This window comes from Cervus canadensis, chromosome 16, assembly GCF_019320065.1.
Source record: "Cervus canadensis isolate Bull #8, Minnesota chromosome 16, ASM1932006v1, whole genome shotgun sequence".
NCBI lineage: Eukaryota > Metazoa > Chordata > Mammalia > Artiodactyla > Cervidae > Cervus > Cervus canadensis.
The window spans coordinates 39333173-39477351 of NC_057401.1; the positions used below are offsets into that span (position 1 = coordinate 39333173).

At 44.4% G+C, this 144179-nt stretch overlaps 3 protein-coding genes and 1 pseudogene across 3 annotated transcripts in view; 3 read left to right on the top strand and 1 right to left on the bottom strand.

The window, feature by feature from the left end:
- The first annotated feature begins 9503 nt into the window (after positions 1-9503).
- MTMR12 (myotubularin related protein 12) lies at positions 9504-75631 on the top strand. The gene is made up of 16 exons (XM_043488673.1): positions 9504-9716; positions 37703-37763; positions 40197-40339; positions 41694-41766; positions 42615-42745; positions 44490-44583; positions 48207-48336; positions 54926-55001; positions 59663-59769; positions 60416-60540; positions 62207-62285; positions 63810-63880; positions 66082-66254; positions 68381-68548; positions 69442-69603; positions 72773-75631. The coding sequence occupies exons 1-16, from the start codon at positions 9549-9551 to the stop codon at positions 73340-73342; spliced, it is 2331 nt and encodes a 776-aa protein (XP_043344608.1). The 5' UTR covers positions 9504-9548; the 3' UTR covers positions 73343-75631.
- A 33787-nt stretch (positions 75632-109418) lies between these two features.
- LOC122454172 lies at positions 109419-110648 on the bottom strand (annotated as a pseudogene).
- A 5892-nt stretch (positions 110649-116540) lies between these two features.
- The window catches only part of GOLPH3 (golgi phosphoprotein 3), a 48749-nt gene continuing 21110 nt past the window's right edge, over positions 116541-144179 (top strand). The window contains exon 1 of the mRNA XM_043488432.1: positions 116541-117469. Coding sequence (XP_043344367.1) covers positions 117245-117469 — 225 coding nt within the window. The 5' untranslated portion in view covers positions 116541-117244. The remainder of the gene's footprint in view (positions 117470-144179) is intronic.
- On the top strand, positions 135310-135895 carry LOC122454173 (mitochondrial import inner membrane translocase subunit TIM14). The gene has a single exon (XM_043488433.1). It carries the CDS (start codon positions 135459-135461, stop codon positions 135807-135809), a length of 351 nt encoding a protein of 116 aa, XP_043344368.1. The 5' UTR covers positions 135310-135458; the 3' UTR covers positions 135810-135895.

The following is a 144179-nucleotide window of genomic DNA, read 5'->3' on the forward strand; positions in this document are numbered from 1 at the left end:
GCCATCTGCTCAGGGGCAAGGTGAGGCTGGCATCCTCTGAACCAGGCACCTTCTGGGTCCAGAGACAAACAGGTCGAGCAATGGGACCAACTCGGGAGATGGGCAGCCTGCCCCACCGCAGCCCAGGGCTGGCTGGGGCTTTGTGCACCTGGAGCTTCAACTCAGGACAGATAGCAGGGGAGAAACACGGAAAGGAGCTCGGAGATGGACTGTGAGTGGCTTAGAAGACTTGAGGTGACAAAGATAAAGCTCAGAAATAACCAGATCAAGTTGCCTGTGTCAGATGGCTGTGGCTTAACACTCTTGTTCAGAAATCAGACTGTGTAAGTCCCAGGGCAGCACAACCATCAGTGGGATCTTGGGCAAGCTGTTTTGCTTCTCCCGGTTTTGGGACAACCCTCCACCTCACACGCCCACAAACCCTGGCTGTTCAAAATGAATGTTTTTTTTCCAGCTCTGCTAGTTGTTCTACAGCCTCTAGGGGTGGGACAGCCCGGTTTCTACTGCATGTTTTATGTTGTCCTGGAGCCGGTGAGTCCAGAGGCGGCGGGTGGAGGGGACAGGGAGGTCAGGGCTCTGCCGTCTTCTGTCATTTCTCTTCATCAGGTGCCCCAGCGCCCCAGCTGAGGGAACTCCCCGGCCTGCGCTGAGAACACCCTCCTCATCAGCGATTTAAAAATATTCCTGTAGAGGGCGCAGTTTCCTCGTCCCAGAGGCTGCGGAGGTTCAGTCAGGTTCTGAATACTGTTCCGTCCATCGGATGACCTCCTCAGAGCCCCGAGGATAGTACTCCTGGGAATGTGGAGAAGCGTGGCTCTGCCTCTGGCCGAGAGAAACTCCTGGCTCAGCTCTAGGGAAAGAGACAATTGCGCTGGTTCTGACACAGCCAAGCCCCTGGTTCAAGGCAGCATACAGGCTCCCCGCGCTTAGAAATCCGGAAGACGTCTAGACGGGTGCCAACAGTCTCCAGGGAAGATGTCAAAGAGGTGGTAGCATTGGGAGTAGACCTTGATGGATTTGGGGACCAATGCCAAGGCAACAGAGACAGAAAATGGCAAGGTCTTGTTAAAAGCTCTTGCTTTAAAATAAAAATTCAGTGTGTTCAAACTGTTCGCTTTTTTTTTCTTTTTTCTTTTTTTTTTTTTTTTTTTACACCCCCCCGGACCTCCTTCACCAGGAGTGCTGTGTGCAGAGGTGAAACTATCAAACTGCTCGCTTTTAAATGGCTAATTTTGTTATGTGACTTTCACTTCAATTAAAAAAAAACTGCATGAGATGGTTCTGAGTGTATGGGTGTGCGTATATATGTATATATATGTGTGTGTGTATACGTATATATAATTTATTTATTGTTGCACTAGGTGATAGTTCAAAATCCAAAGATAAAAAAGAACATATAGGGACTTCCCTGGTGGCCCAGTGGTTAAGACTACAGGCTCCCAATGCAGGCATAAGGGTTCAATCCCTAGTCCAGGAACTAGACTCCGCATGCAGCAACTAAAAAGATCCCATACAGGCCAACAAAGACCTGACATAGCCAGATAAATTAACAAATAAATATTTTTTTTTAAAGTGTACAATGGAACTCTGCTCCAACAATGTTATGTGCCAGCCTAGATAGGAGGGGATTTTAGAGGAAAATGGATACATGTATATGTATGGCTGAGTCCATTTGCCGTTCACCTGAAACTATCACAACATTGCTAATTGGGTATATTTCAGCACAAAAAGTTTAAAGTTTGGAAAAAACAAACCAAAAAGGATATAGAGTAAACACTCTTCCAGTCTTTCCTCCAAATACCCAGTTTTCCATTGGAAAAGCAGCTAATGCCATAGTTCCCTTTGTATATATCCAAAGATATTCTATGCAAACACAGGGAACTGGGTATATGTAGTCTTATTTCCATTCTTCTTTTACACAAATGGTAGCCTACTCTGCATATGTTTGGGCACCTTGCTTTGATCACTGAATGCATCTTGGCTCTCATACCTTATATACCAACTCTCTAAATAATTTGTTTATTAACATTCCTGTGATACATTATCTACAGATGCCATTATAATCTTCATCACTTTCATTTTTTTTTTTAATTTATTTGTTTATTTGGCTGCTCCATTGAGGCATGTGGGATCTTTAAGTTGCAGCATGTGGGATCTAGTTCCCTGACCAGGGATTGAACCTGGGCTCCCTGCATTGGGAGTTCAGAGTCTCAGCCACTGGACCACCAGGGAAGCCCCTCATTTTTTTTTTTTATAGGCAAGAAAATTGAGGTCCAAGAAGATAGTGCCTAAAGGTCACACATCTAGGAACTGGTGGAGGTGGGACATAAACCCAGTCTGACACAAGAATATTTGGTTTTAACCACTCAGCTTTACAGCTTCTACCTGAGGAGGCTTATTTTTTCCTACCAATGCATAGTATCCCATTCTGTACTATATGGCGGTACCATAATTTATTCAACCCCTGCCTACTGATGAATATTTAGGTTTTTTCCAACCTTCTGCTGTTACAAAAAAAAAGAAAATTGCTGCAGAGAGTAAGCTTGGATAGATGGCATGTTACATGTATGTGTCTCCTCAGGACATATTTTTCTTTTTTTTTCTTTTTTTTTTAGGATATATTTTTCAAAGTGAAATTCCTGATATATTTTTTGATGGCTATTGCAAAATTGCCCTTCCTCTTGCCCCATTGATTTTCATCCTTCCCGAAGCATTGGATGCAAATCCCTGTTTCTCCAGTCCTCACTGAGGCCCACTTAATATTTTAGCGTCCAGTGAGTAGTTAGGTGCTAGACCTCTATAGGTCTCCTCCTATAGAGGAGACCATCCCTGCTTTCAAAAACTTCCAGTCTTTTATTTTTATTATTATTTCATTTTATTATTTGACTGTGCTAGGTCTTGTTGCTCTGAGGGCTCTTCTCCAGTTGCGGCCAGCAGGGGCTACTCTGGAGTTGTGGTACGCGGGGCTCTCATCGCAGTGGCTTCTCCTATTGTGGAGCACAGGTTCTAGGTGCTTCATCTTCAGTAGTTGTAGCGCGTAGGCTCGGGAGTTGTGGCTCCTGGGCTCTAGAGGTCAGGCTCAGTTGTCACACAGCACGTGGGACCTTCTCAGATCAGGGATTGAAGCTGTGTCTCCGGCATTGGCAGATGGATTCTTTGCCACCGAGCCACCAAGGAAGCCCCCAAAACTTCCCGTCTTATTGGGAGAGGCTGGGAGACAAATCACAGAGGACCATCAGTAAACCTTTATTTAATCAATTTTGTTAGTAACCTGGGTTCTTGGCCTCTTTAATCAACAGAAATTGTTAAGAGGCCAGACGAGAAAGCAAGAACAAGCAACAGGTTTCCTTGCTCACTTCCTGAGTGGGTGGTGAGCTGGTCCCTTAAATGAGGGGAGGTAAGGGGTGGATTGGTGGGTAAGGCCAGAGAGGTAGCTTAGGCGGTCTGCCCGCCCCCTCGCTGGTGATGTGTGTAGAGTGCATGTGTGGTACCCTGCTTTTTTCCCTGACACCTCAGAAGCGGCAGTTGGGTTTTGGCCTTTTTGTATCCTGTTCATTAATTGCTCCAACTATCCCTGCCTGTAGTTGTTTTTAGTCCTTTCAAGTTTCTTTGTATTCAGATCCTGGAGGAGACCCTTGTCTAGGTGAAAGCAAGTAAAGGTTCCCAGGTCCCAGCCTGTCTCATTTTGAAGAAGACAGAATACAAATCATAGAGTGGGCTCATCAGGCCCCCTACCATGTGACCAGTTTAGGTTGTGTGTTGTGGAAAAGAAAAAAAAAATCACCAGGAGGTCCTTGTTCACAATCACTGAGTCTCCCCAGCAGGCCCACATTTTATTGCGCCACAAGGTGGAGAACGATTCAAATGCTTCTTCATCCAGGTCTGTTCCTCACCATCTTCAGAAAAGGGATGGAAGACCCATAGTTGCAGCAAGAGCTTAAGGAATTTTCTATTTTCAGTGAAAGAAGAGGGCAAGTCTTCAGACCTAGATCATTTGCTAAAATTGGAATTTGGCAAGTGGCCATTAAATAATAAGTGCATTTTAGTCCTTGAGTTTTATGTATTTGTTTTATTTCATTCATTTAAAAATTAGGTCTTTGTTTGTATCCAAGTGACTTAATTAAAAGTGCAGACTCTAACCCGCATGCTGCAGTTTGAATTCTTGCTTCCCCTGCTAACTAATCAACTGTTGCCCAGGTTGTTTTATTCAGGTGCAAATACTTATTGAATTCCTACTGTGAGCGACTGGAGTGAACTGAACTGAACTATGAGCCTGGTACCTAGCAGGTAAAGATGAATAACATGAGCATGGAGGCTTCTTCAAGTGACTCCAAGGAGGAGGAAATGCAAATATCCAGACTTAACTATCTGCCAGAGGAAAAATATCCCCCCACCCCCAACTCTGCGAGAGTACACTCTTGGCTTCCGTCATCTGTGGGAAGTAACAGCCCTGTCTTTGGTCTGGCATTCATTTCTATGTGAGCTAAGATTTGTTCCTATTTATACTTCTCCAAGAAAGCTTAGGGCAGCATTAGGAGAAAAGAGTGACCTTAAACTATTGTGTGTAAATTAAAATATTTCAAAGTCTAGGGGCTACCATCTGCCTTTATTAATAGACAGAGAATTATTTGACCTCAGCATGACAGGAATTTTTCAGTCATTTGGGAGGGCCTCTCCCAAGGAGCTTTGCTCCACACCATAAAGATCAAGTGAAAATATGCTGATAGTTGGAGAACCTTAAGAGGAAGATGGAAACAGATGTTGGCTTCTTTTCCTTCCTCACCCCCGTGCGCGCTCAGTTGTTTCAGTCGTGTCCAACTCTTTGTGACCCTATGGACTGTAGTTCGCCAGGCTCCTCTTTCCATGGAATTCTCCAGACAATAATACTGGAGTGGGTTGCCATACCCTCCTCTAGGAGATCTTCCCAACGCAGGGATTGAACCCATGTCACCTGCATTGCAGGCAGATTCTTTACCCACTTAGCCACCTGGGAAGCCTGCTTCACCCCCTTACTGCTCGTTAAAGACATTGTAGGTTTTCTTCACTGAGTGGAAACTGCCCCTGGAAGCAGCAGCCATCTTCAGTCTTTAAAAACATTCCTCACCTGCTGGCTATAGATTTCTGAGAATGTATGGATGCAGTGATTATATCAAGTTTCCGGCATCACCACATTGCAAACCTATTTGATCACAAATGGATACTGAAGAACAGGATAAAGTAAGTATCATAAGACAGGATGGTTTGAAGGGAGAAAAATTTGATATGGTGGACTACAAATAAAAGCCATTAATTAAAAAAAAAAAGCCATTAATTTTAGCCCAAGGATTAGGCCAGAAGTTAAAAACAAAAACAAGGAAACTAACAAAAATCTTTGTTTAACAAGGGTGCCACAGCTCAGCACTGGGAGAAGTCACTTTGCTTCTCTTCCTACAGTCCTGGAAAAGATGTTAATTATGTCCTGCTTGGTAGAATTGTACCAAGGTCAGCCAGCACCTGTGCAGTTCTTGCTGCCTACCAGGGATCACCTGGATTACCTCTTTTAATCTTCATAACAGTCCTCAACCACTTTGACATAATTATTGTTATTACTCTTATCCTGGGTAGAAACAGAGGCCCAGAGAGATGAAGTAACTTGCCTGAGGACACAGATAATAAAGGGCATAGTCAGGGCCAGTGCAAAATGAAGTTGTAGGGTCCTGGCCTAAGACAGGGAAGTCAATTTCTCTTCCCACATGGGGGTGGGGACCTGCCTTCCTCGGGACTGGAGCCTCTGTACCTGGCCATGTACAGTAGCTGCCGGTCAGTTGCCATGGAACTGCCAGCCTAGGGCAGGGATGGTGGCTTACCACCCACCCCGCCAGAGACACAGAAGGTGTTGGGGGAACTGTACCTAACCCTGATCATCTCCTTGTCAATGTTCAGGCACCCATGGGGAGAGGGGTGGATGGCCACAGCTGAACACAAGACTTCCTGCTCACCACGCCCCCTCTATTGAGGCCCGGTTGTTGCCCTGACAGAGGTCCCCAGCAGGTCTTAGGCTGGGGAGGAGGGCAGGATGCCAGGGCATAGTGGACACCAGAGAGGACTGTGCAGGAGCTGAGGTTCTAAGACCCCTGGGCTTGCTCCATCGTCCCATCAGACTTCACTTAAAAAACACAAATGTAAAGATAAAATGATTCAGAATTTGAAGGGCGCAATCACAGAGCATTAAGCCCCAAGACCCTCTAGGTGCCTACCCTGGGTGACTGTGCTAGTGGCAAGAAGCAAGCCCTGGCCACGGGCACCCATGCTAATATCCTGACTATGGTAGAAGATCAAGCAAAATTCAAAGTCCTTTGATAAAGTCAGGAAGTAAAAATTTGTTCAGACTGTAAAAATCTTTGCTACCCCCCTGGAGAAGGCAATGGCAACCCACTCCAGTATTCTTGCCTGGGAAATCCCATGGGCAGAGGAGCCTGGCAGGCTACAGTCCATGGGGAAAAAAAAAAAAAATCTTTGCTACCCCATGGACTGTAGCTCGCCAGGCTCCTCTGTCCATGGAATTCTCCAGGCAATAATATTAGAATGGGTTGCCGTTTCCTTCTCCAGGGGATCTTCCCAACCCAGGGATCGAACCCAGATCTCCCACATTGCAGGTGGATTCTTTTTTTTTTTTTTCGCCCCACCTCCCCTCTGCAGGTGGATTCTTTACCATCTGAGTCACCGGGAAAGCCGTGGAAAATTGAAAATCCTTTGAAAAAGTCAGAAATTAAAAATTTGTTCAGACTACTAAAAATCTACCCTGCTGGTTCACCTTGAAAAGTAAAAACTGCTGTGAAATATAAAGTGATGCTGTTAGTCCCCACAGATAACTTCATTCCCAACACCTCCCTAAGGACTGTCTTTCTTTATGAAGCCTGACTTGACCTTCTCAAATAGAACTGACCACTCTTTTATTGTGCCAGGGCTTCCCTGGTGGCTCAGACAGAAAGGAATCTGCCTGCAGTGCAGGAGACCTGGGTTCAATCCCTTGGTCGGGAAGATCCCTTGGAGAAGGAAATGGCAACCCACTCCGTATCCGTGCCTTAAGAATGCCTATGGACGGAGGAACCTGGCAGGCTACAGTACACGGGGTCACAAACAGTGGGACATGACTGAGCGACTAACATTTTCACTTTATTGTGCTCCTTCCTAATTTGTGTAATTATAATGTTTAGAACTTGGGCTTTGAAATCAGACACACCTGAGTTGGAATCCCAGCTCTGTCAATAACTTGTTGTGAGACTGGGGCTAATTATCTGCATCTGTTCTTCCACTTGAGAATTGGGATAATGCAATGCTGGTGGCTCCAGCACTGCTCTATTGGATAGACTGAAGGATGGCAGTCTGGTGGAAATGAGGCCACAGGACTTGTCCTAACCTATTGAAGGAGGAAGCAGACAGAGCTCGACTCCATCTTCGGCCAGGCTGCGAACATTAGGCTACATGCATGGTTACCCTCCCCGAGGACTCTGAACTTTGTGCTTGGTGTCTATAGAAATGGCATACCAATGGAAAACCAGACCCCGGGATAAAAGAGCCTCAGGACTTGTACTTGGACTCTCCACAGCCTAAAAGAATATGCTAATTATCTCTGTAACAGAACAAAGTTGTAAATTCCATTATGTTTATCGGGATATGGGGATTCCCTCCTGGCTCAGCTGGTAAAGAATCCGCCTGCAATATGGGAGACCTGGGTTCGATCCCTGGGTTGGGAAGATCCCCTGGAGAAGGGAAAGGATACCCACTTCAGTATTCTGGCCTGGAGAATTCCATGGACTGTATGACCACAGGCCTGTTGATAAATGTCCATTGTTTAACTATCTAGGCTTATGACACATAAATCATGGGTTAACTTTGATCATATCTCTCTTTTACCTTGTCCAGACTAGTTTCAAGGAATTTGGGGAGGTGGGTTTGAGCAAGTACACTTAGGGTATATAAGGTTTTCACAAAAACTAGTCGGGGTCCTTGGCTAAGAGGAGACTCTGCCTTCGGTACACTGGCGTAATAAACTGGACTCCACTATCTGCATTGTCCTTCTGAATGAGTTTGTTTCCTGGAACGCGTGGCTACAACACTATGATTGCAAAAGTAAGCACATTTGTTTTCGCTTAGATTTTATGTTTACTTTGAGTAGCTTTGATACTGGTGGTGGGGCAGTCATGGAGATAAAGAGGGGAAACAGCATTAGTTATTGATGAGACTAGTGCTTACCAGTGTCTGACACCAACAAAGGTAACTGCAAATATTTATTATTAGTTTTTTCCAGTAGACTGAATTTTTTGAGAGTTGGGTCCTGTTTTGTTCACCTGTGTCTAACACAATGCTTGGAGCCAAATGTCTAATTTAAATGAATTTTCTTTGCAATCTACACTAACAGTGAGGATTTTATTGATAACTTAGGACTTCCTTATAGCTCAGATGGTAAAGAATCAGCCTTTAGTGCAGGAGACCCAGGTTCAATCCCTGGGTTAGGAAGATCCCCTGGAGAAGGAAATGGCAATCCACTCCAGTATTCTTGCCTGGAGAAGCCCATGGACAGAGGAGCCCGGCAGGCTCCTCTTTGTGACAGTCGTGTCACAAAGAGTCAGACACAACTAAGCGACTAACACATTCATAACTCAGGAGGGTGAATAAAATAAATCTCTTAAGGGCTTTTATATGGTTAGAACCACAGATAAAAAAACAAAAAGTTTGGAAAAAAGAGGTCTACAAGGCCTTTTATGATCAAACATTCAAACCTATTCCTAAGTGCCTAGCACTTGATTTGTTTCATTTTTGTCTGCACTTAAAATAATAAGGCTTCCCCTTGTGGCTCAGCTGGTAAAGAATCCGCCTGCAATGCGGGAGACCTGGGTTCAATCCCTGGGTTGGGAAGATCCCCTGGAGAAGGGAAAAAGGCTACCCACTCCAGTATTCTGGCCTGGAGAATTCCATGGGCTGTATAGTCCATGGGGTCGCAAAGAGTCGGTCACAACTGAGCTACTTTCACTTTTCAAAATAGTAAGCCTGAACATCACTGATGGGGATTTGAAACTCATTCGGTGAGGTTCCATACACTACGCTTTCGGAAGTTTTATTCCAAAAGGGCGAGGAGAAGAGAACTGCAGTGAACCAACGCTCACAACTTGGTGACCGCAGGATCACTGGGCGACGGCGACATTCTTGCTATCCAATCACCGGGAAATCTGGAGAGAACGCTCTGGATTGGTCAGAGAAAACATCCCTCCAGGTTCATTCAAGGAGGGGCTTGGTGTGGGCGCGGCCGGCAGAGCATTTTGGCCAATCAGAGAACGCATGGGGGCGGGCTTGGCAGCAAGAGGGTGAAACGGAGCCTATCTGAAGGCGACTATCCGCCAATCAGATCCGCCTGTCGCTAACGGAGGGGGAGTGGCCTCCGGCGGCGGGTTCCCTACTGCTGAGGCCCAAGCGTGGAGGAGGTGGGGCCCCGGGGGGCCTGGGCGGGGCGAGCGGTGTCGGCGGCGGAGCCGGATACGGGCGGCGCCGCGGCCGCCGCGGCCCTGGGGATGGGCGGAGCCCCGGCCGCCAGTGCTGGTGGCCGCTGCGAGCGGCCGCCTCTGCTCCCGCGCGTTGCTGCTACCCAGGGTGGCGGTATGCTGGGGAAAGGGGTAGTCGGCGGTGGCGGCGGCACCAAGGCGCCGAAGCCCTCCTTCGTGTCGTACGTGCGCCCCGAGGTGAGGGGGCGTCGCGCCGGCGGGGCGTCGTGCTGGAGTGGCCGGGGCGGGGGGCGCCGGGAGCCCCTTCCTTGCCTCCGGAGGGCCGCGAGCGCTTCTTGCCCGTGTGCCGGAGGGGAGCTGAGCGGGATGAGGGCCCAGGGACGCGCTGGGACTCCGGGCGGGCCCGGGTGGGATTCCCTGACGCGGGCGGGCAGGTGCTCGAGCGCAGGGCCCGCCTCACCGGGATACCGGGTGAAGGGGCCCTGGTCGGGAAGGTCCTGCGGCCCGGCTGGCTCCTGGCTACAGTAGAGGGGAGCTGGGGTTTGGGGCACCACGGGAGGGGAAGGGCTGGGGGGACTGACCACCTTCCCCCCACCCCCAACTCCGGGGACCTGCGTAGAGCTTGCAGTCCCGGCGGGTGGGTCTGCCCTGCTCTCGGAATTTCTCAGTGAGTCTGTAGAGCTTGCTTATCTCAGCTGCTTGCTTCTAAGAGTGCTATCTGATGCCGCTGGCGGGATCCCGTGCCCTGCTTCCCGCTTCCCATCAGCACTCCTGGGAGAAAGTGGGGTCGGTCCCGGCCTCAATCAGTGTCTATCTCGTCCTTGTAAATTCCCCTGTCGCTTCTTCCCTCTTTCATTTCACTCCCTCACCATCAGCCTTTCCACCTCCTTCTTGCTTTCCTCCTGGAGTTTTACTGTCACGTTCATTCATTCATTCAAAAGATATTTTTTGAGCTCCTACTCAGGGCCAAACACTGTTCTAAACTGCTTGGGTTATACACCAGTAAACAGAACAAATATCCCTGTTCTCTGGGAGCTTATCTGAGGGAGAGAGGAGTAAACAATCGATAAAATAGATATAAGTAATTATATGGTATATTAGAAGTTGCAGGTGGGATAAGAACAGGGATTGACTGATGGCCCATGGGGCAAAGAACCTGCCTGCCAATGCAGGAGACACAGGAGACATGGGTATGATTCCTGGGTCAGGAAGATGCCCTGGAGGAAGGCATGGCAGCCCACTCCAGTATTCTTGCCTGGAGAATCTCTATGGACAGAGGAGCCTGGAGGGCTACAGTACTTAGGGTCGCAAAGAATTGAACATGACTGAGTGACTAACACTCTTTTTTCTTTTCAATTATATGGTGTATTAGAAGTTGAAAAGTATGGTGGGAGAAGAAAAGACCCCCTTTTCCTCCTTGCACATGGGGCATTTGAGCAAGGACTTGAAGGATGCTTGGGATCTGAGGGTAGAGTCTGGAGTATTGGAGGGCCATCAAGGAAACCAGTCCTGCAGAATCCAGTGAGGGAGGGGGATCCCTGAGTCCTGGGAGAGGAAGTTAGGCTGCAACTTGTAGGCCACGCGGAGCTCCTGATCCAAATGCCTAATGAGATGCATTTTCATTTTTGATTTCTGAAGGGCTTTTTTTTCCCCTGCTCCTCTCTCAGCACTTTAATCAGCAACGGGTGCAGAAGCATTGGCAAATTCTTGTGCTGTCTTCCCACCTCTGTAAAGCAGAGGCAGGTGGGCTGTGAGGAGAGGTGTTCATCAGGGAGTGCTTCTATAAAACCACCAGCGGCCTGAAGCCTTTGCATGTGTATCTTTAAATTCAAATGTGTGTCTTTTTTTCCAGTGCAGAGTCCTCTTCTTATTTTTAGTCCTAATTTTAAAATAAAAACCACTTCCTCTGTAAATGCTTGATAAGGAGTCAGGGTCATCTTGAATATTCAGCAGGCTCCCCTTATAGTATTGAGGGTAAGTAATGTGGTCAGTTTCTCTTTGTGTCTTTTTGATTGAGCCAGGGTTGAAATGCAACTGATCTTTTAACCTTTCCTCTTTAGTGAGTTTCGACTGCAAGCGGAAAGTCTTCTGAAATGTGGCCAGAGCTCAAGAATGTTCCAATTTTTTATCCACCAAGCACACATGTTGTAATTAGGCATATTTTCCCTCTTTGCCCACAGCTCCTGATATATTTCCTTTGAGGGATAATTAGGGAAGGGGAGTGGGTCAACCCCAAAATAAGCCTGAAGTGGTCGCATTTTTCAGATCCTTATAGTTGGCAGTTCTCTTTCCTCGCAATAAAATAATGCTGTGTAGACACTATGCTTCTTTGTTGAAATCTGTCTCTAAAAATATTTTGTGACAGAGGATAAGGCTCTGACCTAAATTGTCTATGAGTTTTAGAAGATAAAGGAATGAAGGAGTGAGGCTGCAATTTGTCATTAAGTATGATCTAGCTTTTGCTAGCCATTACATTATCGGAAATACGTGTGAGCAGTTTTGAGGTGTAGCTTTGTGTCCCTGAGAGCCCTGGGTCTGATAACTTCTATTGGCTCACTTAATAGGAGTCCTTCTGAAGACTGTCATTCTGCTGTTCCTATTCCTTTCCCTCATATCAAGTTCATCTTTAGTGCTTTTCATGTGTGTTTTCCCATCACTTCCTTGTACGCACTTTGCTTTTGTTAGCTGGGAGGTCGCAATTTCTCACACCTCTTTTTGCTGGTAGATCACTAAGCCGCCAGAACAACCTTCAGGATGTAAGGTGCCTTATGGTACCTGTACCCAGTGATGAACTTGTTCTTGACTGATCAGATCTTGTAAGATTTAACAGGATCTGTGTTCTGTATGCCAAAGAGGCTATCAAGAGTTAGCACTTTCTACCAAAAGCAGAAGGCTTAACTGGGTAAAAGTATTTGAAGATGATGCTTTTACACATAATGACTTTTTATTTTTTCCTCTTGTGTTCAGAAAGGGTTGGCATTGGACGGCCTAAAATGAGGGATAGGAGTGTACTTCCTCTGTTAACATTGGATCTCTGCCACGGTAACTTGGCTCTTCTGTCACTGATTCTCCTAAATCAGTGAACTTGCAAGTTAAAATCTTGAACTGTAATTTAGGAACTTTGGTCATGTTTTGTAAACTCTGTCCAGAGGGTGGCACATCAATAAATTTGGTAAATGGGAAGTCGATGGGTTTGGAACAGGTCCCTGAGGTGAACAGGAGGGAGAGAGCTGGACCCGTCTTGGTGGTACCCAGTGGCTGGTACCTGAAAAACATGTCAGCACCTTCACCCCAGCACAGGCGCGGGCACACAGCGCCTCTGTGCAGTGGAACCCTGGATGCCGAGCTCTGCTTCAGCGAGGTGTTCGCTTATAGTTTGGGTGCCGGCTCTTCTTTTCTTATACAGAAAACCCCTGTTTGAATTATTGTGATTTCAGAAACCATTAGTGTTCATTGTAGAAAAATAAGACAATGTAGATAAGCAAACTTTTTTTTTTTTACGGAAAAATTACAAGCTTGTTAGTGACTTGGAGTGTATCCTGTCAGATGTGTATGTAGGGCATATATATATGTGTGTATATATATATGTATATATATATATTTTTTTTTTTACCAAAATGGGATTAATATTGCTGATCACATTATTGTATAATCTGCCCATTTCACCAGAAATGTATATTGTAAATGTCTTTCCATGTCAGTTGTCAACCTGCAACTTCTTTTTAAATTAGACCCCTTTCCCTCAACAGAGACGGACAGTGTGATGGGAGATGTTAGGTAGCACAAAGAGGCCAGGAAGGTAGTATGGTTTTTTTTTTTTTTTTTTGGTAGTATGGTTTTAAAATGGTTTTCTGGTCAGTTACCTTCTCTGGTACTGAAGGACAACTGATTTCCTTTAGACTGTCAGTTCTGTGCTCAGTTACCTTGAAATTGTAAGCTCTGGTTTGGTAATTCTTAGTGGTTAGAAATGCTTACTGTCTGTACCTGGCTGCTGCTGCTGCTAAGTCGCTTGAATCGTGTCTGACTCTGTGCAGCCCCATAGACGGCAGCCCTCCAGGCCCCCCCGTCCCTGGGATTCTCCAGGCAAGAACACTGGAGTGGGTTGCCGTTGGCCTTCTCCAATGCATGAAAGTGAAAAGTGAAAATGAAGTCGCTCAGTCGTGTCTGACTCTTTGAGACCCCATGGACCACAGCCTACCAGGCTCCTCCATCCATGGGATTTTCCAGGCAAGAGGACTGGAGTGGGGTGCCATTGCTTTCTCCGCTGTACCTGGCAGCTTGTATTAATAAATAAAGCACCATTGTGTGTGTGTGTGCTCAGTCGTGTCCAACTCTCTGCGACCTCGTGGACTGTAGCCCGCCAGGCTCCTTAGTCCATGGAATTCTCCAGGCAAGAATATTGGAGTGGGTAGCCATCCCCTTCTCCAGGGGATCTTCCGACCCAGGGATCGAACCCGGGTCTCCCACATTGCAGGTGGATTCTTCACTGCTGAGCCACCAAAGAGACCCCATTAAATGGTGGTCCTAGGAGAAAGTTCTGATTTAATAAGAACGGGGTCTCTCGTGATGAGAGAGCTGAATAAACGCCTCGGGGTGCTTCTGTGTCGCCCTCTGAAACTAAGACCAGGAAGAATTCATTCAGCTTTGAGGGTCTGCTCTACTTGTGCCCATGTTCGTGTGTTATGCCAAATATGGTGAAGATGTACTTTCTAGTTGAGTTTAGGTCAGTGTTTGACTTGAACGTACTAATAATAGTCATTAGTTACTTAGTTGTGAATTTTTAGAGTTGGAAGAGAATATAGAGATGATCCAGTCTGCCCCTGAACTCTTGGTCTGTTCTGTTGATGTGGAAATGAGGCCCCTTAGGGTTAATTGGTACAGTGCTTTTGTAGAGCAGGGTTAAGAGCTGTCTCCTGAGGCCAGCAGTGCCTGTGACTAAGCCAGACCCACAGGGGTTCAGGAAAGGTTTTACATAGATTTGAGGAGAAAGACAAGAGATATGAAGACTGAGAAAAGTCCAAAAAATCCAGATTTAAAAGCCAGTGCTTTTCATTGATTCCCCAAGGAAGAAGAATGCATCTGATTGCCTCTTCCTCACTTAGGGCCATTTCTTTTGGTTGGGGGGAGGGGGGGAGTGAACCTGTGATCAAGTATGCTTCCCAGAGCTAGGACTGTGGGTATATATTAAAATTAAAAAAATTTTTTTTACTGGTATTGATTAGGCACTTCTGTGTCCCAGAAACTCCTTATCTCATTTCATCTTCATCTGTCTTAATGCAGTGAATACTACCGTGACCTCTCTTTTTTGTGTCTAGACGTGCAAAGTGAGACCCAGAGAGTACCCTGCTCAGGGTCACAGCTGGCAAGGGTGGGTGCCAGGATTTAAACGAGGGTGATCGGACTTCAGGGCCATTCTCTTATCCTTCTGTTTGTGCATGCCAGGGATATCGTATGCCTCATTAACGACAGGCGTGTAGGCATGCCTGGTGTTTGCACATGAGAGTGCTTTTTCCTATTCTCTAGCAGCAGTTTCTTTCTTGGCTTTTGTTAGGTTGTCCACCAGGGGATCATGAGCAGATACGGGGCTCATTGGAGATATGATTAATTTGTTCAGCAGATACTTACTCAGCACCGGCTGGTGATTGGCACTGTTCTAGATGTTGGGGATCCAGGACAGATGAAATGATTGAGATTATTTTTTGGTGGAACATGACAGTATTGGACTGTTAATACCAACTTTGATGACTTTGATGGGTCGATGACAAGAAGATATTGGCTTATCCTAAAACAGACCTCCTTCCTCAGTTCTAGCAAGAAAGGAATACCTCTGAAAGCAAAATCTAGATCCATTACTTTAAGATCCTGTGACTTCTTCTCCATTCCCAACTACTTTTTCTAAGGGCAGAATTTTCTCCTTGAGCTTTGAGATCATCGGTAGTGACTTAACAGGTTATTAAAAGACATGGAGTTCTTCCTGAAACGACCACTTTCCTAGCTGTGGCTTTAGCCTGATGGTCCGTGCAGAGCTTCCGCTTTTTCTCTGTTGCATGTGCTTCCTGCGGCATCTCCCTGGGTCCCTTCCAGCACCACACAGCTTCTGCAGAGGGAGCCCCAGAAGATGTCAGGAGGCTGATGTCAGGCAGTCCTGCCTGCAGCCAGCCACAGCGGCCACTGCAACGGCCCCCATCGTGGCCACCACTCTCCCGCACCCTGCTTCTGTCTCTGATGTCAAAACCAGCCGTGCTCTTAGAGTCTCAGGCTGTGGGACACCCATGCTTAGAAACTTAGAAGTTCTGGATCCTTCTCAGCACATGCTCAGCCGCATATTTGGTGTCCTTTGACTACGTCCACAGGAAACCGTCCTGTGTGACAGTGTGCGTCAGAGAGAACTCAGTTTTTAGGGGGTCAGAAAATTTTCTTTTGTCACTATAAAAGATGTATACCTTATTTTTATGATAAAGACACTATTGCCGACTTTGGAAGTTAGGAAAATGAAACTACCCTTAATATATGCTACCCTAATAACCAAAGTGATTATTTCCATTTTTTTCTTTTAGTATGTCCAGGCTTGGTCTGTGTCTTAACACAGTTGCAATCACAATATGTGTAAAAATTTATAGCCTGCCCTGTGGTAGTCGCGTTTGAACATGGCACCTCTGATTCCTGTCAGCAGAGCAGAAACTTAAGAGCTGTTTTTTCAGCAGGGAGCCACCCTCAGTTTTTCATGTGACTCCTTTTTTTTTTAAGTTTTATTTATTTATTTACTTCTGCACTGGCTGCACTGGGTCTTCATTGCTGCCTGTGGACTTTTCTCTAGTTGCAGCGAGTGGGGGCTGCCCTAGCCCTGGTCGCGGGGCTTCTCATGGCAGTGGCTGTTCTTGTGGTGGAGCGCAGGCTCTGGGGCACGTGGGCTCAGTAATTGTAATGTACGGCTCAGTTTCCCAGCAGCATGTGGGGTCTTCCCAGACCAGGGATCGAACCCGTGTCCCCTGCACTGGCAGGTGGATTCTTAACTCCTGGCCACCAGGGAAGTCCACACTTGTGACCTCTGATGTGATCTTTTGGAGACCGCGAGGAGAACAGAGGGTTTGCAGTTTTAATGAATCACTTAGAGTCAGCCTCTTGAGGTAGATTGGGAGTTAGGATTGAATCGGAATAATTCTGCCAACCTCTAATCTGCTGCCGCTTTGGAAGGAAGAAGAGGGGAGGTAGACATGGAGAGGGACTCCGGAGGGAGCAGACCTTTCCGAGAGCTGGAAGGGCCACGGGGCCTCCCCTTCCCCTAGGCACCTCTGCGTACCTGGGTCACTCTCCAGGGAAAGCAACCACTTGTCATTCCTCTGTCCTGCCACCTATGTGTGAGGCCAGTCCTGCCAAGCCTCAGTTGTATTTTTACTGGAAAAGTGGAAATAGTGACATCTGTCTTATCTGATAGGTGTATGTGAACAGTTATGAATCAGAGCTGTGATTGTGCACAGCGGGTGCTGCTTAGCAGAGAATTTGGTAGCTAGCTGGGTAACCTTCAGGAGATGTGGGCTTTCATTGTTACTGTTATTCAGGAGCCCCCTGGAGGGTTCCAGAAAGTACTCAGTCATCAGTCTTAGAATACAGAAATCTTTCCCTAAGCTAAGGTGTTAATGACAGGGGAGTGTTTTAGTTGTGGCAGTTGTTGCCATGGCACCGTGCCCGGAAAGTTCGCTGTGTGGTAACTCTTTCTTAGAGTGTTTTTCACTATCTCTGAAAGTTTCTTTTCCTCTTTTCTTATTTCCTTTTTACTTTTGAGAATGCTTTGATTATATTTAAAATTCCAACCTAATGAGAACACTGAGTGGTTGGCTTTTTTTTCATTGTTAACATTTGGCCTTTGACATTTTGCTGGATTCATTCTGTGGACTTATTTTTTCCTCTCTCCTCATTTCTGAGTCTCTCCATCATAGGCCACATTTTGTGCATTTATCACATCTGGTCAATGATTTATCGAAGATATGAGTAAGGAAAATCAAATCACCTCTGGGAGTAATAATTCTCTTTATGTGCTCCAAAGGCAGTAGCCAGATCGTGTGCTGTTTTGACTTTAAATGCTTCAGTCCTCGTACACCTGGCTGGTGAGCGGCCTTTCAGAGGAGGAGTCTAAGCCCTCACTTGTTCGCTTTCTGGGGAGAGGGTGGCTTCACCCAGGAGAAAAGCAGGACTTGGGTATGAAAGCGCTGGCCGCAGGGGTGACATATTTTGAAGTCTGCCTTTTCCCTGGTGACAGATGGTCAGCCCCCGTTTCAGGCAGTGATCCTGAGCTGCTGGATTTTTTTGGTTGGTTGTTTGTTCTTGTTTTTGCTGAGAGGGTTTTTGTTTTTGTTTTTAAAATTCCTGAGAATGCCTTTGACGGGAATGGTCCCAGTTTTTTGGATGAAAAATCTCACTGCGTTCCTACCCTTTTCTCCATACATAAGATCGTATCCCTGTCTTGCTTGAATCCCTTGAGGTTGGCTTCCCAGTGTGACTTCCCCTCTCTGAGCCTCCCTTTGTTTCTTCATGTAACGTTGGGTGCCCATCTTCCTGGCAGGCTTATTTTGAGCATGAGCAGAGACACCCTGTACGCCCAAACAATAACTTGAACTGGGAGAATTACTGAGTGTGTCGCTGCCATTTGCTAAGCACCGTGTTAGAATTAGGAATGAGAGAAAAAAGCAGCCTGTGTGCTCAGGAGGCCCACGTTCTGCCGGCGAGATGGCACATCGACAGATGGCCACGATGCGTGGAGGTAGGTGCTGCCTGTTGACAAGGGAGGAGAGCATGGCGCTCCCGGGCACGGGGGAGGGCCCACTGCGGCCCCGCGGCAGCATCTGGCCTCATTGGGAGGCTGCGTGGGACTTGGAAGGGGCAGCGTTGACGTGGGCTCTGGTGTGGGGAGGAGGAGGCTGCAGGCAAGAGGGACAACTTGGAAGACTCACAGGTGCGTGGGGACCAGGTGGTCGGACCGTCTGTCTTCATCTCTTATGTAAGGTGCACGTGGGCGTGCGAGCGAGCGTGGCAGGTCCTGAAGAATAGAAGCCGGGGGTACCGCTGGGACCTGCAGTTTTTCCCTGTTTCTGTGGATGCTGCTGTTCAGGTCAGCCTGGCTCTTGGTGAGCCTGTAGGCAGCTTCTCATTTGCCCCAGTTCCTCTTGCTCCAAGATCATGGAAGAGCTACTGCCGCAAGGCCTTCAGCTCCTTGCCAGCTCCTCTGCTGACCTAGCATCTATACATAACAGCCCTGGGGGGCTTCCCTGGTAGCTCAGCTGGTAAAGAATCTGCCTGCAATGCAGGAGACCCCGGTTCGATTCCTGGCTAGGGAAGATCCCCTGGAGAAGAGATAGGCTACCCACTCCAGTATTCTTGGGCTTCCCTGGTGGTTCAGATGGTAAAGAATCTGCCTGCAATGTGTAAGACCTGGGTTCGATCTCTGGGTTGGGAAGATCCCCTGGAGGACGGCATGACAACCCACTCCAGTATTCTTGCCTGGAGAATCCCCATGGACAGAGGAACCTGCTGAGCCACAGTTCATGGGGTCACCAAGAGCCAGACACAACTGAGTGACTCAGCCCAGCCCTGGAGGGGGACAAGGAGGGGCACCCAGAAGGAAGTGCCGTGTGTTTCTGCAGCTGCTGTTGGTCCCATCAGTTAGCTTAAATGATGAGACCGTGGTGGTCCCGTGACCGCCCCCAACCCCTTTCTCCTCGCGCTGTGTACATCCCAGCACTGCCCTCCTCACTGTCAGTGTCACGAGGGGTTAGGGCATGGCTTTGGAATTAGAGTTCTGCTACTCACTGCGTGGATTTAGGCTGGGTATGTAAGTTCTCTAAACCTCAGTTTCTGTATGATGGAAATAAAGGTCATAGTATCCAGCTCATACCAGTGTCGTTAGTCTCAAGTGAGGCCCTCCATGGACAGTTGCTAACTCGGCACAACTTGGCTTGCAGTAAACGCTTAGGAAGTGTTAACTGCAGTACTTGCTGTTAAGTCTTCACCCCGGAAGTCGCAGCTGTGTGTCTTCCTTCGTGCGTTTTTGTCTTTGGCCTCTGGAGCAGGTCCCGATAATGGCCAGATTTGACCTGCGTTCCTTTTGAGCATCATTCTCCACTCTCCCTCTCAGAGGCGTGAGTCTGGAGCCGGGGGCGCCATCCCTCCTGTGGGATCCTGCTGTACCCACAGTGGGCACCCTTTCCATCTCCCTCCCAGCACGGTTTTCTTTCTCAGCTGTTTCATGGATGCCCTCTCTGCCCTCCTATAACAGTATCTTCCCTTGTCTCGGGGCTTCCAGCGGGACCCGGGGTTTGGGCAGCATGTTAGGTCCTGGGCCTTTGCCTTCAGTTCAGCTTCACTTCCCTCCTTCCCAGCTGCTGCCAGCACCTCTCTCGTTTCCTCAGTCCTGTGTGGTCCAGACCCAGCACTTCCTCTGATGCCCGGGACCACCAACCACAGCTGCTTACCTTACACAGGTTCTCCCACCTGCCACTGCTCCGTTCCGAACCCCCCTCCCCTAGACACCCCTCACATCATGGCCAGGCTCCTTTTGGACTCCGCCTTGACGTGTCATTTTCCTCTTTAAGGGTCTTTCATGCCCCCTGCCCCTTTCACTGGTCCGAACCTTAGCACCTTTCCCAGGCTCACCCAGATTCTGCCTGCTTCTGGTTTGTCGATAGAGCAATAGTTTGGATTCAGGAACCTTGGGCTGTGGCCATTTCTTATCTGAGTGTCCTCGAGGAAGCCTCTTCACCTCTTTGGGTCTCATTTCCTGGATTAGGCAAGTGTTTTTAAACATATTTTGTGCAAGGAGCTTTAAAAAAAAACAACAACACCACATGGTTCTTGAACAACTTTTTCAAAACTCACTGTCCCCAGTCCTGCTCTAGAGATTGAGCTATGAACCCCCGGGGGCGGGGGGAAGGGTGTATGTGAGTGGTGTGTGGGGGTAGGGAGTGGAAGGGGACCTGCAATAGAAACCTGTATTTTTTTTAGCTCTCTAGCATCTCTTCCTGGAGGCTTTCTTGAGAACTGCTGTTTCAGATGAAATCACAGAGGAAGCCCAAGCGTAGAGACAGACCAGAAGAGAGAGGGTGTGAGCGGTGCAGTGTGAAGGCCGCTGACCAGGCCGAACCGAGGGCTCCTGTCCTTCAGCCCCTGTTTCCTTCAAGCCTTTCCTCGTGATTGGCAGCCTCCTCCTTTGTGTCCGTCGTACAGGCTGGCTGTAGCTGTGGGTTTTGGTGGTGCCATCGAGCGTTTACGTTTATTGTCTCCTCCTTTGTGCTCTGTGGCTGTGGCTCTTATTTCCCCAGCAGGACTGTAAGCTCCTTGAGGGCAGGGCTGAAGTGCCCACCACTCAGCGTGGCCTTGTGGAGCGCACGGTGGCTTCAGGGTGGGTGAATGGACTCAGGGCCAGGGCCATCCGGGGAGAGGCCGCCAGAAGGTAGCTGGCGGGCCCTTCACTTGGAGGTCGTGTTCACCTCTTCTGCAGAGTGAGCTTTGGGGGCCGAGTTTAAGAACTATGTGAGGAACTTCGGTGTGATTGCTGACTTGACTCTGGGTCTTTGTGCCCCAAGAGTCTGCTTTGGCAAGAGGTGTTTTGCCTAAAAATATTCCTTTTCACTGTCACTGTGGTGCTGAGGTTGGTAGACTGTTGCCCTCTGTGGATGCGTGAAGCCCAGCTGTTGCCCACAGTGTGTCTCGGGCCGCCCTTAGCTTCCCCAGGCAGCTCCTGAGCTCAGGCCCTGTCTTCTGGAATCGAGCCAGCTCTTTGGCGAGGTCAGCTCTGTGGGTTTTGAGGCTTACGCTGCCTGTGGGTCTCACCATTTCCTCTCTAGCTTGAGTTTCCCACCAGGGAGAATGTGATAAAGGGTTTGGATTATTTAAAGGCCTGGGGAATGCCTAGTAAGAGGGATCCTTGCTAAGAAGCCGGAGTCAACCCCCCGCCGCTGTGCAGTGGGTGATGAGCTGTCAGAACAGGTGAGGGCTTTACTGCGGGTCATCGTGGCGAGCAGTTCCTTTCTTCCTTCAAAAAAAAAAAATCTGAGATAAGGGGGACTAGCAGAAGATCTAAATGGGAGAGAAGGGATTTAGAATGACACATGAGTCAGTCTGGCTCAGCTGTTGTGGGTGGTGGTGGGCAAGGGCACTGTGGGAGGTCGTTGCCTGTTCCCTGGCCCTGGAGACTTGTCAGAGTCGAAGGGATACTTGATGGTACTATTTTGTAATAAGAGAAAAGTTTAAGATTGTCTGCCTAGGGCTGTGGGAAGAACGGGGTGACTGCTCTAGGGTACAGGCAGCTTTGGGTACCTGAACATATTCTAGAGTTGACTATGGTGACAGGGGTACGATCCTGTGAGTGGACTGATAAACACCTTGATTTGTATACTTTAAATGGGTGAATTGTATGGTATGGTAGTTATGTCTTAATAAACTCTTATGGAATCACAGTTTATGAATCAGAATGACCAAACTTAGGGTCTGAAGTCTTGAGTTCTAGCTTCACCACCTATTTAGCCCTCTGAGCCCAGGCACATCATCTAACCTCCTGGAGCCTCACTGGTTTTATCTATGAAGCGAGGATGAAAATTTCTTATGGGATTGTTGTTAAGACAAATGACACGGGGCATGTGAAAGAGGACATAGCAAAACCTCTGCTAATTACATATTTATATGTTTAAGTTAGACGTCTATTTTTGTGGATAATGGATGTTTAGCCTGAAATGCTCCTGGGAGTTCCCAGCTCGCCCTGTGAAATGAACACTGCTTGTGGCTGAGAACTGATTTGCATGATGTATAAAGAGCAGAGTCCTTAAAGACCAGGTCTCGAACTGCCTCATGTCTGTGGTCTGGGACCTTGAGTCCAGACAGAGAGCGTCAGTTCGCCTCTTACTGGACGTCAGATGCTGACATCGTGCTTTATTGTAACAGTAGTTGTTGCTTGTCTCCACCTGCCAAGGCAGTGTACTGTTAGTAGAGTCGAGCTGTGGTCAGCGGCAAAGCTGGTACCTGGTCAGGCTGGCTCGACGGGGTGCAGAGCCGTCTGTCAGCAGCCTTGGAAATCGGCTCTAAGAAACAAATCCTAATTTGATTTCTCCAGCTTCCTAGACTTCAACAGTAGGTAGACTCACTCAGTCTCTAAACTCCATCCTTAGTGATCAGGCTTCTGATTCAGAGTCTGTTTTTGAATATGCTCGTGCCCTACTGCTGAGACTAGAGAGTGTTTCAGGAAGCCAGCTAATAAGGGAGAGGTGTGAGGAAAGATCAGTAATACTTGCCACTGATCACATACTTAGGTGGTAGTGTTTATTTATTTATTCTTAAGCTTTAAAATTTGAAAAAAAAATTTTTTTTGTTTGAAGTATAGTCATTGTAGAATATTATAGAAGTTGGGCCTCCCAGGTGGTTCAGTGGTAAAGAATCCTCCTGCCAGTGGAGAAGACATGGGTTCGATCCCTGGGTCGGGAAGATCCTGGAGAAGGAAGTGGCAACCCCCTCCAGTATTCTTGCCTGGGAAATTCCACTGACGGGAATCTGGCAGGCTACAGTTGATGGGCTTGCAAAGAGTCGGACATGACTGAGTGACTAAGCTCACACACACATTATAGGTGTACAACAGTGATTCACAATATTAGGTAGTCAATTTGAATAGAATTGTCTGAAGAACTATGTCTCAGATTAAAAAATATTTACCAGGATCAGGAATTGTATGTCTCTTTGTATTTTTTTATGCAGGCTTTCAGTAGACTTTTATTGGCAATTTGCCATCTAGGAGCATGTTAGTTGTTGAGGCTAAAAATACAAAAAGTACAGCTCCAGCCCCCATTTAGCATCACTCGATGGGGAGACAGACAAGGAAAGAGACTACTGCAGTATAAGAAAGGTTTGCAGAGGACGTGAGCTATGTGACAAGTGGGTTGGATGGTGAATTGGCTGGGCGGGACTGGGGAGGGGGATGAGGGGCTCTGTGGGTGTGGGGCGGGATAGAGGCAGTGTGACGGTAATCACAGAAGTGTGCAGTGTGCAAGGTACACCCGATGGTGGCTGGGGTAAGTGCCGCAGCCAGGGCGACGGGTGTGGATGGCTTCTGGAGCTGTTAAGAAAGCAGAGCAGACAGAAATACGAGAGGCAAGGGAGAGCTGAGAATGGCTGCCGGGTGGATGGTGGGGCTGGAGTCCAGAGGACCACAGGTTCAGGGAGGGACAGGGGAAGTGAGGAGCTGACTTAGAAATGGGAATTTGGAGGGTCTGAGGGCCATTCTAGCGCGAGTGGCCGGGAGGCTGTCTGGGGTCCAGATCCGGATCCCTGAAGAGGACTCTGGAGTAAAGGTCCGTTTAAGGGGAGGAGGGCCATCAGCATGTGTTGCTGGAGAGTTTCCCCAAGGAGCAGAGGTCCTGTGAGGAGATGCCCAGAAGGGAGATGAGGAAGAACAGCCAGACAGCGGATTGGTTGTTTGGCCCGGAACTCATTTCTGCTGATTCTCAGGTCTCAGTCTGAATGGCACTTCCTGAGGGTAGCAGTCTCTTCTGGCCTCCCCTCCGAATGTGGTTAGGTGTTTGTGCGTGTCCCCGTGGTGGCCTGCCCGCCCCCGCCCCCGGTGTAGCATTGCACACGTGCCATCATCGCTGCCTGCACTGCGGTCGGACCCCCATGTGCTCTGGGGAGGGGGGGCTGTGCGCTGCGTTCACGCCTTCTTTTGCTGGTACAGCAGGTACCTGAGAAAGGACAGTGTGATCAGTGAAAGAGTGTCTGAAAGGCCAGGGGGAGGAGACAGTGTTGCTGGGGAGGATGTGGTTGGCGGGCAGGCACAGAATTGTTGTAGTGAAGGGCATGGCGCTAGGCAGGCAGGCCCAGGCTCAGGTCTCGCTTCACGTACCCTTGGTCAGCCTCACTCTCCTCATCTCTAAAATGGGAGCAGTAATGACAGTCAAGAACTGTGAGGATTAAACGAGATGTGTAGAAAGAGAACCTTCTGACACCTTTGGTGTCTATTAATATGTTACTGGCTTCCCAGGTGGCACAAGTGGTAAAGAACCTGCCTGCCAGTGTAGGAGATGTAAGACACACAGGTCCCATCCCTGGGTTGGGAAGATTCCCCTGGAGGAGGGCATGGCAACCTACTCCAGTATTCTTGTCTGGAGAATCCCCATGGACAGAGGAGCCTGGCGGGCTCTACAGTCCTTGGGGTCACAAGAGTCAGACATGACGGAAGTGACTTAGCATAATGAATGGATATTTATAGCACTGATTCCCTAGTTTTCCAGTTGTTATTTCTTTATGTGTCAGTTTAAATGTCTTGAATGCTGGAGTCAATTCACCGTCTTTTATCCCAGGCGTTTGGTGGTTAGCCTACCTGGAAGCTGTTTGTTGAAATCAGTCAGTATCCATTGGAGGCAGGTCCACCTTGCAGCTCTGAGGACACAGCTTGAGTGTTGACTCACTGGTTTCGCTCCACAGGCTCACTGCAGCCTTGTGCTCTCTGCCACTCCTTCTCAGAGACGAAAGTCTGAGCGATCAGGTGGACGCCTTTTAAATGCTGGACCAGCTGCGCAACAAGGCGGATGTACATACTGCCACTGAACAGTGCAGTGGAATATAGTGAACATATTATGTTAACTATAGTTATAGTTATATATATATAGTTATATATATATATAACTATTATATAATCATAGTTAACATAATTATGTTGCCACAATTAAAAAAATGGAAAAGAAATCCATGCTGGGCCAGCTGTGTGAGGTGGGTCCCAGTGGGCGTGCCTCTAGCAAGCTTGCTGGAGAATGGGTGGCAGTTCTCACATCTTGTCTGGCACGCAAGTGGCCACAACGGGCGTGCCTCTGGCTCAGCGCGGGGCGGGGCTCCTAGGCCACGTCGGGGCAGCAAGTCCTGGGAACTGCTGATTGTCCAAGCGCAGCAGGAACAGAGGTAGCTCCTTTTGATCTGTGGGGTAAAATGTACGGAAACCGGAAGACCTGCTGTTTGTGCCCCTTATCCCCTTTTAAAACAAACAAACAGGGAGCCATAGCATTGGGGTAAATATCAAAATAAGCAGTTAACCAAAAAACCCAACCTTGATCCCACCCCTCTGGCATAACTGCCCTCCATTTATTTCAAGCCGCTGTTCTGACTGAATTCAGGCCTCTCGGATTCCCGGGTTGGAAGACTTGGGCGTTCTGTGACCAGCGCCAGCTGGCAGTCTCTGCCACTCTCTTGTGTCTAATAGCAAGCTCTCTCAGAACTCAGAGACATGCTGCACAAACCACAGGGGCCCTGGTTAACACCCCATTTGTTGAAAATTTGCATCGCTTTCCAATTGAGTTCCTTTCAGGGCCTGTGGCAGAGAAAAAAAGTCTGTCAGCATAACTAGTAGAACCAGTTCTGCTTGATTGTTAAAAGAACTGTACTTTCCTAACCTTCTTTTCTTATACATTGAACATGATATGCAGTTGGGCTCAGTAAGGGATTTCATCCCACATGTCCAGCTCCGGAAATAAGGCTGTGGCCATTTGCTGATAAGGCAGCTGGCAGGGAGTGTCACAGTTGAAGGGTCCTGGGCTGGAAGGAGCAGAGGGTTAAGGGGGAGCCCAGGGCCCTTTGCTGAAACCAGGTGACAGTTAAGAAGCTCCCACTGCTCCAGAGAGCAGGGAGAGGGTAGATGCAGCTGTCCCTGGACGCTGGTTGAATTGCCTGTGAGATCCTGGGAGGACACCAAGTCCATCCATGGTGGCTTCTGCCCTGCCTCTCTCACTGGACAGGCTTCACGACTTCCAGTCTTTCTGGATGAATATCATATGCGTGACAGTCTTCAATGAAATGTTCTTTCCAGTAACATGAGAGCATTTGGTGATGCCGCCCGTGTTAATGCCCAAGCCTAGATATTGTTTCTTAATCTTCCAAATGTTTCTCTGGCCCCTGCTGGAGTGGTTTAAAAACCTCTCGTTACTTAAAGTCATTATTAACTAAATTACTCAGTGAAATCTTTTGAGCACTTACTGTTTGCAAGGCCTGTGTTGGGGCTTCCCAGCAGCATTAGTGGTAACAAACCCGCCTGCCAATGCAGGAGACATAAGAACCATGGGTTTGATCCCTGGGTAAGGAAGATCTGCTGGAAGAGGGCATGGCAACCCACTCCAGTATTCTTGCCTGGAGAATGCCATGGACAAAGGACCCTGGTGGGCTACAGTCCATGGGGTCACAAGGAGTCAGACGTGACTGAAGCAACTTAGCAGGCACATGCACACACACTGGATTCTGGGGCAATATGATGAACAGAAAAACAGAGAGCCTGCCCTCAAAAGAGCTTGTAAACTGATGGGGAGAGAGACTTAAATAATTACATAAACAGATGTGATACTGCAATTGTGACAAGTGCTAAGAGGGAGAGATACACAGGGCTTAAAGAACCTGATGGCAGAGAAGGCTTCCCAGAGGAAACGACCCTTGTCCTGAAGTCTGATGGGTGCACAGAAACTCACAGGGCAGAGAGGAGAAACATGCCACGCAGGGGCTTGGACTCCAGGCAGGAAGGAGCTCGGCAGGTATGAGAGGCTGACAGAAGGCCGGTGTGGCCGACATTCAGACTGAGGGGGAGAGTGTGGGAGACCAGGCTGGACGGGGAGGCAGGGACGAGGCTGTGCAGAACCTGGCGGGCGTTGTCAGGTCATTGTCCTTCTCCCAGCAGTCACCCAGAGCAGGCTGTGTCCTGAAGGGTCACGGCCCCTCCAGGGTGGGCAGTGGGTGCCAAAGGGGCAGATGCAGGCTGAGCAGTTGGAAAGCTGCTGCACTGGTCCACGTGGGAGACGATGAGAGCCTGGACTAGGCTGGTCCTGGTGGAGGTGAGAGAGGAGCATGGGCTCTGGGTGTCTGTAATAGGCAATACCAATAGGATTTGGTCCCAGACTGGATACTGAGGGTGAAGGGGAAGGAGGTGTAAAGGGGACTCCTAGATGACATGCTCTTGAAGGGAAGCAGAGGGTAGCCCAGACCATACTGTGTTATTTGCCTTGGGACCTTTCCTGGGGTGTGGGACTGCACAAGGTTCTCACGGAACTCTCCAGGGTTGGCTGGAGTGACGCTGAGAGACCTGGGCCTTGGAGGATGGAGTGGAATAAGTCCTAAGAGGTGAGCTCTCAGCTGGTGTTGAGGAAGCCCCCGAGTTCTTCCCCACACAGCGGCCATTACTCTTGGGGGTAGATGTATTTTTTTTTTCTTTCAGCCTCTTTTCCTCTCCACAACAATTTGAGGCTCTTCCTGGGGCTTCCCAGGTGACTCAGATGGTAAAGAATCTGCCTGCAATGTGGGAGACCCGGCTTCAATCCCTGGGTCAGAAGATCCCCTGGAGAAGGGGATGGTTACCCACTCCAGTATCCTTGCCTGGAAAATCCCACGGACAGAGGCTTCAGTCCATGGGGTCGCAAAGAGTCAGACACGACTGAACAACGAACACTTTGGGTTCTTTCAGTGATGCTTGTCTAGCAGATACATTCAGTGATCTTCCTGTGCTGTTTTCCTTTTTTTCCTTCATTCCACAGAAGAAGTAATGTGGCCTCGTGTAAGAACTCAGGTTGAGCCAGCTATCAGGTTTGACTTCCACCTCCACCACATGCTAGCTGAGTGTCTTCACCTGCAGAGTGGAGGGAAGACTGGGTATAAGAGCCCTCCCTCAAGGCTTGCTGTGAGGATTAAATGAGTCAATAAGTATAAAGCCCTTTAAACAGTGCCTGGCACGTAAGACTCTAGAAATGTTTGTTACTATTATATATACCTCTCAGCCTCCGTAAGCGCTGGCCCTTGAGAGTAGCCGCTTTGATGTTCACAGAGTGGACACTTGTGATTTCTGCAGTCCACCAGCAACCCCTGAGTCACGATGGAGTAATTTGTGATGTCAGTAAGGAAGAGATTGTATTTTCTCATCCAGTTGTAAAGGTCAAGTTGGATAGCCTTTAATCACTCACCCAGTAAATTTGCCCAAGAAGACAGCAGCTTATTACACGTTGAGAACTCAGCTTGATCAGGAGGAGGAGGTACACGTGGGAATTTCATTGTGTCCTGTAACCCTTGGTGCATCCAGACGTGGGCTGTGACTTATTGTTAACCACTTCCCCTCTTCTCTGTTCAGCTATGCTCATTCCCCCAGGATCAGCAACAGCAGATATTACAACTCTTGTTTCTCAAAAAAAAGAGAAAACACTTGGAAATATTAAAATATTATCTCCATATTTGTTAGTTCTTTCTGTGTTTTTCTTATGGAGTCCAAAAAAAGTACTATAAAAATATGTAGGCAAAGGAGCTGTAAGACGTGAGAACTCTCCATTCTCCGTTCCCTGACTTCTCCCCCACCTGTACAGGTGGCTTCGCAGAGAAAAGGGGAAATTTCACTTTTTTTCTAAGGAAACGGTTTCCTTTTCATTCCTGTTTACACAGCCTGATTTATTGGAGTCCCCTAGGTAGTTTCTCTTCTCAGGACTAGGTATATTTTGATTTCAGGGGTGAAGGGGTGGTTGATGGTGATGGTGCTTATTTATACTGTTTTTGAAATGATAAACAGAGACAGGTTAGATATCAGTGATGTGGGTACTAGATGTTAGTGATATTAGCCTGCGGTATGGCTCTTTAAATTCCAGTGCGAAAATGCTTATATAAGTTTTTATTCTCAGTTTGTCACCAACTTTCAGTAGCTTAATCTACTCTGTGTATGTGTGTGATCTTAGTTCCCTTATCAGGGATCGAACCCAGGCCCACGACAGTGAAAGTATCAAGTCTTAACCACTGGACCACCAGGGAATTCTCAGTTTACCCTACTTTGAATAAACTCGGCAGATGAGAAAACTCCTTTTCTCGCTATGCCTGAGCAGTCTCTTCCTCAGATGTGGTGTTCGCTTAAGGAAGCTGTTAGTTTACTCTTTTGGTCATGTAAGTGGGTTCAGAGTACTTTCTGTTGCAGAAGAAAAGACACCAAATGACCAGACCTAACTCATTGTAGAAAACAAGTCCTATTAATAGAAAACGGCCATTTATTTTTCCATGACTTCAGATAGTCCTGTGTAGTCAAAGTCTAATGGAATTAGGACCAGCCTGGGTGTTGCTAATCGCAAGAGTTTTCTTTTCTTTTTTTTTTTTGCAAGAGTTTTCTGATCCACAGAAAAAAGAATTGAGAAGTATCCTAAGTGGAGTCAGTTTCGTTTAATGTGGGAAACAGGATTGACAAAAGAAACAGAAATTATTCTGCTCATGCAGAATCTTAAATAATTACAGCTCTTAAGTAGTATGTTGAAATCTTTATTTAATCATCAGAGGAAAGGAAGAGAAAAAGAAAGGAATCAAGAAGGACAGATTCTGCTCAGTCCAATAGTTGTAACAAATCTCGTTTACTGAATATGTATGCCAGGTGTTTACACCCATTTCTGTTCATAACCTCATACTAGGTTGTGTTGTTTCCATTCACACAGGAGGAAACCAAGCTCAGTCACGTTAAATGGCAAGCCCAAGTTCATGTCTGTAGGTACCAGAGCTGGGTTTGGACTGTTGCCTCAAGTCCGTATTGTTTTTAATACATGCACAGAGACAAATTTGGAGAAACCAGGGGAAAGACAAAACTTAAATTCCTAGTACTATGCTGTTTTAAAAATACAACTCTGCTTTATTTTTTTTATTTATTTATTTTTTTTAAATTTGTTTATTGACTGTACCCGGTATTAATTGCAACATGTAAATTCTTAGTTGAGGCATGTGGGGTCTAGTTCCCCAACTAGGGATCAAACCCAGGGCCCCTGCATTGGGAGCCCAGAGTCTTAGCCACTGGACCACCGGGGAAGTCCCACAACTCTGCTTTAAAAAAAAAAGGTAAATTTTGTTCTGAGATAGACATGGGTTGCCACCTAATATGTAGCCACAAATGCATCTTCCCCCTCCAATTTTCTATTTTAGCGGAGAAAACAGAGTATTAAGTGTCCACTTTAGAGCAGTGGAGTGACTTGGAGGAAATAAAAATGTTTGTATTATGTCTCTTTAGCACTCGGTGCCAGATGTGATCGAAAGAAATTGTGTTTTGGAACCTTTAGGGATGTTATGTTGCCTCTTGGAATTTGCCCTTCTGCCTGGATGAAATTAAACTGAGAATAACAACTTTGGTTTTTGACTCAGAGCCCTTGTAAGCAGTGAAGGGTTGACGTGAACATTTACAAGCATCTGGCCTAGGAGAGCTTCATGGTAGAGACCCCCGCCCCATTCTTTTCAAGGTCAGTGGTCAACCTGCAGAGCCTTCCCTTCTTCCGCCTTTACCAGGATTCTAGGTCCGCCACACTTTTGAGATGTGTGCATCCTGAATATGAACTTGGTAAGACACTAGAGAAAACACTCTCTGAGAACCAATGGAGTGAAAACAACCAGGCTGCTTTGCAGTCTCTCAGCAGATTCTCAGGAGCACAGCTGACACTTGCCTTCATATGCTTTTGTCCTCTATGAGGCAAAGCCTTGTACAGTGGAGTACAGTTCTTGTAAGGGAATTTTTCTAATTTGTTCTAATGAGTTTTGTAGCAGGAGAGTGGTTTTCTGTTACACGCAATGGATGTGACCGTGTTTTTTCTTTTGTGGTAGGAAACTAGAGACCATGTTTGTTGGAACACAGCAACAAGGAATGTAGGCTCTGGAGTTAGTCAGGGCTTGGGCTGAACCCTTGGTTAGTGACTTATTTTCCTATTAAAGGGAAGTTCCTGAACCTCTTTAAGCCTCAGTTTCTTCATCTGTAAAATGGAAGCAATACCGATTCTGGTGTTATGCGGATTAATGAGATACTTATGACGAGTACTTATCTGGTACATCATAGAGCTTAATAAATGTGACTTCTTCTTATAGCTAAATGTGTGCAGTTGAAGTGGAAGCTGAGACTGACAGCTTGTGGAGGGCCTTGATTGCTGTGTACAAACTTGGACACCCCTGTCTTTACCACTCAGAAGTCTTTTTTCACTTTGGGATTTTCAGCACTGTTTCAAATAGCTGAGGTTGCTGTATGGTCTATGTTTTGGACAAGTAAAGCTGTTTACTTGTTTAGTCTTCCCTAGTGGCTCAGATGGTAAAGAGTCTGCCTGCAATGCAGGAGACCCAGGTTCTATCCCTGGGTTGGGAAGATCCCCTGGAGAAGGGAATGACAACCCCACTCCAGTATTCTTGCCTGGAAAATCCCATGGACGAAGGAGCCTGGCGGGCCCCAGTCCATGGAGTTGCAAAGAGTTGGACACAACTGAACGGCTCACAACACCCTCACACAAAGTTGTTTAGTGGCTTCGAGGCAAGGACTCACATGCACTGGATGGTTAGACTCCTTTTTGTTGAACGCCAGCTTGTCCGCACCAGTGTGTCTCTTACTGCATTATTCTGACCTCTCCTCCCCCTGTCTGCAGCTGAAGGAAGTCTGATGAATAGTGGCAGCTTTAGTAGGAAGTCAAGCACTGTTAGGAATCTTGGTGGTTTTTTTGCCACCGCCTCTTGTGCTGAAATGTCCCGCACACTTCATGAGACATGTGGCTCCTCCACGACCTGGCTGCTTGGTGGGTTTCCTTTTTCTCAGGTCAGTGTCTGGTCAGCAACTTGTTGCCAGCGTCAGAATGTATTTAACATTATTCCAGAGAAGAGAAGGAGTCCCTACTCTTTAAAAAATATATTTATTTTCGTTTATTTACTTGGCTGCACTGGGTCTTAGCCTCTGGATCACCAGGGAAGTACCAAGGAGTCCCTACTCTTAAAAGTGAAAAATGTGTAATAAGCTTCTGGTGCATTTGAAAAAGACAAGGGTGAGTCTCCAGTTTCCCTTTTTCCACGAGGGGAGGAGGTCTCCAGTCCTTTCCTTTTTTTCTCTGAGGAAATGCTTCTGGTAGATTTATCTTCTCCCCTCTGAGATCGTGGTGCCCTGTCGCGCCCATGTTTTAGAATGGAGGGCTGGTCTGCAGGAGTCTTCCTTTGCCGTTCTAGTGAGGGCGAGGCACCATGGACCCTGCCTCCTTTGAGAGCACAGTGACTGAGGCTCACTGCGCTGTCGTGATGTGATCATAAGGCAGGCAGTGCAGCTCTTGATTCTGTTCTCTTCAGTGGGCACCCCGAGGCCAGGACTCTTGCCCAGATGGTCCTGTTTGCTCTGTAGGCCAGAACCCACCCAGATTTCTGACTTACTCCTGTGCTGTTACCTGAAGGACACTTGATGCAGATAGTAAACGCCATGTGTTTAGTGTATTCTTCTGCTTAAACTCCTTGCTCCTCACAGCCCACAGGATAAAGCCCAGACTCCTTCAAATGGCCTTCCTGGTCACCAGGTCCGTACCTCCTCTTTCCTCTCCTCCTCCCTCTGCTGGTCCGTCTGTTGGACTCCTGCACACTCCTTGTGAGCCACTTCCAGGAAGCACGTGCTTGAACAGTCTGCCCTTCCCCCCGCCCTCTGTTGGCCCCTCTTCTGAGTCAGGTCCCCACTTCTGTGTTCCTGGAGCCCCCATCAGAGCCTTCATTAAATCGTCATTCTATTGCATATGGCGGTACAGTGTGTTAGTATTGTCTCATCTCCCCACTGGGCTGTGAGCTCCTGTTTACCTAGCACTTGGTAGAGATTCATTCAGTTACCTTTGTTTCTTATGAATCTCCTTCTCCTTTTTCATGTACAAACCTCAATTATCTTTAGAAGCCTAGCATCCTCTGCTTTTATATACATCTGTACATATATATATAGGCTTCTCAGGTGGCTCAGTGATAAAGAACCCCCCCTACCAATGCAGGAGACGTGGGTTCGATCCTTGAATCAGGAAGATCCCCTGGAGAAGGAGATGGCAACCCACTTCAGCATTCTTGCCTGGACAATCGCATGGACAGAGAAGCCTGGCGGGTTATAGTCCATGGTGTTGAAAAGAGTCGGACACAACTTAGCAACTAAACAGCAATACATGTGTGTGTGTATATATATATATATATATTTGTGTGTGTATGTGCACAAATACATACACTGTACGACTTAGTTTGGAAATGACAAGGCTAAGAACATTATGGGATTTTTTTTTTTTTTTGGCATGCAGTGCAGCACGCAGGATCTTAGTTCCTCTACTGGGGACCAAACCTGCACCTCCTGTAGTGGAAGCGGGAGTCTTAACCACTTGAAGTCCCGGGGGTGTTTTGTTTTTAAGGCAGTTTCTGCTTTACCTGGTATGTGAGAAGGGGTAGAGCAGGGAGTAGTATGCGCCCCTACACCCTGAGAGGTCATGCAGGGATTGTGGGGGTAGCAGCTAAGGCACGCCATTCGGGGGGGGCTCTCTCTGCTTGAATAATGGTGAAACCCTGTGAGGCTTTACAGCCTGGAGGCCTCATACGTCCTCACCTAAAATCCACACAGTTGAAGTGGCAGGTGCTAGGTCTGGCGTGTGATTCCTACCAGTCTTACTTGTGTGAGACGGTGTCTCTGATGTCGGTTCCTAATCCTGTAGCCCTGGACATACTGCACGTTGACATGTTGCATGACATGATTCCGTCATCTCTGGTTTGTCTGTAGTTGGTGCAGTTGACCGAAGTCAGTACCATTGGTGATGGTCAGCAGAATCACTGTAGCTAGCTTTGGCTCACAGGGGAATCTGTTATAAAGATACCGGTGTGATGCTTGGAACTGTGGGCCAGAGGCGTGGTTGGGCGTCACCAAAGCCTGGAAATCTGTGGAGAGCAGGCCAGAACTGCTTATTTGTTTGGGGGACGGTCTTTTGTCTCCACCTAGCTTCTTCATGTGTCTCATTCTCTACAGAACAGCTTTCTCTGCTGCCACATATTTGTAGCCAAATCTACAGTCTGTGGGCTTCCCAGGTGGCGCTAGTAGTAAAGAACCCGCCTGCCAATGCTGGAGACATAAGAGATGCAGGTTTGATCCCTGGGTTGGGAAGATCCCTTGGAGGAGGGCACAGCAGTTCACTCCATTATACTCATCTGGTGAATCTGATGGACAGAGAAGCCTGTTGGGCTACTGTCCATAGGGTCGCCAAGAGTCGGACACCACTGAAGTGACTTAGCACACATGCTACAAAGCCTGTAGTTGAAATAGCCAGCTTGATTCGCTTCTCTTAGCCCTTCAGCCAAATTAAAGGGGGAGATAAAATGATCAGCCACTTGCAAGTATGTCTGTCTGTTAGCTCACGCAGGTGGTGGGGAGGAGGTGGTTCTCTCCAGGAAGGAGATTAGGGGAGCAGGGAACAGTTGTCCAAGACAAGGGAGTTTTGGGTGGGACCATCCTGAAAGATGTCTCCTGATTGCCTTGTTCTTGGGACATAAACAAAGGATTTCACTAACCATTTCAAGAATTGATGTACACAGGTAATTTGGGATAGTATAAAATCTTTAAATTGGAAGATGATACTTCTGTGGACAGCGTAACAATAAGGCAGTCTTCTGTGTCCTGGCTTCAGTTTTTCAACTGAATTCCAAGCACTAAAGATGATTGCTAGTTTTCTAACAGCTGATTGAATTTAATGCATAGCTTTGCTTTCCTCAGACAAAGATGATAAACCTGTCAAAAATAATTGTGCTTTAGCTTAGTTCTTTGTCAATGACAGATGATGAAAACTCTCAATGAGAATTTCTAAATTACCAAATCCACTCCTAGCATTTACATATGCAAAAAACAGTCTCTCTTGTGTAACCTGGAGCAGTGTGTCAGAGTCATCTGGGGAGCGTTCACAGATGAGAGACTCAGCTGCGGCCCCCACACGCTGATTCCTCAGGCTTGCGGTGGGGCCTGAGTGTCTGCGGAGGTGAAGAACAGGCTCCCCAGATGACCTGATGCTCCATAGCTTTGAGAGGTACTGCATCAGGGAGGCTTCATTTATTGGCGTCTCCTGGGATGGAAATCATAGTCATCTCCAAAACAGACCAGGCACAAAGCGGGTTCTCTGAAGACGCCATGACTTCATTCTTCAGCCTCAAGATGGGCTGTCTGGCCTCTTCCAGCCTCAGCTGTACTGTGGTTTCTTCTAGTACTGGGGGGCTTTAATCTGAATCAACAGATTTTCCAGAAACTCATACCACCCAGAAACTTCTACCCAAAACAAAATAGAAATATTACATTTTTAAACATTGACAGAACTGGTTGTGTTTTGTAGAATTTCCTGCAGTCAGGATTTGATTGTTTGCATCCCCATGGTGTCATTTAACATGTTTCCCTGTCTCAGTGTTCTTGTAAACTGGTAGGTAGCAGCTCAAGCAGATGGAAGTTAGATATTTTGGCAAGAATTCTTCATAGGTGATGTGGTAGGTTGATGAGGGGGCCCAACAACATGCCTCTCTTTTTAACAGTTTTTGTTTTTCCCCAATGTTTTACTACATGATATTTTTTATTCTTTCTTTTTGTGGAAAAATTTGATTTTGACCCACTAAGTTGATTTACAACCCATTGATAGATACAAGCCCTAGTTGGAAAAATACTGTTATCGAGAGGGAGATAAGCTTGCACTTGGATACTTAAAAGGTGATATTATAGATGCCTGTAGAAGAATGTCTAACATGAATATTCTAGTATGAGGATAAATTGTTCTTAAAAGTAGTGAAAATCTCTATAAAGAAGTAACCCCCATTGAGTCAAAATTAACAGCCATTTATGATTGTTGTTTGGTCCATTCATTCATTAAGGATTGCTAGTTATCTTTGAATATCTGGTAAACACTGAACCCTGGATAGAAGCCTTTGAAAAGACATTGTTAATTGAGAAACAGTGAGACAGAACCTCGCCTTGGACTCCCTTGGTGGTCCAGTGGATAAGCGTCTTCCTGCCAGTGCAGGGGACATGGGTTCAATCCATCATCCAAGAAGATTCCACATTCTGCAGAGCAATAAGCACGTACTCCCTAGAGCTCATGCTCTGCAACAAGAGAAGCCAGCCCACCAAGAAGCCCGTGCACCACGAAGAGTAGCCCCTGCTCTCTACAACTAGAGAGAGCCTGTGCGCAGCAATGAAGACCCAGTGCAGCCAGAAATAAGTAAATTTAAAAAAAAAAGAACCTGGCCTTGATTCTTTACTAGAAATGATTGCATCCTGGGGCACTGTTGTGTGGTTTTAGGGAACTTAGAATGAGCAAATATGTTCCCAGCCACCTTTTCTGAGCCCTAGTGTGCTGCAGGGCTTCCCAGGTGGCGAAAGTGGTAAAGAACACACCTGCCAATGCAGGAGACATAGGAGACATGGGTTCGATCCCTGAGTCTAGAAGATCCCCTGGAGGAGGGCATGGCAGCCCCCTCCAGTATTCTTGCCTGGAGAATCCCATGGACAGAGAAGCCTCGTGGGCTACAGTTCGTAGGATCAGAGTTAGAGATGCCTGTAGCGACTTAGCATGCACGCACATGCTGCAGAGTGGATGGATCGGTATTGACTTGATACGTTCATAGCTCCCCATTTTTACCTTCAAGCCCTTTACACAGGTCCATTTTCTCTCAGAAACACTGCGGTCGTCTTTAGTTTTTGATCCTTGATTCTCACAGGAGGAAGAAGGGAATCATTCTTGGGCTGTCTTCCATCCTCTCTCTGACTCTGCTTGAGCTGCCTTGCCTTGCTGAGGGACATCTGTTCCTGCATGTGGGGAGTGCCCATCCCTGCCCCTCCTAATCATTGTCAATTCTGAATCGTTAGTGTAATCCATTGAACTGCCCTGTTGGCTTCTTTAGTTAAAGATGCTTTAGGTACTTCCCTGGTGATTCAGTGGTTAAGACTTCTGTGTTTTCCCTGCAGGCAGCTGGGGTTCAATCCCTGGCTGGGGAACTAAGATGTTACATGCTGTGCTGCCAAAAAAAAGAACAAACCAAATGTACCTATTTTCTTAAACTTTTTTTTTTTTTAATTACTTTTAAAAAGCTATTAACACAGCATTGTAAATCAGCTGTGTGTACTGAGTTGCTCAGTTGTGTCTGACTCTTTGCGACCCCATGGACTGTCTCCCGCCAGGCTCCTCTGTCCTTGGTGATTCTCCAGGCAAGGATACTGGAGTGGGTTGCCATGCCCACCTCCAGAGGATCTTCCCGACCCAGGGATCAAACCCAGGACTCCTGCATTGCAGGTGGAGTCTTTACCATTTGAGAAATCAGTTATACTTCAATTAAAACGCCTAGCTTGTCAAACAAAAAGCTGCTGAACGTGATGTTTTAGCATGTGTTCTGAAAGTATGGCTTTATGTTATTCATTTGAGCCCTTAAATATATTACTCTTTGCTCTTCTGTCTTAGGAAATTCACACAAATGAAAAGGAAGCAACCGAGAAGGAAGTAACTCTTCACTTGTTGCCAGGTAACGGTCATGTTCGCGTTGTACCTCCTCGTGTGCAATTCAAAGCCAGAGATAAATTATGTCATTTCTAGTAGCACTATTTATAAACCCCTTTGTTTTCATCCAGACCGTGTGTCACAATAATGAGTTGGACCAGAATATCAAGGTCTTTAGTTCAGTAACCGCACACCTGGGACTGAGTGTTACAACATCTGCAAAGAGTTTTTGTTTCCCCCTCCCCACAGCGGATGAAAATAAAGGTGGGAAATTCTCACCTCTTTGTAAGCAAATGAGGTCTTTTTTCAGGTTGCCTTACTTGGCCCCATCAACTATTCTGGTCCCCATCCGGAAGATCCTGGTCCCTTCTAGATCCTTACATCCCACCCTGGTGGGGCTTAACCAACTCCCCAACCCTGGGCTGCCAGGGCTTGCTGTTTGTCATCACCAAGGAGACTGGATTGGTTGGATTTTTTGTTGTTGTTGTTGAGACGGAGGAGAGTGACTGTCTATAGTGTAAGTCGAGTTTTAATCATTTCTGAATTCAGAAACAAACTACTTGGTCGGGTAGCCTCTCCATATATGGGGCTATCCTGTGAGTTGTGTGCATTCAGTTCTTCTGCTTTCTTTTTTCCCAGCTTTTTTCATAAGTATTTTTAGGTACATTTCCCAAAACAATTGAAGCCTCATTCTGGTTCTTTTAATTTTATTCCCTTTTATTGGGACAATATGAATATGCACAAGTTTCTGACTGATCCACCTTATTTGGTAAACATCAGAATCTCTAACTTTAAAAAAAAAAAATGTTTTTAAGTGTCAAAGGCTCTTCCCTATAAAAATGGCCTAAACTTCAATCCATATAACCTATTCTATTTCCTCTTCTTGGGTTACAGATTCGGAAGTTTACTTTTGTCTTCAGCTTAGTGTTACGTACATTCTCGCATTCCCTGGATTCCTGACGTCTCGTCTTGGTGTGCAGTCCAGGTTTCCTAGATTAGATTAAGATCTTTCCCAGCTCGTGCCTCATATGACCCGAGACTTTGTCTATCAGTACTGGTTGACGAGTGTGGCAAGGTCTCCAGTGCCTGACCATGGACCCATGTGGCTTGCCTGGCCTTGGGAGAGCTTCACTATTAAAGCTGTTTTATTTATTTATTTTTAAAGCTGTTTTACACCAGGGGTTGAAAGCACAGAAAGCCTTGCTCACGTGCCTTCTACCTTGAACTCAGCTAAGGCACTTTTTCTGAGACTATGTTAAACCCCAGTGAGGCCCTCATCACTTCATTGTTTTCTTCAAGCCTGGTGGTTTGAAGACACTGACCTATAGAGGGTGACCTCTCTGTAGAGGCTGGACCTGGTGACGGAGCCATCTTCCTGTATTTCTATTGTATTTAACCGCTTGGAAGAGAGAAGAAAACAAGGTGAAACATTTTATGTGTCCCTTGATAGTCTTAGTATCTGAAATTCTTCTTTGTTTTCATATTGAAAGTTAGAATAGATGAATTTTGAGCCAAAGGGTAAATTTAAAGACATTGAAGGAAAAATCCAGAGGGAGATTTTAAGAAGACGGTTGCCTGTTGGATGAGGAGAAAATTCTGTTTTTTCTTGTCACAAAGTATTGACACTTAGGTGGGTTTTTTTTTTTTTAATTTTATACTTAGTTTTTCACTTCCCCTGTATCCTTCTTTTATTTTTCTATCCTTACCATCCAGCGGGCATGAGCCTCTGCGCTTCCTGCCTATCCCTAAACCCTCGTCTCTTTGACTGGAGACGGAAGTTGTCTGTCTCTGTCACCAGGAAATAGAGCTCTCAGGCTGCTGGGCGTCTGCAGAGAGAGCAGGAAAGGTGACACAGTGAGAGGAAACACGCTCAGCGAAGAAAGAGAGGAAACAGGCTTTCTTTCCCACAAACCTCTGACCTCCCTTTTCCTCCCATCCTTGTCTGCGGAGCCAGACCGAGTGCGGTCATGCTGTACCCCCTGGGCCTGAGGAAGCTGCCTGAGAGCCCCGGGCCAGGCACACACCCGTCTTCTTTCCGGGGTGAGGAACGGGCACTCTCGCAGGAAGGGGAGCCCGAGAGCTACGTTCCAGAGCTTGCCGGCCAGCCCTTCCGGCTTTGCTCGCTTGGGTACCGCTTCTGCTCGGGTACAGAACGTCTGTTCGGGTTCAAGTAATAAAAGCACTGAGATCTGTGCCTGCCAGTGTAGCCTAGGTCGTTTCTACCCGTTTGGACACGTCTGTTATTCACAGTGAGAAGATAGGCGAGCCCCGTGTGAAGCTGTGTGTGAATCATTGATTTCCCTTCTCCGTGGGCCCCACTCTGCGTTGTCTCCCCCGAGGTTTCGCAGCTCCCCTGTGCTGTGTTGTGGCCTGTGTCTGTCTGTGCAGGAGCAGAGCCGGGGAAGCTTGTGCTGCCTGCCTGAGGACTCTCAGGACGCGTTGTTTTGGTTTCCATCAGGTGAACAACTGCTGTGTGAAGCCAACACAGTCCTGAAGTGTGTCCAGGAAGATTCCTGTCAGCGTGGAATCTACGGGAGGCTTGTCTGCACAGACTTCAAGATTGCTTTCTTGGGCGACGATGAATCTGCCCCGGATAATGATGTGCGTGTGAGCTGCACCTGGCTGAGTTTGGGGTAGCACTGCCTCTGTGACCCCATTGTCCTTTTTTCCCAGCTTCTCAGTAACTTTGCCCTTAATGCATGTAAACACAAAGGCCAGAGTCCTTCTCACCACTGACCTGCTCTTCCTCCTTGGGGATCTCCCTTCAGTGGGAGGACCACTCTGCAGTTCCACCAGTGCCTCACATCATGCTCACCTGCATTGGACCTCATAGGTTGACACCATCAACTTTTTTATTTTCTTCTGTATCTCAGCGTGGTACATATCACTCGGGGGAATCACAGTTCCCCATGTTTTCTCTGTACTGAACTCTTCCTTAAATTTAGCACTAAGCTCAGTTATGAGACTGGTGCTGAATGCAGCACTTGAGTTTGGGTTTGTGTTTGCTCTGCACCCAGCAGCAGTGTTCTTGTGTAAGACTTGTACCCCTTATGAAGACCGAGCAGAGGAGAGAAAAGGAATGTCCGCGCCCCTCAGAGCACACGGCGCGGTCACTGAAGCCGGTCGGCCCGGCCACGGCAGCATCTCGCTGCCTCACAGTGTGGGCCTCTGTGCTGCCACTGCGGTAACAGCCTCGTTCCTAGTCCTGTACAGAGATAGCTTTTGCAGAAATGTGACTCTCCCGGGGTTTTCTTCCTGCCCTCTCGTAGCTCTGTCACTCACCTGTCACTCATCTGCATTTGGGTAGAAAAACCTGAACCTGCGTGCCACCTCCCAGCACCTCTCAGAGCCCATGTGCAGTTGCCTGGCCTGTCGGCCTGGGGGCAGCCCAGGACTGACATGTCCCGCTGGGTTTGAAAACGAGTGTTCGCAACATTTCTCACACACTTTGCTACTTCATTGTCCTTTTCCTCGGGATGTGACATTTCCCTGTTTGTTTAGGGCGTATACCTTTTCATTTATTTTTTCTTTAGTTTTATTGAGATAGAATTGACGTATAACATTATAGTAGTTTCAGATGTACAACATGATGAATTTGGGATATGTATATATTGTGAAATGATCATCACAATATGTTTAGTTAGCATCCATCTCTTCACATAGTTGTACAACTTTTTTCTTGTGGTGAGAATTTTTAAGATCTACCCTGTTAGCAACTTTCTAATGTACAGTGCAGTGTTACTAACCAGAGTCACCATGCTGTATGTTACATCTCCAGGACTTACTTACTTTATAATATAACCTAAGTTTGTACCTTTTGACCACCTTCACCCATTTCCCCCACCCACTCCTCATTTTTCTTAGTATGCAAGTTGGGGATAGTAATTCATTGTGCCTGTAAATGTCTAACAGTGCTTAGCAAGGAATCACAGTTCTTTCCTTTTGAATTTTTTAGGAAACGCAGTTTAAGAATAAGGTCATAGGAGAAAATGACATTACCCTCCACTGTGTTGATCAGATTTATGGAGGTGAGTATCTGTGTTCCCCAGGCCTTTGAATGTACAGCTTGTAATGATGGGTTGGTTTTGTTTTTTGGCCTTCTATAGTTTACTAAAATTTCTTCACCCATTTATCTTAAGATACCACCATATCTTATCTTATGGATGATAAAACTGAGATGTGAAGTGGCTTATTTGAGGAGGAGCTTATTAGCTGGAGAAGCTTGGACTTAAACGTGAACTGTTCTTTCTAATACTCCACGGTGCCATTACAGGCTAGGTGTTGGTCATATGTCAGTGTTAGCTATGCAAGTCTTGCTTTAAAGGCTAACCTATAAAAGTCTGTTGTTCCACACTCAGCTGTCTCTTCTGCTGATTACACAAAGCCTCTCTTAGCATCACTTCTCTATTTTGGTAGTCAAGGCTTTGTGAGCAATTATTCAGTAGCCATTTATGGAGTTCCCAGCACCAGGATGTCCAAACTCAGGGTCAGGGTCAGGGTCAGGAGGGGCCCTAGCCATAAACCCGGGAGTCATCTGTCCCAGGTCAGGTCCCTAATGATCTCCCATCTTTTGTAATCTCAGCTTTCAGAGCTGGGTTTTCTGCAGGAGTTGATTCTGCTGACAGTGGCAAGTCCATTTTGGTCTTGTACTTCCTCAGGAGGAGTGAGGAGCCCTGGCTGTTGCAGAGTCCCGGGCCCCCGCTGGGTGGGACAGGCCCCAGCTGGGTGGGATGGGGCCGTGCTAATGGTTACTGAGAAGATGGCACATTTCCTCTCACTTTTGAGAGGCCTCCTTGGACGTTAATAGTCTACCTGTTTCTTTAGCATTAACCTGTCTTATAGCATGATTTCCCGTCTTGATTTCATTGTTTTGCAGTGTTTGATGAGAAAAAAAAGACTCTCTTTGGACAGCTGAAGAAGTACCCTGAGAAGCTCGTCATCCACTGTAAAGACCTCCGGGTATTCCACTTCTGTCTGAGGTACACAAAAGAAGAGGAAGTCAAAAGGGTAACTAGTCGCATGTGTTTTTAGGTTTTATTTCCCATCAGGTTTTCCCCACTTACTCAGTTCTTGCTTCCACTGCACGAAGGTTGAGGGGAGCCTTTCACTCTGAAAAGTTGAAAAGTTGAAATTGGTTATAATGTCATGTGCTTCGATTAGAATTGAGAGAGAACTTGGTTGACCGGGACAATATTATCATGGCACATACAATGTTTAGTCCTTCGATTCATACCGTGTTTGTCCCCAGAGCCTTCAGAGGGTGGGAGGTGGGAAACCAGCGTCAGAAGGCAGTCAGGGAAGGGAAGATGGATGGAGCAGCTAGAAGCAGTCCCCTTCTCCCACCTCGACAGCCTTTCCAAAAGCAGCAGTAGCGACCCCCAACTCCCGAATGAAGGAGTTGACATCTGGAAGGTCATGGTTGCATGTGGAGGGAGGTGGAGGTACATGGTCATGGGCAAAATGAGTCACCAAATGAGCCTGTGCTTTTGGTCACTTACTTAATCTGGTTGCTGCAGCAAATTGACATGTGTAACCGGGTGAACTGGTTACAGTGATTATTTTAAGTTCCAAGGTTTCTCTTAAGATATTGAAGGTCTCAGACTTGCTACTGTCATGGTAAATGCATCCAGGGAAGCCTTTAGCGAGAGGCCAGTTTATCTGTTGGCTTTGGCTACAGTGAGTTATTAGACATTCTTTTTAGATAGCCCCTTGATCTTTCAGGTAGCACGGGAGTTTGGTTAAAATAATAAACATGACTCTGGTATCTGTTTTGAGCAGGAAAAACTGGTATAGATACGGAAAATTCCCTGAGAAGCAAGAAACTTCCATTTGAATGATGATTTTCATCATCTGTCCAAATATACTTTTGTTTGGAGCTTCAAACAAAAAGCATGGTAGATTGAATTCCTTATCTTCTAGAAAGAAAGAAAGTGAAGTTGCTCAGTCGTGTCCAGCTTTTTGCAACCACATAGTCTGTACCCTGCCAGGCTCCTCTGTCCATGGGATTTTCCAGGCAAGAATACTGGAGTGGGTTGCCATTCCCTTTTCCAGGGGTATCTTCCCGACCCAGGGATTGAACCTGGGTCTCCTGCATTGCAGACAGACTCCTTACCATCTGAGCCACCAAGGGAAGTCTGTCTTCTAGAAGAAGATCCTTAAGGGCACAACACATAGATTGGAGTAGCTAAGTGTCTTGGTTATTATCTGATATCAGCTTTACATCTTTAGAAAGACTTCCCTGGTGGCTCAGACGGTAAGGAGTCTGCCTGCAAGGCAGGAGAGCCGGGTTCAATCCCTGGGTCAGGAGTATCCCCTGGAGAAGGAAATGGCAACACACTCCAGTATTCTTGCCTGGAGAATTCCATGGACAGAGGAACCTGGTGAGCTACAGTCCATGGTGTTGCAAAGAGTCAGACACTGAGCGACTTCACTTTGTTTTACTTTACATCTTTGACATGTCAGATTTTTGGAGTGTCTGAATATGGCACTTAAGTTTTTTTTAGCACTTTGTCTTTGATAGATTATGTCTTAAAAATTACCCTAGAAATTCAAAGCTCTTAAAAAACCTGACAAAATAGTTAGCATTCTGTTTGTGTGGCCTTATTCTAAGAGATAGCATCACAGATACAGAGTTAGCATGTTGCTCAGCGGAGCCCATGGGCATTATTGAAAACCTAGACAACTTGGGTCTTGTCTCTCAGTGTTTACTTGCCAAAAGCATGACTGTATGCATTACTTGGTTCTTTTCTAGATTGTCAGTGGCATAATTCATCATACCCAGGCCCCTAAACTGCTTAAACGATTGTTTCTGTTTTCCTACGCGACCGCAGCACGAAACAATCCAGGTAAGCTTTCATCCTCAGGTAGGCAGGACCTTCCAGTTCCTACCTGCAGCTCGTGGGAGAAAACCCATCCATGGGTTTTTTCCCCCATCTCCTCTAGCAGTGGGTCACCTCTTCCATGGGTGTTTGATTCAAATTTCTTTTTTTAAAAAAGGTTTCTGTTTCTTTCCTGTGATCTTTGTTGCTTTAACTTATCTTTTAGGTTTGTTTGCTTTTTGTGAGGGATTATTTGATGGGTTCTTATGAAAGACTAAAATCAATAGATTGTCATTGGAAATGTGAGACTATAGAGAAAGAAAGTTGAGACAAGTTTAAAATCACCCTTTCTGTCCCTGGGTTCTTTTTTCCACTTTAATATACTTGATTTCATTTCATAAGACCCTAAAAACTGTCTTGCATTCTAGAAAGTTTTTAAACAGCCAGAATATGCTTTATAGCAAATATTTGGGGATGGGGAATGGAACACTTGTACACAAGAGAGCACATCCGAAAACCAGTTTGGTTCGAAAACTTGAAATTCCAAATGTTTTCCATTTGGTTCCCTGAAAAAGAGCAATCTTTTTAGTAAGAAACTGTGGTCATCTGAGTTAGCTATTAATAATGCCCAGTGTTGTACGGTATTTCCACAGATGTTTGTCTTCATCCTTCTCTGGATCCCTCCGTCTGTTCACTTGCTCTTCCCGTTCCTTTTTTTTTTTTTAATTCCAAATTAATTTTTTTTTCTTCCAGTTTTACTGAGATATAATTGACACAGCATGTATAAGTTTAAGGTGCACAGCATAATGATTTGAGTTACATATGTCATGACATGATGCCCACAGTAATTTTAGTGAACATCCATCATCATACATAGACATGATATTAAAGAAACAGAAAAATTTTTTCCTTGCGGTGAGAACCCTTAGGACTTACTCTCTTTAACAGCTTCCATACGTAAACGCACAGCAGTGTTAATTGTATTCGTCATGTTGTACATTACGTCCCTATCTGCCTGTCACTCTGAACATGAAGTTGGTGTTGACCGATCCTGTGTGCCATGAGCCTTTCTTCAGGGACATGACATGTTCTACCTGCACATATCACGCTTTGTGGAATGCAGAGTTGCTTTGTCACCAACTGCTCACTTGGTAAATGTTTCTCGAATGCTTGCTATGGGTCAGGCACCCTGGAAACATGAACAGGACTAAATCTCTGCCCTCTTAAGAACATCGAGTCTCGGAATTCCCCGGCGGTCCAGTAGTTAGGACACTGTGCTTCCACTGCAGGGGGCCTGGGTTTAATCTCTGGTTGGGGAACTAGATCCTGAACGCCATGTGGCGCAGCCAGAAAAAGAAAGAAGAGCAGCCAGTCGGAGTGTTGTGTGCTCTGGTGGAAGGGACTGGCCACACTGGGGATGGAGGGCTGTCAGAGGGCAAAGTCCAGGCCTGAGCTGCTGCTGGAGATTGTGGAGTATCCAAAAGGCACTCAGGAGTGTTTGAGGCAGTGGGACTGGCCTGTGCAGAGATGAAGATATCTGGGAGAGTGGGCTGCATTTGGGGAACGGTGGTGATCTTGCAGAAAATGTGTGAATTTCCAGGTCTGTCCCTCCTGAATTCAAATCTTTGTCCAACTGCTTAGTAGCCTAGACCCTGGGGATGGCACTTAACTCCTGGGGCCTCTGTTTTCTCATTTAAAAAACAGTAGTGTTAATGCTTCCCATGAAGGTTTTGAAGACTGTACATTGTTAAATGCACGGCACATAGGGTGCAGTCATTGACTGAGGGTTAATTGAGAGTATAACTGCTTATTCAGGGCAGATTCTGCCCAGAGAATTACATTGACATGAAAATGTACTTAGCACTACTATTAGTCTGAACCTAAAACTTGTGCCTTCATGTAGTAAGTTCCTGTCTGTGAACCATCTTTTCATGGTAGCAATACGTGTACGTGCTGATTAGCTGGGCGCTGGCTGACAGCAGCGCGTTGCAATATGAGGTGTACAAAACACGACCTCTTTGTTGATTGCTGTACTCCGTATAAACGTTTATTGTGTCTACATGTGAAAATCGTACCGTTTTTAGGAGCTCTGCCTCTGGCTTGTATCCTGACTCTTGGTCTGGACCAGCACAGGACGATATCCCAGCTCCCCAGCAGATGTCGATCTCTGTGCCAAAACCCTTACCTTGACTGACCCTGGCAGTTTCATTACCTTATGGAGCTTTTTTGGTGCCAGAATGTCCAAGCTATGTAGCATCTTGTATTCTATCCAAATTCCAGCATCCTTCTCTTCTCCTTACAGCCTCCTTTTTTTGATAAAGGTTATAACTGAGAGGTGCAAGGGGACCAGTTAGTTTTTATATTGTGTAGGGGTTTGTAGAAATAGGTGCTTTGCAACCTGAACATCTTTCATTTTCCTCAGGTTTAATAATTCACAAATGTGCTTTGGCTGAAAGGTCCTAAATGTTTATGACATGGCATTTTAGGGAAGAACTTATCTGTGTTGCTAAGAAAATGACCTAGTATGCTTGAATAGGAATATTGGTATTACTTATGTCTGTGGGGAAGTTTATTTATATCTGTTAACTTTACGGAAAATTTTATGCTGCCTGGGTTTGAATTCCAGTTCTACCATTGCCTAGCTATGTGACCTTGGACAAGTTAATTGACCTTTCTGTGCCACTTCTGAATGAAGGAGATAATATTGCCTACCCTATAGGGTTGTGAGGATTGACTTATTACATGTAAGGTGCTCAGAATAGTGCCTGGCATCCTAAGTGCTATATAAGCTTCATTACTGTTGCTGTTTTTTAAAAATCATTGTTTGTATTATCATCCTTTGTACTATGATGTGGTTTTATTAAAAGGAGCAGGTGGGCATTTAATTTAATACTTTGTTTTCCCCAGACGGCTTGCTTTTTAAAGATGTGCACAGGTTGGAACGAACTGATCTGTGTGACCACCCAAGGGTGTTTTGGCGCATGTCACCTGCATCAGGCAGTGCTGTGGAGAGGACCACGGGCACACCTGCTGGGTTGTCTGAGCAGCACTCCTGGCCCCTTCCTCCTTGCAGGGAGTGGCAGGGTGAGGGGCGGAAGTGCCCATCACCGAGATGTGGCCCTTGGCCTATGGGCCCCGACCCTCAACGTGGCCATCTCCTTTGTCTGTGGCCTTCAGAAGCCAGGTGTCACACTGAGGACTCCTCTTCTTGGCAAGGAGGCTTCAGACTCAGGAATCTGACATGCTGTTCAAATGAGTTTGCCATCTTATGCACACATGGGTAGGGCTAAAAATATTTTATTATTTTAGCATTTGTGCCAAGCCAGTCTTTTAGTGCTTCACGGGATCTTTTTATGTTATATAAATTATCTCATGGTCAGATGACTCTAAATGGAGCTATAAATTACTTTTGCAAGGAATGGAACGAGAACAGCTCCTTTCCCCTGGTACAAAAAGACAGAGCCTCGCTCATAATTTTGGATGAATGACAGAGAGAAGGGAACAAGGTTAGGATGAAGCAGTGAGTTCATTCTGCAGGGATAAAAATGGGCCTTGTGGAGGAAGTTGGGGCCCAAGGAGCCACTTTCACAGCATTAGAACACCAGGGCTTCACGACAAGGTTTTATGTCTCTTTCCATTTGTTTTGTTAGCTACGGACCCCAAGAAGCACGCCATAATGTTTGACACACTTCAGGACTGGTTTCGGGAGCTGGAGCGGACCAAAGGCAACATGAAGTACAAGGCAGTGAGTGTCAATGAAGGCTATAAAGTCTGTGAAAGGTAAGCTCTTGGCACCATGTGTTTCTTTTTGACAGATTTGTTGAGATTGAATTCGCGTGCCGTACCAGTTCGTCCACGTGAAGTGTGTCGTGGTTTCCGGTACGTTCACAGGGTTGGGCAGCCGTGTATGCTCAGTGGCCCAGTCAGCCGTGTCTGACTCCATGTGACCCCGTGGACTGTAGCCCACCAGGCCCCTCTGTCCATGGAATCTTCCAGGCAAGAACACTGGAGTGGGTTGCCATGCCCTCCTCCATCGGATCTTCCCGACTCAGGGATCCAACCTGTGTTTCTTACATCTCCTGAAACCATCACCCTGGTCAATTTTAGAACATTTTCATCATCCCCAGGATATCCCCATATCCCCAGCCTCCCTGCCCCAGCCCTAGACCACGGCTCATCTACTTTCTGTTTCTGTAGGTTTGCCTGTCCTCAGCAGTTCACATAAATGGAACCATGTAATATGTGGCCCTTGTGCCTGGCTTCTTTCACTTAACATAATGTCATCAAGGCTCATCCATGTCATAGCAGATACCAGAATTTCATTCTTTTATTACTGCTGAATAATATTTAATGGTATGGGTATGCCGTATTTTATTTATCCGTTCATTAGTTGAGGGACATTGAATTGTTTTCACTTTTTGGCTATTGTGACTATGCTGCTGTGAACATGAGTATAAGGTTTCATATGGACGTATTTTCAGTTCTTTTGGGTGTATTCCTAGGGGTGAAATTGCTGGGTCATATAGTAACTCTGCATTTAACCTTAAGAGGAACTGCCAGACTATTTTCCACAGCCACTGCACCATTTTTACACTCGCGTCCACAGCAATTGAGGGTTTCACTTTCTCCACATCGATACTGTGCTTTTTTAAGAAACCCTTAAGAGTAATGACAGTGTATTGAAAGGTAATAAGTGCTTTCCTGGTGGCTCAGATGGTAAAGAATCTGTCTGCAGTGTAGGAGACCTGGGTTTGATCCCTGGGTGGGGAAGATCTTCTGGAGAAGGGAATGGCAATATTCTTGCCTGGAAAATCCCATGGACAGAGGGCTACAGTCCATGGGGTCACAGAGTCAGACACAACTGAGTGACTAATACTTTCATTTTCACTTCAAGTGCTATGAAGAGAAAAGTAGATCAGGCGAGGGGCTGGGGCGTGCCGGAGGTGTTGGTGGGAGGGTGGGTCAGGCAGAGGGGACAGCATGGGCGGAGGCCCTGAGGTGGGATTGAGTCTGGTGGTGTGAGGAACAGTGAGGGACCCAGGGGCTGGAGAGGACTGAGCAGGGGGCGGAGCGGTAGGGGGTGCGATCAGAGAGGAGAGGACCAGCTGGGTGCTGACGGCCGGGGAGGTTTCCAGAATTTAGAGCGCAGAGCGGAGGAGCTTGAGCAGAGAGGCGTGATGTGGTCTGACCTACATTTTTAAAGGATGACTCTGCGTCACCCTTTTTTTGGAAACTTGAATCTTATCATTTTGGAACACACTCCTCAACACCCTGCTAACAGTTTCCAAAAATCTATTTTTCTAGAGCATTTCGTTCTGAGGGGCCTTGTCAGCAGATCAGTTTTTTTTTTAATTAATTTATTTATTTTAACTTGAGGCTAATTACGTTACAATATTGTAGTGGTTTTTGCCATACACTGACATGAATCTGCTATGGGTGTACATGTGTTCCCCATCCTGAACCCCCCTCACACCTCCCCCCCCACCCCATCCCTCAGGATCATCCCAGTGCACCAGCCCCGAGCACCCTGTCTCATGCATCGAACTAGGACTGGCGATCTGTTTCACATATGGTAATATACATGTTTCAGTGCTATTCTTTCAGATCATCCCACCCTCGCCTTCTCCCACAGAGTCCAAAGTCTGTTCTTTACATCTGTGTCTCTTTTGCTATGTCGCATATAGGGTCATCGTTGCCATCTTTCTAAATTCCATATTTATGCGTTAATGTGCTGTACTGGTGTTTTTGTTTTGACTTTGATCAGTCTTAGACATTTATACGGTTAGCCCTCTCGTTAAGGCACACACCAGGGTGATGGTGGGGCAGGGCCTGCAGGACAAGTGTGGGATCACACACACGTCCCTCACGCCTCCTTGCCCCTCTTCACAGTCACAAAGCGTGCGAGGGGAAAGCTAGTTAGAAGGAGATCAAAAACCCCTGCTCCTCGGAGGTGATTTTTGTAATGTGATGTTGACAGAGAAGGCAGCCCCACTCCCAGGGTTGTTTTTTAAAATCCTGCCGCTTCCTGATTAGAGTCACTGGTGTTGGCATAGGTGTCAACACAGCAGAAATACACCAGGTAGAGAAGGTGGGCAGAGCAGTGTGTCGGGGTTGGGGTGGGGGTTTCTAATTAGTGGTCAGCGGGGAGGATGGAGCCTGAGCAAGGTTTGGTGTTCAGAGCACTCAGTGCAAACACACTCCCCGAAACTGCCCCAACCAGGCTCCCCTCCCCAACACCCCCCTTTTCTGCCCCATTAGAATGATACAGGAGAAGCTATGCTTTGGTTCACACCTGGGCCACGCGGTAGTTGCCTACATGGTCTCGCCCAGCCACTCTGGCCCCAGCATCCGTGCTCCATGGAGCAGGTTGAGCAGGTGGATCCAGCAGGCTTCTCACTGTCCTCTCCCCTGCGTCAGTGCTCCTCACTGTGCATGACAGGGAAGATGAAACTTCTGACAGCCCTCCAAGGCCCTTCGTGGTTGGATTCCTGCCTATCTCTCAGTTTTCCGTGCACCACCCCTCCAGCCCCCGACCCTTCCCGTGGGCCTTGCCCGTGTGGTCTCCTGTCTGGGACGCTCCTTTCACTTCGGGCTGCGCAAAGGAGTTACCTCCACGTTGTCAGTCAGATCTCTGCTCAGGCGTCTCTTTTAGGGAGTCTTCCCAGGACTAGGCGAGGTCTTCTGGGAGGGCTTTCCTTGCACCATATGCCTGTCTCCCTGCAACTCCTCTGGCTTGGAGTTTATTTTTATCTGTAGGAGCCTGGCGAGCTGCAATCCGTGGGGTCACAAAGAGTCGGACATGACCGAGCACCTATTGCCATTTGGTTCATGTTTGTTTCCACAGCCCAGCAGTTCTGGGGAATCAAGGACACTGTCTTTATTCATCTCTCTACCCTCATTACCATGTATAGTGCCTGACTCATAAGACCCACTCAGTAGATAGGGGCCAAAATGAATGAATTAACACAAGCCCCAGTGGTTAGAGGAGGGACCCCAGTCAGCTTGGATAAGAATCAGGAACTGAGGGTCTACTTCGCCTTCTCCTGAAAAGCCTTCCTCCTCCCACCTCCCTGAGAAGGCAGAGAAGGTCCCCCGGCCCTGTAGGGAGTGTGTGGCCCAGGAGCCGAGAAGCTGACGCTGCCAAGGAAGACACTGCTGCCCTGGGGCTGTTGCTGTAGGGGTTCCCTCACCCTGGTACCTGAGAGGGTCCTACAACTTTCCTTGAGGAAGTCAGCTTGTGTTTGGAGAGGCTGTTTACTTTGTCTTCAGAACTCATCCTAATGACAAAATGAGCACTCTCCAAGGAGGAGGGTGAGTTGCTTGTAAATGCTGGCAGTCTAACGGCAGAGCCTCCGTAGAGCCACCTCGAGTTCACTGGGACAGGAGGGGATGTCACAGACCCCCCAGTGGTGCAGAGCTGCCCATTTGTGCCCATTTCTCAGTGACTGCGTGCTAAGTCGCTTCAGTCGTGTCCGACTCCTTGATACCCCATGGACTGTAGTCCACCAGGCTCCTCTGTCCATGGGATTCTCCAGGCAAGAATACTGGAGTGGGTTGCCATTTCCTCCTCCAGGGAATCTTCCTGACCCAGGGATCAAACCCGCATCCCTTACGTGTCCTGTGTTGGCAGGCAGGTTCTTTATCACTAGCGCCACCTGGGAATCCCCAGTGACTGCATATAAACATGCTAATACACTGGATTCTGACATTTTCCCCCACTGTGGTGAAAGACTTTATAAGAAAAAATTAACTGGTTCACCAACATTGTAAAATACTCACCCTCACCATAGTAGCGGAGGGCATGTAGATTTTTAAGGCAGTGTGGCCCCACCTCATGGGCCCCTGGGGAAGGAGCTAAGAACCTGCTCATAAATGAAGCCCACAGGTGATTCTTCTGAAAGGTTTGGGGAAAAGCGGTCTGTTTGTAAGTTGCCGTCTAGGGCCATGCTTCTCATGGTTGACTGTGTGGCCCCGTCACCTGGGAGCTGGTGAAAGCATAGCTTCTGATTCTAGATGTCCAGGTGGGGCTGGAGAATCTGCTTCCTTCTAAGCACTGTCATCCCCTGCGCACCCCTGATCTGCAGGAGCTTCTAGAACAACAGCTCTCATCCTCTGTGCACCCCTGATGTGCAGGAGCTTCTAGAACAACAGCTTTCATCCCCTGCGCACCCCTGATCTGCAGGAGCTTCTAGAACAACAGCTCTCATCCTCTGTGCACCCCTGATGTGCAGGAGCTTCTAGAACAACAGCTTTCATCCTCTGTGCACACCTGGAGAGCTTTTACATCTCTGCTATTTAGTAGTTCTGCGTGCATCCTGGACACTGGGACTCTTTCAGTCTTCCCATGTGACTTTAACAGGCAGCTTGAGTTTGAAAGCTGTTGATCTGTGAAGAGGTTTTTGCGTCAGTAACAGCACCTGAAGAAGCCCACCCACTCAAGCAGACCTGAAGGAAATACCCTGAATGCTTCAAAATCTCAAAAAGTCAAATAATTCTTCTAAGCTTTAATGGTTTGATGTGTTAATATCTTAGCCTCGACCTGTGGTTCTCAACCTGATTTTGCCTCACATATTATGGAAGCTTTGTTCTTTTTAATTACCGTTAAGAGTTAGGTTTTTTTTTAATTGAAAACTTCAAACAGTATAGAAGAGAATTTGATGAATTCCTTTTACTCATCACCCAACTTCAGCAGTTACTGACTCATGGCTAGTCTCTATGCCTCTACTCCACCCCCACCCCCGCCCTTACTATTTTGAAATAAATCCTAGAGCTCATCATATTTCATTCATAAATATTTCGGTTTTACATCTCTAAGGATTAAGGACTTTTTATAAACATAATCATAAAACCATTATCACAATTTTCAAATAAGCTATAGACTCTCATACTGTTATCTTTTTCTTGCTTGTTTACTTGAAGAAACCAGGCCATTTGTCTGATCTTTTCCCTACAGTGTGGATTTGATGATTACATCACCATGGTGATGTTTAAACTATTGCTTCATCCCCTATGAATTGATTAGATCTAATGACTTGATCCCATTCAAATTCTGATCTCTTTAACTCGGAAAATCCATCTTTCCCATGCCCTGGTACTTAAGAAACTTAATTCAAACTAGGGGTGTGCACACAAACACCATCCGATTGTTTGCCGTTGTAGTTTTTATACCATAGACACCCTCTTCCTTCTCGTCCTTCCTTTAAGCTTTTTGAGTGAAAGCTGTTTATAGCTCCACAATGGTAGAACTCAGGAGGTCTTTTTAATAGAAACCTATATCTCCTAATTAGAGGAAGAGATAGTGTCCCTGTATATCTCAGACCTCTGCAGCTCTAAAAACCTAGGTCTGCTACATCCTACTACTTGACAGGTTTGTTATTTTTAGAACCTAAATTTATTTTATTCTTTAGAAACTGAAGTCATACTGCTTGGGTCCCGGTTCCAGCTCCACGAATTCTTACTAGTTGTATAACCTGGAAAGGGCCTGAGTAGAGCTCTGTTTCTTTATCTGTGAAATGGGAATGAATACTAGTACACATACCTCGTAGCGTTAGTGGGAGGATTAAATGAATAATTCACGTTAAGTAATTAGAACAGTCTGACATACGGTAAGCAGTTAAACATTGTTCGAGCACTTGATAAAATGTCTGGGCAGTAGTCATCATAATTATTGGTTTTCATGTTAGTCTGACTCAGGTCAACACAGGTACTTATATTGTCTCTGTATGATGAGAAAGATCCCTCCCAGTTTCAGAATTCTTATACTCAGGAATTTAGAAAATTGGTATTGATGAACCTATTTGCAGGGCAAGAATGGAGACACAGATGTATAGAGAATGGACTTGTGGACACAGGAGGGGAAGGAGAGTGGGACAAATGGAGGAAGAAGCATCAATGTATGCACGCTACCATGTGTAAAGTAGGGAGCTAGTGAGGTTGTTGTGTAACACAGGGAGCCCAGCCTAGCGTTCTGTGATGACCTAGAGGGGAGGGGTGGGGGGAAGGGAGGGATGCTCAAGAGGGAGGGAATATTGTAAAACAACTTTCCTCCCATTAAAAAAAATTTTTTTTAAAGAATTCATACACTGTTAGATATCAGATGTCCAATTCCCTTAATTTTATACATGAGGCAACAGACCCAGAGAGGTGCGGTAACTTACCTAGGGTTACACAGAATCAGAGGCAGAGCTGGGATATGAACTCAGATTCCTGACTGATTTGGACAGAGACAGTTTATCTGCGCTGGTTCTTAACAGGGAGATACAGTCCATGTAAAGACTGTCTGCACAACTTCCTGTGTTCATCGATGGCGAGCATTCATATTTAATGAATTAACTCCGGTACTAAAACCGATGACATCTCTTTCCTCTAGGTTGCCGGCATACTTTGTCGTCCCCGCCCCTCTTCTCGAAGAGGACATAGCGTTCTTCCAGGGTCGTGGCATACCAGTAAGTGCACCTGGAAACCCTGAAAGCTGGGGTTCTCATTGGTCTGTCCTGGCAGATTATCCTCCTTAAAGCCCTTGGCTTTGGTATTAAACAGTTTGTCCTCAGCCTGAGAGCAATCTAAAAATACCTTCAGAATTCCCCAGAGGAGCCCCTTCGACAGGAAGCTCCCCGGGGACAGAGTTCTGAAGTTTTCCCAGAGGCCCTGGGGCTCTTAGCAGAGACATCTTTAAAGAGCTTTAGGAGGATTTCAGGCCCAGCTGGTGTGGAAAGCCAGCCTAATTTAATATCTAAATTGTTTCGAGGCTGAACCGTCCCCTCCAAGGGTTGTAGGGTTTCAGATCCTTTTCTGTCTCTCTGTTAATCTTGAATGGGCATGGCTGAGTTCCTGCCCAGAGACAGCGTGGAGACTTACTTAGTTTTCACAGAACAGACTGGGATGGGAGCCATATTTCACGTGTCGCTGATCAAAGAAAGCAAGACTCTGGCAGTTATTTCAGTTTCTAATTGGTGGTTGGGAGTTGCCAAGCCTGCAGGGAATTGAGTACAGAATGAGAATCACAGATAAATGCTGGGCCGAGCACATGGCTGGTGCCCCACAGAGGTCACTCTTGTAATGGGAGGTGAGGTATCTCAGCAGCGGTCCCAGTCCCAGCAGTGCCTGCAGGCTGGGCAGGCAATGAGTGTGGTCCTTGTGATGAGCCGGAGACCCTCTGCCTGCATGAAGGGCTGCCTGCTCTTCTGTGCCGGCCTGTTTGTGCCATGTGGGAGCATGGGCCTGATCTTACCAGGTGCCCAGACTTCTCAGGAGAAATCAGAGATATGGGTTTTTATGTGAGTGTTCCCTATTTCTAAATGTATGCAGCTGTTTTCAAACTCTCTGGTTTCAGAACTCTTTACACTCTTGAAAAATCATTGAGGATGTCGAAGACTTTTTGTTTATGTGGTTGTATCTGTTGATATTTGCCATATTAGAAACTAAAACTGGAAAATTGTTTAATGTTTATTTTAGTAATAAACTCATTAGATGTTAACATAAGTATTTCTATAATAAATAACTATATTGTCCAAAACAAAAAGTAGGATAGTACTGTTGTACGTTTTTGAAAATAGACAACTGCCTTCTTTTATCCCCTTTCCTTCATTCAGTCTGTTGCGGTGTGTTGGGTGTGGCTGAAGTGTATGAAGACAATCCAGCCTTACACAGATATGCATTTGGGAAAGGAAGGAGTATTTAATAGCCTTGTCAGATAATATGATGGTACACAAAAAATTGATAAATGGTGGTTTTGTAAAGGTTAATTGCAATAAAGAATCTGAAAACATAATCAATGAACTTTTCATTCACTGCATTAATATCCATTGGTCTGTCTTGTACTCTGAATGGATCTTAAAACATGCATGATTTAAAAAGCATAATACATTGGTCATTAAGAAAATATTAACTCACTAGGTTATGTTCAAATATTGACATGCTTTCTTAGATACAGATCACATTTGTTACTATCATCCCTATCTCATCAGAAAAGTCTTTGAATATTGGGAATTCATTCAACTAAAAAGACAGAGTCTAGTCTTCCAAAATTCTAATTTTTGCTGGAAAGTTCCACTTTTATCATTGGCAACAAATTGTCAGTTGTTTTCTTTGTTGTTGTTCAGTCACTCAGTCATGTCTGAACTTTGTGACCCCATGGACTGCAGAACACCAGGCTTCCCCAGAACCTTCACCATCTCTCAGAGCTTGCTCAAGCTCAAGTCCTTTGAGTCAGTGATGCCATCCAACCATCTCATCCTGTCGCCCCCTTCTCCTGCTGCCTTCAATCCTTCCCAGCATCAGGGTCTTTTCCATTGAGTCAGCTCTTTGCATCAGGTGGCCAAAGTATTATAGCTTCAGCTTCAGCATTAGTCCTTCCAGTGAATATTCAGGGTTGACTTCCTTTAGGATTGACTGGTTTGATCTCCTTGCTGTCCAAGTGACTCTCAAGAGTCTCCTCCAGCACACAGTTCAAAAGCATCAATTCTTCAATGCTCAACCTTCTTTGTGGTCCAACTATCACATCCATACATGAACTGGGAAAACCATAGCTTTGACTATCCAGACCTTTGTCAGCAAAGTGATATCTCTGTTTTTTAATACACTGTCTAGATTTGTCATAGCTTTTCTTCCAAGGAACAAGGAGCAGATATTTTCCTTAAAGTTGTTGGGTTTTGTTTTGTTTTTTTCTTCAAAATGAATGTCTGCCAGATACCAAAGTCAGAACACCCCTAGTTTGTCGTTCACTCTTTCAGTTCCATGAAGATAGCACGTAGCTCAGCTCTCAGGTCAGTCTCACGGGTGCTTTTCCCTGAGACAGACACTTCCGTGGTTGGTTTCCACTCCATCACACAGAGTATAAAAGATATTAGTATTAAATATATTGTACACCATGGGGAATATAGCCAAAATTTTATAGTAAGTATAAATGGCGTATAACCTTTAAAAATTGTCTCTCTGTATTGTACATCTGTAACTTAATTTGGTACATCAGGTATACTTCAATTAAAAAGACCAAAAACAAAGGAGACTTAGCAAATAATGGGGGGATTTATCCCCTTTTTAAAATAAACAGGATCATCAAACTGATTCTTGTCTGTTGTCAAGTCCTTCATACGAAGAACCTGTGGCCCTTTCCCAGACAGAAATTGTACAGATAGTAATAGGGGAACTCATGTGTCTTCTGCTGAATTCCTATGAGAAGTCTCTCTCTGACCAAGAATGTTGCTTGCTTTCTATTTACTGTTTCAAATAGAGAAGGCCCTTTTGTGCCTGAGCTGAGAGGAGATGGTTACAGTTGAGCCCCAGTGGGGAAAATGAGCTATGGTTGGCTACTACCAAGAGCAGATTCTTTCTGCCCCAGGAGAGGAGATAAAGAGGATGAGAACACGTGACTTCCTAGAACCTGTCACCAGTCATGGCTAAGAGGGTCCCCCTTTCTCAGAGTGAGCCACACCCCCCAGCGGGCAGGAGTGCCTGGGCTGAGGGCAGAGTGTGACGCTGGAGAGGGGAGTAAGAGGGCAGCAAAGGGCCTGTGGTTTGTCTGTGTTGGAACACTTCTGCCTCGCCAGGAATCTCAGGCTCTGCGCTCGCTTTGGCAGCTCACGAGGCAGCTGTGTGTCCCTCAGCGGCTCTGCCTCCGTAGCTGGCAGTCGGCTCCCGTGTCCGCAGTCCTGCCTTCCCCTCACCTTGGCGCCTCCTCAGTCTCTCCACACAGATGTCCTGTGGGCACTAGACACCCAACACACCCAGTACTAATTTACCATCTTCCTCTGAAACCCCAAACCAGTTCCCCTTTCTGAGTGTAGTGCGGAGTATTGCCTGGATTGTCTGCTCATCTCCAGCCCAGGCTGCCGCTGGCATTCCTGTGTATGGTTAATATTTACGTTGCAGGTGACTCACAAGAGGATGCCCTCTCTGGACAGCTGAAATCCTCTCTGTTGACCTTTGACTTCTGGCCTAAAGGCTTGGTCAGCAGAGCAGGCTGGGCTTTCAGTTCAGTTCAGTTCAGTCACTCAGTCGTGTCCGATTCTTTGCGACGCCATGAATCGAAGCACGCCAGGCCTCCCTGTCCAAACCCTTAACCAGACCTTTACACAGGCTCAAAATCCACAGCTGCTCCAACCAGCCTGCCTTCTCCTCCGTTTCAGGTTCTACTGGCAGATGACATTACTTTGCCCCCAAGTCACTTCTAATCTCCTTCTGGTCCTGTGCAACAGAACAAACAATGAAACTCCCCCCGTCTCTAGAAAAATGCTTAAAACACTTGACTCTGTCACTTACAGGCAGTCACATGATTTCTTCCTCTGTTGCCCGCCCTTTGTTGTTCATTGCAATTCCCTTCTCCTGTGGTTTACCACATTCTGCTTCCTATTAGATTTGCAAATTTATTTCCCTTTTTGGAGTATAAAGCCCTCTGAAGGTAGACAACGTATCTTAGCCTTCTTTCCAGCTTCTCACAACCAAATTCAGTGTCTTGCATGTTCAAGTCTCTTATCAGTGTATGTTGAATAACCAGCTGTCCATTCTTTCTAGTTTGAACTTTCTGTAATGATGGGAGCTGCCCCCTTTTGACCATCCCAGTAGAGAAGGGCCTTCAGAGTCATTGCTGTGCTGTGTGCAACTTGGGGAAGTTTCTCAGCCTCTCCATCCCTATTTCTTGTTAGTGGGGCTAGTACTCATACCCGTCTGAGTGTGGTTGTAAGAATCAAATGACTTCACTCATGTAAAATCCTGAAATAATGAGCTTTACCCCAGCGATAGCCTTGAAGGTTATAGTAATAATAGCATCTATTATAATAATCATAACAGTAGCAGTAATGATGATGATGATTTTATCATCATCCTCCAGGTTCCCAGCACTAAAGCCAAGTCATTAGGTATATGTTAGACCATCAGTGAGTCTGAATGTGACTACTTAGACCTGAGGTGGTGGTGGTGGTGCTAAGACTAAAGCAGTCTTTTTTGTTGTGAGTATAACACATTGATTCCTTGGCATCACAGCGTTGCCTGTATTCAGGTCTTTCATATTGAAGGTGTAATTTCCCTGTATGAATTTCATGGCTCAGTTTACCTGCCCTCTGTAAAGTGGTTTACATCATGTCTGGAAAACCTTCCTTCTCTTCTGCAGATATGGTGTTGGTCCTGCCACAACGGATGCGCCCTCTTGAAAATGTCGGCCCTGCCCAAAGAACAGGATGACGGCATGTTGCAGATCCAGAAGAACTTCGTGGATAGGTCAGCACTGTTGCACATCTTGTTATCGTTTAGTTGGCTCGGTTGTTTTCCGGGAAGCTGGGAACAGTTCTTGGGAGTAAGTCCATTTCAGTTTACCTACTGATAAAGCCCTCGAGTGCTGAGAATACAGCTCAGCGAGGTCGTTTTTAAATGGAAAAAGAGTCAGGATGACATGGTCCTGAAGTGCATCAACTGCAGTGTATTGAGAGACACACGGCGGAAGCTTTTAGGGGGAAGCAGTCTGATGGCTTTAGTATTGACAGTTGTCAAATTTGGGTCAAGGTATAGATGTCACTGTGCTATTCTTTTCTGGCTGTTTGAAATTTTTCAAAATAAAAAAGTTAAACGTTTTTATTCACCCCTAAACTGGATGAGTTTAAAAACAAGAAAAGGAGTGGACTTAGGAGTTAAATTGCCTTGGTTCACATCCTGGCTCTTTCAGCTTATAAACTTGGTGGTTCTGCTCCTTGTCCCTGAGTTCCTGGCTCCGGTTGACCAGGAGTGGCCGCTGGGCAGCAGTTACCTCACTGGGGAGGAGTCGGTGGGAGCTCTGCACACAGATCCTGGCGCCTCGGAAGTGTGCAGGAGAAACAAACTTTCTGACTCAAGCCTGCTCTTCTAATCTCTCATTCCTTCTGATACCTAGGATTTACAAGACTGTCCACAGGCCCCCCTATGAGACTGCTAAAACTGAAGACCTCTCAAGCAACTTCCTGTCCCTGCAGGAAATCCAGATGGCTTACTCTAAGTTCAAACAGCTGTTTCTGATAGGTGAGCAGAACACTGAGCCAAAACTCGCTGTCACCTGGAAAAAGACGTGCTGCATGGCTCGGGTGAAAGGCGATGCCTTGTCCCTGGGTTCCTCGTGGTCGGACACGGCTGTGGGGGTGGGGGTCACAGAACAGAGGGGCCGGTTACCATGGGGCGGGTGGCCCTGGCCACACTTCCTCCCACCATTTTCTCCTGGGCTCTTGTCCCATTGCCCCTTCTCAGAGCAATGAACACAGAGCCACCCTTCTCCTCTCTTCCTTCCCTAGCAGTGAGCGTTGGGCTTCTCCCTTTAGAAGTTGTAGAACTATGCAGTACCTGTATTCCCCAGTCGGTCACCTGTTGATTCTTTTCACTCCTTTATTCTGGTGGCACCACGTGGCTTATGGGATCTAGTTCCCCAACCAGGGATTGAACCCAGGCCTGCAGCAGTGAAAGCGCTGAGTCCTAACCACTGTACTGCCAGGGAATTCCCTATTACCTTCACTCTTTTTTAAAAAAAGATATTTTATTCATAAATTTATGTGTCAAGCTGCACTGGATCTTAGTTGCAGCACACAGGATCTCTGATGTTCTTTTAGCATGTGAAATCTTTTAGTTGTGCCATGCAGACTCTTAACTGAGGCGTGCAGACTCTGTAGTTGCAACATGTGGGATCTAGTTCCCTGACTAGGGATCGAACCCAGGCCCCCTTCATTGGGAAGGATGAGTCTTAGCCACTGGACCACCAGGGAAGTTCCCTCCCTTCACTCTTTTTTTCAAATGTATTTATTTTTAATTGAAGGATAGTTGCTTTACAATATTGTGTTAGTTTCTGCCATACATCAACATGTATCAGCCATTGACACACATATGTCCCCCTCTCTCTTTACTCTTGAATGCGTGTTTACCCTCTGAGATTTGTCATGCTTATTGGCAGTTTCCCAGCTTTTCCTTTTTGGCCTAGTGGTCTGACTTGGGATTTACTCAGTCATGCAGCCAAGGTGTGTTGCATTTGCATTATACACACCAGCTATGCCAGGCATTGGAGACAAAGATGACTGTGACACCAAGGGAAACCAGTGTGCACCTCTAACTGGAACACACAGAAAGGAGAAGTAAGAAATTGCGTTGGTTGATCCAGGACTGTGATTCTCCACTTCTTTGGTCACCATCCAGTACTGGCAGGGGTATCTGCCTTCTCACTGATTTGAGTTTGCAACTTTCACATGCCATAGACTTATGCAGCACTTCTGTCTCCAGTTGGGTTGGGAGGTTGTGTCCAGTGTGCAGGATAACGTGTGTGTGTGTTTAAGACTCCAGTGGAAGCTAGCTCTCCCTTCAAGTTTCCACGGCATCAGGACATGGCCTGTTGCATCTTCCTCTTCTAAGAGCAGCAGGCTGAATGTTGACTGTGTCTGCCTAGAGCATGTTTCTCTCCTTGTCAAGTTAGAGAGTGACCATGGCTTGGTAGACAGATTGTAGGGCACTTTTTTACTTGTGCAAAAAAAGTCTGGTTTTGACTACCACACCCTTCCAGAGGTTTACAGTTCAAAAGCCACTTCAGCTGAAGGCTTGAAACGCGCTTTACTTAAACGGAGCCTGGCCATGCCAGTGAGCAGCACAGGTTCTACAGCGGTGTGTCAGCAAACAGTGCCCGACTTCTTCACTCTGTTTCCTTTCTTTTCAGATAACAGTACTGAATTTTGGGACACAGACATCAAATGGTTTTCCCTGCTGGAAAGTAGCAGCTGGCTGGACATAATCAGGTATTTCAAGGCGTTGTTTTGCTCGTAAATTTCACAGTTCCATAAAGCAAAGTAGTAAAGCAAACTGACAAATAATGTAACTGTTTTCTATTTCACAGTTAAATATTCTAGGTCACATGTTCTGTTCAGGGCTCAGCTGGATTTTACATTCGTTATTTATTATTTCTGTGCATGTCTGATCAGAATTTACGAATATGCTACCTGCCCACACAAATCTGCTCCTGAGACTGCGGACCAGGGATGGGAAGGCTGCATAAAACGGGGTGTGGGACCCCAGCATTCTAACTGAGCTGCAGTGCTCACCTCCAGGGAGGAGGCTGGGGGTTGGGAAGGTGGGGGGATGCTGAGTTTTTCGGTTTTGTTTTTATTTTGGGGGGGAAGGGCGGTTGGTGACAATCAGGGATTTAACCTGCACCCTTGCAGTAAAAGTACGGAGTCCTAACCGCTAGACGGCGAGGGAATTCCCAGATGCTGAGTTTTTATTGAATACTTTTTTAGAAGAATTCTGTATCTTTTATGTCTCTTACATATTTAGGTTTTTTTTAGTGTAATGAATGCCAATTAGTCTTTTTCATTTTGGGGATTAAGTAGAGATTCTGAGAGAACAAAACTTTATTCCCTGTCCTACTTCCTATTTCGAATAGCTTCTCTCTGTTGCCCTTAAACAGAGGCGAGGGCAGAGGGAGGCACAGAACAGGCGCGACTCTGGGGTGAGAGCCAGCGAGAGAATGGCTCCAGCCCCGGGGCACCGCTGAGGACGGGGCAGGCCCCTCTCTCCCCTCGCTCTGCGTTCTCCCTCAGACCCGCCTGGTTTGTGCAGAGGAGCCGCAGGCCTCCAAACCCTTCTTAGCAAATAGGTTTTGACGAGCCTGCTGCATGTCCCATAATTTGAATATATAATTGCAAGTATTGTGATAGATGCTGTAAAATAAGAGGCCCTTTCTTTCTGTGGGGCTTGTAGAGAAGGTGCACGTCCATAATCGGGTAAAGAGCCTGGGGGAGGCACCCCCGAGACAGGGTTATCAGTCCAGAAGGTGGAGCTGCTGATGGTGGCAGCAGTTTCAAAGGGAATAGTGTGTCTAGAGAGACAAAGGGATTTGGGGGCACAGTGGGCCTTTCCAGATAGGCGGATACATTTAGCCAATGATCTTGAGTTAAACAAAATCAGCCTGTAGCACAGCCTCCAGATATAGACATTTTAGGGTCTTACTAGGACTCACTGCCACACTCAGGTGTAAATCTGCAGTAAGAATTCCCAGTTTAGGAATCACCTAAGAGCATTTTTTTTACGTCCGACTTTGGAATTCCCTTCTGAAAGTTATAAGTTTCTAATAAGCAGATGAATGTCTTGCAGTGCCTGAATAGTATAAACAATAATTTGTTTCTTTTCTGGAGAATTTTAGTATGAGACAGTAAATGAGATGGAAAACTGAAGATCAAGTTAGACGGTCTCTAAATTTCTTGTTGTTCACGATACCAAGCTCAAGGTCTAATATCTGTTTTACTTGTCTCTCTCCTATATAGGCGCTGCCTGAAAAAAGCAGTAGAGATTATAGAATGTCTAGAAGCCCAAAACATGAACGTTCTTCTTTTAGGTAATACATTTAAAGCACAAAGGGTGGTTTCCTTTTTCTTCTACTTGGGGTTCTGTTTCTGTATATAGAGGTTTATGTAACTGGAATTGTCTTGTAAAAGGAGTGAGCTAGTGTAGAAATCCTTCCCATACTTTTTACCCTGACCTTGGAATCCTTCCCTTGGATTTCATTGTTATAGTTTAAAAATAAATTCCTTCACTTGGAACTTGGCAGACATATTCTCAGCCCAAGAAGGAATTGTTTGGTATCTTTACCAAAGCTCACATTTCCTGATATTTTGGGGTTTTGTTTTATACTAACTCAGTTAAAGTTTGGATGACCTTTTTTGTATGAAGAGACTCATGGATGGTTTAATTCTTATTTCTACATCTTTGTGTCTGACAGCTTTGTGCAGTTGTTGTAGAAACTGTGTGGTCCACGATTTCCTTTTCCTCAGTGGACTGAAGTTGCTGTACATGTGGACCGGACATACACGCCCAGAATGTATAAGCCTCGTGCAACAAAGATTGTTGCTGGGATTGGTTAGATCTGAGCTAAATTGTTATCTGCCATTTTGAATATTTAAATTTCTTGTGGCCCCATGCTTTAAGCAGAGTGTCTCGTGCTTCCATACCCTCAAGCTTTTATCATTTTTCTGACACTCTCTAGGAGAGTGTCAGACTCCTGGGAGTTAGCTTCTGTGAGCAGACCGGAAATGTGTCAGCCTGTGGCTTCTGTACCCTCTGACTTAAATTTTAACACGTGGACTGAGCACTCCTACATATGGAGCTCTATGCTGCTGCCTTCTAGAAGTTTACACCCTATTGAGTTTGAGAGAGAGCCGGCATAAGGGTGTTATTGAAAAAGATCTGGTTAACAGCGGCCAAACAGAGTACCGAGTAACTGGTGAAAAGGAGGGATAAAGACTGGGGGCGCTGAGAAGTGCAAGTACCCAGGTCAGACTGCACAACCCCAGGGGTGCGCAGAGTGAAGTGAGAATGGTCAGCGTATGAGGCTGAGCTGTGCGTCACTCCCTGACGGACAGCGGAGCTGTGTCTTCTCTGAAATCTTACTCTCTAGCCACTCTTCCTGGGACTTGTAGGTGTACTGATAACATACTTCATACGCAAGAAGGAAGATTCTCTTGAAAACTGAAACTTGTTTCTAAAGAAAGACGAATATAAAAATCTGTTTCTAAAAAAAAAAAAATCTGTTTCTTCTGAACCCTTGTGTTCCCACAGTTTAGTCTTATTTTCCTGGAGGAGATATAGGAGCACAGTAAGCCTGGTCCTGGAGTGCTTCCTGGTCTCAGGGTCACAGGAGAGGTTAACAGTGCAAACGCCTCCCTACTTAGGATTCATTCTGAAGTTTGTCTAACCCTGTGACTAGCAGACCATCGTCCTCATGGATGTTTTAAAATAGCAACTTGAGTGGCACTTCTTTTCATAAAGTAGAAACTATGAGGATGTAGACCTTGACTTTCAGGACTGTAAAACTCTTCAGACAAATGCCCAGATAGAGACATATGTTGCTATTTGCTGTGAGTGATGGATGGTGAACAAGGATATGAGCAGAGTTTTCATCATGTGAGTTTTGTACCATCGCCCGAGGGGTGGACACGTGGCTTATACTTAACCAGGGAGAGTTTCACCTCTAGGCTAGGCAGGCCCCTCCATGCTCTCAGACAAAAATGGACGGAGCCATGGAGCTGACAATCAGAGAGCATTTTGGTGCAATTCAGGAATATTATGCTTTCTCCAAAGCAGAGATAGTGGAGGAAAGGTGGCTGAGAGGCAGCTGAACCGTGAAACAGTGAGTTCAGGGATGGTGATCCTGACCCCAGCTGAAAGGGTTTTAAACTTGGTCTGTGGAGCCCAGCAAGCCGCCATACCTGTGCCCTCATTGTGTGGTGCATCTGACCCGCCCGCATGCTGACACTGGGTTTGCGTGTTGGATCTATTCACCAGTAAGGAGTCCATCATTAGTGCCAGTGTGTGCTGGAGCCGGTGCCAGCCAGGCCAGAAGCGTTAGTGTCTCAAGCTGAACACGTTACCTCTTGCCACCAATGGCCCAGCCTTTTTGGGAATTAGAACTTGACTGTCGGGATAGACGTAGGTGTGGGGCCCTGCTTTCACCTGCACCCTCTGTAGCTCTTTTAACACTTGGTCCCCTCTTTCCTCTCTGCGCTGTTGCCCTGCAACCCCCTGCCCCACCCACCACAGAGGACAACGCCTCCGACCTCTGCTGCCTCATTTCTTCTCTGGTGCAAGTGATGATGGACCCCCACTGTCGAACCATTTTCGGTTTCCAGAGCCTTGTCCAAAAGGAGTGGATCATGGGTGGGCACTGCTTCCTGGACCGCTGCAACCACCTCCGTCAGAGCGACAAGGAGGAGGTGAGTGTCCTCGGTGCAGACCTGGGCAGGTCGGGGACGCGGAGCCCTGTCTCTGCTTTAATACCTGCGCGGCGCACGCCTTAGGAGCTTGTCAGGAAGGCGAGGACAGGTCACTGGTCAGTGACTCTGAGTGATCTAAACACTGGAAACCCTTCCTAGGGAAAAGGGATATTCATTAGCAAGTGTGTTCGGAGCCTTCTCTTCTAAATTGTGTGTCCCAAGGGTGTATTATAGTTCATGGTGGAAGTGATGTTGACTTGTAAAACTTAAATAAAAATGAACTCAGTGGAACTCCCACATTTTCTGCGAAGTTAGTCTTGGCAAAAAAATAAATAGGGTACAAGTTTCCCTGTACAGACAAAATAACGCATAATAACAAGAAAATACATAATGATACATACAAAATACATAATAACAAGAAAATACATAATAACACAAAGTAAATTTCCCTTGCAATAAACCCTTTCAAAATAAAGCCCAGGGTTATGGGAGTGCCATCCATTACCCGGGCCTTCGCCATGATAGCTGCAGGCCTGGGCTTCTGAATTTAAGCGCTGGAGAGATATCGAGACAGTTTTAGTGAAAACGAGCCCCCCCCCCCGCCTGCAACTGGGATGTACTTGTCTCAGTTATAACTGTACCAACTGCTTTGACTGCATTGTTAACAACCATGGAAGAGAAAATGAAAACGTGAACTGTAATTAAATCACCTGCAGAGCTAACACATGCTAGCAGGGCGACTGGTGGTTTTTCTTCCCCCAGATAATAGGCCTGTCTGTCTGCGGTGCCGGACAGCTTGACACAGCACCTCTGGAAACAGACCTGAGGCTTCTGCCCATAAGGGCTTGGTGTGTCCTGGCCAGGCCGCTCTTGCTGGGTCTGCACGTTTCTCTGAGGCCTGGTCTATACTCCTCCGTGTCCCATCAGGCTGATGGTGAATACGCATCACCATCGTTCAGTCTTAGAAGGGACTTGCCTTTCTGGGAAACTAATTTGAAAGGTTGCTGGCACTCAAGTAGCAGAGAGTTGGTACTGTGTCGGGAAGAGGGTGTTTTTGCACATCTTGTGTAGTCTGTGTATCTTGAGAGCAGGGAGATGGACGGGCACCGTGTCTAAAGGGGAAGGAGCCCCAGAGCAGATCCGCCTGCTCGCCCAGGGCTGGGAGGAGTCACCTGTACTTTCTGAGCCCATTTCCCTGACTGTGCTGTGAGATTCAGATATTTTCCACTCTTGTCTAACGCCACTGAACGTAACATGACGTGTGAGATAAAGCTGCCACGTAGACCATTCTTCACATCGCAACATCAACACCCTGGAGTTTTGACAGAAAACTGGGCGGTCCAGTTTGCAATGTAATTGACGCAGCCCGGGACTGAGTCAAGAGCTGGACTGCCAGCTCCCGCCTCTCAGGAGCTGCGTGTGAGACCTCAGCCGGGCCCGGGAGTGGAGAGGCCGAGACGTAGTCTGCCTTGTCCACCTTACAGGGTCACTGGTGACTGGAGGAGGAGCACTGGGGAACGACAAGGTGCCCTCAGAAGCTCCACTAAGAAAGAGCTTGCCTCTGAAGCTAATAAAAGAGGCCACCGATGGAAAAAAAATTCATTTGTGAAAAATGTTAGAAACTCATTTTTGTCGCTTCTGCTTTCTCTCCCATCCTCTTTCTCTTCTGAGCCCTCATTGTCAGGGCGCTGTGCATAGTCGCCCAGTCTTTGTGACCCCATGGACTATAGCCCACCAGGCTCCTCTGTCCATGGGGATTCTCCAGGCCAGAATACTGGAGTGGGTAGCCTTTCCCTTCTCCAGGGGATCTTCCCGACCCAGAGATCAAACCCAGGTCTCCCACATTGCAGGCGGATTCTTTAGGAGATTTTCCTTCTTCATCTTGGGAATGTCTTTCACTTAGAGAGCTACTGCTGAGTCCTGAGCTTAATCCAAGGGGTGTGTGGGTTTTCAGGCAAGCATGTTTATCTCTGTGGTTGGGATGCAGTTGGGAATGGCAGTCACCGGGAGTGTGCTTCCCAGAGCATGCAGCGCCCAGGAGAGGCTACTCCACGGCTGTCGAGGTGGCTGCCCTGTACCCGGGACCGCTGGCACCCCTCCATCACGTGTGTCTTGTCTTCACGTAGGCACCCTTGTTCCTGCTCTTCTTGGACTGCGTGTGGCAGCTGGTGCACCAGCACCCCCCAGCGTTCGAGTTCACGGAGACGTACCTGACCGTTTTGTCGGACAGCCTGTACATACCTATTTTTAGCACTTTCTTCTTCAATTCGCCTCATCAAAAAGATACGAACGTGGTAAGAGTCGCTCTTAGGAACCTGTGTATTGAAGAAGCCATGTCTAACAAGTAGGATGTAAGAGGAGTGATGATGAAAATGATATTTTCTTTATAACAGTGATTACACAGAGGGCCCTGTTCTGAGCGCTTTCTGGGTATTGATATGTAATTAAGTCCGAATTACTGTTATCTCTGAGAGTGAGTCACTGAGACAGTGAAGCAGTCGCCCTGGGTCACAGGGTAAATATCGGGGCTGGGAGCCGGTGTGAGAGCTGGGGATTAAGCACATTAAAAGTAGTCTTTGTGAACAGCTCAGATGCCTTCTCTTCCACTTGACGGATACCTGGAGTGACTCAGAAGAGAGTGGAGGCCAACCAGGAGAGCTCGGCTTTCACTCTCCACCTTAAAGATCTTTATAGTCTCCCTTGAGGCCCTCCTCCCAAGGCTTCAACCCTGCACCATCAGGGCTCCGACTAGCCATTTGGGGACCTGGGGTTTGCTGGAGCTGCCCTCCAGGTGGACCTTACCACATCTCACGGGGAGTGGGAAACAGCGCCCGGGCCTCCAGTCACATAGCCATGCTGCTCACCAGCCTCATGGCCTCAGGTGGTTCACTTCCGTTTTCCCAGCCTCCATTTCCCCAAAGGTAAATTGGAAAACTAGGAGCGACCTCATGAGGGTGTGGTGAGCGTGTGCAGCACAGTGGCCGGCACAAGTTCTGGGAGTAACGTGTCCTGCCTCCTCCCCACCTAAAGCCATCGGTGAGCGACCACCGACGGCCGCAGCCTTCACGTGCGATGCCGCGGAGGTCTCAGGGCAGGCCGGCTGCGCCGTCCTGGAGCCTGTCTCTCGGCACTGTCTGCTTTCCTCAGCCCTCCCTGCAAACGCTGTGACCTGTGCTTGTTTTGGCAGGGCAGGGAGAGCCAGGACTCACAAAGCAAGCCTTTGAATCTGCTCACCGTGTGGGACTGGTCCGTGCAGTTTGAACCCAAAGCCCAGACGTTGCTCACAAACCCTCTTTACATGGAGAAGCCAAAACTGGAGAAAGCCCAGCGGAAAGGAACGCATTTCAAAGTAAGATTTGTGCGTGTGTAACCCCCTCGTCTGTGCAGAGATCTCCTTGTCTGGAAGGATCACATTTAACCTGTGGATTCTGGGCCCAGTCACAGAGTCGAGACTGTGACGGGCAGGTTGTCAGGGCCCCTGAGAATCCTTGCCTTCGGCAGATGCACATTTGTCCTGAGTGTCTCTGGGGATGCCGCAGGGAATCAAGGGTCTCAGCCCTTGATGTGATTGATACGGCCGAGGGAACGCTGATCACAGTGTGGGTTTATGTCATCTGTACCAGTTCAAGTCTTCACTAACAAGGCCTCTCTTCATGCTAAAAATGGTGTTTGTGACTGACGTGTTCTGTCAGGGGCCACAGAGCTCTGGCACAACCACCTCCCCCCGCATTCTGTTGGAGCTGGAAGACAGCCATGGGCACCATGTGAGCAGACGGGCCTGGCTGTGTTCCAGTATTTAAGAGGCTGGCACGGGCCAGAGTGGGCCTGTGGGCTGTTATTTGCGGACCTGGGCTTAAATGACAAACATCAAATTATTTGGGTTTCCCTTTAGATATTTGTTCCTGATTTTATTAGTTATTAAAACTCCGACATTGCCTAGATGAGGTATGATGTACATGGCATTTCTTGTTCTTTCTCCTGACTTGGGAGCCCCCCCACAAAGAGGAGAGCAGGGTGGTCAGTTATGGTCACTCGCAAGTCAGAGCATGTCACTGCCTACTCCACCATCATCTTTCTGATTCAGAAATCCTGCGGGGCTCCTAGGAGCCTGGCCAGTTCTGGTGCGGGAGATGGCTCCATTCTAAAGGGGCTTGGGGACCCATGAGTCAATGCCAGCACTCACAGAAGGTGCCTCTGCTGGCTGCCGCTTCACCCCTCCGAGGGTCCTCAGGCCCTGCCTGGGTGTTAGCGCTCCTGGTCCAACCTCTGTCCTGTCTGCGGGGCCAGAACCGCCCTGTTGCTCCAGCACAGCCGGGCCAGAGGTCAGTTCCGCCGGTGAGCTGTGCCCCCTGGTGGCTGCACACACACCTCCCGCCGGGTCAGGATGGCCCAGCTGCCCCCACCAGAGGGGCAAGGGCCCTCAGAGGTCTGAGGGAGGAAGTGAAAGCTCTACCTGTAAGGCCTTTTCTCTGCCCAGGCCCCTTTTCTCTGAGGGTCCCTTCTTTTAGGTGGGAGTGGAGAACCTAAGGGCCCAGGTTCCAGGAGCTGGCCCGTGGGAGAGGCTTGAGCTGCAGGTCAGGGCATGTGAGGTTGTATTAGCTCCTGCAGGGCCAGCGTTGGGCCGACGAGAACCTTTGAGGCTGTTGGGTGAGGGGTCCTGGTGTCAGGCTTGGGCCCTCTTGTTGGGGGACAGGCAGCCTTGGAGACATTCTGTAGAGACCAAAGAGCCGTAGCCAACCACAGCTGCCCTGGGAATGCCCAATGCGCTGCCCCGGGAATTACCCCTCGAGACCATGGGGTCCGCTCTGGTGTAGGGTCCCAGCCGCAGCCCCTGGCCTTGACCAGGCTACAGGGACACAGTGCTGCCCCCACCTGGCCTGTCCGGAGCGCTCCATTCACTCTGGGCTTAGGAGGGCTTCCAAGACACGGAGGGCTCTGTTAAGAGTCCCAGCTCCGTCCGGAGCCAGACGGTGTGAAACCACACCTGGCACTTGGTAGCTGGGGCCTTTGTGGTTGACTTAACCACTGCGCCTTAGTTTTCTCATGTGTCAAATGGGGCCATAATGGTGACTCTTTACTAATAATGGGTGAGTGGTTGCATGTTACGCACTGAGCATGGAACCCGGCAGGCAGTGACAGGCCCACCTGCTTCCCTTCCCCTGACTCACCTGGGTCACTGGGCAGAAGAGGCCAGCCCCCAACTCTCCTGCCCCCAGGTGGAAAGTCAGAAATCCTGGTCATCTCTGACTTGGGGTGTTGTGAATGGTTTTGCTTTCTACGTTATATTTTTATTGTTTGTTCTACACTTCTTAATAAGGACGAACCACTGGTAGGAACATGTTACAGAGGCCTAGCCCCAAAATAAAACTTCTGTCTCTTCTTATTTCACATGATACCTCAGGAGCAAAAGAGATGGGGAGAAACAGCTCCTCCTCAGATTTTTACCTTTATCTTCAGGCACCAAGGATCTGTTGCAACTGTCCTGACCATCCTTACAGCCCTCTCCCACTGCATCCCAAAATATAGCACCTAGCTTTGGCTGCAGATCAGATTCCTGAGGAGGACAAGCACATAGATGCTGTCAGCATCTTCCACCCTGTGCAGCTGGTCGACAAGAACATCCGGCCCATTTAGACAGTCCTCAGGCTTCCTTTGCTCCCATCTGTCTCTTTGTCCAAAAGAACCTTTCTGACTTAGGCTTGACCTCCCACTGGATGCCTTACCTCCCACCAGTTGACCCTGTAAGCTATTTCGTTGGAGCGACAAGCTCTTCAGGTCGTTGGCCCTGCTTCCTCACAGGTGTTCAGAATATTGTGGAAGTGAGGCCCCTAAGTTTCTCAAAGAAGAAACATTCTGCTCCCTTCACAAATGAATCGGCCTCATCTCCAAACTCCCCTGACTCATCATCTGCCTCTCTTGTTATTCACTTATTTATCAGCTGCGCTGGGTCTTTGTTGGTCCACCCTGGCTTTTTTCTAGTTGCAGTGAGTTGGGACTAATCTTGGTTGCAGGGCATGGGCTTCTCGTTGCAATGGCTTCTCTAGTTGCGGGGCCCTAGAGCCTGGGTATACTGTACTGTATAGTACAGTAGTTGTGGTGCACAGCCTTACTTGCCTCTTGTCATGTGAAATCCTTCTGGACCAGGGATCGAACCCATGTCCCCTGCATTGGCAGGCGAGCTCCTAACCCCTGGACTACCAGAGAGGTCCTCATCGCCTGCCTTAACTTCAGCTTGTTCTTCACGAGTGCTTAATACCCTGCGCCGGGTCTCGCCCATTTATTTAGCAACCGAGCGTGCATCTGATATGCTCATTGTGGAATAAACAGGCATCCCCCACCCGCCCACTGCCACTTTCTCTGTGTGTGATGGCATTGTAATGAATTTGCGTTCACAGGGCAGTTCTCATGACTCTTCTTAAAGTAGAATTATGCTTTTTTTGTTGTTTTTTTGGATGGAAACAACCATCACTGTGCTCTTGGGCTAACCAAAGACTTTTTATTTGTGTTTTCTCTCAAAGCATCAAAGACAACTTTCTCTGCCCCTCACCCAATCGAAATCATCTCCCAAAAGAGGATTTTTCAGGGAAGAAACAGATCACTTAATTAAAAACCTGCTAGGCAAGAGAATCAGCAAACTGATCAACTCCTCAGAGGAGCTGCAGGACGGCTTCCGAGAGTTCTATGACGGCTGGCACAGCAGGCCGCCCAGCTACCAGGGGCTGCTGCTGCCTCACCTTGAGGGCCCAGAGATCAAAGTCTGGGCCCAGCGCTACTTGCGCTGGATTCCAGAGGCCCAGATCCTGGGTGGCGGCGGAGTGGCCACCATGAGCAAACTCTTGGAGATGATGGAGGAAGTCCAGCGCCTACAGGAGAAAATTGAGGCGAGACACCACAGCCAGGAGGCCCTCCAGGCAGAGGCTGCCTCGCCACCGAGGACCTCGGGCCGCCTGTCCTCCTTGTTCCCTTTCGCGCTGCTGCAGCGCCATCCCTCCAAACCTGTCCTGCCCACCAGCGGGTGGAAAGCCCTGGGAGATGAAGACGACTTGGCCAAGCGAGAAGACGAGTTTGTGGACCTAGGGGACGTGTGACTGGCCTGCTCGGTGGCGGTGAGAGAGGACCCTCGCAGGCTGGGACAGGAGGTTGGACATGTCTGCTCTCCACGTCGGTGTGGAGGGCAAGCCTGGGTCTTCTGGAAAAGAGCTGGTTCTCATTTCTCCCCGCCCCCAGTTCTGGAAGACTATGCAGTTGACCACCCGTATTTGAGTATTATTGAAAGGAGTTAGTGCGTGACCTGTGAAACAGCTGTGGCCGGCGTCCTCTGCGTTAGTATCACTCGGACCCCATGGTAGCTCCTTTACTACTTAGAAAGGGCTTTGGTTAGCTGTGCTTGGACGCTGTACGGTCCTCACATCTTTCCTGTGCCAGCGTGCTTTATCCAGTCGTCAGGAGTAGCGTCTCTAGCCCATCCTGGTTCAGAGCAAGTTCAGCTTTACATGGTGTGTGTGTGTGTATGTGTGTGTATATGTGTGTGTGTGTTGGATTAACAGATTCAGACAGCGTTGTTAAGATGTGTGGCCTTCATTTCCAAACCGTAGCAGTTTTCCTGTGTCCTCTTGCCATGCGTGTCACCATCCTGACGTTTCCGACCACCCTCAGACTGTGTCACTTTATGTGGGGGTGGGGGGCTGGCTCGTGGGCCGACAGCTCCAGGTCCCCCCCACCCTGCCCCCCCACCAGCTGTGCACCGCTTCCACCATCCCTTCACACTCCCCGCCTTGGTGTACCTCGTCCTGGGATCTTGCTGCTAAGCCTGTGGGTCAAACTGGGGGAAATCTCTTAGGTTTGCCCAGAGGCGCCTCCATTCTTCCGGAGGCACGCAGTGTTTGAAGGAGGTTGCTTCGCCTTTTTCCAACAGCATGCCGAGGCTTCAGAGCGTCTGTGACCGCCGTCCTCAGGCGGTGTCCCCAGTTTCTGCTACCTTACAGCCTCATGAAGATCACTGTTGAACATGGCTATCATAGGGAAGCGGTCAAGCATAAGTTTCAGAAGTGATGGTGACCACATAGTACCTCAGTGATTTAAAAAGCCATAGAAGAAACTTGACTATGCCTGGTAACCTTCCTGGATCTGCTGTTTAAATGATCTATAGTTTTTAAGTGCCGGAAAAGCACACTTAAGTGAGGACCCGTTTTTTCATTCTCCGTGGAAACCTGTTCAGTTCCACAAAAGGAAGTGGGAAAAATGATCGATCTCACGTCAGAATGTTCCCTATCAGAAGTTTGCCTTTTATACCTGTTTGCTCTCCAGTATGGATTCCAATTTGAACATTACCTGTTTAGAAAAGCTTTCAGTTGCTGAAGGGCAATAAGAAAATTTGAAACTGTTGACAAAGAGGAGTTTCTGGGTTTGCACTGAATCGTCTTTTGTACACCACAAGAAATTGCTTTGCAGTCCTCCTCATGCCATGTTGATGCTCAAGCCTTGTTGGTCTGTTCCGACGATGGAGATTGAGGGGAGGGCAGGATTTATGCATCTGGGGCCAAACACATGCCCAGTCTTGGTTGCCTTAAGAGTCTCACTAGTAAGGTCAGTGTAGGCTTGCAGTGGGGACTATAAAATGACCCTAATTCATTGGTTATGTTCTGTGGGCCTTCTTAAATTAGCACGAACCTCCTTTCCTGGCCCCACTGCCTCCCAGATACACTGTGGAGTTAACTAGTTTTGTTACCATATTATAATGGGAATATTTATACAGTAGCCTCTTCAGTCTTAAGATCTTAGTAATTTTCATTCCAAAAATGCCCAGTGTGATGCTTTACACTCCATAAAGTATGGTTTAAAGGCACAAGGTCATGGCCCCTGTCATAGCAGTTGAATGTGCATTGAAATATTTTTCTATGATTTTTTAAAAGTAAAATTACAATAGAAGAATAAGCTGTTTTAACATGTAAGGTCATGACAGTTTATGTATTTATATCTGAAATGAGATTTCTATAAACTTGTATTTGTGTACAGGATTCTCAGTGGATTTATATATTGTGACATTTTTATTCAAGATTGAGATATGGATTATGGTTAACAGTAAAAGCTAAAATGAGATCATTTACTTTGTCTAAAATGCTGCACTGTGCACGTTTGGAAATGTATATTAATTTCCTGTATATAATATCTTGAGTTTGTTTATACCTCCAGGTTTTTACACTGAAGATAAATTAGCTTTAATTACATTAGAAACTTTTTTTTTTTTTTAAGGGAATAAGCTGTTGGGCTAAATGTGTATAAATGTGCTTTTTATTTTCTGGATGTTCAATGAAAGTTTATACTTGTATTTCACTGCATCGTATCTGATTGCAGAAATTAAAGCACAATTTACTGTATTTGGTGTGGTTGGTATAACATGGTATAATTATTTTCATTTAGTCACTGTGTGTGTCGCGGTGGGGGTGGTTGATTGGTTAGTGGGTGGATGGAAAACTAATAACCAAATGGAGATTTAAAATTTCAGGAGGTGATAAAATACTATGACAAGAAATAAAATAGGGTAGCACCCTATAGGGTAAGGAGGTGGCGCTAGTGGTAAAGAATCTGCCTGCCAGCGCAGGAGACGTAAGAGACTCAGGTTGGAAGATCCATCCTCTGGAGCAGGCCATGGCAACCCACTCCAGTATTCCTGCCTGGAGAGTCCCCATGGACAGAGAAGCCTGGTGGGCTACAGTCCATGGGGTCACACAGAGTTGGACACAACTGAGGTGACTTTGCATGCATGCATGCCTATAGGGTAAGTAAAGGGAGAGAGTTTTTTAATCCCTGAGATTAAATATCACTGCCTCTTTGCTTTTGTGGGGATATATAAAATGAGAATAACTTTGTCGATGGAAGGGGTCTGATGAAAGAGAAAAGGCTTCGTTTCCTGCCTCAGAGAGTAAGCAGGCTGGCCTGGGTGGGATGGTGTGTACAAGGAGGACTTTTTCCTCATTCATTTGTTCAGTGTTTGTCTCCGAGATTGGTTGAGAAGCTCTCTTCTCTGCCCTCTCCTGCCCGCGGCCCTCTCCCCTGGCTCTGCCCACCCCTCTGTTGCTGTGGGCCAGGCCTGTCACAGGGCCGGTTCCGAGCCATCCCTGGACCTCCACATGCTCCCACTGCTGCCGCATTGCCCTCACGTGTGGCAGGTACTTGGTATTTGTATTAAACTCCCGTTAGAAGTTCTGGTGCATGCATGCTAAGTCACTTCAGTTGTGTCTGACTGTGACCCTGTGGACTGTAGCCTGCCAGGCTCCTCTGTCCACGGGATTCTCCAGGCAAGAATACTGGAATGGGTTGCCCTTTCCTCGTCTAGGGGATCTTCCTAACCCAGGGATCCAACCCACATCTCTTAGGTCTCCTGTATCGGCCGCAGGTTCTTTACCACTAGCGCCACCAGGGAAGCCCTGAGGTTAGCCGACTCCAGTCCTGTTTTCCACATTTGTTAACTAGCTCTTGGACTTGGGAGGACTCCCTCTCTTCAGGTTTTGCTTGTTCCTGGATTTCCAAGTGAGGGCCGTGGGGGACTGAGGGAAAGCAGGGCGGGGAGAGGAAGAGAGCATTTCCTTTCCCGTTGTCCGGTATGAAACAGGACCGTGGGGAGAGGCGGCTCCTGCTGAGAACGGACTACCTGGCTCCCGTGTCACCTCCTGTCCTGGAAGGTGCGTGGACGGGCGGAGGGAACCTGGACTCTCGCTTGTTTTCTGAGCCCATCCCGTGGTTGTGCTCACTGTTTCTCAGCAGGAGAGTCTCAGCTGAGCTTGGGCCCTACTGGGCCCTAGGGCATTTGTGAAGCCCACCCCGGGGCAGGACCACTGCAGGGCCAGGAGACAGGGCCTTCAGTAACAGGTCCTTCCACATCGACCCTTCTAGCAACCATCCCCAAACACACTCGCTCTTAAAAATGTTAGATGGGGATGTGAGACAGAAGGCCCTATTTGTGCCATGGGCTCCAGTGTAACCAGGTATTGTGCAAGGGTTTATATGGGAATGTATTGGCAATCAGGCTGGCCAATCAGGGTAACAACGAAATAACTGGTTAAGGGTCATTTATATATTGAACAGGAAAGTTATTTGTTAGAATGATGGTTCTGTATCTCTAAAAACAGACAACTTGGTCTATTTTGTGGTTCCGGCCCAGGTTCTTTTAAATTCTTTGGTCTTTAATCCTCCCATGACACTGTCTGCCTTTAGCAGTTTAAGGATATGAAGGTATGTAATCATATGGAAATACACACAGTTCTAACCAGTGGACGGCCAGAGAAGTCCTTGGCTTTTTTAAAAAATCTAGTTTTGCTGGTCAGTCCAGTGTTTGTTAAATTTTAAAAAAAATATTAGGTTTGAATATTCCTTTTGTGAAAAGCTATGTGACATTTGTTTGTTTTAGTCTTGAATGGAGAACTTTTCAAATAATCAGAGACCTGGGGCAGGCCAGTGCACTGCTAATCCCCAGCGCTGAAAGGGCACAGGGCGTGCCATTCCTGGGCTGGGAAGGAATGCGGAAGGGCGACATTTTATCCCTCAGACTGACCTGAGGACCTGGGCCTGGAATGCACTGCCGCAGGGAGAGCTGAACGTTCAGTTCAGTTCAGTTCAGTCGCTCAGTCCTGTCCGACTCTTTGCGACCCCATGAATCGCAGCACACCAGGCCTCCCTGTCCATCACCAGCTCCTGGAGTTTACTCAAACTCATGTCCATCGAGTCGGTGATGCCATCCAGCCATCTCATCCTCTGTCGTCCCCTTCTCCTCCTGCCCACAGTCCCTCGCAGCATCAGAGTCTTTTCCAATGAGTCAACTCTTCACATGAGGTGGCCGAAGTATTGGAGTTTCAGCTCCAGCATCAGTCCTTCCAATGAACACCCAGGACTGGTCTCCTTTAGCATGGACTGGTTGGATCTCCTTGCAGTCCAAGGGACTCTCAAGAGTCTTCTCCAACACCACAGTTCAAAAGCATCAGTTCTTCAGCACTCAGCTTTCTTCACAGTCCAACTCTCACATCCATACATGACTACTGGAAAAACCATAGCCTTGATTAGACGGACCTTTGTTGGCAAAGTAATGTCTCTGCTTTTTAATACGCTGTCTAGGTTGGTCATAACTTTCCTTCCAAGGAGTAAGAGTCTTTTAATTTCCTGGCTGCAATCACCATCTGCAGCGTTTTTGGAGCCCAAAATATAAAGTCAGCCACTGTTTCCACTGTTTCCCCATCTATTTGCCATGAAGCGATGGGACCGGATGCCTTGATCTTAGTTTTCTGAATGTTGAGCTTTAAGCCAACTTTTTCACTCTCCTCTTTCACTGTCATCAAGAGGCTCTTTAGTTCTTTGCTTTCTGCCATAAGGGTGATGTCATCTGCATATCTGAGGTTATTGATATTTCTCCCGGCAATCTTGATTCCAGCTTGTGCTTCCTCCAGCCCAGTTGCTGCCTTGCAAATAAATTCTTTGATACCATCTTTCCAGATTCCGTATATATGCATTAGTATATGATATTTATCTTTCTCTTTCTGACTTACTTCACTTTGTATAATAGGTTCTAGGTTCATCCACCTCATTAGAACTGACTCAAATGCCTTTTTTTATATGGCTGAGCAATATTCCATTGTGTGTATGAACCACAGCTTCTTTATCCATTCATCTGTCGAGTCGATGGCTATCTAGGTTGCTTTCATGTTCTATCTATTATAAATAGTGCTACAGTGAACGTTGGGGTACATATGTCTTTTTCAATTTTGGTTTCTTCAGGGTATACAGCATTCTATATCTTGATAAGCAAATCTCGGTGAAATTACATTTAAGCTATGTGTTTCACTGTATTTAAATTTTGCATTAAGAGAATATTAAGCAAATCTTGAACTCTAGTTAATGATACTGCCAACAAATTATTAATGGGGAAATGCTCTGTTGTCTGCATTTTACTTTCATTGGCACCAACACCAGGAGGGATTAATGGCTGGGTAGAGGGATGGACATGGCTGGATATGTGATAAAGTGAATAATAGTAGATAAAATGACAGTGATGTGATCTTGAGCTGGGTATGTAGGAGTACGAGTGTCCACAAAATTCTTTAAAACTGACTGTGTTTGGAAGTTTTCGTAATAAAATGTTGGATTTTGCGGACTTCCCCAGCAGTCCAGTGATTAAGACTCTTTGCTTCCAATTCAGGGCCCATGGGTTCAATCCCTGGTCAAGGAACTAAGATTTCACATGCCATGCAGTGTGGCCAAAAAGTGAAAAAAAAAGTTGGGTTGTTTTGGAGGAGGCCATGCCTCCAGCATGCCGGAGCCGATTTCTCCAACCAGAGACTGAATCTGTGCCCCCTGCAGTGGAAGTGTGGCATCTTAACCACTGGACCACCAGGGAATTCCATAGAAAATTTTTAAAACAAACTCTTCAAGAATTAATTCTAAACAGAGGGTGGAAAGGTACATAGAACTATATCAGTCTTTTATGAGAGAAGAGAAACTCTATCCTTATAAAACTACCTGGCCACCAGGAAGATACAATGAAACTCAGAGAAGTAACCGGAATGTTCATGTTCTCCCTACCTCCACCGCCCAGAGCCCCCTATTTCTGTTTCCATCATCTCTGCACCATCATTTTCTGTTGCCTGGATCATCATTCTAAACTCCTTTCTCTCTGCTTTTGGTCCCTTCTCTCATGTTGCCAGTGAATCTTCCTAAAGCAGTCATGTGATTTTTTTTTCTTTTTCTTTTTGACTTGAAAACATGTGATGGATGCATCCATTAGAACACTGGGTTACAGTATCTTAAGACAAAAAGAGAGACTGTGAGTTTGAAGGTGGAGGTTAGAGATGCTGTTGGGTCTCTGTTCCTGAAGCCCATGTAGTCTTCTTTTCTTTTTTTAATTTGGCTGCTCTGGGTCTTAGTTGCAGCAGGTGAGTTCATTGCGGCATATGGGATCTTTAGATTCAACATGTGGGATCTAGTTCCCTGATCAGAGATCGAACCTGGGTCCTGCATTGAAAGTGTGAAATCTTAGCCATGGGATGAGCAGGGAATTCTCCCTGAAGCCCTTGTAGTCTATTCTGAGCATTCTTTGCTGTTCTTAGGTCTGCACACCAGCTTTCTTGTCTTCCCAGCTGATGAAGTGGGATGAAACTCCCACAACAACTGTTTTCAAGAGACCAGTCAGATTGAATTGGAATCTTGGTCCCATTCCAGATCCGGGGCGGAGAGTCTGGGCCAGCCAGCTGTGGGGCGGGATCTTACTGGGCCACTCCCCCCAGCTCTGAGTGTGCTGTGCGCTTGCCTGCCCAGCACAGATGCCGGCTATTCACTGCTTATTCATTGTGAGGCAGTCATCTTTCCCTGTCAGATTCTCAAGTTTCTTCATACTATGAATGTCACATTTCTGTGTTTTTCTACATTGACTGACAGCGGCCCCCATCAGGGGCTGAGGAGTGTGATAGTTAAGGGGTGGCCTCTCTAGAACCAAACTACCTGAATCTGAACCCCTGATTCACAACTTATGAACTGTGGGACTTGGCTGAGGGAGTTACCATCCCTCCCTCTCAGTAAAATGGCAGCATTCACAGAATCCATCTTATTGGATTTGGAGAATTTGGAGAATTAATTTGGAGAATTAATGATGAGTTCCTCTTAAGTGTCTATTACATAGTAGATGTTCAACAAATGTTAGCTATTATTATGTGGTCATTTAAATACTTTATGTAAACAGAGGTGTGTGTATGTGTGTGTGTAAACTTAACCAGTAGTAGTTAACATTTGAAATACCCCAAACAGGAATCCAAGTTCCAAAGGTGGCTACGTAAGCACTTCAGATATTCAAAATCTACCTCCAAAGGTTTGCTGAGCATCTTCTAGCAGTGAGATGTGTCGGTACATGGGATATACTCTTGCCCCTGCCCACTGCTGATTTCCAGAAACTACTGACTTAGCAGAAAAGTGTCACAATTATATAATGGCCAAATTTACTTGGATCAAGTCTTGACTTCAATTCAATCATTATATATATCAGTAGTTAAGATTTACTGGATGTTCAGTAATAGTTGTATCTGGGGGAACTCCTCCCTGTTCCCTACAGTTGTATGGGAGGCTTAGGGTATATGAAGTCAGCCTGCAGTTTTTGGTTCATTGTGGCTGCCACCTAAGGTCTCTATGTCTTTGTTTGTTTTTTTTAATTAATTAGTTAATTTTTGGCTGTGCTGGGTCTTTGTTCCTACACGTGGGCTTTCTCTTCTTGTGTCGAGCAGAGACTACTCTTTGCCATGGAGCACAGGCTCTAGGGAGTATGAGCTTCACTAATTGCAGCACACAGGCCCTAAAGTACATAGATTTCAGTAGTTGTGGTGCACGGGATTAGTTGCTTTGTGACAGATGGGATCTTCCTGGACCAAGGATTGAACCTGTGTCCCCTGCATTGGCCAGCAGATTCTTAACCATTGGACCACCAGGAAAGTTACTCGGTGGCTTAGTTTGGATTTACCCAATAGCCAAGACTCTGGGACAAATGTTTGAATGCAACTTGTTTATCTGGCAAGTGATCCCAACTAACAGCGTCAAAGAGTGAGCAGTTAAAAAAGGTTCACGTAAGTTACTGCAGTGAGCGATGGGGCCCAGCCCTGCCAGGAACCCTCTGAGAGACCATATGAACTTAGGAGGGTGTTGATTATACCCATATCTCTTTTTAAAAAACAATTTGTTTTCGGTTGCTTTGCATCTTTGTTGCTGCTAGCAGGCTTTCTCTAGTTGTGGCAAACGGGGGCTACTCTTAGTTGTGATGTGTGAGCATCTCACTGCAGTGGCTTCTCGTTGCAGAGCACGGGATCTAGGCGCATGGGCTTCAGTAGCCGTAGCACACAGGCTCAGTAGTTGGGGCTCTTGGACCCTAGAGCACACTGGCTTCAAATAGTTGTGGTGTGCGGGCTCAGAAGTTGTGGCGTGTGGACCTGGTTGCTCTGTGGCATGTGAAATCTTTCCAGACCAGAGATTGAAGTGGTGTCTGTCCCCTGCCTTGGCAGAAGGATTCTTATCCACTGTACCACCAGGGAGGCCCCCATATCTCATCTTGCCTCACTCAGCGTGGTCTTGTGAAAATTCCTCTAAATTAGGAGGTAGAGTTCCAATGCATTTTATATAATAGCACCTCAAAGAGCATCATAAAGGGCTTTTGTAACAACTAACCCTTTCAGCTGTCTTCTACCTCAAGATAAATTCCTTGATTTCTCCCCAGATTCCAAATGTGGGACTACCTGTGGCTCCCCTCTTGTTTAAGGGGTACTATGTCTATATATCCCCAATGCCTGTGGGCATTTCTAAATGCCCTTCTTATTCCTACTAAGAGGCTGAATTTTGTCCTGCCCCAGAGTTTCTGGTTACAGGTTCTGATTTCCCAGAATTCTTAAATACTTGACCCACCCTGTCCATTGCCTCCCAGGAAGTGGTGAAATTAAACTAGATGAGTATGTGATTCAATCCTTACTGTGAATTAGAACCTTTTGTTTAATTAAATAAAATCAAATAACTGTAGTGTTTTCAGTTCCCAGAGCACCCATACGTTCATCCAGTTCCAAGGCGCCCCACCAGCCTTTTCAAGTGCAATAACATTCTCAAATGTGCACCACTGCCCCAAATCCTCTGAGCTATGAGACACCAGGAAACAACAGCCAGAATTCAATAAATAAGTGTTTTGTGATTTTTTTAAAAAATTGAGCAAAATGCCAAGACATTAAACAGCCTCTGTTTATAGTAGGTGGTAAGAAAAATGTAATGTAACACATGCTATTTCTTGCCTGTGCCTAACCAGTTTGATCTATGCTTCTACTGTGTGAGCAGCTTCAAAATTTGTCGGTTTTCTTCGCAATAACATAGCACATGCCAGGGAATAAGGGCTCAGTGTTGTCGGCACAAGGAGAACTTATCCTGGACTGACTCAGGCAGAAAGGAGCCAAGTTGTCAAGACAAAGGGCAACTGAGCTCCATGAATTCCAGCCTGACACCCATGGCTGCTCAGTTCAGAGATACAGTCCATGGCTGTGTCCCAGTGAGCTGCCTTTTTGGGTACCCCTGTTCTTAGACCAGGTGGTTTAGAGTATTCATGACTCCCAGAGAGAACAGGCTGGGGAGAAGGAAGCTGCCTTTTTAGTCAGTTCAGTCGCTCAGTCGTGTCCGACTCTCTGTCACCCCATGGACTGCAGCACGCCAGGCCTCCCTATCCATCACCAACTCCCGGAGTTGACTCAAATTCATGTCCATTGAGTCGGTGATGCCATCCAACCATCTCATCCTCTGTTGTCCCATTCTCTTCCCGCCTTCAATCTTTCCCAGCATCAGGGTCTTTTCAAATGAGTCAGTTCTTCACATCAGGTGGCCAAAGTACTGGACTTTCAGCTTCAGCATTAGTCCCTCCAATGAATATTTAGGACTGATTTCCTTTAGGATGGACTGGTTGGATCTCCTTGCAGTCCAAGGGACTCTTAAGAGTCTTCTCCAACACCACAGTTCAAAAGCATCAATTCTTCGGCGCTCAGCTTTCTTTGTAGTCCAACTCTCACATCCATACATGACTGCTGGAAAAATCATAGCTTTGACTAGACGGACCTTTGTTGGCAAAGTAATGTCTTTGCTTTTTAATATGCTGTCTAGGTTGGTCATAATTTTTCTTTCAAGGAGCAAGCGTCTTTAGCTGAGAGTTTCTATTTTTGGAGATGGGAACAGGTAGCAGCTTTATTGAGGTATAATTCACATACCACACAATTCACCCATTTAAGGTGTACAACGCAATAGTTGTTAATATATTCACAGCTCTGCAGTCATCACCACAATCAATTATAGAACATTTCCATTATCTCCAAAACAAACTCTTACCCTTAGCTATCAGTTCCCAACCCCCATGAGCTGCCAGCCTTAGGCAGCTACTAGTCTGTCTGTCTTCATATATTTGCTTATTTTGGACATTTCATATAAACAGAATCATGTATGTGGTCTTCTGTGATCAGTTTCTCCCACTTAGCAGAATGTTTTCAAGGTTCATCAATATATATAGGATGTATCAGAACTTCATTCCTTTGCGTGGCCTAATAATAGCTTGTTGTATGGATATACCACATTTGATTTATCTGTTCACTAGTTTGGGCATTTCACCTGTTGGATGGGTCCATATCCATCCAAACCACTAAGTTTACCCATTCCTTAGTTTGGGTTGTTTCCTCATCTTCCACATTATTGACTAATGATGTTAGAAACATTTGTGCAAGTTTTTTTTGCAGACGTGTGTTTTTATTTCTCTTGGATAGGTATCTAGCAGTGCAATGTCTGGGTCACATAGTCACTGTTTAACTATGTTTAACTTCTTGAGGAACTGCCAGATTGTAGTCCAGAGTGGCTGCACTATTTTATACTCTCCTCAGCAACTTATGAGGATCACCATTTCTCCACACCTTGCCAGTACTGGTTATTATCTGACTTTCTTATTTGAGTTACCCTAGTGCGTCTTACGGAGAAGGCAGTGGCACCCCACTCCAGTACTCTTGCCTGGAAAATCACATGGACGGAGGAGCCTGGTAGGCTGCAGTCCATGATGTCACTAAGAGTCGGACATGACTGAGCGACTTCACTTTCGCTTTTCACTTTCATGCATTGGAGAAGGAAATGGCAACCCACTCCAGTGTTCTTGCCTGGAGAATCCCAGGGACGGGGGAGCCTGGTGGGCTGCCATCTATGGGGTCGCACAGAGTTGGACAGGACTGAGGCGACTTAGCAGCAGCAGCAGTGCGTCTTAAGTGGTATTTTTAGTTACATTTCCCTGATGACTGACCAACAATGTTGAGCATCTTTTCATGGACTTGTTGGCCATTGGTCTATCTTCCTTGGAGCTGGAAAAATGTCTATTCAGAGTCTTTGTTCATTTTCTAATTGTGTGGTCTTTTTGAGTTAAGAGTCTTTGTTTGTTCTAGATACCAGCCCCTTATAAGGTATATGACTTGGTGCTGGCACAAACACAGACGCACAGATCAATGGAAGAGAATAGAATGCCCAGAAATAGGGTAAGGATTCAACTTCAGTGCATTCCGTGTGGATATCCATGCCGTGTGTGGATGTGTCTCCTGCTTTGGCAGGTGGATTCTTATCCACTGAGCCGCCATGGAAGCCCAACTGGTCTCTTTTTGAGGTTTCTCTTTCCATTCTGGCTTCTGGCAGTTGAGGTTCCTTTTAATTAGAGACATTCAATAGGATCCAGAAGTGATGTGCCTGGACATTGTAACCTTACTGTATAATTCTAACCCAATAAATACATATTGAAGAAGTTAATTCAGGAGGAGATGAATTTAGTCTAAATTTGGTCTCAGACTTGTTATAGTACTATGAAAGATTGGCTTTGATATTTATGAATAGAGCTATCACTGGAGATTAATAGAGAAGATAGGATTTTTTTTTTTAATTGGAGTATAATTGCTTTAAGGTGACATAGTGGTAAAGAATCCGCCTGCCAATGTAGGAGACGCAAGAGATGTGGGTGTGATCCCTGGGTCAGGAAGATCCCCTGGAGGAGAAAATGGCAAACCACTCCAGTATTCTTACCTGGAAAATTCCATGGATGTAGGAGCCTGGCAGGCTACAATCTAGGGGGTTGCACAGAGTCGGACACAGTTGAGCACACACACACACATAATTGCTTTACAATGTGATGTTAGTTTCTGCTGTACGGCAAAGTGAATCAGCTGTATGGACACATACACCTCCTCCTTCTGGAGCCTTCCTCCCAGTCCCCCACCCACCCCTCTGCATTGTCACAGGGCACCACCCGAGCTCCCTATGCTGTGCAGCGGCTTCCCACTAGCTCTCTACACGTGGTAGTGTGTACTTGCCAATGCTACTCTCCCCGTTCATCCTGCCTCCCCTTCCGCCCCTGTGTCCACATGGCCATCCTCTATGGCTGAATCTCTATTCTTGCCCTACAGATAGGTTCGTCTGTACCATTTTTTCTAGATTTCACGTATATGCATTAATATACAATATTTGTTTTTCTCTTTCTGACTTACTTTACTCTGTATGATAGACTCTAGATCCATCCACATCTTTACAAATAACCCAATTTTGTTCTTTTTTTCTGGCTGAGTAATATTCTATTGTATATACATACCACATCAAGAAGATAGAATTTATTAATAGAAAAGATAGGAAGGAAATCCTCTCTAGTGTTATGGACCTAACTAGCATTGTTCAGGGAGGTTGTGGCTCCCAGTCCACACTCCCCATCATTCCTGGCTTCCCTCTGACTTTCTTCCACTGTTTTTCTCTCTGTTGCTCTGAAAGACTTGACTGCCTCCCAGGACTCCATGACCTGAACACTGGCTACCATTACCTGTTATCTTCTCAGGAACCTTTGCTCTCTATTTTCTGTCTCCCTGGTCCTTTATTTCAGGGAGATAGTCCTGGGCTTCCTTGGTGGCTGGGACAGTAAAGAATCTGCCTCCAATGCAGGAGACCTGGCTTTGATCTCTGGGTCAGGAAGATCCCCTGGAGAAGGAAACAGCAACCCATTCCAGTATTCTTGCCTGGAAAAATCCCCTGGACAGAGGAGCTTGGCAGGCTACAGTCCATGAAGTCACAAAAAGTTGGACACAACAGAGTGACTTACATGGCCCTTTAGTCCCTACTGATCCTGTCCATCAGTATTACAATGAGCCCCACTCTAGCTTATCTCAAAACAAACAAAACCATGTCTTGATCCTATCTTCCTCCTCCATCTGTGCTCCCCACCCCCATGCCTGCCCTCCAGCACTGTCGCATCTCACATTCACTTCTCAGTACACCCAAAACTACTTCTTCTTTTTTTTTTCTTCTTCTTTTTTTTTCTTCCTAGAAATAACTTTATTTTTAAAAAGTAATATGGAATTATATGAAAGGCAGCACGCATGTAATACTTGAATAAGACAATTTTCTTAAAAAACTTACACATAAGAAATGTGTATGTTAGAAATTTTAACATTAACAGAATGCATTTAGAAACATTACCAAGAATACAATTTGTAGCCAAACTGTTATAGCCACGCTTTCCAGGAAACAGACTCACTCAGAAGGACAATGCAGATAGTGGAGTGCAGTTTATTACACCGGCGGGCCCAAGGCAGAGTCTCCTCTTAGCCAAGGGCCCCGACCAGCATTTGTGAAAATCTTTTATACCCCATGTGTCCAAACCCACTACCCCAATTCCCCTTGAGACTTACATAAACAAAGGAAGGGTAAATACAACTACAATAACCCCATCATTCACGTGTTATGTGTTCAAACAGTCAATAATCAATAAGCCCGCAGTTACATTCCAAATAGTTAATAACTGATAAGCCTGTGCTTACATTCTGATAGATAGTGTCCGGAGGCAGGGGTGATTAGTGTCTGTTCTTCAAGATTCCCCTGCCCAGAGGGGGGTCTTATCCTTCCATTGTCATTCCCACAGGCGCTAAGCACAGAGTTCAGAGTCCACTGGAGAGGTGGCCGCGCATGATCAGCACAGACAGGCCTGAGATGGAGTCCAGGCCCTATGAATTCCTTCTTCAAAACCTTTTTTGATTTCTACTAGTAACGCTTTTTTACCACTTAAGTATGCTGCTGCTGCGTCGCTTCAGTCGTGTCCGACTCTGCGACCCCATAGACAGCAGCCCACCAGGCTCCCCCGTCCCTGGGATTCTCCAGGCAAGAACACTGGAGTGGGTTGCCATTTCCTTCTCCACAAAACTTCTTTTTTTAAAAAAATTTATATATTTGGCTGTGCCAGGTCTTAGCTGAAGCACTCAAGATCTTCGATCTTCGTTGTGACATGCAAACTCTCAGTTGTGGCATGTGGGATCTAGTGCCCTGACCAGGGATGGAACCAGGCCCTCTGCATTGGGAGCATGGAGTCTTAGCCACTGGACTTCCCTTAGCCACAGGGAAGTTCCCAACCCCAAACTTCTAAGACTGTTATCTCAAGAACCCAGTGAGTTCTATGTCACCAAACCCAAAGGACACTTTTCAGTTCTCATCTTGTGGAGCAGGTAGGCGTGAGCATGACAAGCCAAGAAGGCGGAAGTGGGCATTGGGGAGGTGGCCATCAACACCCACCACACCTTGACTGACTCCCTCAGTGGCCAGCACTGTCAGCCATTTCCTTCTTGAGTAAATCTCTTCTCTTGGGCGCCATGATAATACACTCTCCTAGTATTCTTCCTACCCCTCTGGCTGCTGCTTCCTAGTCTCCTTGACAGAAATTCTTTCTTCTATCCTCCTCAGGTCCCTTCTCACTCTTAACCCTCTTCCTGGATAATGTTGTTCATTCCTGTGGCTTTAATCACCATGTGGATATGAATGACTCCCCAATCCTTATCTCCTGCCTCTACTCCAGATCTTTATCTCCTCCTTGCTACCCATATAGCAAGACTTGAATGTCTGTGAAGCACTTAGAACTCAACATATCCAAAATTAAACTCATTTTATTCTTTCCAAACTTGCTTCTTCTCCAGAGTTGTGTCTTCATGAATGGCTGTACCATTCACTTCGCTGCTCTGGATGTCTTCTTTCCCTGTTCCTTGACCCTAATTAAACGCAAGCCCTATGGAGTCTAACTACTACATGACTTCTGAATGGCCTTCCTCTTCTCTCTATCCTCATTGTCACCACACACATCTTAACCAGCTTGGGCAGCACCTGGACTGCTTTCTCAGTGTTTCTCATTTCGTCTTTATGGATGTTAATCTCCAAGTTGATCTCCACTCTGAAGCCAGAATCTTTCCAAAAAGTCAATCAAATCCAGTCACTTCTCGAGAACGTAAATTGTCATACAGTCGTGAAAATGTTGTTTATGAAGAGTGTATTAATTGACACAAGAAAATGCTCACAACATCATCCTTAAGTGAAAAAAGCATGAATTTAAAACTCCTGTCAAATTTCTAATTTCCTTTACAAAAATGCAGGGAAGAGGTAACAGGAAAAATATTCCAAGATATTAGAAATACTCAAACTTGTAGAATTATTGGTCATTTTTTATTTTCTTCCTTATAGGCTTCCCTGATGGCTCAGACAGTAAGTAATCTGCCTGCAATGCAGGAGACCTGGGTTTGATCCCTGGGTCAGAAAGATCCCCTGGAGAAGGAAATGGTAACCCACTCTAGTATTCTTGCCTGGAGAATTTCATGGACAGAGGAGCCTGGCGGGCCACAGTCCATGGGGTTGCCAAGAGTCAGACACGACTGAGCGATTAACCCTTTCACTTTATATTTTAAATAATTTGACAATTGTTTCTATAATGAACTTGTGAATGAGTCAGGAGTTTTTCCCCCCTTTGGTTGCTAGAGATAGAAACTCAACTCAAATATACTTTAATCAGAGGGGGAAGTTATAAGAATCCTGTTGTATCTCAGAAACTAAATGACAGGAAACCAGTCCAGCCTCAGCAATTACTGGAACCAGAAATACAAACATGGCCTATGTTCTTTCTCTATCTCAGTGGCTTTCCTCTGTATGTCTACTTAGTTTCCTCCTTACTTTTCAGACCAATTTTCTCTAGTTCAAGTAAGAGAAAATGTAGTCCCTTGAATGCCCTGACTTCATAGTTCATGGTCATGGGATTCTTAAGACAGACAAGACCACCTGTCTCTAGATCCAAATCAGCTAAGGATTAGGAGTGTCCCAGCTCAGATAAGTGCACCGGTCTCCTGCAGACAGAGGCAGGATCATGGTGCACTAACATGGCGGCTTCTCTGGTTATCATGTGAATGGTGTGTATATGTGTGTGTGGTAGGGAAGGAATTGAGAAGAATAGTAGGTGGTTGGGACTTCCCTGGCAGTCCAGTGATTAAGACTCTGTGCATCAAATGCAAGGGGTGCAGGTTCAATCCGTGGTCAAAAACTAAGATCCCACATGCCATGCAGCATGAATGAAATGAAATGAAAAAGAACAGTAGTGAAATGGAGCAGGACCATATGGTCCTTGCCCCCCTCCACCATGTCCTCTGCCTGCCTATTGCTGGTGGACAACTTTAGTTAAAAAGTAAATTTACTCAGAAAAGTGAGAAATGCTGAAACAAAAACACTAAGGAGACTAATGCAGTCATTAAACATAGTCAAGGACCTTTAGTTCTTTCTCAAGGACTGTAGATAATATTCTAAGCCATATCCTGTGAGCTGTCTTATAGATACCAAAACACCAGGTTGGAGAAGTTAACTACATGAGGACTGGACTGTACCCAGGACTTGAACTACCACAATTCCAAGAACTAACTGCAAAGAGATGAGAACAAGTGCACGCCAGAACTAAAGATTAACTATACCAAAAACAACCAAGATGATGTTAGTCAGACCACTGATGACCAATTTGAAGATGACTGTTAGAACTGACTGTGCTGTTTCTGCATGTTGCCCATCCCCGACTCTGCTTGCAAATGCTTTCACCCCCTACTTGTCGGGGTGGGGAGTCGGCCTTTGGACAGATGTCTACCACCCTCCCCCTCCAGTTGCTGGCATCTGAAATAGGCAAACTTTCCTTTCCACCAACCCGGCCTATTTACTGGCTTTTGAGCGGTGAGCAAGCGGAACCCCCACACATAGCTTTTGGTAACAGTAGGTGTTTGTTTCCAGAAGGAAAGGAGCTCTGTATTTACAAAACAAAATCTTCACACCAAAATGAAATTTTATTAAAGTTAGAAAAAGTATACAGTATGATATGTTTTTAATCTCATAAACTATTTTCAGTAACTTCCTAGTGACTCAGCACTGACTTATCCCCCTTTCCTTTTCCCAACAGCTAAACACATTCCTGTCTAGCCTTCTCATGAATTCTTCCTGCTGGTCACTTACCCATAAAATGTACAGATTATCTGCTTCAGCCCTGTTATTTCTGAGAGGACAAACTCAAGCCCAGAGGGGTGAGTGACTCGCTGAGCTCCCCCAGGGGGTTAACAGAATGTCATCTTCACCTTTCTCGTCCACTGTGTTTCCTCTCTTCTACCCAAATCACCTGCCTTCATAAGCCCTCTCCACATCTCAACTTGTGTCTCCAAGACTACTCAGAGCAAAGGCTTAATTAAGAGTACAGCAAGCCTGACAGTCCCGTGGCATTATTCTCTATTCAGCTGCATTTCCTAGACCTAAACACTCACTGGGAAAACTTGAGTCTTTTCCTGCACAGTTATTCTAACTCCCTATTCTTCAGTAGAGCACCCATAGGACAAAGGGCTTCCAAGGACATGCAGAGAGGATACAGGCACATTCTGAGGCAGGAGAGCTTCTTGCCTCTAAATGCTACAGGTTGTAGATCTAGGAGTCTAATACCTGAACACATCCAAACAAGGACATGGCTGTGGAAGACTCCCCCCAACTACCCTACCCCCGCGCACCAACCCCCCACCCCCAGGCTTCATTATGCATTCATTTGTAAAAAGCACACGGTTGTATTCGTGGAAGGATGCAGGATGTTCTCCAAGTATGGACTGTCAGGCCTGGGTTGACTGGTTGGCCATATCACATGACCTAGATTATCCTATAAAGACAGGATGGGGGATTTCTCAGATGGTCCAGTGGTTGAGAATCTGCCTGGCAATGCAGGGGATGTGGGTTTGATCCCTGGTCAAGGAACTAAGACCTCACATGCCAGGGACCAACTAAGCCTGTGGGCTGAACTGGAGAGTCCCTGCACTGTACCTAAAGATCCTGCATGATGCAGTGAAGGTCCTGCCTGCTGCAATTAAGACCCAACACAGCCAAATGAATGAATGAATGAATGAATTTAAAAAGACAAGATGGTAAGAACAACAAGGATCGGGAAGAAGAAAATTACCCAGTGTGGCAGGCAGACTCTAGAATGGGTCCCAGTGGTCATGTCCTTGTGAGTCTTCTCCCCCTGAGTGTGGGCTGGACCTGGTGACTCCCTCTGACAAATAGGGTATGGCAAAACAGATTAGTAAGAAGGACTATGACTTTCCTCTCTCTTTCTCTCTCTCTCTCTCTGTCTCGTTTGGAGCACTTGGTTTCTAGGGAAGCAAGCTGTCATTTTGTGAGCTATCTGTGGAGAGGTCCACATGGCAAGAAATTGATGTCTCTGGTTAATGGTATTGAGGACCTAAGGTCAGATAACAATCAGGGGTAAGCCTGGAAACAGACCTCCCTCCCCTAGCTGAATATTAAGGTCCAACCCTACTGGAAGCCTATTAAGGAAACCTATTAAGGTCCAGCCCTACTGGAAACCTGCAGTCTTGCTAGAGAGCCTGAGGCAGAGCACCCAGCTAAGCCATGGCCAGATTCCTGATCTTTAGGAGTTATGACTGTTTTGTCATTTAAAGCTACCATTTGGGGATCATTTGTTATGCAGCAATAGTTGGCTAATACACTCAGTCAGAAGCTCCTTATATGGAGAACGAGTCATAAATTTTGTAAAATAAAGGCTACTTAGGGACTTCCCTGGTGGTCCACTCCACACTTCCAATGCAGGGTTGTGGGTTCAGTCCCTAGTCAGGGAACTAGGATCCCACATACCACACAGTAGGGCCAATAATAATAAATAAGTGAATAAAATATAATATAAAAAAAAAAATTTTAAGGCTACTTACTGCTGAGCTGGAGACAGTCTGGATTCATAAGCTGAAAGAGAAATTTAAAGGGGAATGACCTTGCAAGAGCTGACAGATCTTTTTTAGTAGAACAGTTACTACAAATCTGATAAGGAATTTTGCCATATTCTTATCAGCAGATCACCAAGGAGTTCCTAGTTTAAAGTGTTATATGTCAAAAAAAAAAAAAAAAAGTGTTATATGTCTTGCTTTTGCATGACGCTTTGGGGAACAAGGCTCTTTTTTAAGGAAAGGAGTGTACATTATAAACTCTGATTCTTTTGGTCACTAAAATTGTTAAGTAAAATAGTTTTGAGTCTAATGACTGAATATTCAGGAAAATTGATTTTCCCCATTTTTCAGATAACAGGGTTGGTTTTGGCCCATGGCAGCACAGAGCAGTGATCAACGGCACAGATTCGGAATCCTAAAACTGTGTCAGTTCCAACTCTGACGCTAGCTGGTGACTAGAGTTATTAGTTACCAGAATTACTAGCTCTGCGACTTTGGAGAGTTACTTCACCTCTCTTGACCTCACTTTCCCCATCTGGAGAATGGAGATAATATGTTATCCACCTCAAAGGGGTTTTATGAGGAGGGCACAAATTAATAAAGTGGGACTTACCTGGCGATCCAGTGATTGACTCTGCATTTCCACTGAAGGAAGCACAGGTTCAATCCCTGGTTGGGGAACTAAGATCCCACATCCCTCGTTGCATAGCAAATAATAATAATTATTATTATAAATAAATATAAAGCAATTAAAATAGCATGTAACATATACTTAGGATTCTATAAGTATTTATGTGCTAGGAGGAGGCTGGAGAGGGTGTTGAGTGAACCAGTTTCCAGTAATCTGCCTGAAGAACACTGCATGATGATATGGAATTTAGGGCAGCTGATGCCTCCCCTCCAAATCTTGGGCAGAGTAGGACCCAACAGCTCATACAGGAGGTAAGTCATGCCTTGTCTGATTCAAACCACTGGAGAAAATGTGGTGGCTAGTACTTTACTTTTAGTCTTTTCCAATGAGTGACTCAGTGGTAGAGAATCTGCCTGCAAATGCAGGAGATGCAAGAGACGTGGGTTTGATCCCTGGGCTGGGAAGATCCCCTGAAATAGCAATTGGCAACCCACTCCAGTATTCTGGCCTGAAAAATCCCATGGACAGAGGAGGCTGGTGGGCCTAATCCATGGGGTCACAAAGAGTTGTAAACAACTGAGCACAGAATAAAAAGTGAGCAGAGTACTTCATACAGTTAATGGATATTTTTTCCCCATGTGCAATTCTACTGGCGGCTGCAAGTGGCAAGACCCTGGAGAATTCATGGCACACACACACACACACACACACACACACACACACACATACACACAAACATACCCTCCCCAACCTCTCTTGACTAAAGGTCTCCTGGCTAGGAAGAAGAGTTGGCAGAGAGCAAGGGATGGGGTGAAGCACCCCTCTCCTACCCATTGAGCTCCATGAGTGTGAGCAGAAGAAGGTGGGGACTCCACTCCCCAACAACCCACAACATTGATTTGGGGAATCTGAGCATCCCATGAACAAAAGGAGCCTGGCAGTCTACAGTCCATGGGGTCACAAAAAGTCAGACACGACTGAGCATGCACACACAAGAGTAGAAGAGGCCTATATGTCTCATGCCCATCTGTAACTTAGGGAAGAGGTGTGTTTCAGAGAAGTCCCCTCAAGCCCACCCAGGGGTGTAAGAGTAGATGGTTAGGGGGGCCATGTGGGAAGAGATGCCTGAGGAAGAACAAAAGGATAATTTGGGAGCATCACAGCTCTTGCTTGGGCTTCCCTTGTGGCTCAGCTAGTAAAAAAAAATCTGCCTGCAATGTGGGAAACCTGGGTTCTGTCCTTGGGTTGGGGAGATCCCCTGGAGAAGAGAAAGGCTACCCATTCCAGTATTCTAGCCTGGAGAATTCCATCGGACTGTATAGTCTGTGGGTTCACAAAGAGTCGGACACTACTGAGTGACTTTGACTTCACTTCACAGTTCTTGCTTAATGAAAGAGCGTGGTAATGGGTCTCAGAATACGGTGGCTCTGGCTGGAGACTGAATATTGAGTGTTCTGAGAAGTCAGTTTGCCATGGGTTAGGCATGGCCCATGAATGTGGGTATGAACATGGTCACAATAAAGTGAAACTTCCTGATCATAAATAATGGAAGATAGAAGGGACCCCACTCAAAACTGTCCAAGAGAAGTTGGCCCCACAGGGCTAAGGGATCCATGGGGCCACAGTGAAGCTTGGGGGATACCAGAGCAACTTTGCAAATGATGTTTTCTTTGTTGGTGCATTATTGAAAGAATTCAAACGAGGCTTTGCTGCATTGGTAGCTGTAGGAGCTGCTACTGCTACTGCTAAGTCACTTCAGTCGTGTCCGACTCTGTGCGACCCCATCCCTGGGATTCTCCAGGCTAGAACACTGGAGTGGGTTGCCATTTCCTTCTCCAGCTGTAGGAGCTGAGTATTCCCTAAAAAGAAGATAGAGAGCATCATTGAAGGTAATACCTTAGAAGTATCTTAGTGGCTTCTTAACTGTCTCATAAAACTACTATTTCTTCATTGTCAAAAAGACAGAAAGGAAATGGAAGATGGTGGGATCTTGTTTATAGCACATCACCTGTTTCTCCTATTTCTTCTCCCCCTGATGAAACGCTAAGCACAGTGGCGAGAGCACGGCAGCCAGTCCATGTCTACCCCTTCATCTCTGTTTCAGTAGCAGTCCCATTAGACAGCAAACTGATGTCCTCAATCTCATCTCTCTAAATGTTGATTCCTAACCAAACTTCCTATTCCCAAGATATGAATTTTAGTTCAAATTGCAATGGCCTTTTTAGGTTTATTTTTCTACTATAAACAAGCAAACAATTTTTGGAGTTAGACAATTTGAAAGATGCCTCTCAATAACAAGCAAACAAATAGACCACCTTTACAAAGAAACTTTTCTCATGGGGGACAGAAGACGTCTGTGGCAACTGGAGTGGGACTATCACAGCTCTGAGGAATCACAGATGAGGAAGTTGAGGAAGTTACAGTTGAGGAAGAAAACCCTTCTTAGAATGGTAGGTGTATCTTTGATATAGCTAGATGAAATGCTATAGTTTTACTGACATAATAGGTGGAATTCAATTCAGTTATGTCAGGCCCCAGAACAAATGTTGACTTACAATTAGCTTTGCCTTCGAAACCTCCCACTGGTCTGACCTTTGTAAAAGGCAACCACCTATTGGTTTTCTGCCTCCCCTCCTCAACCCTTATTGAGATAAATAGATAAAAGTAAAACTGGTAAAACTGAGAAGAGGAGAGTGAAGAAGCTGGCTTAAAACTCACCTTTCAAAAAACTAAGATCATGGCATCTGGTCCCATCACTTCATGGAAAATAGATGGGGAAACAGTGGAAACAGTGAGAGACTTTATTTTCTTAGGCTCCAAAATCACTGCAGATGGTGACTGCAGCCATGAAATTAAAAGACGTTTGCTCCTTGGAAGAAAAACTACGACACACCTAGACAGCATATTAAAAAGCAGAGACATTACTTTGCCGACAAAGTCATAGTCAAACTATAGTCAAACCATAGTCAAAACTGTGATTTTTCCAGTAGTCATGTGTGGATGTGAGAGTTGTGCTATAAAGAAAGCTGAGCGCCAAAGAATTGATGATTTTGAGCTGTGGTATTGGAGAAGACTCTTGAGAGTCCCTTGGACTGCAAGGAGATCAAACCAGTCAATCCTAAAGGAAATCAGTCCTGGGTGCTCATTGACTGATCCTGAAGCTGAAACTCCAATACTTCGGCCACCTGATGTGAAGATCTGACTCATTGGAAAAGACCCTGATGTTGGGAAAGATTGAAGGCAGGAGGAGAAGGGGAAAACAGAGGATGAGGTGGTTGGATGGTATCACCAACTCAATGGACATGAGTTTGAGCACATTTTGGGAGTTGGTGATGGACAGGGTAGCCTGGCATGTTGCAGTCCATGGGGTCAAAAAGAGTCAGACACGACTGAGCAACTGAACTGAACTGAACAGAAAACAGAACACCCCTGGTGGTCCAATGTCTAAGATTCCATGCTCCCAATACAGGGGGCCCAGGCTTGGTCAGGGAACTAGATGCCACTTGCAGCAATAAAGACCTGGTGCAGCCAAATAAATACATATTAAAAAAAAAAAAAACTGTTAAATAAGTAAAGCTGGTAAGCCAGACCCAAAGGCTGGCTATAGCTATGATTTATCTTGCTGTTATCGTTTAGCTGCTAAGTCATATCTGACTCTTTGTGTAGACCACCAGGCTCCTCTGGCCATGGAATTCTCCAAGCAAGGATACTGGAGTGGGTTGCCATTTCCTTCTCCAGGGGATCTTCCCAAACCAGGGATCGAACCTGTGTCTCCTGCATTGGCAGGCAGATTCTTTACCACTAAGCCACCTGGGAAGCCTGGTGATTAGATTTAGACTTGGCCAGGTGAACTTTGGAAGAGACAGTAAGATTCTAAGGTCATGAGGCATCAATTAGTACCATGAGGCAAATGTATCTGTTGGAGAGGAGTTTAACAGGATAAAGGAGTTAATGACTCTTCCAAGGGTATATGCCATTCAGCCTGGACGGTCATCTACAGGGGCAGAAAACATCTACTTTTAGCTGAAACCTTCTACATTCATGTTATAAGGTTTCTTTTATTTTAAAAGCATATATTTATAATCAAGTCTTAACTTTGCCCAAATAACTAAAAATAGTAGGGGAACCGAGAAAGGTAAACATATGTCAAGGCCATCTTTCTTAAGAAACTCTTGGGGAGACCAAAATTGCTTTCCCGTGGCTCATCTCAAATTCTGTCTTATTTAACCTCAGCTTCTGCAGAGCTCTATTTTCCTGTCACTGGAGTCTTCTGTTTCTTTAGGGAGTAGCCCTTCTAGAGTTCCTCCGGAGCAGTCACTCAAGAAACAGTCCTTAAAGGCAGAGGAGAAAAGGATGTCAGAGACTATGTGAATGTTATGTCAACAAGAGAAATAAACCAGGACATGAGCTGCTTTATCCATGAGCCCACACTCAATCTGAGCTATGGAAGCAATCTTACAGAAACACTTGGCAGGCAGATGTTTGCACATAGGAGTTTCTCACAGCACTGTTGGGATAGCGAACATTTAGAAATAAGGTAGGTGTCCTCATCGTTACTGAACAGATTAAATTGTTTGCCCATACTGTGAAATATAGTACAGCAAAAAGAATGATATAGAAAAGCAAATATTGTATATTAATGCATATATGTGGAATCTTAAATGGCGTATGTGATTTTATTTGCAAAACTGAAATAGAGACACAGACACAGAGAACAAACGTTATGGACACCAATGGGGAAGCGGGTGGGTGGGATGAATTGGGAGACTGGGATTGACATATATATCCTATTGATACTATATATAAAACAGATAACTAATGAAAACCTACTGTATAGCTCAGAGGAACCTACTCAGTGCTCTATGGTGACCGAAATGGGAAGGAAATCCAAAAAGAGCAGATCTATGTATTGCTGATTCATTTTTCTGTACAGTAGAAACCAGCTCAACATTCTAAAGCAACTATACACCAATAAAAAGTAATTTAAAAAATAAAAAGAATGAGAGAGAATTAAACACACTGATATGGGGAGATTCCGAAGACACATTGTTATGTGAAAAAAGCAACATGCAGCACAACGCATACAACACAACCCTTTTACATGAATCTGTATAACGTATGTGTATGTGTCACACATAAACGCATAGAATGGGGATGGAAGGATGGGGGCCACACCACAGTCCTGGCTAATTTGGAGGAGAGATGTGAAAATGGGGATGAGGATGAAAGTTGCCCTCTGGAATTGACTCTAGTTTGAATCTTTTATCACAAGAATGTGTTTGTTACTTGTGTAATTTTCGAAATATTGTTTGGTGCAGGCAATCTTCTAAAAACAAGAAGTACTAAACTCATTGAACTTCTTTGACATCTGACTTCATCCCACCCACACCCGCTTTCGAGAGCTAAAAAAACAAGAGACAATTTCTGAGGCAGCTACTCAAAATCAGCTGAAGTCACTTAACTGGCTTGTCTTTTTCTGTCCTGCCCTCACAGTTGGAGGGGTCTCACCCCATCTCTTGAGAGCTTCTCAACTTTCTTCTCTTCCAGACTGCCTCATGAACCTGCTTGTCTTTCTCAGTCAGACTGCTCCTGGCCCTGGTGTCCACCAATGACTTAACTTCCTGTTTAAAACCTCCGGCCTGTAAAATTAGCGTAGGGTCAACTTTCACTAAATTACTTGTTGAGATGATGGAGGCTGACAGAGGGTCAGAGTTCTCCTGGCAGTTAACAATTCCTCTTGATTCTTGGCTTGGTTGATTTACCTCAGTAAGAGGGAAGTCCTATGAATCTGAATCTGTACCAGACTCCACTCTAGAGCAGTTCCAGCCAGGAGAATCCTTCCTACCTGGTGCTTCAGTTCTCTGTTTCTCAATAGTGAATGCCCTCTCTTTCTCAGTCTCTATTTCTCATCTCTGCTCCACGTGGCATCAGCTGGGACGGCTCAGCTGGAGGCCAGAATTCACTTTTGGGACGTCTCACTCACATGGCTGGCAAAGTGTGCTGCTAACTGGGAGCTCAGTCAGACATGTGGACCAGGGGCCTCTGTTCCTTTCTAGGGGGCCTCTGAGCAGTTTAGACTGTTTGGATTTCCTCACAGTATGGCAGTTGATTCCAAGAACAATCGCCCTTAGAGAACAAAGCAGAAGTGTGTATTTATTTATTTATTTTTTTAGAAGTATGTATTTATAATCTCCCTCAGAAGTTATGTGGTCAATTCCACCATCTCCTGAGGCTTTCCAGGTGGTACTAGTGGTAAAAAAAAAAAAAAAACCTGCCTGCCAATGCCAGTTTATGAGGAGGTGTAAGCGATACAGGTTCAATCGCTGGTTTGGGAAGATCCACTAGTGAGGGGCATGGCCACCCACTCCAGTATTCTTGCCTTGGAAATCCTATGGACAAAGGAGCCTAGAGGGCTACAGTTCACAGGGTCGCAAAGAGTCAGACATGACTGAAATGACTTAGCATGCACACACTAGTTGTTGAGGCAGTCTCAAATTCTACTCAGGTTTAAGGAGAAGAGCTATAGAGTCCCTCTCTTGATTGGGGGGCAGATGTAGGCCAGCTATTGGCCACAGATTGGTTTTGAGAGGTAGCAGAGAAGAGTTGATGAATGGATCTGAAATATCAATAGAATATAATAGCAGTTAAGCAATGCAGAGACCGAGAAACCGATCTTCCCAGGACTTCCTCAGTCAGATCTTCTGTAGTTGGTTGATAATAAAATTTCTGAAACCCATTTCTTTTGCAAATGCAAAAAGAATAATAATTAAAAACCAAATAATTAAAATAATAAATAAATAAATAAAATAATAATTAAAAACCAAAACCGAAACCTACCTAATCAAGCAACTTAAAAAAAGAAACCAAAGACCCCAATTTCAATATCAAATTTAGGATTATTTATTACTTTTTAAATTTTGACTTATTTGAACATCCCTTTCTTAGAAGAAGGAAATAGAGTTACTTACATCCCACTATTCTTATTTATTAAGTGGGTCAAAATAAAGTTTTACTGGGATTTTGAGTTAAAGAAGACATAGTCATTATTAAGATTATTATGAATATTGCTAAATTACCTATTAAGATAACTTTCTTGCATTCTCAACTCATTTCGGTGGGAAGAAATAATCTAGTCGAAGTCATCATTTCTATTTTGAGTAGGTTAACTCTTGGTAAAATTAGTGTTTTGTATCAGAATCTTGTTTCATATGATTCATATGGTCAGTATACTTTATTCAGAAGAGCTTTCCCTGTTCAATTCATGTGGAGTACTTTCTGAATTTTGTTTGTGAATTGATGGGAGGGGCTTTGTTGGGGAGAGGATAACAGAGTAGCAACAAATATGAAAGAAATGGTGTGGTAAACCTCAGGAAGATATTGTAAAAACTGCCACATGGTACTGAAGAGGTATCATGAGCTTCTAGGAAAGGGGCTACATAAATGCAAAATAATACCACAATTTTAACTTTTAAAACATGGGTAGGAGGACGCCTCTGGTGGTTCAGTGGTTCGGAGTCTGTCTTGCCATGACAGAAGACATGGGTCCAATCCTTCATTCAGGAAAATCCCACGTACCTTGGGGCAGCTAAGCCTGTGAGCCACCACTACTGAGCCTGTTCTCTAGAGCCTGGAAGCCACAACTCCCGAGCCTGCGCACTTAGAGCCCATGCTCTGCAGCAAGAGAGGTCCCCTCAGCAGAGGCCCTTGCACCATAACGAACAGTAGCCACCACTTGCCACAACTAAAGAAAGCCAACATGAAGCAACAAAGACCCAGCACTGTCAAAAATAACTAAGTAAAAGTTAAAAAGTAGATTCGTGGTTGTGAGGGCCAAGGGAGTGAGTTTGGGAGCAGAGGGGAATGACTGCTATGAGTAGGTGCTTTTTCGGGTGGAGGTGATGAAAAAGTTCTAAAATGGATTGTGGTGATGGTTGTACAACTCTGTGAATACACTAAAAAACGTTAATTTGTACAACTTAAATAGGTAAATTGTATATATATGAATTATATCTCAATAGAACTGACATTTTGAAAAAGTATAAAATTGAATATAAATAACAGATACATGTATGCTTAGATTTTTTTTTTTTTGCTTAGATTTTTTTAAACAGTGTTATGCCACATAGAGAAACCTAATACATCATCTACTTGTTCACCAATGTGTCCTATTTTATCTCCCACGTCATGTACTACTTTTTGTTAATTTTGTCTGTATCTTTTCAGGGCTTTAACAATACACATATAAACAAAATATGAATATGTATTCTTTTGTTGTTCACTTTCTTACAGGAAAGGCAGCGTATTATGTAAACCTTTCTGTTATTTGTATTTTTCTCTATACAATGTACATCAGAGATCTTTTCTTTTTAGCACACAGAGAACTTCCTCACTCATTTTCACAGGATATGGTCTTCCATTGTGTTAATCACTCTTCCATTGATGATCCATCGGACTATTATTTTCCAGTCTTTCACTTCTACATTACAATGAACAGCCACCTACATGTGTCATTTCATACATGGTTTCGCCATGCTTTTGCCTACATGTTATATTTCCATACTATTTGGTGAGATGGTTTTATTGGTGTACTTTTAATGTTCCTTCATTATTAATAAAGTCAGCTTTTTGTCATATTTAAGAGCCAACTCTTTTTATGGGAACGATCTGTTAAACTGTTGTGCTGCCATTTGCCATGTGTCTTGACTGTGATTTTTTTTTATTCAGAAATCTTTGATTTTTATGGAATCGAATTTACTAGTGTTTTCTTTCATGATTCTGGATTTTATGTGATAGTAAGAAAAGATTCTCCTTTTCAGTGTTACAAAAGAGTTCACCTACAGAGTGTTCATCTAAAACTTTTATGGTTTATTTACTAAATGCTTAGAAGTATTTATCAAAATAAAAATTTGAAAGAAAAAGGAAAACAACTAGCAATATTTAAAATGGACGTTTATTAAAAGAATAAACCTAGCAACATTTCAGACTAACATGCGAAGATATGTGGAGATAGTAGCTTATTTAAGCAAAGATCAATTAGCTACTTTAGCAATAACAAACATGAAATGCTGCTGAATCTTTAACCAGCTAAGAAATGCTCTGTATGTGAGGATGGATAGTTTGTAGTAGCTATCAGGTAAATAGCTTGCAGGGGTCTCTGTTTTGAAATTCACACAAGTCTAGAAAGGAAAAGAGGTGGAATCTATTTCCCCACTTGCTGCATCTGGGCTCACCTTTGATCAATAGAATGTGACAGAAATGATATTGTACAACATATGACCTTTGTCCCTTCTCTGCCTCCTGGAACTCAGATGCCATGTAAAGACCAGGCCAGCCTACTGGAGACCTACAGCCAGCACCAATTTCCATAGATGCGAATGAATCTGTGTTAAAGCAACCAACCCAGGTCAAGCTGCAGTTTGACTCTTGCCATACAAGTAACCCCATGGGAGACCAGCAGAACAGCCCAGTTGAGGCCAGCCCAAATTGCTGACCCTCAGAATAATAATCAAACAGTTGCTGTTTTAAGCCACTATTTGGGGGACATGGTTTGTTAAAGAGCAATAAATAACTCATGTAAATGCTATTCTGAGGAGTAATGAAGAAAGAAAATAGATAACATAAAATACTGAAAGATAGGTTAGCCTTTCTTTATTAATTTGTTCAGTCACATACTCCATCTCTATGAAGAAAGGATTCAAGTCGGCTGTGCTGGGCAGACCCAAAGGTGATCTCCAGTGATCCCTGTTTACTGGTATTCATGCATTCATGTAATCTGTCCTCCTGAGTTTGGGCTGAAACTAATGACTGTTTCTAACCAATGGAATATGGCAAGAGTGTCGGGATGTCGTTCCCATGACAACATTACATTCTATAAAACTCCATGACGTTGACAGATTCACGCTAGGCATTCTCCTTGTCGGCTTGATGAAGTAGGCAGCCACGCTGAAGAAGGCTATTCAGCAGGAAACCGCATGCGGCCTCTGGGAGCCAAGGGTGGCCTTCAGCCAACAGCCAATGACAAACAGAAGCCCTCAGCTCTATTGTCGTCTGGAAGTGGTTCTGTCAATAACCCAAGCAAACTTGGAAGCTGGTTCTTTCCCAGTTGAGTCTTCAGATAAGAATGCAGCTCAGCTGACATCATGATGGCCTCCCTTTAAGCCCCAGAGTAGAGAATCCAGCTAAGCTGTGTCTGATGCCAGCGCCACAGAAACTGTGAGATAATATTGAAAGGTCTTCTATTTGTTCTACAGCACAGAAAGCTAATAGAGCTACTCAGGAAGCGTCAGCATTCAATCCTTTGACTGGAAAGCAACCTCTGTTCCTAGAAGGAAAATTTGTGGTTTGTGGAAAGAGGGAGACATTCTTTAGAAGGTCAATTCTTCACAGCATTGTAAATCAACTATACTCTAATAATTTTTCCCCCCCTAAGGGTCAGTTCATTCTATCAAACTGTGATTTATTTAAAATCTTGGATAAGAAAGGCATTTATTTTCCTGGTCGACTCAGGGAACTAAGGATAATTTATTCAGAGAAGGTAGGGCAAAGGACACATTAAATTTGTATATGTGTATAAGGAACTGTTTTCCTAGGTATCAGTAAGTAAGCTATTCAGATTCCATTGAGCTGAGAAAAAGGGAGAATGTTTAGTGCAACAGAAGGGTTCAGGATTATACTTAAACCTGAAGTAAATTCCAAGATTATAGGCTTCCCTGGTGGCTCAGACAGTAAATAATCTGCCTGCAATGCTGGAACTTCCAATGCTGTAAGTTCCAGAAAAACATATATTTCTGCTTTATTGATTATGCCAAAGCCTTTGACTGTGTGGATCACAATAAACTGTGGAAAATTCTGAAAGAGATGGGCATATCAGACCATCTGACCTGCCTCTTAAGAAACCTATATGCAGGTCAGGAAGCAACAGTTAGAACTGGACATGGACCAACAGACTGGTTCCAAATAGGAAAAGGAGTACGTCAAGGCTGTATAATGTCACCCTGCTTATTTAACTTATATGCAGAGCACATCATGAGAAACGCTATGCAAGCTGGAATCAAGATTGCTGGGAGAAATATCAATAATCTCAGATATGCAGATGACACCACCCTTATGGCAGAAAGTGAAGAGGAACTAAAAAGCCTCTTGATGACGGTGAAAGAGAAGAGTGAAAAAATTGGCTTAAAGCTCAACATTCAGAAAACTAAGATCATGGCATCTGGTCCCATCTCTTCATGGGAAATAGATGGGGAAACAGTGGAAACAGTGTCAGACTTTATTTTTTTGGGTTCCAAAATCACTGCAGATAGTGATTGCAGCCAGGAAATTAAAAGACACTTATTCCTTAGAAGGAAAGTTATGACCAACCTAGATAGCATATTAAAAAGCAGAGACATTACTTTGCCAACAAAGGTCCATCTGGTCAAGGCTATGGTTTTTCCAGTGGTCATGTATAGATATGAGAGTTGGACTGTGAAGAAGGCTGAGCACTGAAGAACTGATGCTTTTGAACTGTGGTGTTGGAGAAGACTCTTGAGAGTCCCTTGGACTGCAAGGAGATCCAACCAGTCCATCCTAAAGGAGATCAGTCCTGGGTGTTCATTGGAAGGACTGATGCTGAAGTTGAAACTCCAATACTTTGCCCACCTGATGCAAAGAGTTGACTCATTGGAAAAGACCCTGATGCTGGGAGGGGTTGGGGGCAAGAGGAGAAGGGGACGACAGAGGATGAGATGGCTGGATGGCATCACCGACTCAATGGACATGTGTTTGAGTAAACTCTGGGAGTTTGTGATGGACAGGGAGGCCTGGCGTGCTGCGATTCATGGGGTCGCAAAGAGTCGGACATGACTGAGTGACTGAACTGAATTGCAATGCTGGAGACCTAGATTTGATCCCTGGGTTAGGAAGATCCCCTGGAGAAGGGAATGGCTACCCACTCCAGTATTCTTGTCTGGAGAATTCCAGAGGACGGAGGAGCCTGGGGTAAAATTCCAAAAGGATTACTTTGGTCTAAAACTTCCAGTCATAGTAGAGATCTTAGTGACTCAGAAGATTCCTTATCTCCATGCCAACAGCTTTCGTATCTGCCTTATAAAGACTAACAATTAAGGATTTAACTTAAAAGTTTGGAAGACTTCTACTGATCACACTGGATAGGTACTAAACTACCTGGTAAAGCCACGGAATCTTGCCTCTCTAGAATTCCAGGAAAAATGAGTTGGCAGTTGGAAAAATTTCAGAATTGTAAATTGTTTGATCCCATGTTATGTTGTCGTTCACTCAGTTGTGTCCCACTATTTGTGACACCAAGGAGTGCAGTATGCCAGGCTTCCCTGGCATGTCCTTCACTGTCTCCTGAAGCTTGCTCAAACTCATGTCCACTGAGTTGATGATGCCATCTAACCATCTTGTCGTCTGTCACCCCCTTCTCCTCCTGCCCTCAAACTTTCCCAGCACCAGGATCTTTTCTAATGAGTTGGCTCTTTGCATCAGGTGGCCAAAGTATTCGAGCTTCAGCTTCAGCACCAGTCCTTCCAATGAATATTCAGAGTTCATTTCCTTTAGGATTGACTGGTTTGATCTCCTGGCTGTCCAAGGGACTCTCAAGTCTTCTTCAGCACCACAGTTCAAAAGCATCAGTCCTTTGGTGCTCAGCTTTCTTTATGGTCCAACTCTCACATTCATACATCACTACTGGAAAAACCACAGCTTTGACTATATGGACCTTTCTTGGTAAAGTGATATCTCTTCTTTTTAATACGCTGTCTAGGTTTGTCATAACTTTTCTTCTAAGGAGCAAGCACCCTTTAATTTCATGGCTGCAGTCACCATCTGCAGTGATTTGGGAGCCCAAGAAAATAAACTGTCACTGTTTCCCCATCTGTTTGCCATGAAGTGATGGGACTGGATGCCATGATCTTCATTTTCTGAATGCTGAGTTTTAAGCCAGCTATTTCACTCTCCTCTTTCACCTTCATCAAGAGGCTCTTTAGTTTCTCTTCACTTTCTCTCATTAGGGTGATGTCACCTGCATATCTGAGGTTATTGATATTTCTCCTGGCAATCTTGATTCCAGCTTGTGCTTCACTCAGCCCAGCAGTTCACATGATGTACTCTACATAGAAGTTAAATAAGTATGGTGACAATATACAGCCTTGACATACTCCTTTCGCAATTTTGTATCAGTCCATTTTTGCATGTCTGGTTCTAACTGTTGCTTCTTGGCTTGTGTACAGGTTTCTCAGAAGGCAGGTAAGGTGGTCCGACATTTCCATCTCTTTAAGAATATTCCACAATTTGTTTTGATCTGCACAAACTCTTTAGCATACTCAATGAAGCAGAAGTAGATGATTTTCTGGAATTTTCTTGGTTTTTCTATGATCCAACAGATGTTGGCAATTTGACCTCTGATTCCTGTGCCTTTCTAAAGCCAGTTTGTACATCTGGAAGTTCTCAGTTCATGTACTATTGAAGCCTAAGTTGGAAGGATTATTATGCTAGCATTACCTTGCTAGCATGTGAAATGACTGCAATTATGTGGTAGTTTGAAGATTCTTTGGCATTGCTCTTCTTTGGAATTGGGCTTCCCTGGTGGCTCAGGTAGTAAAGAACCTGACTGCAGTGCAGGAGACCCAGGTTCAATCCCTGGGTCAGGAAGATCCCCTGGAGAAGAGAATGGCAACCTACTCAACTATTCTTGCCTAGAGAATTCCATGGACAGAGGAGCCTGGCAGCCTGAAGTCCACAAGGTCACAAAAAGTCAGATAAAACTAAGTGACTAACACTTTCACTTTTTTTTCTTTCTTTGGGATTGGAATGAAAACTGATCTTTTCCAGTCCTATGGCCACTGCTGAGTTTTCCAAATTTGCTGGCATATTGAATGCAGCACTTTAACAGCATTATCTTTTAGGATTTGAAATAGCTCAGCTGGAATTCCATTACCTTTGCTAACTTTGTTGGTAGTAATGCTTCCTAAGGTCCACTTGACTTCACAGTCCAGGATGTCTGGCACTATGTGAGTGACCACACCATCATGGTTATCTGGATCATTGAGATCTTTTTTGTACAATTCTTCTGTGTATTTTTGCCATCTCTTCTTAATCTCTTCTGCTTCTGTTAAGTCCTTACTGTTTCTGTCCTTTATTGTGTCCATCTTTGCATGAAATGTTCCCTTGGTATCTCTAATTTTCTTGAAGAGATCTCTAGTCTTTGCTATTCTATTGTTTTCCTCTATTTCTTTGCATTGTTCACTTAAGACTTTCTTATCTCTCCTTGCTATTCTTTGATCCCTTGAGAGCTCCTTAAACTATATAATTCTAGAATTTGTGTGACAGACTGTTACATAAAGAACTAAAAATATTTTTACAGTTTATCTAGTCTGTGTATTTCTTTGACGTTTATTTGTTTTCTTACTATAATCTTCAATGAAGTTAAACAAAAAAACCTTGTTCTACATTTGTTTAAAATTTTAAATCCTCATCCAAATTTATTGGTTAAAACTATGAGCTTATGTTTTATTATTTCAAAAGTATGTTTATTATTCATCACCAAAGAGCCAACTTGTTCAAGACATTTTGAATTAATAATTAAGAAGCCCCTATTACAAAAAGTACATTTTAAAAAAATCCAAAAAAATTTTTCTCAATAATACAGCATCTTGGAACATGCTTGTAGCCAGACCTAATTCAAAGATCCCTACATTTTGTTAATAACAGATCTATTGGAATATAATCTACATACCACACAATTCATCCTTTTAAAGTCTATAATTCAGTAGTTCTCAGTATCTTCACAGAATTGTGCAACTGTCACTATTAGTTTTAGAACATTCTCATCATCCCCCAAAGAAACTTGGGACCCATTTAACAGTCATTCCCCATCCCTTTCCAGTCTCCCCAGCCCTGGGCAATCACTAATCCACTCTCCATTTCTATAGATTTGCTCATTCTAGACATTTCCTATAAAGAGAACTGCACAGTATGTGATCTTTTATGACTGGCTCCTTCAGATAGCATAAGGTCTTCAAAGTTTATCCATGCTATAGCATGTATCAGCACTTGCATTTTGTTGCCTAATATTTTGTGATGTACATATAGTACATTTTATTCATCAATATCAGTTGATGTATTTGGGTTGTTCCTACTTTTTTTCCCCTATTATTATGAATAATGACACTATGTATATTCACTTATAGGTTTTTGTGTAAAATATGTTTTCATTTATTTTGGGTATATACGTAGACATGGAATTGCTGGGTCATATGGTAACTTGATGTTAAAACCTTTGCCAAATGGTTTTATCTTATAATAAGTTCTACTCGGGTTCCAGTTTTTCCACATTATAATACTTGTTAATATAATTTTTTTTATTATAGTCATTCCAGGGGTGTGAAGTAGTATCTCATTACGATTTTGATTTGCTCTTTCCTGATGATATTGAGCATCTTTTCATTTGCTTATTGACTATTCTTTTATCTTCTTTGGAAAGTATATACCTATACTTTGCCTATTTTTTTTCAGTCAGGTCATGTAGTTTATTATTTGGCATAAATGTTAGCAACCAAGGCCATGGACCTGTTAAACATCTCCCTCCCCAGCCCTCACATCCCATCCCAACCCTGCTATAAAAACATAATAGAGCACAACAAAATACCACAGTTCAGTCTGAGATGGGAAGAAAAAGTGGCTCCAACAAAAACAAGACTGAAACACAAGACACAACATCTTTGAACAGTTATACAAAAACTGCCATGGCCCACAGGGCGAGGGGTCAAAAGGAGACCTCAGACCTAGGGCATTCAGAGGTTCGGGACAGCTGTCCCTTCTGGCTACATCTTCTGGGCTCTGCTGCAGGAACTGGACAGGACCGGGAGGTTGCTGAGGGGCTGGGCAGGACCCCTCCTCCCACTCTAAAGTTCAGGTCACTGACTGGAGTGTTATTGGTTGGGGAAGATGTCGCAGGCTCCTTCCAGAGAGAGGGACGCAGGGAGACAGTAGGGGCCCCAACAACTGCCCCTCCCCCGCCCCATGCCCAAGGTGGGAAAAGTTAGCGGAGTCCCTTCCCAGAAAGAGTTCATGGCCCCCAGGAGCCAGCACGCTTGCATTCACATGGCATAAAGCCCCAAGTTGACCGTGGTTATCAGAAAGCTGAACGCGAGGACCCATCGCACAAGCGGCGTCTTGGAGATGATGCTGGGCTGGGGCTTCCTCCTGGACGCCTTGGTGGGAGTGGAGTCTTGCGCCTTGCTCCCAGCTCACCTGCGGAGGTCTGGTGTCCGCAAGTGGTCCTAGACCTTGGCATTGTGGGGTCAGCAGCCCCTGCAACTCCTTAAACAGCTGCATGTTGCCTAGGAAGGCGGTCTTGGCCTCGTGCAGGACCCTCTGCCCCACCTCAGGGATCTTCTCGAGAGTGTTCTTGCGGGAGCCGTACAACTAGCTGCTTGAACTCGGTGGCGCTGGTCATGTTGGGGAAAGTGAAGAAGGCCAGGCCCTCCGGAGCTGGACAGGCCCAGGGCCTTCTGAGCGATCTTTTTGAGGACATGGCACCCCGGACGGGTCGCCCAGGTAGCGGGTGTAGGCGTGGGCCACCAGCAGCTCCAGCGCTAGGTGGCCTGCGCATACGGGATGCCCTCCTGCCGCGGGCCCGTACCGGAAGGCCGCGTCCTGTTCCAGGGCGGCCCTGCGGTGCAGCTTTTCGGGAAGCTGAGGCGGGGCGTAGACCGGGTTCTCCTGGTTGTGTTCTATCTGCTCCTCCAGGGCCAAAGAGACGCGGTACCGAGACGCCATCACCAGTTTACAGCCGTCTGGGGTCACCCTCGCCCTTCTGACAGCTCTGCGGGAGCCCTGCGTTCTTCTCCTGGGTGTGCACCTCCGTGGTGGCCTCCTTCATGGGTGTGCGTGCCAAGTCTCTTCAGTCGTGTCCGACTCTGCCACCCTGTGAACTGTTGGCTGCAACTCCTCTGCTCATGAGATTCTCCAGGCAAGAATCCTGGAGTGGGTTGTTGTGCCCTCCTCCAGGGGATCTTCCCGAACCAGCGATAAAACCCACGTCTCTTAAGTCTCTTGCATTGGCAGGTGGGCTCTTTACCACTCGAGGCACCTGGGAAGCCAGGCCTCCGTCAGGGCCTCTGACTAATCCTGGGGTACGCTGTGGGCCTGCAGGTGCTCCATCCAGTGGCTGCACTTCTTCTGGCTCTGGACTGGCTTCCCGGACTCTGCCTCTAACTGCTCAGGTGGAGGAGGCAGGAGGGCGACTGTCTACTCTGCCTATTTTATTTATTTATTTATTAAAAAAAATTTTTTTTCTCTGCCTATTTTAAATTGGATTATTTGTGTTTTTATTATTCAGTTGTAAGAGTTCTTTATACATTCTAGCTATAAGTTCTTTATCAGGTATATGATTTATAATTTTTTTTTTCCCATTACACCAGTTGACTTTTGATTTTTTTTTTTTTTTGATGGTGTCCTTTGAAGCACATTTTCTTTCTTTTTTTTTGAAGCACATTTTCTTAATGGTATTCTTTTAATAATGTTCAATTTATCTCTTTTTTTGTTTTCTAATTTGGGTTTTTGGTCATATCTAAGAAACCATTAAAGCTCAACATTCAGAAAACTAAGATCATGGCATCTGGTCCCATCTCTTCATGGGAAATAGATGGGGAAACAGTGTCAGACTTTATTTTTTGGGGCTCCAAAATCACTGCAGTTGGTGAGTGCAGCCAGGAAATTAAAAGACGCTTACTCCTTGGAAGGAAAGTTATGACCAACCTAGATAGCATATTAAAAAGCAGAGACATTACTTTGCCAACAAAGGTCCATCTGGTCAAGGCTATGGTTTTTCCAGTGGTCATGCATGGATGTGAGAGTTGGACTGTGAAGAAGGCTGAGCACTGAAGAACTGATGCTTTTGAACTGTGGTGTTGGAGAAGACTCTTGAGAGTCCCTTGGACTGCAAGGAGATCCAACCAGTCCATCCTAAAGGAGATCAGTCCTGGGTGTTCATTGGAAGGACTGATGCTGAAGCTGAAACTCTAATACTTTGGCCACCTCCTGCGAAGAGTTGACTCATTGGAAAGACCCTGATGCTGGGAGGGATTGGGGGCAAGAGGAGAAGGGGACGACAGAGGATGAGATGGCTGGATGTCATCACTGACTCGATGGACATGAGTTTGAGTAAACTCCGGGAGTTGGTGATGGACAGGGAGGCCTGGTGTGCTGCGATTCATGGGGTCGCAAAGAGTCGGACATGACTGAGCGACTGAACTGAAGAAACCATTGCCTAATACAATAGCATGAAGATTTATGCCATTTTTCATCTAAACATTTTATATTTTTAGCTATACATTTAGGTCTTTGATCCATTTTAAGTTAATTTTTGTATATGGTGTAAGGTAGGGTTTCCACTTTATTTATTGGTATGTGGATAGACAGTTATTTCTGTACCATTTGTTTTGAAAAGACTGTTCTTTCCCATGGAATTGCCTTGGCAGCCTTATTAAAAATCGACTGACCACAAATGTGAGAGTGTATTTCTATTAACTTTTGTGAGAGTGTATTTCTAGTGTATGTGTGGTTTTATATTTATTTTAATTTTTTATTGAAGTACAGTTGATTTACAATGTTGTGTGTGTGCGTGGTCTTAAAGTCTATTTTGTCTGATGGTTGCTGTTTGCATGATACATAGTTTACCACTCTATTTTTCCCAACCTACCTGTATCTGTGGCATAACAAAGTACAAGTTCAGCATCTTAAAACAACACACATTTATTATTTCAGAGTTTCTATCGGTCAGGAATTTGGCATAGCTTAAATGGATTCTTTGCTCAGAGTCTCACAAGGTTGTGATCAAAGTGTTGGCTGGGCTATATTCTCACCTGGAACTTGAAGTCCTCTTCCAAGCTCATTCATATTGTTGGCATAATTTGGTTGCTTTAGTTCTAAGATTGAGACCATCAGCTCTTAGAGATTACCTCTCTCCCTAGGCAGTTCACAACACAGCTGTTTCCTCAAGAGAGTGTCTCAGCTGACTCAGGTCTCTCTGATTAGAGAAGAGATGGCTTCATTTTCAAGAGGAAGTGATGATGTCACCTGATTATGCAGACCCACCCAGGATAATCTCTTTTGATTAACTCAGTGTGAATTTATTAAGGACCTTAATTACACCTGCAACATCCCCTCCCTTTTGCCATATTCTAGTGGTTAGAATGGGGCTTCCTGGTGGCTCAGATGGTAAAGAATTCACCTGCAATGCAGGAGACCTGGGTTTGATCCCTGGGTTGGGGAAGATCCCCTGGAGGAGGGAAAGGCTACCTACTCTAGTATTCTTGTCTGGAGAATCCCATGGACAGAGGAGCCTGGTGGGCTACAGTCTATATAGGGTTGCAAAGAGTCAGACACAACGGAGTGACTTTCACACACACGCACACAGTGGTTAGAAGTAATTTACAAAATCTGCTCCCACTGAAGGAGAGGGGAATCACACACACACGTAGATAGTAGGGCTGCAAGAATTATAAGGGCCATGTTACAATTATGCCTTTGATAGATGGGAACATGGGAAGGAGCACAAATTCTCTATGTAGGTTCCTTTTATCCATTTTGATTTTTGAAGTATGTGAATTTATTATCACTTACTCAAAAATAAAATTTTAGGAGACTTCTCTGGTCGTCCAGTGGTTAAGGATCTGCTTTGCAATGAAGGGGATGCAGGTTCAATCCCTTGTTGGGGAACTAAGATCCCACATGCCGAGGAGCAACTAAACCCAAGCACCTGAATTACTGAGCCCACCTGCCTCAACTAGAGAGTCCATGTGCCACAACAAAGCATTTTGTGTGACACAACGAAGATCCCATGTAAATAAGTAAATATTTAAAAAAATTTTTGTATCTTTGCATATGTGTCTTTGGACCTGATTGTCTCTTATGAAAAGACCACTTCGTGTAACTGTTCTTACTGTAAAATCATTACATCATTCTGAGGTTTTGGTTAAGAACATGGACTCTGGAGGCAGGCTGTGGATTTTGGGTAAGATACTTTATCTCTTTGTGCCTTTCCTGTAACATAAGGCTAATTATAGCACATAGGATGTTGTGAGAACTGGGTTAACATGCTAGTATCACTCAGATACTGCTGCTTGATAACACAAAATCTTAGTCACAATAACAAGAATTTATTTCTCCAAGCATCAGGCTTGCAATTTGCCAGATGTGCCTGCTTGGGCTGATTACTTAACTTCCCCCAGCTTGAGTTTCTTTGCAAAAAAGATGGGTGTGTCACTCTGGGATTCCCAGAAGGCAGGACCCAAGACAAAGGCTTTTGTGCTACTATTTTGTTACGGACGGAGTCCTTCTCCCAGGAATGGGGAGCATAGGACAGAGGGATTGAGGCTTAAAGTGGGATAGCCATATTTAGAATGTGTTGTTGAGCTTGCTGTAGCTTAGTATCACTGAGAAGTTGTACAAACGATCTAAAAACAATCCATTAGGGAAGAGAAAGAACATTTATCCACCAGCTTGAACTGCTAACTCCTGAGTATTTGGAGGTGACCCACGTGGACATGAGGTATGGTACCGACAAGCTGCACTGCAGGAAGCAGTTGAAGTCCATGCCTAACAGCAGCAGGACCTAATCTTCACCATTCTGGTGTGGGGTTTCGGGAAAGCATGCCTGGCACATTTCCAGCAGTCAATAAATAAATGGTCCTGGTTATTAGGAATATATATTTTGGTCCCCAAATAGAATTTATTCCTCTCTTCCTTCCTTCCTTCCTTTGTTTTTTCTTTCCTTCCTTTCCTCCCTTTTTAATTGTATAGAGACAAGGTGATTTTGAAGTCTACTTTGTAGAAAATAAGGAAAAAAATGCTAGGAAAACTTAAAAAAAAAGAGCAATCAAGTTATGTAAAGTCTGAGTAATTTCAAAAGTATGATACTGTTGCATGAATAGACAATGAGCATATATTTTTGTGGACAAAATACATGTAGCTATCCACTGTATTTATTATAGTATTGTTTGCAATAGCAAAGGACTGGAAACAGCCTAAATGTCCATCAATAGGGGTGTGACAAAAAAAATTATGGTATGTTTATACAATAGAATATGAAGCAACTGAAAGAAATCACAAACAAGCTCTTAAGTACTGATATATTTGTGTGTATATGCCCAAGAGTTTTAGTACCTGTGTGTGTGTAAGTTGCTCAGTTGTTTCCGACTCTTTGAGATCCCATAGTCTGTAGTTCACCAGGCTCCTCTGTCCATGGAATTCTCCAGTAAGAATATTGGAGTGGGCTGCCATTCCCTTCTCCAGGGGATCTTCCCGACCAAGGAATCAAACCTGGATCTCCTGCGCTGCAGGCAGATTCTTTACCATCTGAGCCACCAGGGAAGCTCTTAGTACCTATACTGCATAACAAATGATTCCAAACTTAGTAGCTGAAAACAACAAATATTTATTATTTCACTGTTTTTGAAGCCATTCAGGAATGGCTTAGCCTGGTGGTACAGGTTCAGAATCATTAATGAGGTTGTAGTTAACACATTGGTCTTCCCGGATGGCTCAGCGGTGAAGAATCTGCCTGTAATGCAGGAGCTACAGGAGACTTGGGTAAGAAAGATACCCTGGAGAAGGGAATGGCAACCCACTCCAGTATTCTTGTCTGGAGAATCCCGTGGACAGAGGAGCCTGGCAGGCTATAGGCCATAGTGTCACAAAGAGTCAGACACTACTGAAGGGATTTAGCACACATTCAGGGGATTCACTTCCAAGATGACTCACTCACATGGCTGTTCCTTCGCAACTAGGCCTCTTCGTAAGGCTGCTTGCATGTCTCCCTCAGATCTCAGAGAGAAGAAAGGAGAACAAGGGAGAAGCTGCAAACACTATTGTCCTAATCTAAGAAGTCATGTATAGTCCTGCCTGCCACATTCAATTCCTTTGAAGAGAGTCACTAAGTCTGGCCCACACTCAAGGGGAGGGGAATTAGGTTTCCCCTAATCTGCTAAGGTATTTGAAAATCACTAAGGGAAGAGAGGAACAACTGGGTGAACAGGGTCAGGGCTAGAAGGACGATTTTCACTGTATCTATCTTTATACTCTTTAAACTGTGTATTTGACTATATTTCTTTTAAAAAGCAACATTTTAAACTATTTGCGAAAGAACTGGGAGGGGGAGAAAAAGAGGGGGAAAAAAAGAGTTGAACAGGATGCCAGTGAAAGAAATTAGTTGAAGTGAAATCGACCTTTGCCCAAAAAGATAGGAAATAGGAAGGGAACGTTGTGCTCATCCTGCCCTCTTCTCCCCACCCTAGATTTAGCTTCCCACTTTCCGCGGCAGTGGGTGGTGGTGGTGGTGAAGGCCAGCATGAGTTCTGGATAATGGGTTTGTGGAAGGAAAAGAACTCTGTAGCCAAAATGTTCCATGCTACGGTTTTACCGTAGGCGAATATCTCTTATTACAGTTTCAGTCCAGTTACATTCCTCCTACCTAAATCATTCTGAAGCCACAGCCTGTGGTCACTCCTGACTTTAAATAATATCGGATGGCATACAATACCATTTCTGGATAATGTTTTATGTGTTAAGTTCCACTCTTCTGGCCTTCCAACGTCCTCCCCTCAGATTTGACATCTATGCTTTAACAGAACGTGCACAGTCAAGCACGCCAAGAGGATTTAACCTAGTAATTAAATTGAAAGATTTAATGTGTACAAAGACGTGGCGTGAAACCCAACAGGTTTATTGTCTCTATAAAAAGCTCGTTAAGGTCGACTGTACTGACCTGTGCAGTGCTAACTGTACTCACTGCGCCCGGGTTGGCAGGAGGGACAAAGTTTTAGAAACCAAACTATTCAATCTGTTCTATCCGCTCTCTTCATACCGTAATACACCTGGAAAAACTAAAAGTCCGCTTTCAGGGTATTTAAACGCAGTTGCTCCTTCTGAAGGGTCTGGGAGTGTGGGCAGAGAGGGCGTTCTCTCCACGCCCCATCGGCGGTGAGCAAAGTCCTTCCAGTGTCTCACCGGGACACCGGACTCCAAGCCCGGCCCCCGCAGCCCGGGCCGAGGCCTACTCCGAGGACAGTGGTGTCGGGGGTGCTGTGGGCGCAGCTCCAGACGGATCAGGGTTCGCCTTCGCGAGGCCAAGGCTGCCCCGATTCGTTGAGGCCTTTCCAATGTCTACTTTCAGCCCTGGCTCCTTAGGGGACACAGGGAAGGCGGGTGGAGGAAGGACACGTCACGGGAGGCGGGCGCGGGCGATGAAGGGACTCCAAGGAAACGGCAAGGGCCGGGGGAGTCCCAGGGGACCGGGAGGGGGGGGTCCTTGACCGCAGGCCCTGGCCCCCGCCCACTCCTCGGCCCCCGGGTCCCTGCCCGCCGCTTCCGGCGCCCTCCGGGCCCGCCCCGCGCAGTCCGTGCCACATCCTCCAGTGACGTCAGCCGGCGCCGCCATATTGGAAAGGCGCCGCCGCCGCCGCCGCCGCCGCCGCCGCTTCTTCCTCAGCCGCTTCCTCCTCTACCGCCCCCGTCTAGCTCCTGCTGCCTCACGTCCGAGGCCACAAAAAAGATAGAGCCCCTCGTCCGCCCCACCGACGCCGGGTCCACCCGCTCCCCCTCGGCCCGTCTCCTCATGACTGCACCCGGCCCTGCTGCCGACGGACCTCTCTCCAGTGCCCGATCTTAACACGGAAGCGCGCGGTCGGGGGCCGCGGAGGGAGGAAGAGGGAGACCCGGCAGGTCCTGCGTCCCTCGTGGCCCGGCGCGGCGGAGCCATGACTTCGCTGACCCAGCGCAGCTCCGGGCTGGTGCAGCGGCGTACCGAGGCCTCCCGCAACGCCGCCGACAAGGAGCGGGCGGCGGGCGGCGGCGGCGGCAACGATGAGGACGACGCGCAGAGCCGTCGCGACGAGCAGGACGACGACGACAAGGGCGACTCCAAGGAAACGCGGCTGACCCTGATGGAGGAAGTGCTCCTGCTGGGCCTCAAGGACCGCGAGGTGCGGGCGCGGCGGGCAGGGCGGGGGCGGCCGGTGCAGGGCCCGGGCGCCAAGCGGGAGCCCGGCTACTGGCTCCGCGCGTCTGCTCTCCGAGCTCCCGAGCTCCGCGCGCGGGAGCGCCCTGCTCACCCTCCCGCACTGAGTGCTTGGATTTCCCTTTCTGGTTTCTCAATCACTCCTTTCATTTTGACTCCGCGGCGGTCTGTTGCGTCCTCCCTTTTTTTTTTCCGTGTGTTTAACCCGGGTAAACCTCAGGGTACAATTCCCATGGAGTGCAGGTTAGCGTGAAACACCTGGAACCACCAGCGCCCTGAACCCATAGGTTCTGCAGGTTTTAGGACCTAGGAGGGGTCCACTGATCTGCTGTCTGGGGACTAACAAAAAAGAACAACTTAAGGTGTATTTGGAAATTTTGAAAAATTTCCGTGAAATGGAAGCAAAAGTTCTATTTTTCCTGTTAAAGTCCAACAAAATTCTCATGAAATCTGCAAATTGACTTTCTAAGTAAACATGCTTTGGGTGAGAGATTATTTTTATAATTTTATCATTTCTTCAGTTTTACTGTTCTCAAAAAAAGTCTTGCAGTCTCAATGAAGGGGAGGGACTTTTTCTTGGGGGTGCTTGAAATGGTAGGTTTGTGACTTGTGAAAGGCCTCAGCGTTTCGATAGATACGTGTGTTCTCACTTTGAAACAATTATTTTCACGCTTATACCTTGTGAAAATATTCACACATAGAGGAGTTGGGAAAAATGCTACGGTGGACACCTGTATACTCACCTAGGTTCTATAATTAACATTTTGCTGTATTTGCTTTATCATGTGTCTATCTGCAAAGTTGATTATTTTTAGAGACCTGCGGAGGGTCAGACAGATGAATGGATATTGTATAAATCATGTATGGTGAGGGGTCCCAGAAGCTTGTTATATCTCTCTGTGGAAACTACAGACAGCACATTTTGAGAGTCAGATACAAAAATATCTAAGTTTTTTTGTTTTTCAATAGTTTTCCCAATTCACAGAGATGGGCAAAAAAACTCCATGTTAAGACAACTTCGTCATCTTTCTCCAAAAGTTATCAGATATAGGTGAGTTTTATATGGATTGTTTGTGGATTCCCGATATTTAGTAATCTAATGAGTTAAAGTTTACCTTGATGGAAATGTCTGGAGTATTTGTGTTATCTAGGTTTCCAGTTTGCTCAGGTCTTTCTTTTCTTTTTTTTTTTTTGCTCAGGTCTTTCTGATGATCACTTGATGTTCCTTTGGCCACGAAAGGGACCCAATATCTTTCTTAGTTCCTGAGTTACGCAACCAGGCTGTATATGAAATTTCTTTTTTCTCTTTGGAAAAACAAACTAGAGGTATAATGTCCTAGACATGTGATTTTGGAAAGTATTTATAAAAGATTCTTTCAGCTTCAAAGTTTAGAATCTTGGTAATAAACGTTTTTATCTTTTTCCTCTGGGACAAAAGTAACATTGTAAAAAATACAAAAAAAAAAAAAGCGCGAAATGAAGAAAACAAGTCTCATCCGTATTCCTCAATGAATATCTGGTTTATAAGTTTTGAGACTTTTCTATGTGGATATATTCTTTGTGTAAAACTAAAACTTAAAAGCTAAACCAAAACTAGCTTTTGGACTTCTGAGTCACTGTAAATGAGAAACTAAGAGTGAGAAAGTACCTTTTTGTTTTTTTAAGTTGTTACTCTGAATGTGGCAGCCCACTCCAGTATTCTTGCCTGGGGAATTCCATGGATAGAGAAGCCTGGCGGGTTACAGTCCATGAGGTCCTAGGAGTCCGAAACTACTGAGCGATGTTTAAGCCGAAGCATATTAACATGCTGTTTTCCCTTGATTGGTTTTCATGAAGGTAATCTAAAGAATTTATTTGTTGCAACTTAATAGTGCTTACAAAATCTAGAAAATTTGAAGTTCTTTGGTGGCAGGTAATTGAGGCCATCTGTTGTGTTTGTGTCAGGAGTCACTATACTCTGCCATGTCATGGCCAAGGTCCAGACACTAATTCTGATCATTTCAGCAACCACAGAGGGAAGGAAACTTTTTTCCCTTTAGCAGGCAAGTTCATGGAATTGTGGTGGTGGGTGGGGTTGGGACTTTGCATTGCTTTATAAAGAGTTAGGTTTTAGGGATTAATCTGTGTTTCCCCTGGTCCTCACATCTTTACATATAACTAGTCCTGGCAACTCATGCATTTGTATCTTTGTCCTTAGGAGATCCCACCCTCCCTCCCACTCCTGTCTTCTACTTGTATCATTTTTTTTAGGGGACAGTAATTACTCTCATGTAGGTTCTAGGCATTTATGCTTATTAATACTAGGTTTTAACTTATTAAATTTAATAATAGCAAATTCTAAATTTTAGCTGTAATATAGAGCTCACTTCTTTAACTTTTTATTATTATTTTTTTAACTTTTTATTATTTTAACTTAATATCCATCTTTGTCATAGCTGGGTACTTTTAAGATACTCAAAAGCTAAATTCAGAGGTTATGTTTGTCATTAATAATGGATACACTTTATATATTTGTGAGCTAACCTTAGATAGATAATAGTTGCTGAGTCCTTTCTGACTCTTTGTGACCCCATGGACTGTAACCTCTGTCCAGGGATTCTCCTGGCAAAAATACTGGAGTGAGTAGCCATTCTCTTCTCCAGGGGATCTTCCCAACCCAGTAATCAAACCTGGGTCTTCCGCATTGCAGGCAGATTCTTTACCATCTGAGGTACCAGGAAAGCCCTAGAGCTAACCTTACTTGAAATCAAAACAAGGAAAATTTTAAATAAATTGTGAGAGGTGAAATTAGTTCGATTTTAATTTTTTTTAATAATGCTGAGACTAACTGCTTGTGAAAAATACTTTTTGTTGAATAATAAACCTACAGAAAAGTGCACGTGAATGTGAAGAATTTTCGCAAACTGAACACACCTGTTGAACCAACACCTACATCAAGAAACAGAACCTGAGCAGCTCTCCAGAAGCCCCACTTGATTTCCTTTCCAGTCACTGCCTGGTCCTCAAGAGCCACCACTTGTTTGACTTGAGAATTCAGCATAGAGTTTCTCCCTTTTTTTTTTATATCTTTTGTAAAGCAAGTTTGTAACTTGCTTCTTGGAGGTTGTCATTTGTTCATTCTCATTTTATTATCAGCTTAAGTTTTAGCACATTTACAGTCTGTAATATTTTAAAAAATTGTTTAACTCATATCCTGAATCTAGTATTCTCCTCCTCGCCTGTTTACTGAACAGAAGGCTCAGCTTGCCTGCCAGTGAGCAGATGGTCTGGCTTCAGATTACCTATTAGGGATAACTATAAAGTTATCGTGAATTTAATTTCAGATTTTTTTTTACCAATGATTTTCCTTTCTGTCTTATTAAAACACAGATGCCTTGGCCCCTCCAGGGGTTTGATGCTCGATATAGGCAGAGGACATAGGTATTGAAGTAAATAAAGAGAAGCCCACAACAAGATGGCAGATAGGTTTATTTTTTATTTTTTTTTGGCAGATAGGTTTAAACTTGAATTCAACTTCCAAATAATTAGCAAAGATTTCTGCAATCTCTCCTGTGTTTAAGAGGAAGAGACAGCAAACAAGCTAGGTGTGTCCCCCCTCCCAACTATTTGATTTTTCCGTAGAGGCCTCCTATAGTCATTGTTTTCTGAATGCCTCTTTGAGAATTAAGTGAAATAACTGGTGTCATATACTTTTAAATATCTTCATTCATGGAACATCTTAGTGCTTTAAAGTTGGATTTGTTTATATTAAATGACCAGGTATAATTTAGAGTGGAATGTGGAATAGCAGAGTGGAAGGATGTGGTGTAGTCTTTTTTTTTTTTTGTCGTGTAGTCTTGGTCTGAGGTATATCCTTTGCTTTCCATGTTATTCAAATGCTCTGAGCCTCAGAGCGCTCTAAAATGGAGACATAGACCTCTCCTGTAATTTTGATGACTGTTGTGGACATTTCTTGTTTTACCCTTCACTTTGTCTCTTAAGGTTTTATTTTGTCTGTAGGGTGTTCCCCATTGTATACATCCCTGGGATGCCCTATTGAAGCATTCACCCCTTCCCTTTTGTAGTGTAGTCAGACCTAGACTTGTCCAACCAGTTGTTTTCTCCTTGGACTTTGGCTCTTGAGAGCAGAACAAGAGGCTGTGGGGATTTTGGGGGACCTGTCAGTGGAGCGTCAGTGTGTGGGTAAGATTGTTCTCTGACTTGGTTGTTTTAGATTCCTTCTCCCTAGCCCTGTGGTGCTTGTCTTTTCCATCCTGATTTCCCAGGCATCTTTCAATTTTGTAAGCTTTAAGAACCTTTTTAAGTCCCTTTTTTTTTTTAAAGTCCCTTTTTAAGAACCTTTTTAAGTCCCTTTTTAGAGATTGCCAGAGTCAGTTTTTGATGTTTTGAATGCTTGCAGGTAAGAACCTTAATGTGCTAATTTAACGTTATATCTTGAAAAATAAGTAGATGCTTGAGCTGGATAATACACACTTAGGATAAAATAGTTAGGTTTAACTAAAATGATAGAACTGACTTTTGTGTGACTTTTAAATTAGCTCTAAAGCTTGAGCTGGATAATACACACTTAGGATAAAATAGTTAAGTTTAACTAAAATGATAGAACTGACTTTTGTGTGACTTTTAAATTAGCTCTAAAGAGTGATCCAAAAGTGTTCCATTTTTGTAGTTTCCCAAGGTTTCTACCTTGAAGTACAGTACTTATTAAGATGGATAACTTTTTAAAAATAATTCTCCTTCTGGTACATGCAGTAATACATATATCTGTATATCAAATCTGTTAGTGAGAAATTCATTCAATACTCAGTATTTAAAGATGTGTTAAGATTTTAGTAATTTAAAGCATAATAAAGACTTCTAGGTTTTAGAATTTTGTTATTCCTTTAATAAAAATAATGTGCTGTTCATATTTTTGAATGATTTGAGTGATCATTTATTTTTTCAGGTGCATTTAAGAGTACACACGTATGAAATATTAGTTATAAAATTAGTTTTTGGAGTTCATTGAATCACTTGATTGTATCTTTTACATAAGATTTTATATTAGTGAAGTTACTTTTCTTCAGGGTTCTCACAGTTTGGCCAAAATATTCACTGATTCATTTTATATGTCATACTGACATTTGATATTTATTCATTTTAAACCATCTGAGCATTCCTGTATGGATCATTTGTGAATATCTTTTAGAATTACACTTTGAAGTTATTTTGATCAAATATTTAGGCATACTTTTTGACATTTAAAGAGATAACCTATTGCAGTCATTGTCCGCTCTTATGTAAATCTCAAAAGATTTACAAATACAAAAGATTTACAATTCCAAAAATGCATTATGCTTGTCCAGTTATGTTGTATTAAACTTGACCCAACACTGCTTTATGTCCAAGCAAACTTTCAGCTTTGTATCCGCATAATTTTTCTATTAATCAGAGTAAATTGTGTCACTCAGAGTTGCTGTAATCTTTGTTGAGGGGATTTTATTTTCATGGGAGTGTCCTTTTGAAGCCGCTCAAAGAGATGGCTTGTCTTCCCCTTGTTTCTTCCATTTAAGAGTGACAACAAAGGAGAGAACCCGACTTCATTTTGAAATTGATGCCAGTGGCTTTAGGTTTCTCTGCTCAAAGCTTGAAAGACTGCAACCTGTTTCAATAGTATTGTACAGTATTATAATCTAGTGAATCTTGAGGTTTTAAATTAGGTATTAAAGAGATATGTATATGTAGGAGGGTGTTATTTTATTCATATTATCTTGTCTTACTAGTTGTTTGGTAAATCTGTGATCTGCAAGAATACTATTAATATTAAAGTACATTATTGCCAGAAAGAATGCTTCTGGTAAATATATTTTAAGCTGAAAAAGTTAAATTTTAAATGGAAAAAAAAAACACCTTTATTTTTAAACAATAAATTGTATATGATTTACATAATTTTTTAATAGAGAAATTCTTAAATTGGAGTCAAAGGATGGAATTTAGAAATTCTGTGAACATTCTGTAGTTAGTTGTATGTATTGTATGTGTATATTTTTCTAGAGAAAGGGAACATAGCTTTTGTGAGGTACTCAAAGCATTTAGTGAACCAGAAGCTTAAAAATGATCTAGTAGAGAAACTGTTTCTTTGTTTTAGTTTATTGTTTTGGCTGTGTTTTGTCTTTTTTTCCTCTTGAAAATTGACTACAGAAGGTTTCAGGTTTCAGGGTTGTGGTGAGTTGGATTTTAAGTTTGAAATAGGAAGCCAGCATTTCTGTACCTTGGTTATCTTGCTAGATGACATTTGCAAATTGTGTAACTACCACATACAGAGTTCTAATAACTTCCGTGTGTTCATCATATGTTTATTGAGCTAAGCCTTTGATGAGGTGCAAATATTAGGAAGAACGTCTCTGTCTTCAAGCACTTTTCATTTCAGTTCTCTGGGTCAAAACTCTTAACAGTAAACTAAAAAACTAAATTGTGTTGCTGTCATTAAATTTTTCCATGGTGAATATCTCAGCCTGGCATATAGCTTCCACACAATAAATATTTACTATACTTAGTAAAGCATGTATTTTCATTGAGGGTCATATCATCCCTAAGGGAGAGAAAATTGGTTCTGGGGATGGTGATGAAAAATTCTTACTCCTTTTATGTATAAAGCGTAGATATACATACAGTATATAAACAGATCAGGTGGTGCTAGTGGTAAAGAATCCGCTTGCCAGTGCAGGAGACTAAAGAGATGTGGATTTGATCCCTGGAGAAGGAAATGGCAACCTACTCTAGTAATCTTGCCTGGAAAATTCCATGGACAGAGCAGCCTGTCTACAGTCTATGGGGCCTGAAAGAGTTGGACTCTACTGAGTGATTGAGTACATACAGTGTACCATCTTACCAAATTTTATGGGCGAGGATGTGGTTAGAGAAAAAACTCTTTGAGAAAGCTCCTTTAGGGAGCAGAAATGGGAAAAAGAAGTTGAGAAATACTGAAATAAATTAATATTGAAAATACTGAGTTTGTGCTTAGCTGAGGTTTAGATCTTTTTCTCTGATATGAATTTTTATTGTAATAGAATTGGACTAGTAGTTTGGTAGTAGGAGGAATAATTTTAGTATATTGAACTGTAGGGAGCCATAAGTTAAATTTTAAGACAAAATTATCCTTGTTGGTTGATAATTTGTAGGTAAAGTCTTTGTTCCCCACTCTCAACCGTCTGCCCTTTGGAGAAACTGGAATTAAAGGAGTGCATTTAAATTGCCAATGGTTATTATTATTTTTTTTCATTTATTTTTATTAGTTGGAGGCTAATTACTTTACAATATTGTAGTGGTTTTTGCCATACATTGACATGAATCAGCCATGGATTTACATGTGTTCCCCATCCCGATCCACCCTCCCGCCTCCCTTCCCACCCCATCCCCAATGGTTATTTTTACTCTGGTTTCATTTTCTAGTTCCAGTTTCTTAAATGCAACTGTTAAACAGTTTTATACCATGTTAACAAAATAAGCTCAGAAATAGCATTTTAAGAATTTAGCTTAAATTTCAGTTCAGTCACTGAATTGAGCTGCTCATTTAATTTTTTTGTCTGTACACTGTTACAGTGGAAACAGATTTAGTTCAGTCCAGCTATTGAACATCTATGTGCCAGTGTCTTTGCTGGTGGTGAAGTTCCGGGGAAAATCCTCTTACCTCAAGGAGCATCTAGTCTATATAGAAGACAGATTTGCAAGTGGTTCCAATAAAATGTTATTGACTTAAATGGAAATACGTTTTAAGTGTAATAGTGGATTCCTTGGATCAGGAATCAGAAGATTGCCATATTTCTTGACTTCTGGCCCTGCTGTTGACTTGTTAGAAGGGTTAAGATAAATGCTTTGGATTCTTAGACCTCAGTTTTACCCCCTGAGCACAGTGAGTCTGCTTTTGTGGGCTGTCCCATAACTTCTGAATTGTAGGGCTCCAGTGAATTGGCATATGTGCAAGTGCTTTTGAAAACTGCAAGGTGTTGAACAAATGCAAATGGGTAATTGCCTAGCCTTGAGAAGTGAATTAAGATTTATAGTGATCCTGACAAGTATTTAATACTTACACTGTTTTTATTATTTCTTAACCTTTTTGTGCTTTGCTGGGCTTAAGTGAGCCTTTCCTTCAAGTGCAATTACTTATTGTGCTTGCTTATCTATGTGTTTGTCCTGAGCCTACAGTCTGGTTTATTTTTTGATAATCGCTGGCATGCTGTGCTGGAAAATCTGGACACCTGAAGTACCATTTCTTACTTTCAGGCCGAGTCCAGAGTCTTCCTTAATTCTCATAAGAAATGGCTGACTCTTCAGAGGCATTAGAAGCCTCCAAACCTCCAAAATGATAATATGACTCTAATGACAAGTAAAGTGGCTGATTCCTTCTCTCACTCCTGCATGCCCTCTGCTGCCTTGGGGCTCTTGCTCTTTTAAGTCTTGTTTCTTTTTCCTGCATCCATCCGTGTCCTCTAGTAACAACCACAGACTGGCATCTCAAGCTTTGTCATAGTTACTTTACCCATGCCTTTGTGGGTGGTTTCTGATTATAAACTTTGTTATTAGAAACTCTGCCTTCAGTAGAATTGGTATTGGAGGCCTAGGATTGGTGGTTTGGTTTTATTTTATTTTATTTTTTATTTATTTTATTTTTTGGTTTTATTTTTAAATTTATTTTTCATTGGAGGATAATTGCTTTACAATACTGTGTTGGTTTCTGTCATACATCAGCATGAATCAGCCATAGGTATACACATGAGCTGACTCTTTGGAGAAGACCCTGATGCTGGGAAAGATTGAGCCTGGAAGGGAAAGGGGGTGACAGGATCAGAATTGAGCCTGGAAGGGAAAGGGGGTGACAGGATCAGATGGTTGGATGGCATCATTGACTCAATGGACATGAGTTTGAGCAAGCTCCAGGAGATAGTGAAGGACAGGGAAGCCTGGTGTGCTGCAAGTTCTACCTTCTACCCCATCCCACCGCTTTAGTCTGTCACAAGATTTGTGTTTTTTAATATAGTTTCTTTAACTGTTTGGTGGGGGAGTGGCTTTTCTCTTACCTCCAGATTGCTTCACTGACATTTTGGAGGATGCCTTTGCCTCCTCTGTGGAACAGTGGCAGCCTTTGTCTATTCCTCTTAGGATGGTTTCTTTAAAAATCATCTTAATGGCTGGTAAGAAAGGGGCATTCTTTTGAAGAGAGGAGTTCCTCATGTTGGGCTCTTGTCTCGATTTAATGAGGAAAGGGAAAGTAGCTCTGTTATCACTGGTGGAATGGGAAGCAGTGCGCAGTGTTGTCGGGACGGGGGCAAGTGAAGAAGACCTGAATTGGGTGTGTCACCAAAGAGGAGTGTTGGAGATGAAAGGGAGCACTTTAGGAAGATAAGTTTTGAGCAGAATTTTAAATGAGATGTGGCATGTAACTTCATAGGAAACTAGCATTCTAGACAGAATGTTATGACAGGATATATATGTGAAAGTAAATAAATAGGATATTACTCAGCTATAAAAAAGAATGCATTTGAATCAATTCTAATGAGCTGGAGCCTATTATACAGAGTGAAGTAAGTCAGAAAGAAAAGCACCAATACAGCATATTAACGCACATATATGGAATTTAGAAAGATGGTAACGATAACCTTATATGCGAGACAGCAAAAGAGACACAAATGTAAAGAACAGACTTTTGGACTCTGTGGGAGAAGGTGAGGGTGGGATGATTTGAGAGAATAGAATTGAAACATGTATATTACCATATGTGAAATAGATCGCTAGTCCAGGTTCGATGCATGAGACAGGGTGCCTAGGGCTGGTGCACTGGGATGACCCTGAGGGATGGGATGGGGGGGGAGGTGGAAGGGGGATTCTGGATGGGGAACACATGTACACCCATGGCTTATTCATGTCAATGTATGGCAAAAACCACTACAATATTACAAAGTAATTAGCCCCCAATTAAAATAAATAAATTTAAATAAATAAATGGGAAAGTTATCCTTCTAGAAATGTTATTTTACACAGCTGAAGAAGAACATCTGAGTTGTCTAATAATAAAAAATAAGATATGAGGGATATTATGTGTGGAATAGGGAAAATGAAAAAACTCAGTACCTTTAAGCCTTTAAACAGATAGTGGAGATGATAGTGGAGAGAGTTGTTGCTTGTAAAGATAGCAGTAATGATGTAAACTAGATTTTTAGAAAGACATTTAAGTGAAGAAAGAATTGGTAGATGGAAAAGTTGGAGGCAGGAAGATTTGTAATAGGCTTGAAGTTACTAGAATTTGTGAAATTTGTTGCCTGGGTCTTGGATGAAGAGGGAATGAGACAGATCAGAAAGATAATTATTAAGGAAGAATTATTTGGATTTAATCACCATTAAAGCTTAGAGAAAAGATGATTGGTTTGAGTTTAAAGAACCAACAGGTAGTATACTGTTAATTACTTTCTTTTACAAGTCTGTGCTCATTTTTGAAAAAGATTGAGAAAATCTAGATTACAAAAGAGAAAAAACCCATAATTCAACTTTTATTCCTTCAACAAACATTTGTGGAATGTCTACTATACAGAAGGTATTGTACTAAGGAAGATAGATACATATATAGATAGGTATATACATATGTGTGTAAATTAAACACTGTGATAGTTACTGTGAAAGAAACTCAGAGGATGCTGTATGGGAATGGATGTTGAGGGGAGAGCATAGGGAAGAACTTTCTAAGGACATGACGTGAGACTCAAAGAATGAATAGCTGCCAAATCCAGTGAAGACATACTAGTATGTTTCAAGGTCATGAGGTATTAAAGAGCTTCGTTTGGTTTGAGGAACTGAAAGGTGGTTGAAGGCAGGAGTGAAGTGATGGGGAGAAAGACCTGAGATGATGATAGAGTGCTGCAACATAGAGGCCTTACAAATCAGGTTAAGGACTTTGTGTGTTAAACTGTGTGCAGTTGGGAAGCCACTGAAGGTATTGGGGAGTGGTATACCCACTATTTGTGTTATCAATAAAAAAAATTCTGTGTGGGGAAAGGACAGACACAGAACTTTTGGGGCTTCCCTGGTGGTTCAGACAGTAAAGAGTCTGCCTGCAGTGTGGGGGGCTCAGGTTTGATCCCTGGGTTCGGGAAGATTCCCTGGGGAAGGAAATGGCAACCCACTCCAGTATTCTTGCCTGGGAAATCGCATGGACAGAGGAGCCTGGCAGGTTACAGTCCATGGGGTCACAAAGAGTCAGAGATAACTGAGCAACTAATACTTTCATACCCACTCTTTATATTATCAATAAAAAAAAAGTTCTGTGTGGAGAAAGGATTGCACAGAGGCAAGTAACGGAAGTTGGGAGTAATATTTTGGTGTTAGATTATTTTTCCAGTCCTATTTTCAATGAGTTTGCCTATGTTTATTTAAAACTTAAAAAAAAAAAAAAAAACTCCTTCCAGTACTGGTTTGTAATCCCTTTCTTTCTCTTTTTTAACCCTGTTTTCTTAATAATGCCCAGTGACCACCTTCCCATGTTAGTAAATAAGGATTTTTCCAATGAGAAATAAGATGCTCTATTATTTGCTGTGACTGCATGACAGAATATATTATTCGATGTACCATATTTAATAGGGGTGTATTATAAATATGGTCGTGCTGTGGACCTTCATCCTTTAATTATTTTTCTCTCTAGTAGCCTGGAAATCACATTATTACTTTTTTTAGGCCTTCGTGTTTGTAGCAGATTCTTCTGTATAGGATCTCCTCCTTTTCTTTCTGGGCAGCCATTTCTTACCCATCTGTTGATGCCCAGCCAGAGCTCTTTACCTAATCTCCAGGGCACCATTCGTTGCGCTTATCCCTTTTCCCTGTCATTGTGTACACCTAGCACAGTGTCTAGAATGCTGTAGGTATATATGCATGTGTGATAGTCTGCTGGGGCTGCCATAAAAAAATACCAACAGAATTGGTTTAAACAGTAAAAATTCCTTTTCTCACCATCCTGAAGGTTGGATGCTTGCATGATTGGCTTCTGGTGAGGTTCCTCTTGCTGTGTGTGGAGACAGAGAGAGACAGCAAAATCTCTACTGTCTTCTCCTAAGAGCACTAATCTCATCACGGGGCTCCACCCCCATGACCTCTTCTCAACCTAATTATCTCCCAGAGGCTTTGTTTCCAAATACGGTCACATGAGAGTTAGGCTTTCATTTTATTCATATCAGTATTACAATATTTTTCACATTGAATTATGGTGGTCTTTTTTTTCATTTTGTGCCTTGTAAATATCTTGGTCATCTCCATTACCTCTGCTTAGCAATGTCTTGGTACTCAATAGGTGCTTCTTTAATTAAATTATATTTTTCATTTTATTCATATCAGTATTACAATATTTATCACACTGAATTATGGTTTTTTTTTTTTTTTCATTTTGTGCCTTGTAGATATCTTGGTCATCTCTATTACCTCTGCTTAGCAAGGTCTTGGTACTCAGTAGGTGTTTCTTTAATTAAATTATATTTTTCTTATTTTAAAAAAATAGAATCGTGCAGAGGCCAACATCTAATAAGTAGTTTTATGGTGATTTGATAGAAAACTTAAATGCTTTGATAGAAAACTTAAATGCTTTTATTATTCTATATGCTTTCCAAAATGTCCTCAACTTAAAATACTGACAATGTAACATGGTGGTCAAAGAACAGTATCTAGCCAGAGCACTGTAGCTTGAGGTTTAACTGCTGATAACCAGATTATACTTCTTAATTTACCTAAACTTCAGATTTTTCCATTGTAAAATAATGCTTTATTCAGTTATTGTAAGACAGTGATAATTTGCATATATGAAAACAGCTTTGCAAAACTCTTTACTATCCAAAACCTTCATGCTTCCTAGGAAAGACTATGGAATTATGGTTAAATCTTATTAATAAGATACTGTTAAATACACTTTTAAAAACTTTGCTAGGGAATTCCCTGGCAGTCCAGTGGTTAGCAGTCCGCTCTCTCACGGCTGAGGGCCCAGGTTTAGTCTTGTCAGAGAACTAAAATTTCACAAGCTGCATGGCATGGCCAAAAAAGAAAAATACCTTTGCTAGTCAAAAGTACATGCATTTTTCCCAGAAATCCTTTAAAAAATTCATTTTCTTGAGAGAAAGTCAGTTTCTGCTTACACTTTGTGCTCTGTGAAGTGAAATGAATGGTGGCACGCACGGAAAGAAAAGTGAGTACTTCAGCATCTCCATTTTCATGGAAGCTGAAAGGAAGCACTTGTAGATCACACATTAGACAGAACTTGGAAGACAAGACAGAATGATGGAGCTAGAACAGTTTCAGTTCCAACTTTGCCACTTATTAACTGGCAGGTTCCTTAATTCTCTTGAGCCTCAGTTTCATTGTCTTATGAAAATGGAAGAATAAATCCTACATAATTTGGTTTTGTAAGGACTAGACATGGTGCACATTGGGCTTCCCTGATGGCTCAGACTGTAAAGAATCTTTATGCAATGCAGGAGACCTGGGATTTTGATCCCTGGGTTGGGAAGATCCCCTGGAGTAGGAAGTGGCAGCCCACTCCAGGATTCTTGCCTGGAGAATCCCATGGACAGAGGAGCCTGGCGGGCTACAGTCTCTAGGGTCACAGAGTTGGACACGACTGAGTGACTAAATAGCAGCAGCATGGCGCATTTCAAATGCTTAGCCCAGTTTTAAACTACAACTGTCTGCACATTGGAAGAATAAAGGATTTGGGGAGGATATGTTCCAAATGTTAGTAGAAGTTCCCCGTGAGGGTGTGGGTGATGGAGGGAAGGGAAGAGATAGGGACTTTGCCCTCATGTACTGCTGTTTGAAAATTTTTTCAAGCAAGCAAGAGTGGTTGAGATGTCTCAAGATTGTGTAAGTCAGATGTGAAAAGTCCACTTACCAAGGCAGTACACTTGAGAAATAGGTAGAAGAGTAACCTTTGAAAGCCTAAACAGGAGCTGCGGAGGAAAACAGGAGAGTGGAAATCAGGGGAGGAGGAGGGAATGTCAGCAACATTAGCTTTTGTGGGCTGTTACTCAAGAGAACTGTATCCCATTACATGGGTTGGAAAGTGGTAGGGATTTTTTCTTTTTCTTTCCACTATCAAGGAGTTTGGGGTGAATGGGAAGAAGATAAGGCCATTTTGGTGCTTGACTGTCTCTTTCTCTTGATGGACAAACTTGAGGGAGTTTGAATGTCACTTAGGAAGGTGCTGCCACATAAGGGAGAGTTTTAAGCTGTTTTAGGAGGGCAGGAGTTGGGAGCAAATATACTTCTTGAGGTGGGAGAGAATGGGTAGCAGGGTTAGCCTTAGGCAGTTTTCCTGTCATAACCAGAAAAAAGGAGGAGTGTGGGCTGTGAAGTTGAGTTCGTTGATACGGTTCATTCCTGGAAGTTGAGGTTGTGCCTGTCTGATGGTATTTACTTCCTGTGGTGTTATCTGCTGAAAATGAGCTGGGTTGAGATTTGAGGGAAATGGCAACCCACTCTAGTGCTCTTGTCTGGAAAATCCCATGGATGGAGGAGCCTGGCAGGCTGTAGTCCATGGGGTTGCAAAGAGTTGGAGACAACTGAGCCACTTCATTCTTTCACACTTTGAAATTTGAGGGGAATGTGGTTTTGAAGCAGCTGCTCTGTGTAAGAGCTGTGACCAGGGAAATGTAGAAGGATTCTCCAGGATGGGTTTAATTTAAATCGATATGGCAAGATTTCTTTCTTGCAGTTTGGAAGCACAGGCACAGAAAAAGAAAGTGGACAGTTGGATCAATCCATTGGAGTTTTGGTAGGTGAATGCAATGGAAGGAAAATAGTTGCAAGTGTAACTGTCAGCTTAGAAATTATCAGGAGTGTGTTTGAAGTGGTGTGATACGGAGAACAGTACTTGGTACAGAATAGTGCCCAGTAAATGACTGTTGGAGTTGCTAGAGATGAGCGTGAGAATGGAGTGGACTGATGTGAAGAAGGGAGGAAGGCTCAGAATTGGGGTCTGCACAGAACGGAAGATGAGTCATACATAGATTGAATTCATTACTTAGATTGGGTTCTTTTTTTTTTTAATATTTATTTATTTATTTGGCTGCACCGGGTCTTAATTGTGGCACATGGGATCTTTAGCTGTGGCATGTGGGATCTAGTTCCCTGACCAGGGATTGAACTCAGGTCCCCTGCATTAGGAACACAGAGTCTTAGCCACTGGACCACCAGGGTAGTTCGTGGATTGGGTTCTAACAGAGTGGTTCTTGGGTTGAGACTGGTATCCCCATTCCTAGGGAATAGATTGGTCTTTAGCCTGGAGGTAGTGGTAGAATTCAGGGTAAAATGCTTGGGTGGGAAAAGTAATTTATTTTTAATGACCTTTAAATGAAACTTATCTACTACAGTTATAAACATTAGGCAAGCTGAAGTAGTACTAGTGATATCTGTGAGTTTGTCATTAGTAGAAACCAGAGATATTTTCATATCTTATTACTTTTATTTAGACACATTACATTATTGTCTGCTCATCACTTTGTTGAAATTACACTTGCCACTAGGGTTTGTTGTTTGGTGTACTAATAAAGAAGCACATCATTTCAGTTCAGTCGCTCAGTCATGTCCGACTCTTTGTGACCCCTGAATCGCAGCACGCCAGGCCTCCCTGTCCATCACCAACTCCCGGAGTTCACTTAAACTCATGCCCATCGAGTCGGTGATGCCATCCAGCCATTTCATCCCCTTCGTCCCTTTCTCCTCCTGCCCCCAATCCCTCCCAACATCAATATATTAGCACAGATTTGTTTATTTTTAACACTTTGAATTTTATCTCCTTTGTAATCCTATGCATTTTATTTTATGCACTTAAAAGGCAGGATAGGGACTTCCCTGGTGGTCCAGTAGTTAAGAATCTGCTGGCCTATGTAGAGGACACAGGTTCAGTTTCTGGATTGGGACTCTGGGAAGATCCCTCATGCACAGGGCAACCAAGCCTCTGCGCCTCAGAGCCTGTGCCCCACAAAAGAAAATCCACCACAGGGAAAACCCGGTGCATTACAGTGAAGAGTAGCCCCATTCGCCCCAACTAGAAAAAGGCTGTGCACAGCAGCGAAGACCCAGCACAGCCCAAAATAATAAGTAAAATACATAGTTTTTTTCTTTTTTTTTAATGCCAGGATAAATACAGTAGTCTCTCAGTGTCCAAGGGGCATTGGTTCCAGGACCCTACATTGCAGGGGTTACCAGAATCCTCGGATGGTCTAGTCCCTTATTTAAAATGCTATAGTTTTTGCATATAACCTACACACATCCTCCTGTATCATCTAAGTCATCTCTGTTACTTATAATACTTGGTGCAATGTAAATGCTATATAAATAGTTGTAAATACAGTGTAAATAGGGTCAAATTCAAGTTTTGCTTTATTTTCTATCTGTGGTGTGTTGGATCCTTGGACACAGAGGGCTGACTAAATTTTCTCTTTTAATAAAGTGCTAAGTTTTAGAATAAGGAGTTAGTATTTTAGTGACTTTGTGTGAGGTGTGGGCTTTCTGTTTTTTTAAACTGTGACTTGTAGGTTGTTTTTTTTTTTAATATTGTGTTTCAGTCACTTGTATTTTTTTTTTCTTTTTTTCAGTCACTTGTATTTTTTTTAAAGGGAGCATTTAGAAATTTGTTCTCTGCACTGAATCTGTTAGCTGCGGCACAGGGATCTTTTAGTCTGCAAGCTTTTGGTTGAGTCATGTGGGATGTAGTTCCCTGACCAGGGGTCAAATCTCTACCCCTGCGTTGGGAGTGTGGAGTTCTAGCCATTGGACTTATAAGGAAATCCCAGTCACTTGTATAAATTGGTCCTGAATATTCATTAGAAGGACTGGTGTTGAAGCTGAAAGTCCAATGCTTTGGCTACCTGATGCGAAGAACTGACTCATTGGAAAAGACCCTGATGCTGGGAAAGAGTGAAGGCGGGAGAAGGGGCAGACAGAGGATGAGATGGCTGGATGGCATCACCGACTCAATGGACGTGAGTTTGAGTAAACTCTGGGAGTTGGTGATGGACAGGGAGGCCTGGCGTGCTGCAGTCCATGGGGTCGCAAAGAGTCGGAGACGACTGAGCAACTGAATTGAACTGCATAAATTACTCTTTTTTTATGTTAGTTTTATGTTTATGTTTAAAGTTGTCCCACCTTTGGCTAACAGGAATTCATTTCCTTTGGCTGCAGTGTTCTTTTGATATCACTTATTAACCTTTGATAACTTCTTGCGTTCTGGTCAACATCAAAATGCTTGAGACTCGTCTTCCAAATACATACCCTGTTTCAGACTTGAGATCAATCTTCACTTTTTTTAAGTGGGTAATGAACCACAGTCTGGGTACTAGGTGTCCTCAGTATTATTGGGATGTCTTTGCCTCTAGGACTTTTCAGTACACAGACATAGAATATATTTTCTTTAGGGGATAAAACTAGCATTTGGGGGGAGGGAAGAATCAGTTCACATAGTTTTTGATTCAAACTTAACATGGATTTTTATTTCACTTATTGAATTTTATACCTGTATCTTTTTTCTCTTAATTTAAATTCTTGGTTCCCCAAAATATTATTTTTATTGGATTAGTTACTACATGTATTTAGTTTTAAAATAATAATAATGTCGGTATTACTACAAATTGTTTAATTCAGCCCCAGATTTCTTTGCAATACTTTACTAGGATGTACAGTTAAAATACTGTATTCTAAAGGCAGTTGAAATAGTTAATATTTCTTTGTGGCTGTATCACTAATTTTTGTGCAGTTAGATTAGTTCGTTTTCCTTCTTTAAAAATGTTTTTTCTAGTTTACGGCCGCCACTGCCGTATTTCCTGGGGCGCCCTTGCCTAGGTGGTTTGTAAGTGCTGGTGGTGGACGAATCGCTTTGTGATAGAGGCAGAAACTTGGTGGGCTGGGATGAACCGCGCTCCTGGTGGAGGCAGGGGAACCGAGCAGGTGCCATGGCCAGTACAGTGGTAGCAGTTGGACTGACCATTGCTGCTGCAGGATTTGCAGGTCGTTATGCTTTGCAAGCCATGAAGCATATGGAGCCTCAAGTAAAACAAGTTTTTCAAAGTCTACCGAAATCTGCCTTCAGTGGTGGCTATTACAGAGGCGGGTTTGAACCCAAAATGACTAAACGGGAAGCAGCATTAATACTAGGTGTAAGCCCTACTGCCAATAAAGCCAAAATAAGAGATGCTCATCGACGAATTATGCTTTTAAATCACCCAGACAAGGGAGGATCTCCTTATATAGCAGCCAAAATCAATGAAGCTAAAGATTTACTAGAAGGTCAAGCTAAAAAATGAAGTAAATGTATGATGACTTTAAGTTCTTATTCACTTATGCATACCAGCTTTTTATAATAAAATGCCTCAAACCTAAAAAAAAAAAATGTTTTTTCTGTTTTGAATATGTATAACTATTACAAGTTAGGAGTCTTTACTTCCGTCATCCTTTCTACTTCATTCCTTCTTCCTCCTGTTGGTCATTTTGAAAACTTAGTTTGGAGTTTGTTTTTCCAGTGTTTTTGTAGCAAAATTAAACATACTTGTTCTTGCCCCTCTCCCCCAAATATAAAGATCTTTTGTGGCTCCATAGTGTTCCATTATATTTATCTTCATATATTCGTTGTTTTTATTGATGGATTTATGGACTGTTACCAAGTTTTACTTCAGATAATGTCGTAGTTAATAATCATATGCATTTATTGTTTCATATTTATGGGGATGTAGATTTTTCAGAGGAGATTTCTAGAAGTAGGCTTGTCAAGCTAAGGACACATACTCTTTCATGATTTCTGTCAGGGGTGATAGCTTTTTTGCATTCCTAGCACAGTGTATTGGCCTTATCTTTGCCAATGGTGTCAGATATTTTTCGATTTTTGCCAGTCTTATCAGATAAGCATTGTCTCATGTAGTTTTAAAAATTGTACTAAAATGTCCATAACAGAATTCACTGTTTTAGCCATTTTAAAGTCTATAGTTCAGTAACATTAAGGACATTCTCTTTGTTGTGCACCCGTCGCTACTGTTCATCTCCAGAACCTATCATCCCACACTGGAACTCCTTACCCAGTAAGTGACAGCTCCTGATTCCTCCTCCCACCTGCCCGGGGCAGCCACCACTCTGCTTTCTTCAGGGCTTTTGACTTCTCTAGGATTCCCTTGTGGCTCAGACGGTAAAGCGTCTGCCTACAACGCGGGAGACACGGGTTCCATCCCTGGGTCGGGAAGATCCTCTGGAGAAGGAAATGGCAACCCACTCCAGTACTCTTGCCTGGAAAATCCCATGGACGGAGAAGCATGGTAGGCTACAGTCCATGGCGTCGCAGAGTCGGGCACGACTGAGCCACTTCACTTCACTTCAGGCACCTCATAAAAATGAAATCATACAGCCTTTGCCTTTTTGTAACTGGCTTATGTCACTTAGCAGACCGGGTTCATCATGTTGTAGCATGTGTCAGAATTTAGTTTCTTTTTAAAGCTGAATAGTACTCTATTGTATGTACATACCACATTTTGTTTTTCCATTCATCTTTTTTTTCTTCCCATTCATCTTTTATAGATACTTGTTTTGCTTATTTTTGGATTGGTTTTGTTTTTCTTCTGTTATTTAAATATGTATTGTTAATGATAGGAAGCATCTTTTCATATGTTTAGGTCATTTTCATTTATCTTGTGAATTTACTGTTTGTATCTTTACCTTTAAAAAATTGAGTATTGATCTTATTTTCCTTTTTTTTTTTTAAATTTGTTGGCTGCATCATGTGGGATCTTGATTCCCCGAACAGGGATTGAGCTAACATCCCCCTGCAGTGGAAGCACAGAGTCTTAACTACTGGACTGCTAGGGAAGCCCCTTGATCTTATTTTCCTTTAATTTTTAGGAACTAATTGTGTATTTGTGAGATGTTATATATGCATTTTCCTACATTTCCTTTTGTTTTTTTTACTTTGTTGATGCTTTTTGCCATGGGTACTTTAAAAAAAAAAAACTTACGTAATACAATTTATCCATATGTATTTCTTCTAGATTTTGAGCAGTAGCTGAAAGCTTTTCCACCCACCCCCTGCCCCCAAATCAGGTTATGAAGGTATTCACTCCTGTTTTCTTCTAGTGCTTTATATTGTTTCATTTTACATTTTAATCTGTCATCCATTTGGAGTTAATTATGGTGTGTAATATGAAGTATGGGTCCAATTTTGTTTTTCTAAATGACTATCCAGTAGTTTTTATTTTTTTAATCTAATAGTTTTTAATACTAATGATTAAATTGCCCATCTTTCCTTCTTATACTGAGTACCATCTACTTTGGAGAAATGTCTGTTTGGGTTCTTTGCCCTTTTTTTTAACTGGATTTATTATTATTTTTTTTGCTGTTATATGAGTTCTTTATGTAATTTGGATATTTACCCCTTACCAGGTATATGATTTAAGATAGCACGTTTATCATATACTAGATTTCAGTGTATTCTTGAGTCTATTTCTGGATTTATTTATTCTCTTGGTCTCTTTGTTCATGTACCAGTATCACATCATTTATCTAGAGGCTGTTGGTGAATCCCATAAATTCTGATATATTGTGTTTCCATGTTTGTTTGTCTCAGGAAATTTTTTTAATTTCTCACTTAATTTCTTGTTTGATCAGTTTGATATTTAAGATGATCTCCGTGTCACGTGAAAACTGGAAAATTTTCTTGTTCACTTCTACATTATGTATAATAGTGCCAAGCACCAATTTTTAGGTACCTTATTATAAATGATTATCTTTTACAGTTCTTTATATCCTGTTAAGCAGTTTGAAGAATACCCTTGATGATTGACCTGCAAATGCTTTTTCAGAAATTAAAATAGATCATGTATCCTGTTTTGCTTTAAGCCACATACCCCCTCAGGGAATTCCCAGTTGCTTAGAATCATACTTGTAGAATGCTTGAAGTCTGTCTTTTTCATTGTGTAGATGAGAAAGTGAAGACTTAAGAGGATATGAAATGACCTGCTTAAACACCGCCCACCGCCCCACCCCCCAACAAGTTTTCTTGTGGCTATGGGCAACAGTCAGGTTTATCTACATCTGGTAGACTGATTCTTACATCTCAGTAACACTCTTTGAAGATATTTCAACTCCTCATTCAATTTCTTGTTACAGGTTTTATTCTGATTTTGTATTTCTTCTTTAGTTAGTTTTGGTAATTGCTCTTTATCCAGCAGTTTGAACATTTTGTCTAAATTGTTTAATTTCTTGGCATAAAGCTGGCATACTTATAATCCTTTAAATTTCTGTAGGGGTGGAAATGATGTTCCTACTGTTTTTTTATCTTGATACTTCGTGGATCTTTTGTCCCTCTCCTTCCTCTCCATACACCTGTTTTAACATCGATCTTTTTAAAAGAAACAAGCTGGCTTTATTGACCTTTTTCCCTCTTCTATTTTTCTGTTTTACATTTCATTGATTTCCATGCTAAGCTTTATCATTTCCTTCTCTTTGATTGCTTTGGATTTAGTTTGCTCTTTTCCTAATTCCTTAAGGTAGAAGATTAGGTTGTTGATTTGAGATCTTCTGTAATACAGATATTTAATAAAGCTGCAGATACCTTTCTAAACACTGCTTTAGCTGCATCCTGTAGGTTTTTATATTTTGTGTTTTCGTATTCTTTTAGTTCAGAATACTTCTTCCTGCCTTCTGTAGTTCTTTGAGCCATGGATTATTTCTCACATGGGGATTATTTCTCACATGGACATTTTTTGCATTTTATTCTGTTGTTTTAATTCTGATTTAATTCTCTTGGAGTAAAGCATTTTCTATGATTTCACTCGTTTTAAATTCATTGATTTGTGGGCTGGCTTATGAGGTATCTTGGAAAATATTTGTGTGCTTGAAAAAATGTATTTTGCTGTTGTTGGTTGGAGTGTTCTATAAATGTCATTTAAGTCAAATTGGTTGATATTGTTGTTCAATGGTGTATCTTCGGTTGTTTTCTAATTGTATCGTATTGTTCAATGCTGTATCTTTGTTTTCTCTGTAGTTGTATCAGTTAACAGTGTGGTCTTCAACTACTATTACTGTGTTGTCTGTTTCTCCTTTTTGTTAGTTTTTGTATCATATATTTTGGGATTCTCTTGTTAGGTGTGTATGTGTATAATAGTTAAATCTTCCTGATGGCTAACTTTGTTATCATTATGAAACTTTCCCCTTTGTCTCTCTGTTTTCCTTATTCTGAAGTCTACTTTGTCTCATGTTAATATATCTATTCCAACTTTCTTTGGATTAGTGTTTCCATGGTTTTTAAGAAAATTCATTCTTTTAAACCTGTTTGTGCCTTTGAATCTAAACTGTCTCTTGTAGACAGCACAGGTGTGGTTAAATCTTTTATCCAGTCTGTGAGACTTGACCATCAAGAGTATCTGACCTAGCCCACACATGTAATGTGATTACTGATAGAGTTGGATTTACACCGGCCTCTGTGCTCTTGGTTTTCTGTATCAGATGTCCTTTTTGTTTCTCTCTTCCTCTTCTACCATCTTCTTCTGTGTTAAATGGAAAAATAAAGTTACACTATTTAAATTTCCCTACTCCTCCCTTTCTTCCACCTTCCCTTCCTCCCTGCATACCTATATCCATTGGAGTTTTTTCCTTAGTCTTCTTTAAAGTAATACTCATTTAATTCCATCAAAATATAGAAACTTTGCTCCAATATATCTTCATTTACCCCTTTCCTTTGTTCATTATTGTCAGAAATATTACAAGTTCACATAACTCAATACTGTTTTATACTTACTATTTTATGCAATCTTTTGCTTTTAAGTGAGTTTTTAAAGTCAAATTAGAAAGTATATAGTCTTTCTTGTTCATTTACCTTTGTATCTATCTTTTCTTTATATGGATTTGAAATACAGCCTGATATTAATTTACTTTCAATCAGCAGGACTTTTAGTATTGCTTATAAGGCAGATCTGCTAGCAACAAATTCAGCCTTTGTTTACCTGTAAATGTCTGGTTCATCTTCAGCTTTGAAGGGTGTTTTGCTGGGTATAGATTCTTGGTTGATAGTTTGTTTCTTTCAGCACTTCGAATATGCTATCCTAATGCCTTTTGGTTTCCAGTATTTCTAGTGAGAAGTTATCTGGTAATTGTATTGTTCCCTTAAATGGGATAAGTTGTTTTTTTCTTGTTGCTTTCCCAGAACATAATACATTCTCTTTGTTTAATGTCAGCAGTTTGACTGTGATGCATCTGGGTATCATGATGCTCTGGATCTTCGATGAATATTTTTCACCATATTTGGGGGAGTTTTCAGTTGTTTTTTCTGCCGCCTCCTCTTTTTGAGACTCTTGTCACTACTGGGAGGCTTGCTTGAACACTACTCTCTGAAGTGAAAGTGAAGTGCAAGTTGCTCAGTCATGTCTGACTCTTTGTGACCCCATGGACTATACAGTCCATGGAATTCTCCAGGCCAGAATACTGGAGTGGGTAGCCTTTCCCTTCTTAAGGAGATCTTCCCAACCTAGGGATTGAACCCAGGTCTCCTGCATTACAGGCAAATTCTTTACTAGCTGAGCCACAAGGGAAGCCCACTGAGGCTTTTCCTATTTTCATTACTTTCTGTCTTGTTCTTTAAATTCAAATTCAAGTTCATTGACTCTTTCTCCTCTTGCATCTACTGTTGAGCTCCTCTAGGAAATTTTTCACTATAGTCATTGTGTGTGTGTGTGAGAGAGAGAGAGAGACGTATACACCCTGCTATATTTACTTATTTTTGGCTATGCTGGGTCTTTATTGCTGCATGCAGGCTTTCTCTAGTTGCAGAGAGTGAGGACTGCTCTCTGGTTGTGGTGCATAGGTTTCTCACCGTGGTGGCTTCCCTTGCTGTGGATCATGGGCTCTAGGCACACAGGCTTCTTTAATTGCAGCACTTGGGCTTAGTAGTTGCAAGTTGCTGGCCTTAGGGCACGTGGGCTTCAGTAGTTGTGGCACAGGAGCTCATTAGCTGTGGCTTGCAGGCTCTGGAATCTTCCCGGACCAAGGATCAAACCTGTGTCCCCTGCATTGGCAGGTGGATTCTTATCCGCCATGCCACCAGAGAAGTCCCAGTCATACTTTTTTTCTTTGGACAGGAAAAAAAAGACCTTTATTCCCCTATTTTCAAACAGATGGTTGCTAGTATAACATTTATGAGTTTTGGCAGATATAGTTTCCCAATTACTTTCATATAGTAACACAACTTGTATTATGCATTAACCACGAAAACAAGACGTTTTAACCTTTTCCCAAGTACATGAATGAATCCATCCATACTTCTTTCTTTCCAGCAATTTCTACACATGTTCATTAGTTTTTCTTCCTCTTTCCTCCTCCCCAGTTACTTTTGGATCTACAGGAATCTATCTACAGGAATTAATAATAGAGAATGACGACAGTGATCTGTTTTATTCTTGGACTTCGGTTAAATCATTTCCTTAGGAGATACTTCATTTTAGAACTAGCTGAACATGTTTTACTCCAGGAATACAAAAGAAACCTAAAAGAAACTTTTTTCAATGAAGTATATAAAATAAGCATTAGCTCTTTTTTTATTTAAAGAATTTCGGGAAATAAAAGGTCGAAAAAACAGTGGAAAAAATAAGAGTAATTATATTTTATGGTTCATTCAGCAATACGTTTTAATTAAAGAATTTCATTCTCTTAACTGATGTTCTATATTTGATGAATCATTTTTATTAATGAATCATTGTCATTTTTCCCACTAATTCTTTAAATATGGTTTCCTTCAGTTTTTTTTTTTCCCTTTAGTTCGTAACTCATTATTTGATAGAGTGCCCCTCAGTCTGGATTTGATGTATACGTAAATTATTAATGTGTCTCTTTGTGTGTATTTTCTTTTAAGGTTAATGATGTTGGGATTTCATTTGCTTCTAGTTAGATGAGTTTAATTGGAATGTGGCACTTGATAATCACAAGCCCTATTTTGCTGTCTGACAGATAGGTTCCTTTTGTTGATGGGACTGCTATTTGTTTTCAGTAAGCAGCTACCCTGTCACAATCAAACTTACTGGTGTTCTAATAACGACTAAAGGTTACATATATGCAAATTTGAATTCCTTGGCCACGCGTAATATTTTTTTAGCCTGTGATGAATCTTTTAGTTATAGTTTCTATACACAGACTTTTTCAGCTACCACTAATTTAATATTTCATTAAATTCCTTTTGGCATTACTAAAAGTTAGCTGCTTGCAGGAACGGAAGTCTTTGCAAGTAACCTAAGAAAAGGAGATACAGGTGAATCTCATGGGAATAAGGTTTAGAGGTACAACCCAGAGACACAGGCACACTTCTGTTAGGACGCTTTTCTCTGTCTGTGTGTGTGTGTTTGGGTCTGCCGTACATTGTGTGTGCTCTCATTTGTGCATATCTCTCTTCTATTCCTTTCTGTTTATCATGATTATCTGGTTGCATTTGTGCATAATGGCCAGTGACTTCTGAATCCACATAACCAGTTACATCTCTATTGTCCATGCTCACCTAAATGATGCAGCCTCTGTGTGCCAATTTCAGATTCCCAGGAGGAAAATTCTGACGTACCCATTCTGGTCCAATTAGATTTGGCAGAATACAGTCATCCCTTTCTATAAATTCTGTAGAGAGCAATTTTTAAAAGGTGGATGTGAGCCAAGACTGGTCTCAGGAGTACAACTTTTAGAGTGAGTTTGGTGCGTGTGTGCTGAGTCATTTCAGTCATGTCTGACTTTGTGACCGTATGGACTGTAGCCCACCAGGCTCCTCTGTCCATGAGTTTCTCCAGGCAAGAATACTGGAGTGGGTTGCCGTGCCCTCCAAGGGATCTTCCCGACGCAGGGATTGAACCGTCATCCTGCATTGTCTCCTGCATTGGCAGGCAGGTTCTTTACTGCTAGCGCCACCTATAGTAAATCCCAAATGTTTTTGGAAACCTGATATTTTCTTTTGCTGAGGAAAGTCTGTGTAGAAAGCCATCTCTGAAACAGTGGTCAGAACAGAATTAAACCTTATATACAGATATGTTGTTTTTAATCATTTCATTTGGAAATACTTTGTGCATAAAAACAGAAACATGCACGTAAAATATGAAAACTGTTCTGTGTACCTTGTCTATATATTAACAATGGCTAGTCTTAAACACCAAAAGGCTTCTGGTTAAATATTCTGGAACTTGAAAGTTGAATGATGAGAATTCAGTGTTAGCATATTTAGGGGCCCAGTGAGCATTTCCCTTTGAAATCCTCCCAAGTGGAGCCACCTGAGAAGAAAAAGTGGATCAGGCAAATAAAGACAGAAGTAAATTTTATCTCATCGCTGAGAAAAAGTTGTGTTGGAGGTTGTTGCTTTTATCTGCAGTAATGTCAGGTTTCCTGTATGTATTCTCTGTCCCCTACATTTAGATCTTGGAACTGCCCACTGAGGGAAGGAGTGTGTCTGCAGAGCTTGTCCCTGGTATTATTGCCTCATTCGTTCCTGTGCCTTCATTCTTTCTGTTCTGCTCCTTGCCTCTGGGTGGCATACTATATGATAAAGGTCATATATCCCACTTAAGGTCACAAGCTTCTCGTGAGGTCTGGCTAAAGATTGGCCATTTGTCTGAGTCACGGATGCTGAGTGTTACCAAAAACGTAAGATTGATGGGAGCACTCTGTAGTCAGTT

Coding starts and splice junctions, on each gene's coding strand:
- MTMR12 (XM_043488673.1), top strand. CDS start 9,549: ATGGGCGGAGCCCCGGCCGCCAGTGCTGGTGGCCGCTGCGAGCGGCCG. Junction 62,286..63,809: donor AGCTGGCTGGACATAATCAG/GTATTTCAAGGC, acceptor TCTCCTATATAG/GCGCTGCCTGAAAAAAGCAG. Junction 69,604..72,772: donor GGAAAGGAACGCATTTCAAA/GTAAGATTTGTG, acceptor TTTCTCTCAAAG/CATCAAAGACAACTTTCTCT.
- LOC122454173 (XM_043488433.1), top strand. CDS start 135,459: ATGGCCAGTACAGTGGTAGCAGTTGGACTGACCATTGCTGCTGCAGGA.